General features: G+C 38.5%; 9 protein-coding genes, 1 long non-coding RNA gene and 1 pseudogene across 25 annotated transcripts; 5 read left to right on the top strand and 6 right to left on the bottom strand.

Moving 5' to 3' along the window:
• Window positions 1-3,340: 3,340 nt before the first annotated feature.
• On the bottom strand, window positions 3,341-9,086 carry LOC122886743 (protein-lysine 6-oxidase-like). Its single transcript, XM_044219297.1, has 7 exons — window positions 7,867-9,086; window positions 7,313-7,421; window positions 6,739-6,876; window positions 6,365-6,521; window positions 4,971-5,066; window positions 4,720-4,835; window positions 3,341-4,499 (listed from the first exon to the last, which is right to left on the bottom strand). Exons 1-7 carry the CDS (start codon window positions 8,762-8,764, stop codon window positions 4,493-4,495), a joined length of 1,521 nt encoding a protein of 506 aa, XP_044075232.1. The 5' UTR covers window positions 8,765-9,086; the 3' UTR covers window positions 3,341-4,492.
• Window positions 9,087-11,221: 2,135 nt separating this feature from the next.
• On the top strand, window positions 11,222-29,108 carry LOC122886747. Of its 3 annotated transcripts, XR_006380421.1 has the most exons (7): window positions 11,222-11,328; window positions 11,551-11,751; window positions 24,661-24,795; window positions 25,022-25,077; window positions 26,895-27,041; window positions 27,554-27,626; window positions 27,759-29,108. It is a non-coding gene; the product is annotated as an uncharacterized LOC122886747 (long non-coding RNA). The 3 variants fall into 3 exon arrangements; XR_006380422.1 differs by lacking the exon at window positions 11,551-11,751 and having other exon boundaries at window positions 11,286-11,328; XR_006380423.1 differs by lacking the exons at window positions 11,222-11,328; window positions 11,551-11,751 and adding an exon at window positions 17,797-17,832.
• Window positions 14,994-17,672, bottom strand: LOC122886746 (nicotinamide riboside kinase 2-like). Of its 2 annotated transcripts, XM_044219300.1 has the most exons (8): window positions 17,515-17,672; window positions 17,320-17,410; window positions 16,369-16,417; window positions 15,964-16,141; window positions 15,779-15,850; window positions 15,585-15,688; window positions 15,329-15,411; window positions 14,994-15,242 (listed from the first exon to the last, which is right to left on the bottom strand). In XM_044219300.1, the coding sequence occupies exons 1-7, from the start codon at window positions 17,538-17,540 to the stop codon at window positions 15,329-15,331; spliced, it is 603 nt and encodes a 200-aa protein (XP_044075235.1). In that variant the 5' UTR covers window positions 17,541-17,672; the 3' UTR covers window positions 14,994-15,242. The 2 variants fall into 2 exon arrangements, with proteins under 2 accessions (XP_044075235.1, XP_044075236.1); XM_044219301.1 differs by lacking the exon at window positions 16,369-16,417 and having other exon boundaries at window positions 17,515-17,564.
• On the bottom strand, window positions 19,637-32,561 carry LOC122886745 (caytaxin-like). Its single transcript, XM_044219299.1, has 13 exons — window positions 32,120-32,561; window positions 29,472-29,578; window positions 28,091-28,149; window positions 27,746-27,973; window positions 26,873-27,031; window positions 25,483-25,585; window positions 25,001-25,132; window positions 24,746-24,832; window positions 24,387-24,485; window positions 23,688-23,723; window positions 23,536-23,583; window positions 23,113-23,159; window positions 19,637-21,553 (listed from the first exon to the last, which is right to left on the bottom strand). The coding sequence occupies exons 2-12, from the start codon at window positions 29,546-29,548 to the stop codon at window positions 23,120-23,122; spliced, it is 1,068 nt and encodes a 355-aa protein (XP_044075234.1). The 5' UTR covers window positions 29,549-29,578; window positions 32,120-32,561; the 3' UTR covers window positions 19,637-21,553; window positions 23,113-23,119.
• Window positions 32,562-33,133: 572 nt separating this feature from the next.
• On the bottom strand, window positions 33,134-38,327 carry LOC122886744 (excitatory amino acid transporter 1-like). Its single transcript, XM_044219298.1, has 10 exons — window positions 38,104-38,327; window positions 37,747-37,884; window positions 36,949-37,156; window positions 36,801-36,843; window positions 36,634-36,706; window positions 36,296-36,470; window positions 35,961-36,194; window positions 35,673-35,867; window positions 35,225-35,359; window positions 33,134-34,832 (listed from the first exon to the last, which is right to left on the bottom strand). The coding sequence occupies exons 1-10, from the start codon at window positions 38,291-38,293 to the stop codon at window positions 34,724-34,726; spliced, it is 1,500 nt and encodes a 499-aa protein (XP_044075233.1). The 5' UTR covers window positions 38,294-38,327; the 3' UTR covers window positions 33,134-34,723.
• Window positions 38,328-42,441: 4,114 nt separating this feature from the next.
• Window positions 42,442-49,810, top strand: LOC122886629 (annotated as a pseudogene).
• A 472-nt stretch (window positions 49,811-50,282) lies between these two features.
• On the top strand, window positions 50,283-57,066 carry rx2 (retinal homeobox gene 2). Its single transcript, XM_044220432.1, has 4 exons — window positions 50,283-50,555; window positions 51,258-51,762; window positions 55,282-55,535; window positions 56,073-57,066. The coding sequence occupies exons 2-4, from the start codon at window positions 51,480-51,482 to the stop codon at window positions 56,508-56,510; spliced, it is 975 nt and encodes a 324-aa protein (XP_044076367.1). The 5' UTR covers window positions 50,283-50,555; window positions 51,258-51,479; the 3' UTR covers window positions 56,511-57,066.
• A 5,551-nt stretch (window positions 57,067-62,617) lies between these two features.
• Window positions 62,618-98,481, bottom strand: LOC122887589 (dynein axonemal heavy chain 8-like). Of its 7 annotated transcripts, none has more exons than XM_044220954.1 (93): window positions 98,462-98,481; window positions 97,268-97,360; window positions 97,039-97,173; window positions 96,315-96,399; window positions 95,603-95,754; window positions 94,749-94,935; window positions 94,399-94,562; window positions 93,868-94,044; window positions 93,258-93,371; window positions 92,469-92,576; window positions 92,258-92,359; window positions 91,997-92,143; window positions 91,714-91,911; window positions 91,510-91,586; window positions 91,292-91,391; window positions 91,040-91,159; window positions 90,826-90,946; window positions 90,519-90,706; window positions 90,358-90,438; window positions 89,867-89,983; window positions 89,403-89,522; window positions 88,475-88,613; window positions 88,226-88,326; window positions 88,029-88,135; window positions 87,861-87,933; window positions 87,599-87,722; window positions 87,026-87,198; window positions 86,809-86,935; window positions 85,702-85,937; window positions 84,828-84,932; window positions 84,613-84,726; window positions 84,457-84,519; window positions 83,621-83,721; window positions 83,341-83,478; window positions 82,807-83,047; window positions 82,491-82,690; window positions 82,066-82,219; window positions 81,805-81,968; window positions 81,241-81,343; window positions 80,687-80,791; window positions 80,170-80,331; window positions 79,260-79,484; window positions 78,986-79,158; window positions 78,710-78,888; window positions 78,068-78,255; window positions 77,880-77,966; window positions 77,681-77,788; window positions 77,465-77,599; window positions 77,202-77,363; window positions 76,844-77,090; window positions 76,462-76,703; window positions 76,214-76,354; window positions 75,896-76,127; window positions 75,640-75,782; window positions 75,399-75,533; window positions 75,195-75,317; window positions 74,901-75,114; window positions 74,715-74,824; window positions 74,463-74,626; window positions 74,187-74,379; window positions 73,948-74,070; window positions 73,729-73,859; window positions 72,743-72,896; window positions 72,484-72,648; window positions 72,048-72,274; window positions 71,799-71,917; window positions 71,594-71,697; window positions 71,123-71,299; window positions 70,870-71,037; window positions 70,420-70,635; window positions 70,090-70,227; window positions 69,865-69,992; window positions 69,530-69,701; window positions 69,278-69,433; window positions 68,714-68,869; window positions 68,448-68,630; window positions 67,969-68,074; window positions 67,607-67,859; window positions 66,994-67,184; window positions 66,798-66,919; window positions 66,601-66,716; window positions 66,310-66,512; window positions 66,123-66,196; window positions 65,863-66,015; window positions 65,592-65,747; window positions 65,013-65,129; window positions 64,827-64,928; window positions 64,569-64,729; window positions 64,291-64,447; window positions 64,055-64,207; window positions 63,600-63,789; window positions 63,193-63,314; window positions 62,618-62,976 (listed from the first exon to the last, which is right to left on the bottom strand). In XM_044220954.1, exons 2-93 carry the CDS (start codon window positions 97,310-97,312, stop codon window positions 62,689-62,691), a joined length of 13,650 nt encoding a protein of 4,549 aa, XP_044076889.1. In that variant the 5' UTR covers window positions 97,313-97,360; window positions 98,462-98,481; the 3' UTR covers window positions 62,618-62,688. The 7 variants fall into 7 exon arrangements, 6 of the variants coding, with proteins under 6 accessions (XP_044076889.1, XP_044076890.1, XP_044076888.1 ...); XM_044220955.1 differs by lacking the exon at window positions 98,462-98,481 and adding an exon at window positions 98,000-98,199 and having other exon boundaries at window positions 70,420-70,599; XM_044220953.1 differs by lacking the exon at window positions 98,462-98,481 and adding an exon at window positions 98,000-98,198.
• A 740-nt stretch (window positions 98,482-99,221) lies between these two features.
• On the top strand, window positions 99,222-103,138 carry calr3b (calreticulin 3b). Of its 2 annotated transcripts, XM_044220966.1 has the most exons (10): window positions 99,222-99,459; window positions 99,946-100,047; window positions 100,395-100,598; window positions 100,690-100,784; window positions 100,914-101,123; window positions 101,372-101,485; window positions 101,607-101,750; window positions 101,839-101,931; window positions 102,050-102,208; window positions 102,336-102,452. In XM_044220966.1, the coding sequence occupies exons 1-10, from the start codon at window positions 99,363-99,365 to the stop codon at window positions 102,450-102,452; spliced, it is 1,335 nt and encodes a 444-aa protein (XP_044076901.1). In that variant the 5' UTR covers window positions 99,222-99,362. The 2 variants fall into 2 exon arrangements, with proteins under 2 accessions (XP_044076901.1, XP_044076900.1); XM_044220965.1 differs by having other exon boundaries at window positions 102,050-103,138.
• A 743-nt stretch (window positions 103,139-103,881) lies between these two features.
• On the top strand, window positions 103,882-121,991 carry LOC122887591 (epidermal growth factor receptor substrate 15-like 1). Of its 5 annotated transcripts, none has more exons than XM_044220960.1 (24): window positions 103,882-104,136; window positions 104,675-104,716; window positions 104,853-104,942; window positions 105,049-105,096; window positions 105,202-105,297; window positions 105,528-105,587; window positions 105,684-105,809; window positions 105,934-105,993; window positions 106,147-106,413; window positions 108,390-108,547; window positions 109,091-109,256; window positions 109,501-109,563; window positions 111,072-111,157; window positions 112,015-112,087; window positions 112,457-112,618; window positions 113,206-113,403; window positions 113,990-114,154; window positions 114,622-114,730; window positions 115,079-115,218; window positions 115,551-115,611; window positions 116,964-117,049; window positions 117,292-117,355; window positions 118,836-118,972; window positions 120,211-121,991. In XM_044220960.1, exons 1-24 carry the CDS (start codon window positions 104,110-104,112, stop codon window positions 120,355-120,357), a joined length of 2,631 nt encoding a protein of 876 aa, XP_044076895.1. In that variant the 5' UTR covers window positions 103,882-104,109; the 3' UTR covers window positions 120,358-121,991. The 5 variants fall into 5 exon arrangements, with proteins under 5 accessions (XP_044076895.1, XP_044076896.1, XP_044076899.1 ...); XM_044220962.1 differs by lacking the exons at window positions 103,882-104,136; window positions 118,836-118,972 and adding exons at window positions 104,170-104,246; window positions 119,707-119,723; XM_044220961.1 differs by lacking the exon at window positions 109,501-109,563.
• Window positions 121,992-123,196: 1,205 nt separating this feature from the next.
• klf2b (Kruppel-like factor 2b) lies at window positions 123,197-125,754 on the bottom strand. Of its 2 annotated transcripts, none has more exons than XM_044220968.1 (3): window positions 125,408-125,754; window positions 124,172-125,078; window positions 123,197-124,032 (listed from the first exon to the last, which is right to left on the bottom strand). In XM_044220968.1, the coding sequence occupies exons 1-3, from the start codon at window positions 125,477-125,479 to the stop codon at window positions 123,857-123,859; spliced, it is 1,155 nt and encodes a 384-aa protein (XP_044076903.1). In that variant the 5' UTR covers window positions 125,480-125,754; the 3' UTR covers window positions 123,197-123,856. The 2 variants fall into 2 exon arrangements, with proteins under 2 accessions (XP_044076903.1, XP_044076902.1); XM_044220967.1 differs by having other exon boundaries at window positions 124,172-125,081; window positions 125,408-125,753.
• Window positions 125,755-127,537: the final 1,783 nt, after the last annotated feature.

Genomic DNA, 127,537 nt, shown 5'->3' with positions numbered 1-127,537 from the left:
AGCATTGAGAAATGTAATATTTAAAAAGCAACTTAGCACCAGTCAGCACGGTTTCCCTGTCCACTGGTTTAAAGGTCAGAAGTGTGATCTGTTGCACCTGTAACCACACCGAACAGTGATGTCACAGTGTCCTGGAGCACACCTGTCAATCACCGCAGCAAGGTGAGAAGTTAAACCACTAGAGATCAGCAAAAGCAAGATTTTCAGGGGCTGTTAAATTACTCTTTAATTAGCTCAGTGCATATCTTACAATTCATAAAAAACCCCCCCAAAAACTAATTGAACGGGAACGAAACAAAAATGTGTCTTCACATTATGTGTTTATGAAAAAAAAGAAAAGAATATCAGCTGATATGTTGTCATGAGATTTTTAAAACTTTTAAGAAAAAAATATTATATCTGCATTGACCTCAAAAATCCTGTATTGGTCAGTAATATTAATGTAATGTTAAATTGAGTTTAATACTTCTCTATTTCTTTATGTTTTGATGTAAAACACTTACAGTATGTACATTTTTCTTATTATACTTAACCTTTGAAATCACAGTTACAAAGTGCTTTACTGTACAACAGAAAGGACAGAAATAACTTTAGTAGAAATAATGAAATAACAAGAAGAAAAACAATAAAAACAGACAGCATCAAAATAAATACTGACAAGACTGAAAATCAAGAATCAGTCCCCAAAACATAAAACTATGGTTATTTGCATACTCTAGGTTGTGTGTTAATTTAATCAGTTTAAAATACTAGTCACTGCTGTGTATGATGAAGATAACTGTGTGTACATTATTGTCTATAAGCTTTAATAAATTGCCTAACACCATATATTATTTTACTTGTAGACAAACCCAAAACTAAAAGAACTCAGGTAACACAAGTACAATTCACTGTTTATGATCAATTAGGGATTTTCAGTTTTCTCTCTGTTGTCAACAAAACACCCATTTTTCAAAGACAATCACACAAGGAATTCATTTGTGAGACAACAAGAATTGAGAAGCTCACAATCAAAACAGTTTTTCCATTTCTATTATGACCGGAGGCATCTTTTAGGCGTTTTAAAGTGAACAAAACAGATTGGTTCAGAGAAAAATTAATACTAGTATTTGAAGTAAGAGATGAAGAGCTTACAGACAGACAGTACATTGGATCAACAATCAAAGAATAGCAAATCCTTTGAGCCGTCCCTCCAAATACCACCCAAGAAGTCACAATACCACCCAGCTTGAAAGAGGAACAGAATTCATCTTCAGTCCCACTCCAAGATGACTCCTCTGTGTTTTGTCTCAGCACACGTTGGAGTTTGTAGTTTTCATTACTTTCTAAATTTACAACACTGTCTGCTGGTTGGTTAAGTGACACCGGGTGATGAAGTAGCTCAGTATGTCTGCCCTACACGCCCTCGCTGGTCTACGGCTGACCTCAGCACTGTTCTTAATCTCAACGGGATGACAGAACTGCTGAGGAATTTCTCTGCTCTGTGCCTAAACCAACCTGTCAAGATGCTCTCTTCAAGCTGAGCACGTTCCTCTGTTACGTCCCTGCTGGCTCTCACGTGGCCCCGCTTTGTTGAAATATGACCTGTAAATACCAAACCCTGGCCTTAGTAACCTCTCAAAACACTGCCCACCTACGTGCAGATGCATCCGGAAAATGTTTCTCCTTGCCACATTATGTATGCTGCTGGCAGATGGCAAACTCCATCCCCTCCTCACCTTACCTACCTGTACGCTGGATTGTTGAGGCCAAATGAGAGGTGCCAGCCTGCCCCCTTTTTTTTTTGGCCTTTGCCAGTGCTGTTCTGTGCTTGTGTAAGGCTAACAAGAGACTCCGTCCAGATGCTGGTGTGAAGCTCCACAGCTGAGCAAACAGTCACTGTCTTCTCTACAGCATGACATGTTTAAAATGACATGCTTGTCCAAAAAGGAGGAGACCAGCTGAGTTCTGAGGAACCCAGTCAGCCAAACCCTCATCACCTGATCGGACAGCTTAAAGTTCAACATGCCTAGAACTTTTTTTTCGTTCTGGGGATGGCAATGTTGGTCTGAGTGAAAAAACAATGTCAAGAGAGTGCAAAGTAAGTAAAATTCAAAAGATTAACGCCAAATGGTGAAACATATAAATCCTGCAGCATCTTTGATTTTATACGGTTGGTATTGACTTTAATGGAAGAGATCTTTCTTGGTTAGTGTAAATCAATTCACTGGCTGTATATATTGCACTGAAAATTCCTAGACAGACAGGACCGGAGTCGACTCAATAGGAGTTGGGGGGGATTTTCCAGACACTTTCAATAACATAGACAATCTCTTCTGGCAGGGAAGCAACTTGGCGACTTCCAACGTAAACCATTTCAATTGCGCTTAATCTCCCCAGTTCGCTGCTTTCTTAAACTGAGACTGAGCTCTGTTTCGTTGTAAATACCCAACATCTGTGTATTTAACAGTGCATACATTGTCTGGAGCCCGCATGTTTTCCAGTACATCATTCAAAACCGCTTCATGATATATAAAGCTTGTTTGAGAGAGTGATTTGTTCAAAGTAAAAACATCTTCCTCATCTGAATCAGGTGAAGCACCACCCACTCCAGAGTGAATACAATCTACGCAAGTTTAGTGTTTCTCCGTTCTTTCTTTTGCTGTTTGAAACAGTCTGCAAAAACACATTTGTCACATCTTTGAATGACTTGCTGGAGATATTCTCTGGTGGGTTGTGTCAATCCTCCCACTCAGACAAAACATCCCAAAGCTATTAAAACGCCTGTCGTCTTAGATAATCCCCAATGGACGTGAATGAAGCCATGATGCGATGAATTCTGGGCCAGGAAGGAGTCTTTTACAGCAACTGAGAGACACTTCTTTTAACATGCACAGAGGAGGAGAGAGTGAGAAAAGGCCTTCATTCATCGGGCTCTGGCTGTGTTTTAGTAGATATGGCACAGCTGTATAAGATCCTGCGGGTTGTGTCTTCACAGAAGCCTGTCAGCAAACATGCCGCCAGCGTCTGCCTGCAGGCCTGTTTGTCTCTGAGGCCACAATCTGCACGCATCACTCAAAGTAAAGCTCCTCCATTAAACAAGGACAAGGACGAAATACTGATTCAGTCCAGCACAGCACTGACATACTTTGTATGAACACCTAGGATACTGAACTTAAATCTATTAAAATAATCTATTCTTTAATGCTCCTTGGCATTTTTTAAAATAAAAATGAACATGCAGCTACAATCCAGAAAAAAATCTTCAATAGATAAACTGGAACAATGTTGAGATTCTGGCATTTTAGAAGATTAAACTGATGCCTGAAAAGAAATAGGAGGAATTGTTAAAATAATTAACTCACTCCTCACTATCTTTATTGTATTAAATCCAACATACCAACAGATCATAATGAGGTTTTCAACAATGTTTTAGCAATATTAACAGTTTTACATTATAGTTTTCCACATTTTCCAGTCACTCAGTTATACACAAGCACACATTCATACAAACATACTCAAACATAATACTACACTTACTATTTATCATAAAATGAGATATTTGCAATTTGCTAATGTGACTATCAAGTGGTTAAAGGATAAGTCTGGTGATATTCTGTTTTTTTCTGGTTTTCAACAAATCCCATGAAAAGACCAAAACCAGCAATGAATTGATCAACAAGTGTTGTCTGTGTGTCCAAAGCCTGATATATTTTGTCCCTCTGTGCCATAGAGCTCCACTGATGTCCAAAAATTATTATGAGCCACATCATTTCACTGGTTTATACGTTCCTTCATTATCATGACCATGTAGTTTATTTTGAGTTACTATAACATACCATGAATATTGACTTGAACATCCAAGTCCACAGCTTAGAGTAGTCCCTAACAAATGCACTATTTGCTCCTGTTTGAGTAACACTTGCAAAAAACTACAGTGCCCAGCTGTTTTAGAAAATTATTTAGTCTTAAAATGTAACTATATATTTTGTGATCCGTTTTTAAAGACTTATGTTTTCATCAGGAACCAATGGGCTTAGGACTGAGAGCCACAGACCAGGTAGGGAAGTCTAAAAGTATTGAGAGGTGGACTTAACACACTGTTGGTTTTGGTCTTTTCATGAGATTTGTTGACAGTAACAAAAATACAGAATATCTTATCCTTTAAATAAAACTGTAAACACTAAAGATGTGCACAACATAAAGCAGATAAACAAGACAAAAACAACATGTGGCAACAAAACACACATTTCAAGCAATAAACCAGCATTCACGAAATAAATGTATATGAACACAGTACTTGTTAAGGCAAAAAAACTCTTTGTTATGAATCATGGCACATTTGTAGAAATACATAATCAAGTAAATCTGAGGATCTCACTAGTTTAATGTACAAAATTGGTGTAAACGTACAATTAAACATTACCAATTGCACTTTTTCGATGTTGCTGTACAGTACAGGGAAAGATGTTTGCTGCAAAATTCCTGCAGATAGCACTTGAAAAGGAAGAGTTCAACCCCTGAAAGGGAAGAAAAAGAAATATGAAATACAGGCATCCAAACTGTAAACCAACAAGCCTTGATACAGAATCTCTCAATTGTCATCAGACTGTTTTTGTTCTTTTTCTCAAATATTTTCAATCCTGTATGCAACCTATTCATTCTAAGTTTATCTAGATAAAGGATAGAAATGTTTAAAATGACAATACACCACGTGCAACAGAAACACTCGTACAGTACCTTGTTACTCGACAGTTGCGTGTCTGAACATAAATTCCTGTGTATGTGATATCACATCTCACTACGTTGTTGGTGAAGTCTGACTCCAAGACGTGGAAATTGGGATTGACAGTAACCTGAAAAATCATAAATAAAAACAGTCTGAGCAGCTCTGCAGGCAGGTTAGTTAAATAAATCTCCATGCTGAGAAATAAATCCATAAATAGCTGATGTTGCGCAGGTTGATGTAAAGTTAATGTGACACGTGTTACCTTCAAGATGTAGTTTCCTGGAGGTACATCAGTGATGTCGATCCACTGACAGTCAATGTTGGCAGCGTAGATGTCATGGCATCCTGGGCTCAGTCCCTGAAAGCACACCCAATCCCCCCCAGTGTGGTTTAAAGCTTTGACTCAGGCTCTTTAGACGACTTTGACTACTATTTTCCTACAGGCGCTGCAAATGAAGTAGATTTGAGTTTTAGTTAAACAAACAGTTCTTTGGAAGCAAAGCTGTTACAAGAAACCAGCACTAAGTAGTGCAAAGCCAGAATCACAGAACCCAGACAGATATAATAAATATTCCCATGTCCTCAGGATGTTTTTCTTTATTGGCAAACACCAGAGTTTTAGTTATAAAAACAGTTCACAGAAGTGGATCTGGAGGATTTGCAAAAAACTCCAAAACAAAAATAACTGTGCAACTTAGGGCCTTTTACCTACACTATGTTTTGTTTGATTAAATAAAATAAAATAACTATAAATCTATAAATATATATCTTCTATAGAAACTTTGAACTACACACCAAATAGGGGAGATGCTGATCTACTATACAGTATGGCATGCAAAGTGATCCAAAATGGTTGACTAAATCTAGTTATGCTAGTTAGTTGGCTTTCTGACCGTGATTTGATTACTGAAAAACAAAGTCCTTCCCTTTTATATTTTTCTTAAGATTTGAACCAGAATTCATAATTTGTCATTTAAAGGGGCGCTCCACCAAATTTACACGTCAAAGTCAGTTTAGTAGAGACAGGGAGAACGACACAACCTGTTAAAACAGTTGCATAATGTCTTCTGTGGCTCTGAGGGAGGCTTGACAAATTCAAAAAAAGTGACGTCCCTTGAATAATCTCGGCTCGTAGACTTCCAAATTTTAATAAAAGGTCTGCGTTAAAAACTAGAGGTGTGAAGTTTGAAAGACGTGGGCGATAACTAAGCAGGGAGGGTCTAATGAAAGATGCTATCTAGCAGCATAATAGAAAGGAAGTTGTAATAAGTTGTTAGGAAGGCTGCCTACTATCCGTGGAATTTGTACATTCTTCCTCTAATACATTTTATGAGCTGCTGAGTGACTGCAATATCCAGATTTCATGAGATGGCTATTAACGACTAATTCTGATGACGATCCTGGATCAAGGCTAGATACCCCACAGGTAAATACTAAACTTGGAAAGAGTTACTTCCAGTACTTTGTACCATATAACTTGAACATCTAATCCCACTGGATGATTTTAAATGTTTAACTTTGTACATATTTAGAGATGTCTGTGACTGTGATGTCCTCAGGTCTCTCTTGCAAAAGAAATCTTGATCTCAGTGAGATTACCTGATTAATTGAAGGTTATACAACGTTTACTCTACATACTGTATAAGTGTATATTACCTGTGTATGAGACGTACAGGCATAGCGCCGTCTGAATCCGGGGTCACAGCCCGTGTCCTCCAGGCAAAAACTGGCCTTGTGTCCCTCGGCCACTTTACGTCCAGTGACGACGTCCAGCAAGTCGTAGTTACTGAAGGCGTCCATGCTGTGGTAGTGTCTGAGGGTGTAGATTAGAATAGAATAGAAAAGAATATGAGCTTCTTACTTGTGGCGTGGTTCAAACAGGGTTCTGGAAACCCTTAAAGGCCATAGTTTTATGTTCTTCCGTGATTTTTGAGGGTGTGGTGTTTTTTTGTCATATCAGTGCTGAGCTTTGCCAGTCATAACATTTAAATGATGTGAGGCCATATAACTTGTAGGCTGAGTAAACTCACTGGTGACAGCTGTGCCAGTCCCACTGATATCTCGGCTTGACAGGAAGGAAGTCAGTGGTGCCTTGGTTCTTTACTTTCTGGGGGAACCGCAGGAGTACTCTGAAGTCAATGTCTCTCACGGCGGGTCCATAAGCCGACCTTGGATGGATCACAGGGGAAACGGGCATGAGCTGCGTTGGAAAGTGCTACTGGCTGAGCTCCCGGGGCTAGTTTTCTTAAAAGTAACGGAGTGCAAAGGGTTTGTTCCATTGTGCTTAATGCTTTTGGGAAAATCAACCCAGAACATTTATGTCTTGGCAGGACATCATGTTGGAGAATCATTGCTCCATGGTAAGATCAAACAGTTTTTGTAACTCTATCAACAGAACAGTTATCCTGCCACATTGAAAAGTTATACAGACATAATTGAAAATTATCCTAAAGCAACCAAAAGTTGTGCTAAAACAAGTAAAATTAACCTTCAGTGGGCAGTAAAAACAAAGGAAATAGCTGTGTGAGTGAGTGTAGGAGTGTGTGTGTCTGCTTCAGTGTCTGCGTGCTGAAGAAGTGATTCACTTTTGGCACCACAGATTACCTGGCTAGACAGTTCTCCTCAGCTGCACAGCGGAGCGCATACATCTGCATGCGCTGGATATAAGCACCTGCTTGGATGGCATATGGATCTGGCACAAGGTCTGGCAGTCCTGGGAGAGAAGATTAAAGGGAGAATCCAAATTCTTTTTGTAATTCTGATATCTTAGTGTTGCCAGTTTATTCCTGCAGAAAACAGTTCACTGAAATAGAGTGTCCAGGCTGAAAATGAGAGCAGCTGTTTGTGTTTGTTGGCATAATTCAAAGTGTTTTACATTCCTGAGCTGTCAGGATCCAAAGCCCAAATACATTTTTTTCTCCCTTCTTGTGATTCAGTTTTTCTCTCTCAGTGAGTGAGACATGAGGCTGCAAACTGGCTTTAGAATATTCACAAACCAGCTGATTTAAAACGTCATTTTTATGCAATGGATTATTATTTAGACTGAGTAGGTTTTATCCAAATTGATGCACCCACTGGACCATCACGTTGGTCTAAGATCATTTAAATCAAATTAAGAAGGCTAAGATCATTCCATATGATTAGGACACTTAACTTACCATTCTGGAAATATCTTGTTCCATATCCTGTGCCAGGCGGACGGCGCGTGCGAGCCACTGACCTCCCTCTTGTGGGATACGTGTTGTAGAAAACAGAATTCCTGTGGTTTTTAAACGGGTTTCGAGGGTCGTCGTTAACCATGTTCTCTCCATTACCGGTTGCCTCGTTTGAAACATCCTCACTAGGTGCAAGGAATGGAGCAGGAGCCTCAGATTCCCTTTCCACAGTTGTGGGATATGAGATGGAGTGATCCGTCTGCGCGGGTTGCCTGGAGACAGACATCGCCTCTGGCACCGCGCGTAACTGTTGGTATTGCGCACCGAGTCCTGGTTCTCCTCCTCTGGTGTGCAGTGCAGTAGCATCCACACTGACACCTCCTCTTCTGCGTGGAAAATCTGTGAAACTCCCCGGTGCAGAGGCGTTGATGGTGTTGGTGTGTTCGGGGTTAAAGCGTCGTGCGCCTGGAAAACCTGCAGCTCCTGCTCCGTACGGGCGCGCAGGCTGCTGTCTGGCCCCTGACGCACGACCATTAAAAGGCGCATACTGTCTAACATCGTGTCCTGGCGTAATAGATCCCGGCTCTACACCATGATCAGTCCTGAACTGTCTGGAGTCAGCCTGTCCGGGTCTTACAAGCGTCGCTCCTCTGTTCGCTCCCGGCATTTGGCTCCTGGTGCCATCCCTCCTGCTGCTCACATAAACCCTCGACTGGCTTCTGGACCGAAGTGGAGCCTGGTACTCTAATCCAGTGCTCATTAAACTGTAAACCTGCCCGTTGTTCTCCCACTGAATCCGGTGCCGCCAGGGGCCAGCTGTGCGCTGCTGCTGCTGCTGCCCAAAGATGAGGGGAAGTAATCCTTGGAAAAAGTATAAAAATAAAAGTGACCATTTTGCCATGGCAGTAAAACTACAAAAAATAAATCCCTTCCGTAAATCAATAATAAATCAGATTATGAGATGAATTCCGCGCACAGATGCTTCTTTGTGGGAAGTGGATGAAAAGCAGGAGTGCGCTCTCAGTTCCAGCACTTACACAGAACCACATATCAGGTCTCAGGAGGACTGACAAGTGGAGAGGAGAGGAGGGCTGGAGCCTTTTTTCCTGGTCATTTATCGAATTCAGCCCAGCAAAGTCAAACTTTCTAGCAAGAAAATTTAACCCATGCCTTGCCGTGGTTAAGTTCTGTTACACAGGACTTACACAAGGACGTTTGCTTAGTAAACTTTACGCGCCGGTGTGAACTGAAGTCATCTAAATGGTACCGTTCAATCTGGTTATTTTCAAGGACCAGTCCGCCCAGTAAAGGAAAAGTTATCTGTTGAAAAAAGTCAGTTTTTGATTTCACTTTCACAACAGTCATCCGCAGAAAATATAAACTACGCAAGAAAAATAGACTCTCTAGTGAGAATTGTTGTATTAAAATCTACATAATCAAAATATTTAGTTTGTTTCCATGTCATTCAAGTGCCACACAAGGTCAGTTTATCAACATTAATACACAGATATCAGAAGGTAGTTTTTAACCAAATCTAGTAACGTTGTGCAACAACAGAGAGGCTGCACTTGGCTTCATGGCCTCATGCGGCACTAAACCTCCACCACACGGCGGCAGGCGTGTGGCCATCCTGCACACACTGCTGCTCTTTTATCATCCAGTATCATCCTGAGAGAATCAGCAGGTCCAGGTCCATAAAGAAAAACGCTTTTATTGGTTCCTGATTTTTTTGTGTTTTGAACAAAGAGTCTAAACACTACCATATTATCAATTTAATTATTATTTTGGCTATTGAAGGTTAAGGCCTGTTTCAATATATATTTTTAAAGAAACTCAACAATATATGCAAACAAATATTTCCTTTGACAACACGAAAGCAGTTAAACTTGCAAATGTAGCCTATGTTGTATCCTTAAATACTTTACTATTATTTTATTTATTTATTTTTTAATTAACCTAATCTTATGCATTATTATTATTATATTTCTTCTTATTGTTATTTAATTATTTATTTAATAGTACATTTGTTCTAACTTCCAGTGGCTGACAGCTATAATCCTACTGTAGATGTGTCAAAATCTTTAAAACCCATTGAGTTTATTCTTCTTTGTATATACTGTATCTTTATATTGTTGCTATGTGCCAAAGGCACCTTCGACCGTTTTTATGTGACACAGTAAACGTACAACACACAATAAAACAAACCTGAATCATTATATGCCCTGATTACCAATCAAGCACAACATGCCATATACTGTTGTTAGATACATTTCTGATAAACATTACAACTTAGTTTAAAACTAAATCTGAATATTTTCATAGGTAGTTGGAAATGAGATGAGCTGTGCATAAAAGGCATTGGTGGAAGAAGTTTTCAGATCTTTTACTTAAGTAAAAGTACAAAAGTATGAGCATCAAATTATACTTAAAGTACCAAAAGTACTCATTATGCAAAATGGCACATTTCAGAAAAATACATATTATATTACTGGATTATAATTATTAATGCATGTGTATGCATCACTGATGCTGAAGCTGGTAAAGGTGGGACTAAGTTCAGCTAATTTATATACTGCCGGGTAGCTCAATCTATAACAATACATCATAATTTATTAGTTGATTTGTATTTTATATTAACAACCTGAATCTGCAAAGTAACTAGTAACTTAAGGTGTCACATAAATGTAGTAGAGTAAAAAGTACAATATTTGCCTCCAAAATGGTGTAATAGTGGAGTAGAAGTATAAAGTAGAATAAAATGGAAATACCCAAGTAAAGTACAAGTACCTTAAAATTGCACCTGAGTAAATGTACTTAGTTACATGCCACCCCTCGTTACTGAGGATGTCAGACAAGCTTAGCTCATTAAATACTGAGACTCATTTCAAGCAGTCATTTGCAGCAATTCCACATAAAGGAGATTAGCAAGACTAGCATCAAGTAGTCTGTTTTATTGTATGTGTTTACTTGTTTATTTAATTATTTGTACAGGCGAAAGTGGATGCATAAAAAGGGGAAGTGGGCCCACTGAGGCTGCAGGGTCCAGATTTTTTCCCACTGAGTCCAATAATTAAACTCACTGATGTGCAGCCTGTTCCCTATTTAACTCTTTTGCTCAATGTGGCTTTTACATATAACTAAAGACTGCTATTAACATCACTATGATCTTTTTTCAGGTAAGGAACTTAGGTTGTTTGATATGGGTCACAAATAGGATTGGATACACACACACTGATCTACAGAAGAGTCACGCAGCCCTCAGTATTTGTCACCTGCCAAATAGGGCATCAGGATGGTTCAGCCTGCATGCTTTTCTATTCTTAGTCAAAGAAACCTTCCTCTGGTCCAAAGTCCAGCCCCGCCCTGCTCTCTACTGCAGTCCAGATTTATAAGAGCCACAGATCCTCGGCACTGGTTTGGCACAAGACTTCCCAAGCAGGACATGTTACCCACAAAATTTAGCCAGTAAGTATTGACGTTGAATTGAGTCTTTCTTGTGTGTCTGACCTGAAAGTAAACAAATCACAACAAATGTTGCCACAAAAACTAATCTTTACTGTAAGTTAGGAGTGCTTGGAAATAAAAGAAACAGTTTCTGGTTGTTTTCGTGGTACACCTACAGCAGCAGCAGCAGCAGCTCTTTCTAATTTTTTTACGCTTTGAATATATCTTATCCCATGAATCTAGGTATCCAGGGCTGCTCACAGCTTTGCTTCTTGTGAGATTTAACGAAGATGATGGTCTTAAAATGGTTTTACCACAAGAAAACTTCCCCACAAGGAATATACCTGTTGTCTTCCCCTGAGGCCTCACACTGCCACTCTGAGGAGTTTACAACTAAATGATAGATCCAGAGGGTTTACCACAGATCATGGGGAGACAATACAGGTGAGATTCTGAAAAAATGTTTGAAAATGAAAATGATTACACTGTTGTGGGACACTCTCCCATTATGTGGACATTTAGTTCCTCCTGAAAGCAAAAATTGTGAGTTTTTAAATAAAACTGAGTTGATTTTACAGTCTAACCTGAGTTAAAATAGAAATGTCTAATAAATGATGAATTATATGTTATTTGACAACTGCAGGGCTGCACATCATCAAGTGTCTTGTGACACTTCTCTTGCTTATCGTTGCTTAACCTTTGCTAAAATCAGCGCGGCCAGCTCTCCTCATGTTTCAGCTTTGAGCAACATGCTGCTGTATTTATCTTCACGTTTTTGTCGATCTACACGTGACAAATTAGTGCTGAGAGCACTTAATATGTGAGTTATTAAAAACCGTCTTTTATGGACTTCTAACCAGTGGACCCAAACTTAAATGTTAATACCTTCTGATATTAAGGGGTTATCTTGGCCTTTAAGCTTCACTGTATGATGTAAGTGACTGCCGGTTAGTTTTGGTTTTACACTTTTTGGACAAATGTTTTTTAGCCCTAAAGTATGAAGACTAAAGATCGGCACAGCGACAAAAAGGAAACAAACATAAAGCATAACAAGAGTCATATAAAGTATTTTGTCTTTTTAACTGGATAGGCTAAACTTATATGTAGGTAAAGTATGTAGACACTTTTTACTATGGATTTTTTATGAATGAATTTTACTGTATTTACTGTACTGTATAAACTGTATTTCTATATTTATCACACACTAATTAAAGCCAATGTGATGTAAATTAGATTAATCTAAAAGGCTCATTTTCATCTGCAGTCCTGAAAAGCAGATGAAACAAACAGAATAAAATAAATGAATAAAAAGAAACCATAGATCAGTATATACTGGACTACTATTCGAAGTTTAAAAACTGGTGGTAGTTCTTAATATGTATTATGTGTGATGTATATTTTGTTATAAAGGGTTATAAATATCAGGAAATTTAAGTAACTTTGGTAGTTTGTTTACAAGATAATATACAACATAAGACAAAAGAACACCTTATGGAACCATTGCCACATTCACAAAGCCAGCTCTGGTAAAAATAAAAAACAACTAAACAAACAAATACAAATGGTGGATAGCAAAAAACAATATGACTTCTCTGAGGTGGCCATTGAGGAGAAATGTTGGGACTCTAGTAAGAGGCTGTCAGGTCTTGTTAGACTGTAAAAGTGTATCCCTAAGCAAAAACCTTATTCTTTGAAGGAGTAGGGTACTAATCATTTAAGCCACTGCTTGACTGTTGGGACCTCCTCCAAGTTTTCTGGCTGTTATGAAGCTGTAAGAGAGGACAGGGGAGGAGCTGTTGTTGTGTATTCGCTCCTCAGTTGGTGGTGTGAACCTCTACTGGCAGGATGAATTAGCACCACTTGTCATTTATTTCTCTGTTATGGGTTTTAAGTCACTGCAAACGGATCAGGATCAAGTGCCAATTACATAATCGCCCACTTGTGGCCTTAAAAACTGCATCAATAATAAACGCAGGACCAACCTGTTCTTTTATTACAAAAAGGTGCAAGACCTTACTTAGACTCTATTTAGCCTTTATAAGCAGTATATCAACATTTAATAAATGGTTTATAACACACTATATTGTAGATTTAAGCGGATATAAATTTATTAATGCATTTGTCAACAAGTTTAACTCCTCCTGTGGGCACTCGTAAGTGGAAGCTGCTAAACAGATAATGAATGACAATATAGTAAAACAGTGTAATAATATAAAACATGTCTTCGTAGGAGGAATTATTAACAAATACTGTCCATTAAGAAGCACCTAAAATGCCTTTTAACCTGCTTACAACCACATTATACCATTTATTAAATGTTTATATACTGCTTATAAAAGCTAAAGTCAAGTGATGCCCAAAAATTAATTCAGTTGTTCACATATGTTTAGTCACAGTGAGGCACCATAAATATTCCTGTCATTCATTCAGTGGCATAACCACAACTGTTCACATGCCTCCGCGGTCCTCATTCACTCATACAGGGGGTCTACAGCATGTGACAGCTGCTCACCTCCTGTGTCCCTGCCTCTCAACCCAAATATGGACACCCCAGCTGTACTTTAGGGGTTGCAATGGCGGCGGGTGACGTGGGAGCACATGCCATCTCACAAGGTTCTCACCTTACCCATGTGGTGGTGGCGTGTGGGGTCGGACCAGGCTGTGGAGTGTAGTGGGTGTGTAGGTCAGTAATTGGCTGTGCACTTGTGAAATATATTCCCCTGACACCCCAGGCACCTAAATATAAACTGACAGACCAGCCACCCTCTGCTCCAGGCAAACTGTTGGCATGTAAAGACTCCCAGAAATGCATCACACAACCCTAAGACCCTGATCCCCCCCTCACAGCTCTGCCAGGTCCTGGGACACAGCTGGCTGGTGTACAGTGTGAGGCGATCTATATGATCAGAAGAAGGAGAGATTCAGAAGAAGCCTAAAGACATAAATAATATATATAAAATGCAGACTATAAATCCTTGTGCCGGTCAGACACAAGTCATTTGTTTTATGGTTTAAAAGTTATGTGAGTAGGATAGGAAATACAACCTTCAAGGTTACCATATAATTCACTGGGTTTGTGACATTAAAATATCAATAAAAGTGAACATTTACTGCCTCCCCCCCTCATTTCTGTGCAGACAGTGTTGGCTGAGGGTAGAGCGATGTGGGTGACTTCTGAAAGGACGTTTTGGATCTTTTGTATACAATACAAAAAAGAAAGCTGACTGAGTGGTCATCAAGACAGAGGTTTTCCTCCTTTTCTATGCAAAGCTACAGGCAAGAATATAGAAAGATTATTTCATGCTACTGGATGTGTTGTTAGCACAGCAGGGAAGCGTAATAAGTCTTCAACCAAACATTTCATATGTATACGTCCTAATGTTTAAATGAAATGAAATCACCTTATTTGTCCTTCTTTCTGTTTCTGCCCTGTTAACTGCAGTAGTTCATCTATTGTCTTTTAGAGGAAAACTCTGTTATTCAGTTTGCGAGCTTCTTTTATTGAGGCTCTAAATATAATCTGGGTGATTTCATTCAAGAGCTGCAGGATGTTATCAGTCATCCTCATTGTGCATGAATGTTTGTGCTGTAAAACGTGAGGTTTATGATTCTGAACAGGACCTTTGTGGGAGCTGCATGGGTGTGTGTGAAATGAGTCAGAAAAAAAACAAACAGGAAACATGAACTAGATTCAGTCGTTTTATTTATATCCTTCCTCCCGGTAGGCGTTTTATACTTTCACATACAACAAGATCAGAGTTGAGCTCTGTCCCTGATGTTAAACACTGGGCAGCCCAGGGATGGCTTATCTTTTAGAAAAAAAGTTATGGATTAACTATTTACAAATCAGGCCAGAAGTACAGAACTGGTGTCACGCATTGACGCAAAATGATATTTACAAGTCTATACACAAATCCGTTGTTGTCCCCGTCTTGCTGTAGAGAAAGAGAAAAGAGAGAAGTCACTCACACTGAATGAAACAGTTTTCAATGATCTCTCAGTGAAAATGTTTTTTATTTACCTATAAGTTCAGCAGGGAGTTCTGAATGCTTTCATACACTTTGTTGTAGATAGCTTTCTTTGATGTCATCCCATCAAGGTACTCTGTCCAGAAAAAGATAACGCAGAAGTGAATGAGAGTCATTTACGTCAACAGTTAGCAGTTAAATCTTTATTTTTGAAGGAGAGAGCGGAATATTTTGCTTTTATTTTGATGTTAGGGATGTGGATAGGGAGACTGATTGTTGTTTCAGAGGTGAGGAACTGGCTTAACGTACCTATTCTGTCACAGTTCTCCATCTCTTTCCTGTGTTTCAAATACATGGGCCAGACGTGGCCATCGAACAGGTTGGGGGGGTCAGGGACTGTGTATGTCCTTGTACTGCAGAAACATAATCAATCAAGTCATATTATAGCCTGCAGTACCTCGTCTAAAGTGGGATCTGACAAAGTCACTCCAAGAACATCTTACCTTCTCCTCCTTTTGCATTCCTCATAAGGAATGGAAATGTAGAAACATTTGTCATAGATGTCAATAAGAGGCCTGCAGAGGGGAATCAAGGCTCAGATTAGTGAAAAGCTTTAGAGGTCAAGGGGCCTGTAGGTTAAATTTTAGAGCTTAAGTAGAAAACCGAGTAAGATGGCAAGATGACCCACTTGTAGTTGTAGATGAGGAACCCTTCCACGATGAGAATATGGATCCCCTTATCCTTTGAGTTGACTTCCTCAGCTTCAGGTGCGAGGCTGACGCCATGTGAGCGGGCAAACTTGACCGGATTCTCCTGCCAGCCCTTCACAGTGCTGACCATAGCCTCCATATCCAGGGCCGTGATCACTGATACAGAACAGGGAGAGAAGAGCGGGCTTTACCACACATGCAACAAACACTCATCACCAATCTGCTTTAACACACATTAGTCACGTTTAGTGAATGTCTGTAGCATTCACAGAATAGATGATAGAATATCACAAAGTTTAGGATTGATTTACCAAACTAAAGAAATGTGCAGGAAAGAAAAAGTACATTACTGCATGGTTTTCCTACGTGAAATCCATTCTTACCATCCCACTGTCTAAAGCCGTCCTCCCCGACTTCTATTTGATCGGGTTTCTGAAATAACAGTCACCAATAAAACATTGCTGCAACCTAGTAACCAGTTGGAGCTGATCACACCTGGACAGGACAAGTCAAGGACTCGTCTCCACCAAAAGTAGCGCATGGTGACATTTTTGTGTGCGGTCAAAATGTTTTTCCCAATTTTGCGCTTGCGAAGTATTGGTTGCAATACCTTAGGACACAGCTTTCTCTTAGTAACTTCTTTTAAAATATTTCAAAACTATGCTGGTAACGTTCGCTGTTGCCTCACTTTGATTAAAGGAAGTGTGTTTTTAAAGATGGAACTTCTAGCTCGTTTAGAAAACTGTTTCAGACTCCTTTTCTTTTAAGAAGAAATCTGCAGGATCTTGTGATTTCGAGTTTTTGCAGTGGTGTGGCCCTAGACGACACCCTCGATGTATTGCTATTGCAGAGAAACATATATGAGGAGGAGAAATGACTTCAAGTCACTCCTGTCTTAAAAACAATTGGTGATAGGTGGTGACTCAACCTTTTCTGAAGGCAGCACAAAAAGATAGGCAGAGATAAAATCTTCTGGCTTCTTTTAAGCCAAATAAGGTTAATTATCATGCGAAAAGGTGGTTGCAGAATTTGCAAAATGATTGAACAAAGTTTGACTTTAAGTGGCGACACTCAGTCCTTTCATTGGCTGTCCAGGAGACAATCAGCCAGATGTATTACTAGGCTAATGAGATGACAGGACATCTGCAGGTCAGACTGGTGGGATATATCTGAGCACAAAATGTCCTCAAAGGCAAATTTAACATAGCAAATGAAATATATCAAAAATAATACTTACATTAACTCAACATTTATAGTTACTGTAGCTTTAAACTAAACACAGAGTGATTTAAATGTCAAAAGCGCAAAAGAAAGATGAGTTTAATTTATTTTACCTTGAAAAAGTCATCCTGATGCACCACACAACAGTTGGGTAATGTCTTTAGTAGTCTATCTGTCAAAGTGGTCTTCCCACCGTTGGTCACTCTGAAATTAAGATACATTTCATGCCACACAGATAAGTTAACACTCTAGGATTCTGCTAAGTTTAATTGCTAGACAAATAGGTAAATACTTTAAATGAGACTTACCCGCCAATGCCAATGATGAACTTCATTTTCACTTCTGTGTATTGGTCGCCTCTGGAATTCAGTAAATAAAAAAGGGGAACCCAAAACAAACAGTCTAAAGGCTAAAAACCTTTCCTTCTCCACTGCCACAGATGTTCCCCCCTTTTACTACTTCATTGATAGACAGTCTCTTTGCTGGACATATAAAGGATTTAGCTGCAGCGTCACAGCTTCTCAGACCAATCGGCCCCCTTTTCCTGCAGCCAATATGCTGCCGCTTTACAGCCGTGCAGCAGCAATGGGAAGAGGAGGACTTACATTTTCCACCTGCTGTCAGGGGTCAGTGAACCAAATGCATGTCAAATCCCACACCCAGCAGAGCAGTTGGAAGATAATAGAGAAATGGTGATGGGGGTAAACTGTGAAACAGAAAATTAATTCTCTCTGTGGAAAGAGCCACAGTCTCAGACAGAGAGCTACTGTAGACTGGGGATGCTGATAGTTTAGTGCTTGTAAAAAATCTTTATTTATTCTTAATTTGAGATTAGTTTGATATAAAAAAAAAACTAGACTAAAAAGTAAGACATTTGATTTGAGTGCGGATGCCATTCATCACAAGGGAGTTTTTGTCTTGTCTTGTCTTTTTGTCACTGTATGGAATTTGTACAATCATTAAAACTTACTGTAATACATGCCAGAGTATAAAAGTCACATCCTGTTACTGAAACATCTGTATCACAGCTTAGAGGAAAAACCTCATTATTTGTGTTTTTAGAGGGAAAAGATTCCATGCTTAGACAGATCCGGGTGGGTGAAAGCCAGAGGCTCTATATTTAGTCGGCTGTTGTGTGTCTGCGTGCTGCGTCACGCATATTTCTGATGCAGCCAGCTGGAGTACATAGCTGTCAGCCATGTGACCACAGTGTCTCGAGTCACGGCTATGAGTCTGATAACACAGGTCTATTTCTTTGAACTTAAGCACCCACTGCTTATCAGTTCTTTTTGTTACACACCTCTGGATGTGTGCGGGCTAACCTTGTGCTCATTTTATTTGCGCAGTATTTGAACAAATTTGTTTGCAGCTGCTCTTATTCTGTAACTGTAAGTGTGAAAGAGGTGAACGTTGAGTCCCAGTTGTCAGAGCACATGATTTCATGCTCAGAGCTTCATGTTTCAGTGCCATGACAATCTCGAAGGAGAAGTGACGCATGTTGACACCATGTGATGATAATAATTCTTTTACCTCCTATATCAACGTGATTGACAGCTTTGATGTGTTGTAGTAGTCTGATGTTAGTGAACAGAAACTGTTGCATTCTGGTAAAGATTTTGGAATTACAAAACAGTCCCATACAGGCAGAGATATTCTATAGGGCACTAAACCATGTAGTCAACCATGTGAGCCATGTGGTGCACATACTTTTTCCTTTTTAGACTCAAATGACAGACAAACCTTTACTTGACCAGCAGTTTCCTGAATAATTGTAATACTTTTCTGTCACAGAATGTGACTGTAATATTCCCTCTCCAATTTATTAAAACTTTAAGATTATGCCCAGGGGCTAATCCACTGAGATAATGTCAAATCACCCACATTTCCAGGCTTCAAGGAATAGTTTGACATTTTGGGGATTACACTTGCAGAGACGATCAATACCACTCTCATGCCTGTGCGTTAACTATGGAGCCAGGAGGTGATTAGCTTAGCTTAGCATAAAGACTGGAAGCAGGGGGGAAACAGCTACCCTGGCTCACACCAAAGTTCAAAAGTATGCCAAAAGCTCACTAATTAACATCATCTATGTTGGTTGTTAAATCTGTACACAAAAAGAAATGTAAAAAATTTGTGGTTTTAGAGGGAGTTACTTAACTACTTCTGGACGACATGACCCTGGGAAGTCAACATCCGACTTTCCACAACATGTCTGTTTGAGTACAGATTAAACAATGTGCTCATCAGTAAGCTTTAGAGGTATTGGTACAGTAGATGTTTTGTTTTGGTTTTTTTTTTAACTTTGGAGGGAGCCAGGCTTAGCCCCATAGCCAGAAGAAACTTCTTGGACCGGCATCTGATCTCCCTGGGCTTAAAAAACAATAACTTAATAATAACAATAACACGAAATAATGGAAATATCGTTGATGATTACATTTAATTAAATATATTTAATTCACAAAATTTTTTGATGCAATGTGATTTTCTTAATTTAATCATGCAATGCATTTGTAATTTAGCCAATAAAACCACAGCATTACAGTTGGACTTAATTACACTTTTGTGCAAAAGACTTTCATAACACCCTTCCAACATTATAAATCACATCTTGACAGAACCATATGATGTTATGTCAGTGAAACAATATGAAAGCATAGTAACAACACAACATGTAATGTGTAACGTGAAAAACAAAAACAAACATACACATAATATACTTCACCCATTGGGGCGCAATGGGAACCTGGACAGGCCCGTAGCGGTTTCTCACTGCTTCCAGTCTTTATGCTAAGCTAAGCTAATAGCCTCCTGGCTCTAGCACTATACTTAATGCAAAGGCATGAGAGTGGACAGTATCTCATCTAACTCTCAGCAAGAAAGCAAATGTGCCTGCTTCCCAAAATGTCGAACTATTCCTTTAAATTTAAATAGTTAACCTTTTAATCAATATTTTCTTGTTTTTATCTGTTATAACCTCATGTTTAGCAGACCTCTTTTCCATAAACATTTTCATGCTGAAATATTAATTTTGTATTATTATAGGCCAAAAGACATAAGAAGTAGCGCCATTTCACTGAACTAAATTCTCTTTTTCATGTCTGAACCAAAGAATCATTAATTGTTTAAATGACTGAATTTGCATAATAGACTATGAAAGTAAATGCTAAAAATGTTGAGGGACATGCAGTAGAAAGTACAGTTTATTATGGGATATGAAATGCATTAATACCTTGTGATAATAGTTGCATTTAAAAATAAAGAGAGGTCAAATGAAGATTATTATGTCCAAATGACCCCTATGAAGAACAGGACTGTCAGGTGACACAAAGACCATCAACTGACTTGGTCAACACACTCATAAATCATAATTCTGCCCCTTAATAACTCATCAGGAACTGTCTGTCAAAAACATTCTGGACCAAACTGGAACACATTTAGAGGCAATAAAAAAGATGAAACATGATGATACAAGCTGTAATGTTCATGAGCAAGGCTGTCCGTGCAAGTAAATCTGTTCTGTATCAGAAGTCAAGGTTGGATACAAGAGGTGACAAATCATGGCATGACCAAAGCTTGTTTTAGTTCACGCCTTTATTTATTTTTTCTTACAAAGAGTAAATGGCACATTTTCATAAATAACACTTTTAGCAATTAATTTGACTCTCTCTTTAAATATATTTAATTTCATTTGTAACAATGTATTCTTTCCAACTTGTAAAAGTACCTTCTGAAACATGATGGCAAATTACTTAAAAACTGACAAAAACAAATGTAACAGAGACAGAAGGATATAAACAAGCATGCCACCTGCATATCAAACTCTGGAAAACTTGAAAACTGTAACACACGTTTGCATCAGTGCATCAATTGTCATTGCAATATCATTATTTTTCAGTAAACAGTCATGAAACCAAACAATACCCATGCCATTCATATCAAAAACCAAATATCTGTGCAAACACACCTTTCTCAAAAACATATGTACAAGTATGTACACGCTGAAACGGACGTTATTCCTGGCTCTGTCGGAAAATGCTTGAGTGTTCATCCAAGTCCTTAATTTTTCATTTATATAGTTGAAGTCATGCTGTAGATAAAGCTCAACTCGACATGCAAGGAGCAGATACTTTTTGATTTAGCTATATCTTGTAATGCTTTGGTGTAATATTAACTTTTAATTAGAAGAAAGCATGTTACTGAAGATAATGTTTCTGAGAAATGATTGTCTTGCAGCTAATGGATCCAGTCAGGAGATTTAATCCTGTGCAACAAACGTGTGATGGTGGTCTAGGCTGGCTCCCATTTTAATGAATGAATGTTCCACCATTGGTTCTTCAATTGAAAGCTCTGTAATGCAAATACAGACAGTTTAATTCTCTTTCTTTCTCCGTCACCTTTATCCTGAGAGTCTGAAAGATATCAATAGACATTTGTGCATCTCAACAAATACAACATTTCTAATAGAAACCTTAAATTTGTAAGTAGGCATGCGCTAAATCTAAACTAAATCCAACTTGACACGTATCAGGTTCACCTATTTATTTTCCCCCTGCTTCCTCGCTTGGCATTTGGTTAAGAGTTGGTGCCTGTGTCCATTCCTGGGATGTCGGCCAGTCCTACGGCTGATAGCTCCTTTGATATATGGAGGCTGATAGGAACGGTCAGCAGCACAGGACAGCACAGAAGGGGGGGAAGTTTCTAAAATAACCCACCTCGCCCCCAGCTTAACACACCCCAACCTGCTGCGGTGGGTATTTCTCCCGATATCAGGGCAGGCTGTATGACTCAGATCAATTTGCCAGACCTCGGCTGTACAACCCATTAAAAATAGAATTGATCGGATGTGTGCAGGCAGGCTTGAAGAGATGAGCAGCTGTGCTTTATGTAACACGAGGTATGGAGGGAATATGATGTTTGAGGATCAGCTAACACTAACAGCTAACACACACAGTCTCAATTTAAAGAACTGAAACATGACTTAGCAAAAGAGAAAATGAGGTGGACTTGTTGACTTGTTGTTTGACAGTAATCATACAGGACTATATTTTGTGCTTCAGACTTTGGTCCAGAGCTCTCAGAGAAGGACAAGTCTCAGAGCAAGGGGGGGAAATACATGGTTCTTTACTTTTATTACTTTTTATTTACGTGCATGGCAACATTTTGTGACAATTTTCATCTTTATCAGAGTCATGAAAGTGATTGTAATTAAAGAAACGGCGTGTGCTTAAGTTTCCTCCTAACTATCCATGAATGAGATGTACTTTGAGTTAGACTTGTATTCTAAAACTACAGATATGATTAATTTGTGACTATGATTATTTTCAATATCGCTTAATCTCCCTGTTACTTTCATGACTAATCAATTAAGTGTTTGATCTATAAAACATAAGAAAACTGTGAAAAATGCCCTTTATAATATCAGAGAACTCATCAAACGTCTTGTTTTGTCTAACCAGCAAAATATGTAACTCAATATAACATAAGGAAGAAAATCGACTAATTGTTGCAGATCTATTTGTGACTAAAAAAATGTGAGCATTTGTGACTAAAAAAATGTGAGCATCTTTGAGTTTTAAGTAACTGAGAGCTGAGTCATCAAGAGGAGGATGAGTTTTTTGCTTGTGGTCTCACTTGACTCAGTATGTTACTGCAATTTGGATCTCAGTGCCCCTGAACTGAGAGCTGACCCTTTGCACCTTTGGTCAGTGACCCAACACTCCAGACAGGCCATCGTCCAACATTTGGCTGATTTACTGCATTGTGTCTCTTTTGCGCACATAAGCATGTGTATGTGCGCAGAGGAGAACATTTCCCTGTGTGTCAGAGATTAGTTACAGTCGGCTGACATTACAAACCAGCCTGGATGAAGTTAATGGAAAGGCACTTAAGTCAATGAGAACCCTTACCTTAATGTCAGATGTCACGGCCAACCTCTGCTATCATTGACTTTGGCCTGGAAATGACAGATTAAAGTTAAGCCATAAGTAAATATAAATATTTTGCTTGGTCGTGTAGCCCATATTAGGCTTTTTGGCTAATTTAAAGAGACGTAACACACAGATTGATTTGCTATTCAGCCTTTTACATCGCATTTTCTTCATACTAATGGAGGGAGCTGCCTAATTTCAGCATCTTAACTGACCGAATGAAATAACTGAACAGTTAAAGTTGCACTGTGTGTAAGTGAAAGTGAAATGGTTTCAGACTTCTAGCAGCCACCAGTTTTAAATAAGAGAATAAAATGTCTGAACATTTTCCATGTTGTCGTGCTGTAGCAGAAAAGCATTTTATTTATCCAAAAATGGCAGTGGAGTGCAAAATTAGGTCACCTTTCTTTAGGCAGTGTTGAGTTGGTCTGCTGCTGCTTTTGCTCAAGTCTGTAAGTAAGACAGGCAAATATTAATAAAAACTACTTAGATGCAGGATAAAGAGAGTGCATTAAAACTTTTTTAAACATAAAATAACATGAAAATCTGCTCACCTTTCCCTTTGGGCTCTTAGTTTCTCGTCATCATACCTTTAAAACATGAGAACAGAAATCTTGGACTGATGTGTCATTACATCAACATACTTCTCACCAAAGACGCTGACAGTCCATTGCAGGAAGATGTTGCAAATCATATGCAGAAAATGATGATGATTTCTGCTGTTACAGTTTGGGCCTGTTTACTGTGTTTAAGTTTTCACTGCAGTGCTTCCCAAAGCCTCTGGTTATGAGACGCACACAGCTAAAACTATTGGATTCCAAAGTTCAGCCACCAAAAGTTTGCTTAAAAATCAATATGAATAACAATATGAGTTTTTACATTTTAGAAATCGTGGTCTACTGTATGCTGTATATGACTTGGCTGTCATGGTTTGTTTTAGTATTATGTTTCAGCTACTTGGTGTTTGCCACAAAAGACAGAAAGTCTACAGAGTGAATGCTGATTTAGTTTAGTTCACTTTTTTGAGACTGCCAACATATTGCTCACTATCTTGATCATTTACTGTTTCAGCTGTCCAAGCACATTAAAATAAACATAGACAACTGTACATTTCAGGCTCAAGTTTAGTTTGATCCCTGTACTGTGAGCATTCTTTCAAAGTCTTATTACTGTAAGCATGCAATACATAACATAAGCTGTGATAGACATGTGCAGTGTCTCAACAGTGACCCTTGGTGGCTCAGAGTACTTACTGCAACACACACTCCGGGATTTGCACATGCTCCATGGGGATGATCTGACTGAGTTCCTCCAGGGTGTGAACGTAACGGATCTTATCCATGAACTTCACGCTGCAGAAAAAAACAGCAACATGCAAATTTTTGTCACAAATTATTCTGTCTGAAAACTATTATCTGTATCGGAGTAACAGCTCTCCCTCTATAATTATGTAACGGCTATACTTTTTTGTTTCGTGCTGCATCATTATGTTATGACTCTGTAATTGATCTATTTTCTGTTTATTAGATTTGATTAAAGAAGAGGTTGTCAGCCAATATATAACCCAACGGGTAGACTGATGGGCTATAAACTACACTGAATGTATCCTCACCTGATGAAAGGTCTTGAGATGGCAAGGATGGTCCGGATGAACCATGTTGGGTGAGCGATAATGAGACACTTTAGATTCTTCCTCAGTCTGCAGGAGACATTCAAATTTAAAGTGTTTGTGATGTCCTTCTCATAATCCTTTTAATCATAATACATTCAAATTGTATCTGTATTTATCTTTATCATCAAAAACAATAGTTTTACATTCTTGACTATATTCTCATTCCCATCACATTTGCCAACTGTTCTGTCTTACTTCCTGTCAATCATCTGGTAGCATCTCTTCAGCCAGCTGATGCCGGGCATCTTCCTGCGAGGAGTTGCTCCGTTCAGGTAAACAATCATGTAATCTTCTGCCACCAGCAGCTCCAGGCTGCTCACAACGTACCTGAGGAGAGAAAAACCAACTCAGATCTGACTCAGACTGTATGCTCAGACTGACTGATGAAAACACTTGAAAGAATGTGTTTAGAAGTGGATCTGACCCAGATATGTAAAGTTCTTGAAGCCAAAATTAGTGTTGTTAAACTTATTCATCTTTCATTTCTAGCATTTAATGTTAAAAATCATTTCAAACATGATTTGACATGCATCTTCCATAGAAACATTTTCTTGTCATGTCCTATGATCAATTATACAGTGAAAAAAGAAAAAAGAAGAAGAATAATGTTATGAAACAGCTCATAATACAGCATGATACTGTAAGAGAGCCCCTTAAGAGACCAGAATGGATCTTACAGAAAGAGATTCTCCATGATGTATGTGTAGTCCTCACACCCGCTGTCAGGAAGGTGGCAGGCTGCAAACACGATGATGGCATTCAGACCCTCACCATAATAACCTGAAAGAGAAGAGAGACACCCATTCAGTATGATGGCGGCTGCATTGGCAGTGGTATGACACTGGCAATTTGTTTCATCGACTGCATTATCATGGAGGTCTGAAAACCTAAAAAAAACCCCAAAAATTAATTTATTTGCATGTTGTATTTATCAGTTACTTTATCGCTTTCAAATCTTTACTTTTTAATGTTTGCGTTCAATAATGAGTTTTGCCTTCATGTAATTTATATATAATTGCTTGTTGTGAGTGGGTAGTTGTGGATTGGGCCTGGTTAACGTCATGAAAGTAATATATTTTTTATGTGAAGGACATGAGTTTCCCTCGTGCATGAAATGTGCCGTATAAATAAGTTTGCTTTGCTTTTCATTTTGTCCTTTATGAGTTTTAATGTCTCGTTTTTTGTCTGATTGTCTGAATGCTGTTTTTGGATTTTCTACCATTACAAAATTATAACAATCCTGGTGAAAATACTAACCTATAATAACTGGTACAAAAGCAATTTAAAAGTTAAGATATTTAGCAAGTACAAAAAGAGTTTGCACACCAAAATCTATCCAAATGCTCTTTTAATTTAATTCTATATTAATGTAATTCATAGCTTTAGGATTAAGTTTTTTTTAACTTAACCTGTCACCAACAACGACTTTCATTGAATTCAGGTGTATCAAGTTAGGAGTCTTCAGAGTTTGCTACTGAAAATCTCATAGCACCACTTCCCAACATTAAATCCCTGAAGTGCACCAAGTAAAGAAGAGTATACACACATTAACAAACTATATACATAGGGTAGACTAAATAATAGAAACACCTGTCAGTATAGCACAATACACACAAACTACATCCAACATACTACTACATACTAAATTGACTGTACAGTTGAATCAACACCTCTCTAAAACAGTTTCAACAAAACGGAACATTGTAACCTTCATGAAGGGAGGACTTATTGCAGGACTGCTGCATTAGACTGCATTAGTTTTAGCTAGGTGTACCTAATAAACTGGCAACTGAGAGTACGTCCCTATACAACTCTCTTTTTGTTGGCCTTGATTATAGTTACATGCAGCCCAGCTCTTTTTGGTTGAGTGCAATGTTTTTTTCTTCCACCTATAGTATAATAATATTTGCATAAAAAATAAACTATCAACAACTTTGATCTAAAACTGTCCTATTAGTATTGGTCTTTCAAAACCCATCTTGGATGAACCCTAACGCACACACAAGCCCTCACACAGACACTCCAGTATTTAAACAAAAGTACACACACACACACTCTCTTACTAACCGCCATGTGTGACCACCCTCAGGTACGGCCTGATGACCTGCATGTCAATCCGCTGCTCCTGGTCACCGATGATCACTGTTCGCCACAGACGACCAGATGAGTCTCTCTCCTCTTCACTTTCACCTGGAAGACGCTTGGCAGTGGCCACAGGAGTGTCATCTAGACAAAGGTGACACAAAAAAGTTGATGATTGTTTAACATTCCCTCCCCACTTGCCTTAACATTTTTGAAACTGTCTGCTAGAAAATGTCAACATGATTCACAGCTTGTGACACTTTCTACAAATGCATTTCTGGTCTTAGCCAAGCAGAAAATAACTAATTCAACTTTGTGAATGCTTACAGGTTGTGGAATAAATAAAAGGAATACAATACAATACAATACTGACAATATTTCGCAATCCAATACACGATAGACCAACAACAAGAACTGCTTTTGTGAAGGTTTAGTGAAGGTTTACTATCATTTGTTGGCTGTGAGAGAGAAGTATTCACTTACTCTATGATGATGAGTTTTTAGACTATTATTAGTGGTAAACACAGAGGACAAAGCACTGATGGATATATTTCCTTAAGAATAAAAAACATTCACCTGCTCTTGAGAGAACAATTTGATAGAATTTGGGGGATTAAAAAAAACAGCCATGCCTTTCTAGCAATGATTAGGGCGTTTTTGCTGTAGTTGACAGTTGGCAGCAATACGTGACTGGACAGGCAAAGGGGCAGAGGCAGGACTCAAACCAAGGACACTGCAGGTAATATGATTTGCTTCTCAAATAAATTCCAACATGCATCCCCTTAACTTAAAAAAATCAGTACCTTTCTCAGTCTAAATGTTTCTAAATCTGTCATTATCATTTGACTTCTGTCTGACCTTCCCACTCCAGCTCGTTGCCATTGTTGATAAACTCCAGCGAGTCTGTCTCATCAGGAGTCTCGATGTCATCTACGTTGATGTCCAGGTCGTCGGGCGTTTCCAGGAAGTCGTCAGAGAGCACCGACCCCTCGCTCTGATCCAGGGAGAGGTTCATGTTGGGGGCGACCAGAGTGCGACGCTTACGCTGGGCCATGGACTCGCCCACATTCAGAGTAGTGGGAGGATCTGGACAGGTGGGACAGGAAAGTTTAAATACTGAATATATACTGAATATAGTAAAAAAAAATATATATTTATATAGTAAAAAAAAAAAATTTAATGCTGTGTATTTATTCCACTTACTGGTTCTGTTGTCAGTGAGGCCACATGATGAATCCACATCTCCATCCTCTGGTAGTGGCCTGTATATACGGCATAAATACAATGATAACGGAAACAGAATGAATCAAAAATGAAATGTCATTGACACACATAGTTTCTCTTTGGCCTGTTGTTTCCCTGCTACCAAGTTAATGATTGTTTTGGTCTTTTTTATAATTGCAAGTTATAAGCATTAACATATGAAATGAATTGCTATTATAAAAAACTGAAATAAACTACAAAGTATGAGCATTTGTTCATAGCATTCATGCTCTTAGCCTTTTGTTTTTGAAGTGTCATTATTGTGATTTAACTACAGTGTGTCCTTGGAAACAATATGTGTTGTTTGAGAGGCAACACCAGTAATTACCAACTCCCCTCTGACATTATAATAAGACAGCTGAACCCTCAGTGCTGGGGGACAAGAAGGCTAGATTATACTAGATCGCACCCATACGAACACACACACACACACACACACACACACACACACACACACACTGTACACAGACAGAAAAAGACAAAGACATTAACACAGACATGCATGCATAGACAAACACACCCTAAAACACCACAAGTATGGGCTAGCTGATGGAGCTGCTGGAATAATTGCTGTTATTAAGTTGTCAGCAGCTTTGTAGAGGTAGTTAAAGACAGCAGCAACAGATACTCAAGAGTGGATTAAATAGTGGGGAGGAGAAGAACGATTTGAAGTGTAAACACATTCATAAACGTTCCTCTATAGGACTTTAAACTGTCTGCAACTATATTCATTGTTCTACATACAGAAATAACAACTGTGCACACACATGGTTGAGATCAAAAACATTTAATTTGTCTTTTTTTCCTCTGCTATTTGTATTGTATAAGCTTTAGCCAACTGAGCTACCAGGATACCTTTGTTATATTATTATATCTTATAAATACCGAGATGACTTGCAGCAGATAAATAGTCAACATGGACAATACAATGTAATAAATATGTTGTGAATACACTGGATATCCTTGAATAATTTGTTCCCTCTGGTCATTTTTCACAAACACATTTCCTCTACTGTAGAAATGATTCTTGCCAGAGTGTGGGTGGTCAACTATTTTTCCATTGCTGGAAACTGTGATGTGCTTGACTTCTCTTCTTTTTTTCTCTATGCTAGCTATTATTTTGTTCACTGACATGATACAACATCATCACACAACACATAATGACTACAGCAAGGAAAGAACACACCTGCTGCCTTTCAGCATTCAACACACGTGACTAACTTCCCTTCATAGCTGGGCCTGTTTGTCAAAGCCTGTACACAAATCAGACAAACTGCACACACACACACACACACACACACACACACACACACAGGATTACCTGGGGAAGTCCTCATCCTGCCACTCGTCCTTAACCTCCATGCTGTCCATGCGTAAAGTGGCTTCTGCTGTACCCATCCTCTGCCAGGGAGGACGGGCTTCAGCTCACTGTGGTTGACAAACAGATAAAACAATGTCATTCAGTAGGAAATGTGTTAAAACATGCAGTACTTGTAGCTGTCTTAAAGGGGCACTCCACCCATTTTACACAATGTTGATGATTTCATCAGGATTATCTGAATTTTTGCTTGAGACTTCAAACTTATGACAGAAAGCCAGCGTTACAAACTGAAGGTGTGATGTTTGAAAGACGTGCGTGTTTACCAGGCAGGGAGGGTTTAATGAAAGACACTATCCAGTTGCATTATGGGAAATGTAGGATTCAATGTTTATGGCGCTTGAACCATACTAGGGATGTAAAATTTGGACATCACAGCCCCTTTTGCTTCAATTTGGACCATTCTTTTTTTAATCTGTCTCTCACAAGTCCAACAACCTTATGCAAGTGATATACTTAATTTCTGTACCCCTTAAGTACCCTTTAATTAGGTCAAGTAAAAACCAACTTATCCATGAAAAATAACTTTCAGGAGCCGGGACTGAGTGGTCTGGAGAGCAGCTAGAAAACATAACATGGGTGTAATGTAGAATCCAAAAAGCAATCTTGCCAAATCTTCAACTTTTATCCTTTTTTTTACTAACACTAGTGCTATTTTGCCATGAGTATTTATTGTATAATGTCATAATAAATAGAAAATTGGCAAAACTAAGTACCAATGGGTTTCCTTTCCCTACATCCCTGGGGAAGGAGACAAAAATAAAACACCACATTGCTCATACAGCCCCTCAGGGCGATACAAACAAATCATACGTGCAGAAGCAGATAGTGATCTGAACTTCCATGTTTTACATAACCAAATCAGAAATTATACAAGTCTCCATCCAACACTGCATGTCTTTTTCTTGGTATGTGACGTAAAGCTTCACAGTGTCTCGTGTTTGGGTCAGTTGTTGCAGACTGTCATCCAAGGATCAGTCATGCACAGAGTAACATCATGTGTGAGTCTCCTGTCAGAAATGTGCATATGGGAGAGGAGTGTCCTTCCTACATCAATGTCCCTGAGTTCATGCTGCAGCAGACATTACTACAGTCCATTTGTCCAGTGGCATGGCACTGATGTGCTATAGCAAGACACATCAGAGGATATACTGAAACCCCCCCCAGAAAATGTGGGCTATAAGGCACAGGCCCTCAGGCTACATGCTGCTGCTGCTGTGTGTGTGTTAGATTGGATTCTAAACGATGGGGGAGAATGGTTAAGTGTTTACACTGTATCATCCCATGAGAAAGTTGCAGTGTTTGATGTGGACTTGATGGGGAACTCCTTAAAAGCACTTTAATAAAGATTCTTTTGAGTAAATCCCACTTTGAGTCACCTTCCTCTGTTCTCACACTCTAAACTTAAAAAAAAAATCTGAAAGAATCATTTCCTGTGCTAAATTAAGAATGAAAGAGGGGCGTGACTAGCTGAGAATAAAGTGGAAAATCCGAGGCTCAGCTGCTCATTCAGTGAACGGCTGATTGATGGATACAAAGTAATGTTGCAGTAGCACGTGTTTGGTAGGGATTTGAGTCCAGATGGCAGAGCAGCCTTTCCCAAACACTATCTCGTGAGCTATTCACTATGTTGTGCCTATCAAACCAAACACCTCATAATCTGTCTCAGAGACTGAAAGCAAATATTTGAAAATGCTCCAGATACAGAAGCTATACTTGTGTTTTTTTGTACTACACATATTCTTGACGAGTCTCTTTCTTTGACATACAGTATACAAAATGTAAGTGAAGCAGCAGAGCTTCCACTTAAATAGAACATCATTGTATTCTTTCCTCCTCTGCATCATGAAATCATTTACATGGCTTGAAGCTTGGAGATAAGCATCAATAGAGCCACTGATGATAAAAGGCAAGGTGAGGTGAGACATGATCGAGTACAGTTCGAGTTTGAGTTCCTCAACTTGTCTGATTGCAATTTACAGACAAGAGGACAGTGAAAAAAGCCTTTTATGTCCTAAATATTTGGGAGTAACTATTTCTCTATAAATATATATGACTAAATGAGCAACAATCAAAGTTAAAAAACATCTCTAGGTATCATTTAATAAGAGTTTAACACTTGAAACCCTAACCCTCTAATCTGCTACATCAGGACTGAATGGCTGTGTTTTGATCAGATTTGAATGACAGTGATCAAACAACCCACCAACTGTCATCAGATTCTGATTCAAATGTTGCTAAATCCTGATCATTATACCAAAGTAAGTGACCACTTCTTTCCAAATGAACCCTGTCCACTTCAAACCAGTGAGAGCACACAGAAACATAAATATCTCCTGTGAGAAGCTGATTGAGAAATTACATTTTCAGGGCCTTAAAGAGTGTGTGAGGAGTGGAGCTATTCTGTCATGATTGCCATCCTTTCCTTATCTGACAAATGGAAACAGACACTGTCTCAGTAATTTGCATCACAGGAGCAGAATGAAACATATTAAATATCATGTCATTGATCGAGAATCTGCCCTGAAGAAAGGCACTTCATCCAGCCAAAACCAGAAAAATCATGGCTCATGTAAAGGCAGGGTACTCACATAGTGTAATTAGAAAGACACTTCCCCTTCGTCGTTTTGAAGGCTTCCCTGTTTTGCTTTCAGATGCTCCTCTTTCTTTTCTTCCTCCTCCTCCTTAAATCTGCCCAAGCAGAGCGAAGGGCATCACTGTTTACATCTGCTGGTGGGACACTCTTGTGCTCAGGACCTGGGCTGCTGGATGATTCTTGCTGTTTACTGATGCTGCCAGTAGAGGCTGAGAGAGAAATCGTGTCCTCCTGTACAGAGAGGGGCTGTTAGGATAGTCAGGGTCATCACACAGCAAACGCCATCCTGCTCTCATCTTTTCAGTCTCCTCTGCCAGCCAGATCCCGTGGAGCTTTTTGGACAAAAGATAATCCTCACCCTGCGCTTCTAACCCGTCTCATGATGATCACTCTCTCTCTTCCTCCCATTTACTTCTGCCTCTGTCTCTACTGAATCCCCCTCTATCCCCCTCCTCCCTCCACCAACACTAATGCCCCCACCCCAGGCTAATCCGGCTGTGATGATGTCACCCGTATGGGAGCTGTGTTATGGTGGTTATGTAATCACACCTGCCTACCTTCTCTTTGATTCTCTTCGGCTGCTTGGAGTCAAGATCAGCTGTTTTCCTTCTCCCCACTTTCAGTCCATTTTGCATCCATGATTTAACGTGTTTTCATCCTCCTGCGAGCTGGAAAAGATGGACATTTCTACTTCACCGCTGTTCCCTGGCAACAGCATCTTCCTCCTTCACACACACAATCTCTCTCTGTCTTGCTTTTTCTCACCATCTCTTTTAAGCTCTCTCACTCCTGACGAAACCCCTCCTCCACATGAATTCCCCTCCTTTTCTCTTGCTTGCTAGCTGTAATGCCCCCCCCCTCCTGCTCTGCCCACAGCTGCACTGAGCTCTGGGCGATGTCAGTGGCATCTCTCTGACACTGCACTCATCGCAGCCACAGTTTCCTATTCTTCTCCTGCCATTGTCTGTTTGGCAGAAAAATGCATTTCGGGTGTGTTTACAGTTTTCTATTAATAACGCTACTTTGCACAGCACTGAAATACTGCAAAACATGTCCAGACTTGTGACTAAACCACTTGTTTTCCCACAGATCTGATGCAGTTGGGACATGCTAAATTTAGAGAAGATAGCTTTAGGTGTTGAAGAACATCCCAACATTGTTTTACTTCACTAACTGTAATAAATAAATGAATAGTTGCCAAGGTTTTTCTATCTTATTATCATGACAGGCTTGTCTAGCTTTAAATTGTGGCTTATCTTGTTTTGAGTACTTGGCTATCTAAAGATCTCTGAGTCCTTTTCCAAAAGCCAGTGAGGTGAAATGATCTTTTAATGTTCTGTTTAATTTCCCTTAATAACTGTTCACTCCTGCAGCTTTTTGCAGAGAAAACACAAAACACAATCATGTTTCAGTTTCAGGCCCACATTTTATTGTGTTTACTTTCATAATGTGTAGTATAATAAAATATTAAACAGTTCTATATGTATTTATATGCATTGCCCATATGCAACTGGGTCACTGAGATATTTTTCTTGTCTTGCATGTTGACTTTCCTGCCACCAGATGGTGGTAGTGTGCTTCTTATGAAAGACACATCTGCAACATTACAAGGAAGGAAATAATGTGCTGATCTACTCATCATGTTTAAGATACATGGGTTGGATTGACCTCTTGATAACCGCATGTAAAGCCTGTGTTATATTTTACAGGTTTAGTATATTTAGCGCCCTAACTCCTACACTGTTTCCACAAAGTCCTGTAGACTAGTTGAGAATAAAATTTAAGAGCGTAGGATAGTAGTTGATGTTACTAATGGGGTTACAGGACCAATTTCTCTCTAAATCTTAAAAAACAAAAAACAAAAATACACTTACCCAGCCTAAGGCATGTGACAAATGTGACAAATCTTATTTGCCACAATCTACAAAGCATACTGTACTGTACCTCCAGAAAGTAAGCATATTTTATAGGAATTTTGTCACCAGGGAATAATGGCAGTAAAATGTTTTATCATGAAATGTACTGTAAGCATTATTGGAGCAAAATCAGACTGAAAACAAACCCAAGAAAACACCAGTTACAGTGTACAGGCACAAATTGGCTATTTTAATTAATAACATGTATACTCTATTTCCAAATACTGTCAGCCTGTACTAATTTTATCAGTTTTGTCCCCAAAAAAATGTTAACGTTTAACATTTCGTATCTAACATACTGTACATAGAACTCCACCATTTTATTCTTCAAGCTTAAACTGCAACGCTGCAGGAAGTGTGCTGTTAATTCCTCCTGCTGAGGGTTATGTCTCCAAAACGTATCACTCCTCCTGATACCAGCAGGAGTAGAGGCAGCTAATCCTCCTTCCTAACCTCTGTTCTACTAACAACTACAAGCCGCAGATTTTTTTCTCACTGTTTTTCTGAAGAGCTAAAATAATAACTGTCCATATTATGAGCTAAATGAGGATCGACTACAACTGTATACTGAAAAAACAACTGTAAAATTCACCTCATTAATTTAACAAAGACAAAATTTTGTTATCATTCAACAATAACACATCACATGAATCTTAGCCTTTGGAAATAGATGCTGTCAAGCCTCATGAAGCACAGAGCTGAAAGCTCTGTAGCTCATGTCTGGACAGATGCTGCACTACACCCACACCGATACAGTCACCCAGCACATTGGTGGCAGTCCTTAGACGATCCCTATCAACAAACAAGAAGATCTGAGGTTATAGTAGGAACTTGAGTGTGACTTGACCACAATTACAAACAAGTTTAGTGAAGTTACAGGATACTTTTAGGGTGAAAGTTAACCATGTTACAAGTGAAATCAATAATAATATTCACTGGATTAGTTGATAATGTTCTCATAGTTTTGGAATTCTTTCCATTCCATTCAATACCTTTGTATTTTTCTACTTGTAAAGACCCTCACTGATGTAATGTACTCGCTAACCTCTAACTCTAACCGTTAACTTCATGCCTATCCCCAACCTTTACCCTAACCTTAAACTCTAAAACCTCAAACAGCCCTTTGATGAAGTGAAGATCAAATGATCAAAATGTCCACACATATTGGTTGCATGTGCACTTACAGAATCCAGTCAACAATCATGAGCAGTGATATGTCTTCAGTTGGCAGTCCAGCAGATGCCAACACAATCACCATGGATACCATGCCAGCCTGTGGGATGCCTGCTGCACCAGTGCTTGCAGCTGTGACAATCAAACTGAACAGGAGAAACAGTGATGGTTATGTGATGTAATCCTTGTTAGTGTATAAGAAAACAGGCACAACCCATTAACAGTGGGCTCGACCACTGTTGTTTGTGGATCTGACAGTTTCCATCTTTGTTTAAGCATTGAAAAAAAACCCCACTCAACTCTATGGGAACTAGTCTTATGTAAGGGCTGTACTTTTCCATCTCTTCATCTGCAAAGTCTTTGGTACTCATGGAAATTAGTTAATGGATTAATTAAAAAAAATATTTTATCAGTCTGAGCTTCTCAAGACATGAATTTCTAAACGTGTTTTGAGGGTACCTGAGGACAATGATTTGACCCAGGTTAAACTCCATATTATTAACCTGGGCAATGAATAAAGCAGCTACAGCTTCATAGAGCGCTGCACCATCCATGTTCATTGTGGCCCCAATAGGGAGCATGAAGCGTGTCACTTGATTGTCCATGTTGTGATTTTCCTCCATACAGTGGAAGGTAACAGGTAGAGTTGCAGAGCTGTGAAAAAAACCCCATATAGTATGTGAAGAAAGGTGACATTCCACCAATGTTCATGTGTCTGCAATATTTAATATCAAGACTCTGGCTCACCTGGATGAAGTCCCAAAGGCGGTGGTAAGAACCTGGAGTAGACCACCCATAAACTTGAAGGGATTCTTACGTCTGACCAGGAAATAGATGAGGGGAAGGGTGAGGAAGCTGTGGATTAGCAGGCCAGTGATCACAGTGAGAGTATACATGGCAACTTCGTGACCTATCTCTCCAACATCTGTCATCTTCACAATCTGTCCTGCCAGCAGGAAGAGGATTCCCACTGGAGAATACCTGTGATACAGAGGTGAGACACAGCAGAGGAGAGGCAATGATAGAGGCTCAATGTAGAGGGAGTCAGTCAGTTCATCTTCATGATAGCCTCCTGTGCTTACCAGATGACTATGTTGACCAGATGCATAATGGCTTTATTCAAGCAGTCAAAGAAATCCCTCAGAGGTTTTCCCTCAGTATCCATACTGCCTAGAATGAGGCCAAAGGCAACAGAGAAGACCAATAGACCCAAAATATTGACTCCGTTTGAGATGCCTGGAATTGGTACTCTGTCATCTATGGGGGTCCCAGGAATGTTGTTAAGAGTAGGTGGTGTAGTGACAAAGTAACAACAATAATGAAGATCAGGCAGACGACATATTAATGCAACATAAGGGACACAGGGTTAGACAAACATTCAACTCGATTTACAGGAATAGAACAAAAAAAGGAATCTCACTGTTTTCACTGGTCATATTGATGACATCGAGACTCTTTCCTGTAGAAACACTCCTGGAATAAACTGTTTTATACTAGATAAAAAGCATAAGCAACTGTTCAATCATTGAAGTATGAAACAGTGTCAGTAAAATTATAAAAACAATTCATAGCCATTGCAGATCTTACCTTTCTGAAACAAGCTTCCACCAGATTTGAGGGAATCATGTTTCTATAAATCAAAAACAAACAGTTTTAACTGCCAACTGTATCATTTCATGTTGTCTGTAATTTATACTACTACTGTTCAGTTTCTCAGGAAGATTTTTATACACACCTGATTAGATCTAGAAAGGAATCCACAGTCTGCACAGCCTCTGCATTACCACTAGAGGACACTGAGGCAGTCCTGGATGATTTGCCTGGTTGGATAAGAACAGCAAGGGCAATGCCAGTAAATGCAGCAATAAGTGTGGTGACCATGTAATAGCTGAAGGCCCTTAGCCCAATTTTCCCATATGCCTTCCTGTCCACAGATGACATTCCTGAAATAAAAAGATGTGGCTGTAATAATAATTGATATTATGATTAATTAAACCGAACCTTGTCTATTATGTAAACTCAAGCTCATCAGATGTTTCAGGGTTTGTTATGTAAGAAGAATCAACAATTTTACTGCACACTAATTGAAAACTTCATGTTAAGTGTTGAAAGCATTTTAGTCATTATATCTTTTCTGGGTAAACTATAAGCAGAAGTCTATAGTGGCCCCATGAGGCTGTAATGTTTATTACAGACCAGGTGAATAATGGGGAAACAACATTGCCATTCTTACTGTAGATCCTCACCACAAATGGGACAAAACATGTAAAGTTTGGTTTGAGAGTGGTGCTGGATGAAAAGCCATGTTGATACCTAAATTAAATGAGTTTATCCTCTATATAGTGGCAATTTAGGAGATTTCAGACTCAGTTTGTGAGCCTCAGCTCTACACACAGACTTTTATTAAAGCTGAGTAATGCTTGCACCAGCCAGTAGTGTGGTCATTGATTATCTACTACTATGTGTAATGTGGGTCAAACCATTTCTTTATTGATTGACTGAAACTCATACCTGAAAAAAGTGTGGATCTAACCTGTAATCAGACTGGAAATGATTAACGGAAGCACCAACATCTGCAGGATCCTCATCATCATCTCTCCAGGAAAGGTTAAATATTGTATATTCCTGGCTGACATATTAATGTGTTGCAGAGCAAGGCCCAGGCCAATACCTCAGAGAAACATAAACAAAAAGCAGGAAGTCAGTGTGTCTATCAAAGGGTGAGTTCAAATGCAAAAGAGCCAATACACAGAGCAGTGGTGGAGAAGTAACATATTAATACAAAACAAGCAGCAGGTTGCAATTTGTCTTCGCAATGGTATGGTAGATTAAAAAACAATTTTCAGGCTTCATGGGAGAATAAAGTACAGTGTGTTTGAAAACCACTTACCTGATGCAACAGCAGCCATTGTGAGAGCAACAAAAGCATTTCTCTTGAGAAAAGCCATAACATTAGATCCATTCTGGGATGAAGACACAAGACCCGAGGGCTTATTACATTTGTCGTATGTTTTGATTTCTTGGGGTTCTGTAACCTCTACTGAGTCCAACTCAGAAAGGTAATTGGTGCTTGGCAGCATCTCTTTCCTATTTAGTCCCAACAAACAGTATAGACTGCAGAAAAAGACAGATCTCTTACATCTAGCATTAATAGGACAAGGACTATTAAGATATTAATCCAAATAGAGTTTACAAAGTTTGTCAAAAGACATAAAAGCTAGAATATACAACATGAAAGCAGGTTAATATTATGAAAATGAATCAATAGTTAAAATTAAGAGACTTTAAAAGTGACAATAACATTACGTAAAAACCTGTCTATGGAAGTAACAAGCAAGTATTATGAGAAGCGAAATAAAAAATGCTCACATTCTCCTCAGTCTAGTGGTAGTGAGGGAAAAACGATCAACTTTAAAATTATTCCTCTAACAGTCTTAATGCATGAAGTCCAGTCACCACAGTATAGACAGTACAGTATGGTTGATAGGTGGGAAAGTCCAGTTATTTTCTTTGACAAGTTTTTCAACACAATTGCTTTACTAGATTAATCATCACCTTTGTGTTTTTGCCTTTCCCTTAAGTCATGTGCAAATGGTTAGTGTTTACTTTGAAATAGACAGCAACTAGACAATGTGTAATACCTGGAAGTATAATACAGTAGTAAAATGCACTATAAGGTTCTATATAGTTTGTATTTTCTCAGAGAAAATGTTGCTGAGTAATTTATGTGTAATAAACATAATAATAATATTCTTTATGTTGCTCATGCTCAAATAAAACCAGGCTTGTTCAGGCTTCATCTTTTGCCCTTGGTTGCTCATTCTATGGAAGTCCACAACTGCCAGTTTTAAGACAAAATAACTCAAATTATTGCCATTTGTGTACGCATGATGTACTGTAAAATGAAGATGAATAGAATTAATATATAAAATTCATTTTCATGTTTGAAAATGGAAAATTAACAAGACGTCTAAGAGTCTGCAGCCATGCTAGCATTACTGAGAGGCTGTGCATGCTAATATGCTCACATTCCGATGTTAAGCAGGTATAATGTTTATACCATGTTCACCATCTTAGAACTTGCTTAGAACAGGACTCGGAGCAAACACAGACGACCTGACAACTGCGAAAGGGCAGACACATGGACTAAATATTTTATTGAGGGGAGATAACAAGACACAGGTGCAACTAATCCGGGCTGGGCAGATATCAAAACTGGAGGGAAAACCACACAAAGACAGGTAAAGTAAACCTACAAGACACATGAGGAGAGAAGAGTATTTCAAAATAAAACAGGAAATAACTATACACAAAACCAAAACCATAACAAAAACTCCAATGGCAAATAATTTTAAGTGTAGTCCAAAGTATAACCCTGCTGTAATTACAATTAGAAAATTAATTGCTCTATTTCTATCATTGCTACTGGACCACAATGCCACTCCATCTTGACATAGTAGTCTCTCTCATCCCATCCACATAGACACAAGGCTGTAACTGCCATGAAAAGGTGCCTCTAATAAATATTGGTTGGAGGGGTGTCAATACTTATGCAATCAAGTATTTTGTGTTTTATGTTTGTAGTTGTAGACTTTTTTCCAATTGAAATCAAAATGTTTATCCAAATAAAAAATCTGACTAAATCCACTTGGTTTCAATGTTGTAAAACAATAAAACAGAGAGCAAAGACACTTAACAGGTCAAAGGTCCAATGTTTACACTGATATGGCCTTAACAGAAAAAAGAACATTAGGCCACCAAAAAGTATAATATTTTCACCACATGTAGACTTGAATGGTGGTTTTAAAAGGGCTGTAGTTTTCTTATTGATGGAGATTAGCAACTATGGGCAGCTTGGATTTCCAATGGTGACAAGGTTTCAGGATGAAAAATAAAAATGTCCATATAAAGCTTTCAAACCACCCCTGCAGCACAACCCATGTCTTTGCGCTTTGCTCAATGTCTTGCATTCATTTGTGGATTTACAAAACTATGGCTAAATATTCTACTTCTGATGGATTTCCAGATCTTTGAGGAGGGGGGATAGCATGACACAGAAATAGTTTATTTTGACAAATTTTGGCAAAAAGCTTCAGGTCCGTATGTGTATTACAATGAGTCTAAAGTCACTAAACCAACCAGATATCCGATTTGGAATTGTCCATTTTACAATAACTTCGTAAAGTTGGACAATTTGGCTTCAGTCCACAACAGGAGAATATTTTAAACAGATCCTCTGTAATTAGGTGATCATGAGTCCTACGAGCTTAATATCCAGAGCCTCATTGGTTCTGTGTTAGGCACAGAGGTTTAGGTCAGAGAGGTGTTAAGTCCACAGCGTCCATAAAACACTGAGTCTTAGGAGGACAATATGTGGCAGTAGCAGTGGGCACAGGGGCAGGGAGATTTTAAGTATCTTATAGCTTCTTGAGTCCCCTTAAATCACAAATCCACTAGTGACTGAGGTCCCACCAGGACATGCCAATAATCCACAAAACATCCTTTAACTGGTGTGAACTGTGATTTATGTGTGACTGTAAAGGATTATACTGAGATGGGCATTATCAAAAGTCTATGACTTCCCAAGAGTTATCTAGTCCAATACATAGTGAAAGACCAAAAAGGCCATCAGCGTTCAGTAAAATAATGGGGGTAGTCTGGCTGCATTTAATATGAAAATGTTCAGTTTGAACAAAAAGTACACAATAATGAGTTTATTTTCTGTAAATTGTTCTTGTGATGCTTCCTTGACCAACTGGTCTTTCCGAATTTTTACAATTTCTTTTTTTATTGTCCTTTTGCTGAAATTTAGCCTTTATTTAAAACTGGAGATGTAAGAATGAAAACGTATGTAAATTGCTCAATGAACAGCATGCAAATTGTGGACTATATTTGCAGGTTAATACTTCCTCTTATGCTCTTATTGTTCTTCTATTCTTCCAGTTTTTTATAAAGTACCTTTGCGATTCACCAGCTTTACTGAAAATGTCCTCAATAGCAATTTGACTTTACTTGTTTGTAACATCCAAACCTTCCCTTTAAACCACTAACCATTCATTTTTTATTGACATTGACTCAAACAACTCTATGTAATGTGAAAAGGTCACTTGTAGTGTCAACATCAGAGAATTATCAACTCTGCAGCTCTATAAAGCTTTTTAGCCTTTTAGGTCATTGTTTTGGTTTGCCTGTCCACACATTTACTGTAAGACTGAGTCTCAGCTCTTCTCAGCCCCCCTGTAGACAGTCATTTCCAGCAAAAAATGTTGTAAATTGCCTGTTCAGTACAAAAAGGAGACAAATAAAGTTAGAAACTAGTTGGTAACCATATAGTCGAGCATCTACCAAGCTAAAGATATTTTTCTTAGGAGTCAGTGGAAACCAAAACAGATGTAAGCAAATATCAAACTTAGATTTCTTACATCAGAATCAGAATCAGCTTTAATGCCAAGTAGGTTTACACATACTAGGAATTTGCTTTGGTACTTGATGCCTGACAATAAACATAGTAGAAATATAAAGAATTACAAAGAAACATAAAGCAAGTACTGCAGGTCAAGAATTGTAACTATAAAATTGACAATAAGAGATTCGCTGTCAGTAGAGATGTCCCGAGTGGATCCTATGGATCAGTATTGGGGCTAATCCGGGCATATTTTAATGGATCGGTATCTGCAAAATCTGAGTTCAGACTCTGAGTTCAGACTCTGAGTGTGGCAAAATACACATTAGTTAAACCCTGACGTCAACAAAACTGTTATCTCTCCTTTCTCTTTCTCATTAGCAAAGCTAAAGTGCATAAAACATTTCACCTAGCAGCTTCTCATTTTTAGCCGGCACTGATCATTGCTTTCACCAATTAAAATGAGAAACATCTGTGGTAGCAGGTCATGAACTGTAAAAGTAACTTGTCATAAATTTGTAGTAACAAATGTTTCTTTAAAATTTTCATCTGTGTGCTATTATTGCATTATGGGATTTGTTTGAACTTCTTGCTTTTATTTGTATTTATTACCACATTACCCCCCAGCAGTGGCCTACATCGTGAGGGTCTGTTCTGCTGCATCTTGTTGACAAGGTAAAGACTCTCCATTGTCTGTAGGCTTCCAATTATGAGCTAAGCTCTTTAGCGGTTTTACTCCAGCCACAAGTTATTGATACAGTCTAATCATCTTGACACACAATAGCCAAGGTATGAAACCTTGGCTATTGTGTGTCAAGATGATTATTGAGAAGTTTGAATAGCAAGCAGCTCTTGTTAATAATTTGTTGTTGTTAATAAGATTGGATTTAGCGTTACCCTTCTCCTTTCTACTAGCCCTCGGCTTCCCTTTCCCTGTGGGACTGAATAACATCTATTTGAACTGAGCTATGGTGTTCCCCATGAATCAAATGTTTGGTAGTAAGTTGAAGAGTTTTTCTGGAGGAGGTGATGAAGACATCAGTAAAGCAAGATAAGAAGGAAAGGAAACCCCAGAGTCCAAAGGTATGTCCAGGGAGGAGTTGAAGAGTACCAGAAGCAGATGGTGGAAGAAAAGTGAGTAAGCATAGATGCTTATAATATATCATAGCAAGACTGACTACAGTGCTAAAAAACACAAGATACAAGATATCCTGCTTAAAAATGGTTAATCAATGTGTGCTTCATGTGGAGGAGAGAGTATGCACACATACCAAGGATCTTAAATATAATATTAAAATACTTAAATGTTTTAGTGTTTGTCCCTGGTAGCACTTTGCACAATAGTTAACACTGAGCTGTATTATTTTATAGAAAAAAGTGAGCATAATTAATGTGAGATTGTTTCGTACTGAATTGTTGAATAGAAAGTGGTTGTAAAAAGAAAATATGACCTACATATCCATTAAGCAGGGATTAGCAGGTGTGATTAGCATTACTTAAAGTAGGCTCCCACTTCATGTTTGTGCCAGAGCCACAGATGTAAACAACTTAACAAAAAGCCTCACACCTTAAGATAAAAAAAAAACAGTACAAACATACAGTATTGGTATGCAGCACCCTTTTTACTCTAAACGTCCACATTTGAATGTGGTCCAAGTACACCCAGTGGCACAGGGTGCTATTGCAGTGTGGACCATGTTGGTAGCACTTACAGCAGAAAGAAGCAGGTGGGTTTGCATTTTCCAGCTATGATTCATGGTTATTACACAGAAGCATCCATCTGTGCTTCTCAGTATTGACACTGGTCACTGATGTTGAATTTATTTCTTTTTTATTTTCATATAACCACAACATTTAGAGAAAAATATTTTCCAGCCCAAGTTCATTGTTACACAAAAACAGTCTCTTCAGTTAAGTGACTGAGAATTGTGACTGTATAACCTTAAAAAAACCATATGTTTTGGCTGATATTAACTGAGAGTGATTCACTGACACTTCCAAGAATTTGGAATCTGGTGTGATTATAAAGGTATTACACTGATATTACCCCATTAATATTGTGAAAACAAGATCCTAGTCTTACTATATTATTATTTTGTAATTGTAAAGATGTTGTATCAATACCACCCCATTATTCTAGTTCTATTATTTCTATTCTATTAAAAATTATTATTATTTATTCTAGTGTGTAGTTATCTCATCACATTTGATATCTGGCCAGTCACATACTGATTTCGGCGTGGACCCAAAACTGCCAATATCACATCCGTTCCAAATAGGAGGAAAAAAGATTGGTCTTTTTAAATTGCCACCTGCTAAGCTGGTGTAGGCCACTGAAATGAAAGAAAGATTAGTTTAGATAAGTTAGGTTAGACACTCATATTAATATAATGCAGTCAAATAGAAAACCACCACTAACTACAGCCTTAAAAAGCCCACAGAGTTGAATCAACACATATCTGACACTGTCAACGAAAGCTGAACATAATAAGTCTAGGGTAAGGTAGGTTTAATGACAGGGCTGATGTATTGGATTGTATTAGATTGTACAGATAAATAACTAATAAACTACAGTTTACATGACTGGTCGTTTCCTGACTCTGCATATTCAAATTCAGTGAACTGCCCCGAGTGATACCTGAGGTTATGCTGTAGTTCAGTTGACAAAATAAAAAGATTTGGTTTGATCTTCACTTGGTCTCGAGCTGATTTGAACTCGGTCTTGACTTGGATGTGACTGTGCACTGTGAGTTTGACTTGTTTTGGAATCAGCTTAGGCGATTTTGAGTAAAGTGTATTGTTTCCCAATTCATTTGTTACAGTGGATGGAAGTTTAGATAGAGTATGATTCCCATCCATCCAGACAGCCATCTATCACAGATATACAATATCTTTTGCAATCTTACATATTGCCACAAGATTACAAGATGAAAGCTATCCCCTTTAGAAAACCCCTCCAGATGGGGTTTGTTTGCCACAAATCACAATAAATTAAGTATCCTCAGTGTTTAATAGTCAATTTAGTGGACAGTACAACTGTGTGATTGATAAAATAACATTATATGAATTTCCGTAGTACACAAATACTTATGAATTCTATTAAACGCAAGTCTTACATAATCTATTATAATATGTTGTGTGTTATTGATATAATAGCTACTCAGACACCAGTACCATTTGTAACAAACACAATATATGAAGTTGATTTCAGTTTTTTTACAAGTGTGTGTGGGTGTGAATTAGGCAGTTTGAACTTGCTTACCTGTGTGGCTACGTGTGATGCATGTGTGACATCAATGGATTTGAGTGAGGCTTATAAGGTAGCTTTAGGTGGGGGTTTATTTCCTTGGGGCTCAAATTAGCCAGAGAAGCAGATTAGGCTCTGTGTGTAATAACTCGTCAGGGCTCGAATTCAAGAAGCCACCATTAAACACATCTCTTAGCCAGTGTGTTTTAAAACAATAATTATTTAATCACCTTACAATATCAAGTAATGCTGATGTGTCAGTTACCTTCAATTAAGTAAAAAGGCAAACTACAATGAAGTTAAGGTCTCATTGTCCAATTGAAAGTGTGGAAGACTGTATAAGACATGTCAGTTATTTCTTTAAATTCAAGTGGCATAGGGTGTTCAATAATTACATTTGAAGATTATTCAAGCTATATTCTTCATGTGAGCTAGAGTGTAGAGTAAAAAAAATATTAGTCTGCATCTTTAATATTTCATACGTTTCACAGGCTCTTTTTGATATCTTTTTTAGAACCAATTAAACAGACATCTTAAAACTAGGGCATGGCTCTTAAAACAACAGATTACTTGATTAAGCTATCAAGGATAAGCTACAAGTCATCATTTTGTTTTAACTACATAAGAGACAGTATCTAGGTCTGTGGCTGAGTCACAGTTTCAGTAAGTGAGTTCAGTGAGTTTCTGTGATTCCATTGGAATTTATACTGGTTCGCGTTTTTGATGAAGCACAAAACAGTATCTCAGTAAAGAGATGATCTTTGTGTATAGATGACACAGCAGTTAATGAGAATAAGATGGAGTGCAGCCCTGGCCAAAACATCAAGTAATCGTGGATCTGTGCCAAGCTGCAGCTCTTGGTGCAGCTAATCTTATTAAAAGAGGGTCAGGGCCAGAGTAGACCACCCTTAAATAGACACGAGTCAAATCTAATACCAATATGGAAACTGACCTATTGTACTGATGACATTAGTGCAGGTACACTTACAGCAGTGGGCTTATAACACAAACGATTTACGAGTTAAAATTTTCCAGGCCAGACAGGTAAATCTGGATTGAGGAGGTGAACACGTAACAGTTTCTTTTCTGCTTTAGTTAAGTTAGCTAAACCCTTCTGTTTGCTACTATGCAACCCCAAGGTATTTCTTGTTTATAGAGCCTGATGTGATATACGTATATATTTTTAAACAAATTTTTAGAATAGGCCAGGTATACAGCTTTCTTAGCCAAATCAAAACAGTTCAGTGTGAGTAGTTGTAGTCTTGACTCTGATCAGGCATTCCTGGTGTGATTTGTTTTCCCTTCCTAACAACATTACTGTAAAATGTGGTAATGCTGCTGATGACAAGACACTAATCTTCAAGGAAAGCTTTACTCAAAGCCACCTGCTTCTTTGTCTACCTTTAACCTTTTAATACACTGTCCTTATGCTAGGGCACATTGTTTGGGCTTAGGCTTCTTAGGCACAGGACACAGATGACACAGATATGCGACAAATTTATACAATAAATGGCTTGTGAAAATATAAACAACTATTTAGCTGAAGAGTAATATTATATTTTAATTTCTCTTGTATTAATACGGCAATCTTTTTAAATGTCATTGTTTACTAATGAATGGTATTTCATTCATTTATAATTTTGTGTGACTACGCTGCACAATTGGCTGTATAGTTTCTGCCAATGACTTATTTACGGTATACTGTGTGCAGGATTCTGCACGACAAGGACTTTCCCACAAAGAAGGCTGAGAGTGCCAATCTAAGAGTGGCACTGAGGGATAATACTGACTTCCTGATGTAAAGTGCCACTATCTATATACTCATTTGTTGATATTCCATTTATGTTTTCTGTGATATTTTTTACACCTGGGCCTATTTGTAATGTAGGTGCATACAACTCCTGACTGATCAGCCTACAAATGAGGCTACATATAAAGGTGTTGAAAATGTGTGCATGCTAGGGTTTCTTCTGACATTTTTCTTCATTTGTTTTCTAATTTTTTATAAATTATATATTTACTTCATTTATTTAATTTATTACAGTACAAAACATTTTGGTCTCACACGTGATTGTAAAATTGAATGTGCATTGCCTCTGTCTAAAACAACATTGACATAACTGTGGATGGTCTGACCACCAGTCTGAATGTAATAATATTTAATAATAATACTTCTGTCACAGAGTGCTCACGACACTGCAACAATTCAGATGGCCGGAGATGACACTGACCTGCCAGAAGACCTCGCAAAAATGGTGGACGAAGATGAGGAAGAGGAGGAGACCAATGATTCATTCCTCAATAAACTTAAAAACATGGACGTGGATACACTGAAAACCGAAGCCCAGGCCACAGTGACTGAAATAAAGCAGACTGCAGGGAAGTGTACTCTCATGTGACTACCATTCATTAAAATATATTGTACCTGCACCATAGCCACCCCTTCGAAAATGTGGTCACGTGAAATGCAACGGTAGACCATTCAAGTTCAATGTGTATTTAACAGCTAGTGATTTTTGTCCAGTAAGATCCATCTTTCCTCTTTCGCAGGTTTTATAGGTGTAAAGTGATTTGGCTATGCATGTCTTCTCTACTGTACAGATCTTACTTACTTAGTTACTTCCTTAAATTAATTTGCCATTTTTATGTTAGAACTAATTTACTTTGTTTACAGTGTGATAATTTGTGTGACTTTCTATTTAAATCTGTTAAAATATTAAATACCCAGTCTTTGAAGTGCTAAGAAGTGATCCTTTTTGTGGCATTCGCTATATTTAAAAGGTTAAAGAGGTTAGACTTAAAGTGAGGGAAACATTAACCACAGGTCCAAGGAAGGTCCTGGTCTGGATGAGTGGAGGAAGGGTTAACTCCTTTGACTGTTGCGACAGACCAAAAGATTAAAACATAAAGTAACTGAAGGCTACAAAAAATCTTTTTCCCTCACCTAACAACTTTGTCTGCATCAGTTAAAATATTAATACAGGGTTAAAAATAAGCAAATTCAGGAACTAACTGTACATCCATCAAGGATGCACTTCAACTACAGTACAGCCTGTTCTCCCTGGATGTGGCTAATATGTGCACCTTGATTTGGCAGGGATTCTGAGTTGCTTGTGCCTTATAGGACAGAATGTGAAAAAAAAGAGATCATTTTACTAACTGGCTCACACAAAATGATCATGAACCAGAACGTCTACGACTGTGCAAGGTGTGTCAGAGTCAGCTTTTCCTTCACATTTCAGCTCAAGCTGATCACATGACCAGTCTCTCAGCATTTTACCCTCCCTTTCCATCATCTCCCTGTCATCCCCCTGCTGCTCACCATCCCCCTTTCCCCCAGTAAGCTGACACAGCGCCTTTAAACATTAGCCGCTTTCTTCTTAATAGGATCTCAGGGGCTTAAATTGTCATCTGATAAAACTAAGGAGCTTGATAGCTATGCTGCACCCTCTTAACCAATTTGTACTCAATTAGGATAATGGGGAAACAAGCAAAGAGGAACAGCTTTAATATATTAATGTGATAAAATGATTATCAATTTCCCTTGCCTACGACTTGGGTGGCATTAGGAGTATCTTGCAAGTTAAATATGATCCATTAATGAAGTGGGCCAAATAGTAAAGGTCATCAGAAATATTTGAATTCACTCTAAAAATGTGTTAAACATTGTCAACAGTGGCATAGCATTTCCATGTACACATGTCCAAATACAGTGTAAGAACAGACCTTTTGACTTATCAAATAGGTGTAATTAATAACAATTGATTATAGGCTGAATTCGATGTAGATGCATTGTACATGCTGGCACACTAAAACACTTAAATGGAACTGAGCCATTATGTTGTTTATGACAGCTGTACCTTTCTTGCTATGACATGTCAACATGTTCGCCAGGTATGTTCCCTGCTATTTAAAGGGGTACTCCAGTGACTTAGTGTTGCACTTCCATAAAGTTGGGGGACTCACAACAGACCGATTTTAAAAAGAATAATCAAAACCGAGGCAGCAGAGGCTGATATATCCTGTCTTCTAGACCCTAGAATGGGTTAAGCTCCAACAACCCTGTATCCTACATTTCCCACAATGCAACTCAACAACAAATGTCTAGTTTGTAATGCAGGATTTTTATAACTTTGCTTATGAGGTTTGCAAACTCTTTATTTTGATAGTTCAGTGGTCTTTTGGTTTTCATTGACTAAAGTAACTGTATTAAAAGGGATTTTAGCAAGTATACTTGACAATCAACTTGGTTAGGTGAAATGGATTGTAAAGACACATAGATTGCTAGAAATGTGCGAGTCATCTGAAAATACCAGCTAATCTTTAACATTTAATTTTGGTCTATAAATTAAATGTGATACCTCAAACCTTTCTGACAGGGAACAGAATTTATTGAGTGCATACTGTTGTATATTTGTTATTAAATATACATGTCTTGTACATGTTGGATCTTTTGTTTGGTGTACAAAGAACTCCTAAATTTAGCTTCAGATAGATAGAGTGAGGTCAGAGGAAATCTCTAGTGAAGTATTTAGGCTCATTAAGGACGGGATTGATCTCTGCAGCACCTACTGTAGCTGCCGCAGCTTTGGTTGTGCCAGCTGGCAAAGGAGAAACTTGCAGGCTGCAGGATAAAACGCCCCCGGTGCCCCCAACCCAATTCCACTGTGAACTATCAGAGGCTGAGCAACAAAATTATTCATTGAACATGCTGTTTTTTGTTATATATTTATTTGACACAGGACAGGGTTCAACATTAGTATTGTCCACTAATTGCTCGTGTTTGAATTAATTAGGTTAAAGAGTGGATTGTCTCTCATTACTTTGCTTCTCTAGACCTGTACTTTAACTCATTGCTTTTTTGGCTTCTTGTAGGTCCACCTGGTATACACATGAAAAATGCAGCATCAGACATCTTATTATTGTTATTATTATACAACTTCTTAGTTGTGTACTATTTATAGTAATGCTGTATAATTACACAAAATGTCTTAAATAGGAAACTATTATAACATTACTTAATAATGTAATAAAATTTACATTCACTTCTTTGTTTTATTTCATTTCATTATTAAAGCCAGTTATTTCAAAAGCAATACTGCTCATAAAGAATTAAGTGCCTACTTGAATGAAACATTTTCTTGAATACATGTCTTTACAGTGTGTAGCCATCAAGTTTAAAGTCCATCTCTGTGTCTTTTCTCCTTTACATTGTCTATAATGAAGGGATTAGCGAAAACTCTCAGTACGAGCCATTATCTTTCAGACAATAGCTTTTTTGAAAGAAAGTTTTGTCGAGGCTTCATTAGCAATGGCCTCCCTCTGTGGTCTAAATGCAGGACACATTTGGAGCAATTACTTGACCAGAAAACAACTGTCAGTCATTCTTAAAGGGGAAGGATTCCAATTAATAAATCTCTTAAACCCTTTGGTTTCACTACCATTCCCCCGCAAGCTTTGGTGCCTTGTGTGGTTAAGGAGCGTTTTGTCAGGAGAGAAAGACATTACATGTGCTTGTTGCACGAAGTCCAGCAGTAGGTCTTTTGCTTGCTCACTTGTGTGCAGGGGATTTCAAGGACTTAACTGGGAGTAACATGCGCCTACAGTAGATATTGTTAGTGTCATTTGTCTACTTATGGACCACAGAGGCACCATGCGTGTAGCGTAGCCTGTGGTAGGAACCTGAAGGAAGGTAAGATTACTTTATGTACTTCCTTACTGTGCATTCTGTCAATTATGGCATTGACTGATGTTTGGGTTTCCATAATGCTCATTTGTGTTCAAGTAAAAGATAGAAATAGTGCAGCTTGCTTTTAGGTGCCTCTCAAGACGTTCTCAGATGTCTTTGGGCAGATTTTGAACCAAATTAACTGCATACCTATATAAGAACTTTAAAAATGCTGAGGTTTAAAATGTGTCAGTAAAAACTAATGGGGGTCAGTCATGAGAGCGAATTAGATTGCTTTTTCTAGACCCTATAAACTAAACATATTCACTGATCCAAAAAGTTTCAGTGTGCAGAACAAAGAATCTTTACTGATACTTTTAAATTCTTCCTACTTTTATTTTTTTCTTTCTTTATCTTTTTGCCAAAAAAATTAGCACATGACTGTCTCTGATCATGATTATCCATCGTAATGGAAATTATACTAACATAGCACAACTTGGTGAAGTTTCTTGTGGTAGAAAAAGGTATACATTCACATTCACTATTTAAAGTAATTTATCTTAATAATCAAAACAAGGGAACCTGCTTGCTAATACAGAGATCATATTGACACATCTAATTTCCACTACAATTCTTATACGTAAAAAGAATATTAACAGGCTTATTAAATGCACAGCTTTACTGTACTTGTCATGTGTTTTTTTCTTTTCTCTCATTCATTTGCAGACAAAGATGTGAGTTTGTTCTGCTTTCGTGTAAACAATACATTCAGCTTCACTGAAGCGATCCTTGAAGGATATGGCCCTCACGCTTCACATGCAGTAAATCTGCTCCATTGCACGTGAAGCAGAACAACAGATCTGTACAACAACTACTCTACTTTGTCTCACTTGGTAGCATTTTGCTTTTTTCTGACAAAGACGAGATAAAGTGTCTCCAAAGGCTCGGATGCATTTGTCAATGGATACCCTGGGAATAGTGGACGATAGTTGCCTGGACAACTATGACATGGCAAAAGGTGCTGGGTCAAGCGGTGGAGGCAGGGTCCACAGTATCGATGTCATACTGGGATTCACTAAAGACCAAGACCCTTTACAACATTCGCTAGGAGATGATGACAGCCAGAAAACAAACGTAGAAAACCCACAGCACCCCGAAAAGCAGGTCCCGTTGGACCCCTATGGGCACCTTCCAGAACTGGGTGATAGCTCCCAACATTCTTCCTACCATGGTGAGTCTTTTCAGAAAAGAAACTGTGCAACAAGTGGAATTAGAGCTGTGCCATGTTTGTCAGAATCTCGTATGTCCTGTTTAAAATGCGATACTCCCACAGCTTTCCCAATGTATTAGAGCAGTGCCCTTTTAGCAACCACTTTCATGATGAGTTATTTGGTTGTCTGACATTAATGTGAAGTATGTAAATATAACTTGTACTTAGGTCCCCAATTTGCAAAATGAGCAATAATGGCAGCAGGAAAAGGAGGAGCACAGTACTACATTTAAGTGCATTTATATTTGTGTGCTTCCCTCTAAAGATAAAACACACCTCAGTAATTTCTCGGAAAAGTCATTTTATGCAACTGGACTCTCACATTTGCAGTACAACAGAGATACAAAGGACAGCCAAAGTTAGATGGTTAATAACAAACAGCTCTTAGTGCTGTTAGCTTTGAGAATCCAGATTCTTCCCTTAAATGTCCCCTTACATTGCTTTAAAGATAGAGAAAACCTACTTGCAATATCTGACAATATCACATATAGACTCTGTCTGCTTGTTCTAAAATTTTATTTAATCTATATGGTGCTTAAACTGAGTAAAACAATTAAAATAAAGATGCAATTTTATTATACCTGCACTTTTACTGTGTATCAAACAGAAATATATTAAATGTCTTGTACATCAGTCTACACAGACTTCCCTATAACAGGTCTTTCTGTTTTTCTTACAGTACAGCTACAGTACAAATACAAATAACAGTTACATTTCATTCAGGTGTTTTAGTGCCAGGCCCCTGTATTGTGCAGGCTATAGCTTAATGGCACATCTGAATGGAAGACAGCTAAGATTAATGTAATCTTCAAAATTTTCTGAGAAACGTTCATTCAGCCTAACATATTTGTTACCTTTGGGATGCTGAGCAAATTTAAAATAATGATCTGTGGATTAGAGCAATGCTTGTCCACACAGCTGGCTTTTGTAAGTATGGACCCACTGGTGGGTCTGGTTGGAATTAAGAGTTTAAGAGGCCAGTGAAATTAGCCTGTTGCCAGGCATTACTACCTACTACAAGTCAACTAAACTTGAGTGTAATAAGGGCTGTTGTTTGATACATACTTCAGTTTTCATTCACTTTGTTTTACAACTACTTGTGCGCTAAATATCCTATTAAATCCTGTGATAGACATGACCCGTTACATGTTAGGAAACCTACTCACCTGCTGTATGCTTAAGTTATCTAAAATGCAGTATTGCTATATTCTTTGAAATAATTTATGGACGTGATGAAGCTGTTTTGGAATTCAATTTATTTTTAAATTACTTGTCACTAATCTTGAAAAAAAAGCTAAAAACAGAACAGTTAGAGTGATGTAGAATTATTGACACCTGCATATCCATAAACAATTGCAACTCATACTGTCTCTCAGTGGTCATGCCAGAATATGGCCTGCTGTTACAACACAAAAGTTTTGAAATGTGTCCTGTGGACACCTGAAAACTACAGATTTTAAATAACCAAGAAAGGCAACAATTCTTAGTATATGTAGGATATAGTTAAGCATGACTGTCTGAATATAGTCTGCTATGCAACTGTTGTTTATGCTTAATAGCAAAAGATATGAATGGTATATTAACATAGCTACAACCTACGTGAACAGTACAGTACAGTAGCCACAACAGACAAAAGCTAATGGCAGGTCTGACCAATGGAGGAGCACGAACAGATGGACAGTGGAGAAGATTACTGTATGGGACAGGAGTGATTTGTGTTTCTTTGGACGTTTTGATACTTTTTTTCTGTCAGGTTTCATTGTAAACAATCCCAGCTGGCCACAGCCTCTATTCTCCGTGGAGACACATATTAAAGACTTACTGCCACCGTTTAAGTGTTTCATACACCAAAGCAGAATTTTGACTTTAATATGAGCCTTGGGGGAAAATTAGAATTTTTTTTAAACTTGAGATCTACCAGGAAGATTTGTACTTCAGTTTAGATATTAAGCTAACTTTTTTTTTTAAATCACCACACTTGTGGTGATTCTGTAGGCATGACTGATTTGGGAGACTACACACCTCTATAAGGGTGCTTAATGCCTGTAACTTGTACAGATATAATTATATTCCATAGCCACAGAGTGATGACTCCTAAGCCGAAAGAGTTTCATTCCATTTCCATTCAGGAAAAAAACATTGAATGGCCGCAACTTGATGGGCATAAAAATCCATTATCCCACTAATTCCCTACTCGTGGTGTACCATTTAAAACAATCATGCTTTAAAGATTTCACAAACTACCTTGGACACAATGAAAGCTTTTGCTGCTTGGCATCATTATTTCAAACCAGTGATCTGTTGACCATATTGCCTTAAACAATTTGGTATGATTAACAAGCTTTGGTGCATCACATCACACAATCTAGACTGTGACTGTTTAGCCAACTAAAGTCCCTTGTTATAAGAGGAGGTGCGGACTCGCAGATTTAACTGGTAGCATCTGTTACTATGGGATTACTGCAAGGGAAGAATTCAGTGAAAGACGTGATGTCATTTGGACTTGCCAAAGCCCTGGTGTTTACAAGCCCTCAACTGTATAAAGGGCATCAGTCATTAAACTGTTTCATCATGAGGAGAAGAGTTAAGATTTCACTTTTTGATCAGACTGTTTGTTAAAATGTTACATTTGTCTTAAAACTAGACAAAAGAAAACATATAGTAGATCAGGTATAATGCATTCATTATTTATTTGACATAAAAGAAATAAATGAAAGGGTGGTTTAACTACAACTAGCATTCAGAATACTGAGGTCATTTTCTAGGTTTTATTGTTGTGATGGTTTCCAGAATCAATATAATAATCAACCTAATTTATGGAAATGCTGTGGAATGTGAACCATGTTCATGCAATTAAGTTCCGACAGTCAGATATTGCTAATTGAAACAGGGTGACACTGTGGGAAGTAACTTTTGAAAAGTCACACACACACAAACATACTTTGACTTGGTTTGTCAATAAAAAACACACAAGGTTCTACTTTGTGAATCGCTGCACTGAGAAATGCTTTATCTATCACTTTGAGGTGTCAAAACATTTGATTTATTTAGGATGAATAAATACCGCCCAAGTTGTCTTTGGAAAACCAAAAGAAGCTTTGAGGTGTTAACTCCCAAAGATTCACTGATATGTAATGTTATTACTCTTGACTTCGAAGTTGTAGTGGTGCACAAAACTGATTGTCCCTAAAATGACTCCTTGGTTGAGAGGTTTGCTTTTGTGGTTTTACATGTACAGTAGTCCTACCTCTCCAAGATCCTGAATTGCTATTTTAGCTCCACCTTGCTCTATCCTTACGTCCTTGGCTTTACTCAGCCAAATACGATTTGTCAAGATGGTAGCGTTGCCATAGACTGCTTGCTGGCTTGATACCAATTGCACAGCAGTTGGTTGTTTAAAATGATACATTAACTCTGATAGGTGTTAGTGGACATACATTTTCTTACATCTTACTATACGTATCCTGTCCTTAATTTTAGAATCTGACCTTTTCTCCGGTGACAAGTGTGATGACGAAATAAGCAACCTGCAGAATGAAGTGGATGTTGCTGAGTCTCCAGAGACCGTTAAAGAGGAAGAGCACACTAAAAAGAAACACAGAAGAAACCGTACCACCTTCACCACCTATCAGCTTCATGAGCTGGAGCGAGCCTTCGAGAAGTCCCACTACCCAGACGTCTACAGCCGTGAGGAGTTGGCAATGAAGGTTAACTTGCCTGAGGTGCGAGTTCAGGTAAGGACTACAGTATGTGATTTCCTAATGGTGTACTATTTGTTACACAGTCCATGCTGAACAGACAACTGCAACTTAAATTTATGGCTAAACATGTAAAATTTTTGGCATAGGCCTCATTAGGCCTAAAATGCTGAATAATTAATACTTCAGTATACCACAATTTAATATCATTTCATCATTCATTTTTCCCATTCTTCCTTTTGCACCCAGCAGCAAAAACAGTTGGTCCATTTTTGGGACAAAAAAAGTTTAACCTAGAACACCTCTCATAAAACCACTGTTCCAACCTCCAAATTTACTACAGATACAAGCTCTGAATAGCAACAGATATAGACACACATTTATTTCAGGGATGTATTAAGGCTGAAAGTTTATTTAAATGGAAATTATGGCGGACACCAAAATACATATGAAAGTTTCCGACTTCTGCACCACTCAGTGGTAGTACCAGATGTTATTTTCTGCATGATTTTTGCTGTTGTGTCTCAGTGCCTCACAGCACCATCTCATCTTATATCATTTCTCTTTGTCCAGGTGTGGTTCCAGAACCGGAGGGCCAAGTGGAGACGTCAAGAAAAGATGGACACTAGTACCATGAAGCTCCATGATTCCCCCATGCTATCCTTCAATCGTCCCCCGATGCCCCCCAGCATTGGGCCAATGAACAACCCAATGCCCCTAGATCCCTGGCTGACCTCGCCCATCTCCAGTGCCACGCCAATGCATACCATCTCAGGGTTCATGGGTTCACCGCAGGGCCTGCAGCCTGCCTATCCAAGCCACAGCTTCCTCAACACCCCACCTGGCATGGTCCAAGGTATGCAGCCAATGGGCCCTCCTCCCTACCAGTGCCCACCCAGCTTCAACGATAAATACCCGATGGAGGATGACAGAAGTTCCAGCATCGCAGCACTCAGGATGAAGGCCAAAGAGCACATTCAGTCAATGGATAAAACCTGGCAGCACATGTGATCTGATGAGGCACTGTGGACAGATTTTTGAGCTGCTCCTGTGAATGTTTACAAACTGCTTTTCCACTGTGTGTTTCATGTACCAATGAAGTGGGTACGTGACACCAAAGGAGTCAGATATTTTTTCACTGACACTATTAAGCAACTCTGAAAATGAACTTCTTGCGATTTTTTGAATTTTGAATGAACCATTTTGTAGCTCCAAGTCTCTGGGGGTCATTTATTTTGGTTTAGCTCAAAAGGTTTGGGAATAGACTCTTGTTTAAGAGAACATTTTCAACATGAATGTTTACACAATTTTGTGTCAACATTAATTTAGTATATTTCTGATAAAATTCAGACAGTACTGACAAAGTAGTAGCAACGTTTTTCTATTTGGACTTATTACTTGATGAGAAATTTCAACAAATTTATACAGGTTTGCTGTCTAACTATATAACTATATACAGCACACTGTGTTTCGCACGGATGATTATTACTGTCATACATCAAGCTCACGCTGTGTGTGATCAGAGACGTTTCACTTCGTCTTTGGTGTGATTTGACAGATTACAAAGAGGAGGAAGAGAGAGAAAATAGCGAGGGGCGCAGAGAAGACACAGGCCAGAGAAAGCGACAGAAAGTGTCCACGAAAACTCTGTACAGTGTGAACTAGCCTACCACAACAGCAGGACGTCTATGCTTCAGCATCTCAGCAGAAAGCAACCAGTTTACACATGCAGTCCACAGAGCGGACCCGACACAAGGTGTATAAAGGCTAGTAAAGAATGTAGGTTCATTATGGCTATATGTAATGGCTAGTTACTTCAATCAACGTGGTGGCTAGTTATGATGTCCCTACGTTAGCTAGGTTTTGTTCAAGAAAATGAGCACAGAAAATAAAATGCTGCGGTCAGTTTGTGAAAGCCTGAGCTTCATTCATGTTATTTATTATTATGATAGTCACAGTTCCTGTCCACTCGTTTTTGCCTCCTACAAATGCCACAAAGAAGACAGTAAAGGCTAACATTATGCCTGAGCTGTAGTTAGGTTGAAACTTAAGTATATATACCTTTTTCATAAAGCAAAAGGTGTTTGTTTTTGCATTTCAGAACATGTTTTCTTTTAGTTATATATTATTGTATGCAATTTAAGCAATAACAATTTAGATTTTTCTTAAAATGAAACCAATTAGTTGTTCAATTTAAGAGACCTGTCTTATTTTCTCTTTTGCACATTTACTATTGCTCTTTAATAAAGAAAAAATATTTCGTATCCGATTACTCGATTAAATAATTGATGGAATAATAGGTAAAATACTCGATTACTAAAATAGCTGCAGCCCTAATGAACACTGTGCTTTGCTTTGAGGGCATTTGCTGGTATCTAGATCTTCAGAACTAGACAGTTTTAGAATAAATTTGGTTTATTTAGAGGTTTTTCTTCCTTTTTTTCTTGTAGGCCTAAATGCTATCCAGAAATTTCTTTCATCTTTTCAGTTGCTTTGAAAGTGGGCATAAATATGTATTTTAAAACCACTTAAGTTTGATTAGGTTTATAGGCAATATGTGTTTTTTTTAATTTAAATCATTAAACTGGCCTTTTGGAGAGCATTGAGCCCTGATGGGGGAGGTGATCGGAAGTCACAGAGCATAATCTGACTCGTTGGCTAATTTAAACAGACAAGCATACCTCTTAACACCTAATTACTGCTTTTAAAGCGATTACCCCGGATTCTCAGCCATAGACAGAATGCCCTCAGATGCCCCTGAAAAACCCTTTTCAAGACCTGATTAACTTCACCTCCCCTAAAACTTCTCCATTTATACTATTTCAGATACAGCACAGCATATCAATGTTGTTTTTTTAGAATGCATTCTTAATCTTCATCCTTATTGGTAAAGGATGCACCTCACTGCATTGTTGACAAAACATTTACTTAAGTTAATGGGTGCTGGCAGCCTCTCTTACCTAATGGAAGTAGCAGTCTGATGTAACTGCTGGACCACAACTAGAAGGAAATGACGTTGCACTGACATTTGTCAGCGACACAAGGTCATGGTGATATTGCTTGCGTGTTTAATGCTGTAAGTGTGTATTTGGTGTGTGTACATTACAATGATGCAGAAGGGTGCTGGGGAAGCAAAGTGCATTTTCCTAATTATCATTTTCTTTCTGGCTCTTGAAAGAAAACATCTATTTAATGGAATCAAGGGAACAGGAACTTGCAAAGTATTTTACCCATGCTTTCCACTATCTCTCAAATAATGTGTCATTAAGTTAGTATTATCAATGCCTACCTAAAGATGATACTGAGTACTGTGGCAATGCTTTGAGGGAAATTTATCTGGCAATGGAAGTCCCCCGTGGACACCATAATGAAGTGTAAGGAAGAGTTGTCATTTACATCATTTCAAAACATTATCTGTATATCATGTCCTTTTGAAATGTCAGCATCCACACTGTCAGTTTTATAGGTTTTAGTGTTTATTTTGTTATAATCTCTGTTCACAACAGTGGACTAAAAAGCCAAAGACATAAAAAGAGCATTTCTTATTACTAGAACACACGTTTAAATGTGTCAGGATGTCTATTATTTTTTAATATTTTTTTCATCAGTTTTCAATATCATTATATACTAATTTCTAGTCCTTTCAAGTTTGTGCAAAACACAGAATAAAGTTACAGTAGCACCACTGTAGAAGCACTTTGATTGTGAATCTTGTTTTCCGTTCTACACATGCATTAGTGAGCCACCAACATGACTTTGTGCCGTTAATGAGTGCTGGTGTACAATAGGCCATGTAAGCTGTGACAGAGCGAGCTGGCCTGATGGAGGCCTGTTGTGTTCGTCCAGGTCTGTGGAGCTTTGCCAGGCCGTTAGACAGATGAAGCTCCACTCCATCAGGCCCAACCAGGGGTGTCAGGAGGCCCCGCCTGCTAGGCTGCAGAGGCCACAAGGGCTCAAGCTTTAATTGCCCTCCAGTAGCCTGTGTGGCTTTGCTGCTCCAATTTACTTTTGGATGGTGGTTTGTATTGAGATCTATTTTGCATCTGAGTACTTTGCAACAATGTATTACTAGGCACAGACAACCTAAACTCAATACCAACAGTTTTTTGTGACGCAGTCAACTTCTTTTTTATGTTGACATCAATCATATGCTTCTGTCAGATGCTTCACAGCTTCTATCTATTGTCAAATAGATTTGGAACAATGGTGTGCAAATATTCTCTAAGGGGAAGAGGTGACAGTAAAAAACTCTGGATATTATATTTGATTTGATAACACTGTACCAGAACACCAGAGGGGCAGGTATAAGGACAATAAGAAAAACTGTTGGGAAAATAGTACCTTAAGAAGAAAGTGAAATGTTTTTGCATGTATTGTTATTAAGTCTTATTGAGGCAGACGTCTCAGTTTACAGTTTCAGTGCTGAAGAAGTAAGACTGAAAGTATCAAAGCCAACTGCATTCCTAGGCAGCATTGCATCAGCAATAGACTGATGATGAGTTGGGATAAAACCTGTGATCTTTTAGAATACACCATTTAAAATAAGACAAAATTAAATATTGCCCTAGCTTTTACCATGCTTAATGGACTGCTACTGCTAAAACCCTGAAGGATGTTCATGTATCTTAGGAACATAATAATAAGAAAAATGATATCAAACCAAATAATATGTAGGTATCTTAGCACCTATGCACTATGAAAATAATTGCCCAGGATAGGACATAATGCAACTAATAAAAAAAGTTATTTCTCTCACTGCTCTGCTATTTATTGCTACCCTTTAGTTTTGCAGGGAGCACTTGCTAAATACTTACTAAATACCTCAGTAGTTTGGCATTATAAATCAGTGGAAAGGCTGTAGATGAAAAGTGTTAGACTATGCAATATTTAGCGATAACCCTCTCTTACCACACCTTTGTCAGAAAGACTTAATTTAGCCTCACCCAGAATTTGCTAGAGAGGCACTCAGAACTAGTAATTAATAATTACACACATTATTATGTTATTTTGCTTGGCCAAGCATGACCTTTGCTGGGGCCCAGGCTCTAGTTAACAGGCTGACTAGCGGGACGTGGTCCACGGTAGAAATAATTAGGGAAAGGAGCGAAATTAATTGGGTTTGATTAAGAACACTTTTCAAAGGGACACAATTTTCCCCTCTTGACATAATTGGGGATCACTCAAAGAGTGGGGGGATTTGATGGCTGGCGCCAGTTACTCGTCTTCGCCCCAGTGTTCACTTTGAACATGTCACTCAAACAGCACTCCCTCCCTTGCCTTACACACCTTTATAACATGCACTGGCACACACGCTAATGGCTTAATTTAGCATTCATAGCATTCACTAACATTCTCATAATTTAACCTTAACTGACTAATAAATTCCTAATTAATCTTAACACTGACCTTTAGAAGCCACATGAGCGAGTGGTGGATGTAACTAAAGAGAAACCAGACTGGCAACACAAGGTTTGTCTTCTTCAATATAGACAATTAGCTGGCTTGAGTGTCTTCCTCTTTGCCATTTTATATTTGCAAAAAGGGGTTTTCAAAAATAATATTAAAAAAATATTATGGTCATACTCAAAATGTTTTCCATCTCTCACCCACAGAAAAAAATGTTTCCAAATTAAAGGAGAACACTACCTGTGCTCAGCTTGAATTCAGCTGATTACAATGGATTCCAATAGTAACACGTATCAAAATGACCATCTGTATGTTCATTATGTTCTAAACAGTATGTTTGTACTACATTGTTGCCTATATAGGCTGAGTACACTGCTTGTTTTAGCCTAGTTCTCAGCCACAACATGCAAGTGATGCATTAGTTTATGCAAATTAGTCTAACTGTCTGTGACTAATAAGAACTTGATTATACCTATACTGTGCTGTAGTTAGTGCCGAATCAGAATTTGGTGCCACACAGTTACCAGATAACTACTCACTAGTACTCTTCTCTTGGCCTCTGTCCAACAGCTTTTCAGTGCTGCTGTGAGTGTGGGCCCGAGTGGTCTGGTGGATGGCTTTGTGGGATGGCAACAGAAACATGTTGGTGGTCAACTTGACAGCTCTGTCCTCAGTAGATGTAATCTGTCCATACTGTTTGAAGCCATCCAGCTGCGTCATGTCCTATGAATACAGAACAGGCATGGAGTATCAACTGGTGGCTGTGGGGTGATGTATGGATAGTTTGTCTGATTACAGTGGTCCAGGGTCCCTCCCCATGTGAATGTAGTAACTGCTGTCCTATGAGCGTGAGCATTAATCCCTCTGCCCATTTCCCTCTTTGATTATTGTTAGTGGTTTTGACTGTTATTCTTGGTTTTAGACTGCTAAAGAATTTTACACATTAGGTATTTTTAATGTGTTTTCGTGGACCATTTTTGAATCACAATGGTGAGTTGTGTTTATGGAAAGCTATGAAGATTTGGACTTTGAAAGTGTTTATTGAATATTCTATATCATATAAATTGCACTGTGGGAACTTATTATAAGTGCTTGGAATTCCTCTGAATGTGATTTATAAGGGAGGATGTCAACATGTTGACCTAGGTTTACATGCATGTGTGAATGACCTGAGTGCAAAATGCATGCAAGTGGATTTATGATCAATATGACATTCTCAAACACTAGTATTATTTATCTGTAGTGCTGCTTACATGATTGGTGAAAACCCACTCACTCAAAATACTAATACAACTCAACTTCCTGCAGAAAAACATTGTCAAGCCTTTTATGTCAGATGGAAAAGAACTAGAATTGATCAGGTTTTAATATTAACGGAATTTACTGTTAATATCAAAGACATATTTTTACCAACAGTATTTAGACTTTTGTGAGTGAAGCATTTCAGCAGTGTGGTAGTGATCAGTTATTCAATAAACATGTAATGTAACTGCAACATTTGAGAGGTCACTCACACTACCTGGCCAATATACTGATCACTGGCACGTTAAATGCATAAAAGGGCAAAGGAAAACCTCATCACTATATACCACTGGAATGATTTGTCAACTAGTAGACCATCCATTCTAGATGGTATAGCGTGCATTTTTGTTTAATACACTGCAATATAACTACTATCTTAAGTATACCTCTTGACAGGCATTAGGATGGAGGCCATTAAAAAGGGATTTTTATTATATGCTTATTATATAAGCATATACACATTAATTAAGACATTCAGCTTTTATGTGATGTCACAGAGCAGGGCAACCCCACGCAAGATCCAGTGGTCTGGTGACTGGATGGTAGGCAACACCACTGCTGTGATGTAATTCAGGTCTGTGCGCCTTGGTTTCTTGTAGATGGGGCAGAGATAAAGCTTAGGATCCACGGGGGCAGTGGAGTTGACAGCAAACATGTGGATGACAGGCAAGGGTGTGAACAGCACTTTGGGTGAGGACTCGATGAGATAGGTGTTCTTCCTGTCCCAGCCGGCACCATCCAGGTACAGACCATAAACATAAACTCCCTCCTGTTGAGGAAAGACAGTCAGTGACAGAATAATGCATGTTCCCTAAAAAATAAACATCAATTGTTCACTTGTCTCACAATCAAAATGAGCAGACAATACTGTTGTACAATGTCCGACCAAGTTTATCATGAAAGTAAGTGTAAGCTGAATTTTTAGATTGATGTATTATTATTATTAGTTGCTGTATTGCTAACATTTCCATGCTTTTTGACTCACTGTGGGTGAGGCTGTGATCTCCTCCTTTGCCTGCTTCAGTACTTTGTTGTGCAGGGTGACTGTGTCCAGAGCCCAGCCTTTGTTTGCCCTTGTTACTTCTTGTCTCATAGCTGTTAGAAACCCTGCGAACATTTCCCAGGAAAGAAATTATTAGTGTAAGTCTGGGGTATCAGCTGGGGTTGAATTGTAAATATCAATTCAACCCCCAGCTGATAGTGACATTTCTTACTTCGTACAAACTCACCATGTCTCAATCAATCGGATTAATCTGTTGGGATTCATTTATTTTCCTTTAAGCTCAAAACTACAGTGACTTAAGCATTAATACAACCAGTCTAGTGTTTATTTTATTTATTGGTGTAAGACAAGTTTAATAATGCCATACTCTACAAAAACCTGTTACTCACCCTGTGGGTTGAAGAAGCCCGTCATCCAAAAGGTTTTGGGTCTCCCCTCAAATACCCAGCTGTGGAACTGTTTGTTTCTCTCCACAAGTTCTGTGAACCAAAAGCCCAATGTGGATGACTCCCAGGAGATTTTCCTCCACAGGTTTGGCACACGGGCATCAAAAATATTGTCCAGTGCATCACGGAGGTTCTAGGTGTCAAGTACAGATCAGTAGTTTCACAGCTTCACTATTTTGCAAGATAGTAAAGTCATATTTTCAAGAATAAAAAAGATTTTTGCACTTGACATTCAAAATAAAACGTTTCAGTATTGCAATATGATTGCAATACTGATGATCATTGTGGTTAGTTTTTTAGAATTGCATTATAAACATGTACTGAGTTAGTATGTTAAGAAAAAAACAGTAAAGCGCTAATGGTTTAGAATGAGTAATGGGATGAATCAGTAAACTGACCTCGCTCATTATGATAGTACCATCAATGGCCAGCTTCAGGTCAGTCAGACTAATGCGCACTACACTGATGATCCTTTGCATTCGATCCACCTCCTGACGTAGGAAGATGTTCATTGGGTTCAGAGCTCCCATCTTCAACAGCCTGGCTTTGACCTTGACCCATAAAGGTTGCAGAGTTTAGATTTTAGTTGGTGTAAGAATTGGTGACCAAAACTCTAATGATCAAATAAACTGACCTCATGTGGCACATAATTAGGGGGCAGTTTCCCCAACATGTCCTTCGCCATGTTGTAAACAATGGCCTCTCGAGTCATCCCTGATCCCCCTCCGCTTTCCTTAGGCTGGATATTTGTGATTGTGTCCAGCACTTCAGCAGATGTGTTCGTCTGATACCTAGTCAACATTGAACACAAAGCATGAATTGTATATTAGTAATAACATTACACATTATAATATCACACATTATAAGCACAGTATCTATATCATTAATAGTTTTAAGATAATGTTTCCTTACGTGATATCAGCATTAGGATGCAGCCCCAAAGCTTGGGGTGAATCCACAGTGGGCAAGCTCTGAATGCATTCCATGTACTCCTCTACTGTCTTGCACACTGGAATTTTGTAGCCCGTGTAGAAGCAAAATAACGGGTCAAACATCTTTTTACTGAACCACACCTGCAATGAAAAACACCCATTCTCATGTACAAAACTAAATAAAATTATTGATCAAGGAGATGTAACATGTGAATGAACACAGAAGTTGGATTATTACACGTGCAAAACACTTGAGTAGGCGTTTGTCATAGTCATCTGTAACCCTTCCTCCGTACTGCACCTCAGCTAACATGTATCGCACAGTTACCCATGACACATCCTGTGGGGAAGAAGTACAAAATTACATGTGAGGGAAGATGATAAGTAAATCTTTTAAATTAGACTGCTGTTGCTGAATCCTCACCTTCCTGGGGCCGCAATCATCCAAGTGTTTCTCAACAAATTCAACACTTGCAGTAAAATCAGCAGAGTTGAACTCATATGGTATGTTCCAACCCAATGGTCCAAATTTGCGTCGTTCCTAAAAAAAGAACCAATAAAACACATGATTACATTTAAAATCAAGTCAATGAGCATGAATTAATACTAAAGAAAAACACTATGTGATTATGAAGAACATAGTCCCTAACTGTCTTGGAAATAAAAAACTCAAGAACACAAGTAAGTTTTCTATTATGTTGTTCAATCAAGGACTTACTGTTACTGCACACTTAGGCCATTTAAATACATCGATGACTCAATCATAATAGGCTAGCCTTACCTTACAAATAACACCCTGAATTGGCTTTAAAGCCATTCATTTCTCTTTCCAAATGATAACATAAAAAACTAAGAATTATAAAATGAAGTAGGGCTATGTCAGCATTCCTTTTATATTTTGCTCTGCTTCTAGTATGAGCTGTGCCAAGAGCAATGTATTGCTTCATTGGCTCCTCTAAATAAAGCTCCTCTACTTCATCTGTGACCTTGGAATGAACAGTACCTGAACAGCAGTGTGGAGAAAGGCCACACTATACAGCAAAGGCTTCCACATGGGTAGGTTGCTGACTTCCAACTGGTTCTGTGAAATTCCTGCAAATGTTCGTTTCAAGCCAGCACGCACTCCCTGGGGTGGATCGTTGGTAAACTTGATAGAGGACTAAAGGTAAACAGGTGAGAAAAAGTTGCTCTAAGCTTGTACATGTCAGGAAATAAAGTAATATATGAAGTAATAAATCCATAACACCTTACATAAAAGATTTGTAAAGTGTCACCTGTAGGAGTGTGATGGAGAATTGATCATGTGGTTCTGTGGTGATCCACACCCTGAAAGTATCATGCATGGTCTCTGCAGTTGAGATAGTTTCTAGCAGCTCATCCATAAACTCTAGGCCCAGGTGGCAATTTTGCAGAAGGACCCAGCCTCCCTATACATATCCAGATACAGAAGCCATAGATCAGATGAAATGGCCAACCATCACTTTAAAAGTATTCATTCTTACAATGTACCACTTAATTAACTTAGAATGCACACCTGTGTCATCGATGTCTTAACAAGCTTCCTTGCATGCACCTCTTGCCCTTGCCCCATGGATATAGCTCTGCATTCTACAAGACACAACAATGTAGTGAGATAATGACATGCAGCTCATGTATGATTCTTCAGGGTTAAGATGTGAAGCTTATAAAAGTTTTAAGTTCAATAGGGCAGTAAAGCTCACCAAGTTGAAGTTTCTTAGCAAGTGTTTCAATTTCGTCGGTGGGATCTGAGCCCATAGAAAGGAAACAAATCAGAGGGGTGCGAGGGTCACTCTCCTCCCATGTGCTGTGAAGGTTCAAGATGACCGGCTCAGCAAACCTCATGCCCATGGATTCTCCTACATACTTTGTGGCCTGAGACAAGGTACGGTCAGGGCACCAAGACCTGTGAAACAAATAGCTTGTAAGGATATTGTATTAAATATATTGTGTATTTGAACACATAAGCAACATGGCTGGCAGCAGGATCCAACCTTATTAGCAAAAGTTTATGGAAGACATCGAGGGAGTTGTATCCATCTGGGATGACACCCTCCTCTGGGGCATCAAGATTGAGCCATGCTTTCCAGGCTTTCCCATTTTGAGACACCTACAAAATATGTCAATAGTAACAACTTGTAAGGACTTTAATGGAGAATTCAGATGTATGATCCATGGAACCTTAGCTCACCTGGGTTATGATGTTAGTGAACTGTGGCAATTTGCTGAGTTCCACCAAATTTAGCCATACCATATCCAGGATCCAACTGAATGGCTTTGAGGGGCAGGTCTTCAGGTCAAGAGCTGCACCACCTATTTGTATATTCAAAGTTATTTTGTTATAAGATGAGTGCATCAGATTTCACTGGCAGTGATGACTATCTTACCTTTAATAAGAATCTGAAATTTGTTGTGCTCTATTTTGTTATTCTGTAAGTCAATCTTGAGGGCCAGCAAGAGTGTGAAGATGAATTTATGGTTTTCATACAGGCCTCTCACTGTGTATATGAACACCTCATAGGTCAGATATTCAATGATGTTTGCAATTCGCTTCTGAGTTTTAGAGGACTTCTCAGACCTGCAAAAGCATATTCATGATAGTAACAACAGTAAACAGAGGAGAGACAGAGAGAGTACGCAACAAGATGTCTTGATATGATAAAATGACAAAGATGAAGAATACTACAACACAAATGGTATTTCTGCCACCAAAGGAATTATTTTCTACATCAATACACCTTGGAGCGCATTACAGCACCTATAGCCTGGCCATTTACCACCAACTGTCATCTTTTTTTGTTTAGTTTTAGTTCTTTTTAGACAAATTTGTTGGTTGTTTAAGTAAGCTTCATGAGTTTAAATAAGTTAATAATAAAGTTAACTTGTAACATAATGTAAAATATGAGGTCCAAAAGCTGTTACAGCCTCAAGCCGTATCCTCAAAACAAACACCAAGATTGGTCAGACATACTTCTTAAACCAGTTTTGGTGAAACCATACCTTGCCAGTGACAGGTCAAAGATTTTGAGGAACTGACCCAGGGAGGTCTGGTACATGACATTGACCATGCTCATCTCTGTGATGAGGAAGTACAAGATGCTGCCTTGGGAAGCAACAGGACGATATTCTGCTTGAGCTATATTGATCTTCAACTCTGCATCTGCTGCAACACTGAGCTTTGCACTAACTTCAGCAGCAGTTTGCTTAGTTGTACTCAGAATGCCGATCATGGAGTCATCATCAACCAATGAACCTTTAAATCACACAAACAGAAACACTTTTTTATTTTTAGAAATATATAAATACACTACAGGTATGGCTTCGAAGAAACTGGCATTAACCTACACCAGGAACTGTTGTACCTTTTGTGCTGCTGAGTTTGTACAGCAAGTTGTCTTCCAACTCCTGCATTTTTCTCTTATTGGCAGTAACATCCTCAATTAGCTTCAATCTTTCTGCCTCTAGTTCCTGTTAAAAAAATTGAAACTTTATTACTTATTAGTGCAACTAAAATGTATGTGCAACCCAAGCACGATCAATATTACATGCTCAATATTGTAATAACAAGGTAATATTGTGTAAGAGAAAACATTGATTCAGCTAGCCTAACACATAGGACCCGTTTGGAGGCTGCCATGTGATGTCTTTAAAACTGTTGCTGGGTCATGGGCTTAAGGTATTATAGCTGTTTTCACCATTTCATAGGCTAAAGAGTTTCCCCTCAGGGATCAATAAAGTATTTCGGATTCTAATTTCATGTTATATTATTTACCGCTAATGGAAAAATCCATGTGAGAAAAACCTGTTTTGTAAAACATGGAAAAAACGCCAAAACACTTACATGTTTCTCTCTGAGGATGACGCGACCAAGTAGCTGGTTCTCCAGGCCCTTCATGTTTACAGTGAAATCAATGATGGATGTCTTGGCACTGACTTCTGGGGTGTATGCTGGATTAGGCAGTTTGGTGGTAATATAGAGCTGGAAGCCATCCATCACGTTTACCTCTTTGTCTCCCACTTTAACCTACACAAGACAAATTCAAGATTTTATGAGAGGAGAGAGGACAGTTGTATTGTTGATTTCAATGCAGTATTACAGCTGATTACCTTGAAACTAGTCCCAGATTTAATGAAGTTTTTCTCAAGGACATTGTCAAGGGCAGGGTCCAGCTCCTCACATACATCTTCAATAAGCAGTGGGCGTCCCAAGGAAAGACAGTCTTCCAAATGAGAGCGAAAGAACTTGTGGTTGAGTGATGTCACCTGAAAGAGACATCACAGATTACTTCCATATCATGTGTTACCCAAACAACTGATTTGAATGAAAATGGCACAACTCCACTAGGGCTGACTGAATGCTTCGAGGCTTTGACCGTTGCTTATTTATTTAAATTATTATTGTATATGCATTACCCCAAAAATCCCAAATAGACTATGAAATAAGAAATAGTAATCCAACATTATTAACGTTAAACAGCATCTTAGAGCGCAAGAGGATGACAGCAATGCAGTGTTTCCCCTAGGTTGACTGTTTTGGGGGGGACAACTTATTGTTAAGCTATGAGTAGAGGAAAAGTCCACTAGCCGCTACGCTAATTTATGCAGTGTAAAATGCCACAGGCTTAAGCTAATAATGGTGACTAGCGAACTAAACTGCATTTCACTACGTACTTGGAATGCATTAGTCTTTTCTTTTTCCTTAATCCAAGCTTTTCCCTGAGTCTGGGGATCGATGAGGAGGGGATATCTTGTTGCTTTTGTGACAATGATGCCATTTTGCACAGACAAGTCATCTCCTGGGAGTCCTTGAAGGTTCCACTCACTTATCTGAAACAGAAACAGGAGTGTGAATGTGTTTAATTATAGGAATATCTTCTTGTGCAGCTAGTAGTAAGGTCAAAAGGTTGCTTTGTTTGTTCTTACAGTGGGAGGGTCCACTAGGGCAGAAATGAGGTTGAGGTTTTCTGTAAAAGGGATTTTATGGCTCCTGAGCTCTACCTCCCAGATGTCCTTCAACAACATGACACGGAAACTCTGGTTGAATGGCCCACAGTAAGACAAGAAGCCAGTGAGCTGGAGCACGTCACCCACAAGTCTGCCAAGAAGAATAAAAGCAAATTACCTCATTTAAACGCTTCCATGATCAATAAAATGCAAATCTCTCCTTAAAGAGCCCATCCCAATTGTATTAATAAATGTCCCCTAAATTTTATGTGTCCCTTGGGAAAATTATTTTTCAATATTAAATTCAGTTTCACCTGTTGATCTGTGATTTAAATTCTTTGCTTTGCTCTATCCAGCGAACTTTCTCTCCACTAAGTCCATCAATAAGTGCAGATGCAGCCTGCATTTTATTCCTACACATCTCAGCATCATCCAACAAGTCCTGAAAACAATTTATTTATATTTTAAGTGATCCACAATTTCAATTTCTAGCTTAAAGTAAATGAAATGTTAAATTGTTTTATAAGGTTGAATCACACTTGTTTCTCTTTCATAGCAGCATCACATTTGGCCTTGACTTTGTCAAACTCTGCTTGCTTGTCGGCCAGCTGAGCCTCAGCCTTGCTTAGCTCATTATTGGCCGCTCTTAGCCGGATTTCCTGAATGGCCAGGTTAGCCTGGACACAGACAAAGGACAGTGAAGTTCAATGCAGTCCTTTTTATATATAACGCAGTATCTAAAAATGACTACTATTCACCTAAAATGAATGTGTACACCCTAAAACAGGCTTAAAGCAGAACGTTTTGAACCCAATATTAGTACAAGTACAATAGTCAACTATGCCAGATCTACATTGCATTAACTTTACCTTGAGCGGCAGCACTTCTTTGTTGATGCCAAAGAATGTGGCCATAGCCCGTGTCCATGCTAGCAGACCAGCTACATTACCACACACTTTCTTGGCATTTTCCATCGTGTAATCCTCCATGTCAAAGTACGGCTTCAGCAGTTCTACTGCTTCCTCATTAATTTTGTCTTTTTTGAACTGCTGGAGGGAGGTTAGAAAACCAGTGGAACCAATAAGCTAAAAAGTAGACAAGGAAAATTTGAAAAAAGGGAGCCATAAGTAACTTCACAATGTTGATTATTTTGGGTGTGTTATTAGTATTAGTATTATTAACACTATAGAACACACATACTGGAACTTAAATACAGACAACAGTCATATCTCTTTATATGGGTTCACAGAAAGTGCTGGTTTTGAGTAACTGGAGCAGAATCCCAACAACTGAAATTTAATAAAAATTATTTTTGTTACCTTCAGTGCTTCTGCCCATGATGGCTTAAGACAATGCCGTTCTGGATCAATAGAGACAGTGTCCAACTTCTTTTGGAATAAAATCAGGCAGCAATCCGTAATCCTCATGATCAGATGTGGTGGCTTGGCCAATTTTCTCACGGTGGCAATGTCAGCAGGCTTGATGGTCTGTAAAATTTTTAAGTTTATCATGTAGTACACTATATATGGTGTAAATACACAAATATGTTCAATAAAGTCACACAAATCTCACATTTAGTGCAGCTTTAGCCTCTTCTAAAGCTGGTCTGGCAGCCTCCAGTTTTTCCTCTGCAACAGCTTTCTCTTTCTCAATTCCATCCACAATTTTCTGGGCTCTATCCTTCACAACCTGGACCTCATTCTTTACAATGGTAGCAGCTTCAGCACTGACTGTCACCTCTGCCACCACCTGTGAATGCAACAAGAAATGTTCTACATAATAAACTGTATCACATAAATGTCTATAAGCTGTTGACATTTCATCCAGTTTTCACTAAACATGGGGCAGATATTCTGGTTGAGTTTTTTCCTCATGACAAATTTGTGTCATGAGGAAACCTTTCATGCTTGTTTTTATTTCACTTTGTAAATTTAAAGTTTTGAGAAAAGTTACACATAACTATCCATCCTCCATCCATCAATTATCTATACACACTTATCTTGCGCAGGGTCGCAGAAGGCTGGTGCCTGTATTTTTATTTACCTTGTCAGCTTTGACAGATGCTATAGCCAGCTCTTTTTCCTTGACTTCAAGATCTTTGGATAGTTGAGCCACAGACTTACTAGCCTCCATCAGTTTGGCCAACCCTGGAAATCAGTAACACCTTTTAAAATCCTTTTCTTTGAGTAGACCTTGCAAAGTTGTCCATACATGTCATCTTCATTGCCTTGCTGCTAAACTTCCTTACCAACATTCATGCGCTTTGCAAGTGTGTTGATATAGTTGTACTTTTCAGTGTACAGTGTTTTGTAACCATTTATAAAAGAGAGGTAGGATTTAGGGGTAACATGAGTTCTTCTTCGGAACCTGAAAGACGAAACAGCATACAGCTTTAAGTTCATGTAAAATATGTCTCTGGACTAAAAACTTGAGAATATCTGGATATAAATAATTACAATGCAACAGTGTGAACCTATATATGACTTGGATGTTATACCTTTCGAAGTATGTTTCACAAGTTTCGGACACTTTGTCATGATATGTACCCATGGTGGTCACCACAGAAGCCTTCACATCAGCAGAGCAAACCATTGGAAACTCTGACAAGAAATAGTTGGACACAGCCACCAGAGCCTCATTGGGCCAAGGGGTGAACCAGTCCATGGTGCAGCCAGAAATTAATCCTGGAAACTTCAGGGATCTTGAGCGAAACTTCTGCCCCACCTGTCAAGGAGAGTAGATACAACGTAATTCAAATGAGAATATTCACTTATGCAGGGGTGCATGTGTAATGTAAAAGTTTAAAATTGTCATGCATGAAACAGAACAAATACAGGACATGAAAGAAGTCAAATACAGCAGGTAAGAATGTAGACAAATAAATAAAGATGCAGAGAAATATAACGTAATCAATATACAAAGTTTTAACCTACCGGTGAGAAACAAAGAACTACGTGCAGATTCTTTCTGGACCGGGCTATAAAGTAGTCATAAAGATTGTCAAAAGTTGGTGGAACACGAGGAAACTCCTTTTTCATCACAGAGATCAGGTTTTGGGTGATCTCTTGTATCTCATCTTTAGCAAAAAGGTTGGAGACCTGCATGCAGATAATTGACAGTGAAGTAATCAGGACCAGTAAAAGCTTTTGTCTGGCCACTTTGTTTCTGTTATTGTTGAAGTGACGTCCTCACCTCTCCAGAAGAAAGAACATTGTTGAGGTACTCAAGGAAGGCTTCATCTTTTATTTCATTATCCGTAAAGATGAAGGTGATGCCTTTCCCCTTAGCCCCAGCTGTTTTATACAACAGTTTCAGGTCATCCATGAAATTACTTATGTTGTATGTTCTGATGAGAAAACAAACATAGCAGTGTAAGAAACAAACCCTCAGTATATCCTGTATATGCTCTTGTAAGTGTGAATGCAGTAAAACAATGGCCGAGACAAGTGCATGTCATGGGGTACTTATTCCATTGCTTTTTATCAAACAGGCCTGGTGCTTCTTTAAAAAACGTTCTGTTTCTAATCAAAATGGCCTTGCCATGGTTTAGTCCAAAAGAACACATACTATAATAATCATGCACTGTATGTGTTATAGGTTTGCGACTATTGGGTAATATAGTTCTTTTGTTCATTGCTACCAAGTAGAAATTAACAGGCCCATGTTTTTCATGAACTATAAGACAAACTGTAACTCTAATTCTTCCAACAACATCTTATCAAAGTAATCAAAATTACAAAGGTGACAAAGTGATCCAGCATTATGTTATTATAACAAAGTTACCTCAAAATAACATTTTACAATATATAAATTTACTTGTAAACATTGGAGTCAATTAGGTAATATGATAATAGCATGTTTTGTAATGTATTTAAAAAGGTGAGAGCAATTTTTAAAAAGTGTCCACTTTTTGTAGAGGAACAATATCAGTTAGCAGAATCAGAATATTTTATCTTACAAATTAATTTTAAAACAGTTAATTAGAATTTAAATATAATATTTAAGAAACTCACGTGTAGCCTTTCTACAAACATTTTACAACAAAATACAAAACTACATAGAGACCTTTTCAAGTTTTCACTTTATTTACCACCTTATCTTATAAGTGCGTGGCCACTTTCTTCTGAGTTGCCTCACTAATGCTGGCAACAGTTTTATTTTTTTTCTTCTGTTTTTACCTTGTCAATGTGATCTGGAAGATGCTGTATCCAGCTATATATGAGGCCAGGCGAGTCAAGCTCTGTTTCCCTGATCCTCCCACTCCCACAAGAAGGGCATTACCATTGTCAGTTCGAATGATTCGTGAGATCTATAGGAATGCAAATCTCAAATAAATCAGAATCATCTATAGTTTACTCTACAGGATATATATCTGTTAGATTGGCTTTTATTCTGACCTTGACAAGATGAGTCATGGCATCCGTGAAGAAAACCAGATCAAGGCTGGAGCCTCTTGCGACCTCATTGTGCTGGGACTGATACATTATCAGCTTTTCTGATAAGAACTCAAAATTTGGCACCTTGAAGGACGTTAGTTTGCTCAGATGATGGTGACAGTTTTATACATCATACATAAATATATACAGTATATATACAGTACAAATACCATACAATGGTCTAAATACAAAGTACATACCAGTTCATAAATTTTGGGGGCATCAAAACAAGCATCATCTTCTTCTTCTCCAGTGGGCTCAGGAGCATCTCGCAGGAAGTCCACGAAGTATGGCTGAGGATGAAGTTCTGAAACAAGGCTGGGGTCAACATGCTCTTGAATCACACGACATACAGCCTTCTCAAACCACTCTCTGTCCTCAGAGCAAATAAACCTATAGCAAAACAGTGTTTCAGTTTGTCTTTTTGCCATTTTTGCTTTACTTAAAAGGGGAGTTACTGTATGTAAGCACTGTACCTGTCAGCAATCACCCTTGTACATTCACTCTTGAAAAGAGCCAACAGAGTGGGGATATCATTACACTCCTCTGCCTTAATGTTTAACATTCCTTGCCAGATCCTGGACAAGTCTCTCAAATTGAAGATGTAGTGGAACTTGGATGGTGTAGGAAGCATTTTTGCCTTCAATGTGAAATGATCAAATCAGGTCACGTTTTCATTTACAAATCCATCCCTATAACCAATTTCCTTTCATCTTCCATGCGATTACCTTTGTCCACTGCCATACAATCCTCCCAGCAGACACAAGACACTTCACCATATTTGAAATCTCAGGCTTGAATTTCCTGCATGTATGGAAATATCCAAAGCCGATTACACCTGCAGAAAAAGACAATTTGAGTGTTTCATACAACCTACAGTAAGTTGAAAAATGTATCATTTCAGAGACCGCTACCAAAGATCTTATCAATGGAGGTGTTGGATGGCAGAGTGCAGTTGAAGACTGTAAACTGTCTCTTCAGTCTTTGTGGGATGTCGTTTCTCCCACCACCCGGATGAATCATGGCAGCCAATATCTGTACGTCCACAATAGTGGTGAAGTCTCCTGGTTTGTCCAGATTGTACATGCCGCTCATTTCCATCATCTGGCGTACTATCTCATTGGTAATCTGGTTGGACAGTCACATACAGTAGTTACATGAAAGAACATGAAATAGTAAATATATTAAAATCCCTTCAATATAAACACCTGATCTCCCCATTCATTGACAATCGGCATGTTGATATCATCAATGAAGACTGTCATCCTGCGTCCCCCTGGGGGTCCATAGGTGCTGCCAATTCTTTTCTCAATGTAGCTTTCCAATGTTCGCTGTAATGGGGAAAAAAATGCTTCAAAAAACTATTCAGAAATGTACAAAGCCAAGCATACAGAACATGATAAATATTCTACCTGAAACATCATGGGTTCTGTCGCAGATGAGAAGTTCAGGGACTTGGACATGTCTGTCTCTGGGCTGTATTTTTTTGTGTAGCTTTTTATCATCACTGTCTTAGCTGTCCCTTGTTCACCAATGAGCAGTACGGCCTATACAAACATAATATTCACTTTCACAGACATACCTTAAAGCAAAAAAAGTAATTACCTTTAATAATGAAAAATACTTCTGTTATTTTAAAAGAAACAAGATCACCTTGCGTTGTTTGGCAATAGTCTCCAGCAGGAAAGAGGTTCTTGTATTATCCACATTTGGCACAAGGATGGAGGCGTAGTTTGGTACATGGTCAGTTGGATAGACATACTCCCCCACATGGTTATTCCAATGACACCATTCACCTGAAACAGAAGTCATATAGTTGTCTGCCCACGATAAAACAGTCCTTCAAACACTCACTCAAAAACCAGATAAACAGCAAAGAGATGGTATTTAATGTGTAATATGACTGTACCGTTTGGGTTGACCATGTACTCAAATATAGTCTCTCCTGTCTGTGTTTGAGGCACATCAATTTTGCTGTCATGACCTCTGATGTAAGCTTCCAGTTTGTCCCTATCCTCTAACTCCAAAATGGCTCCCAGGCTCCACATCAGGCAGAAGACAAAGAGGCGTTCAAGGTGTTTGCTATCGGCCAAGCCCCCTGTCTCCTTGGTTGGGATGAGGCCCTCCAGCAGATTCACAGACTGAGGGTGGATCATAATCAAATAAATCAGTGTTTCATGAAAGTTTAGAGCCATCATTTGTCTTCAGCAGTTTTCTGGATACATACCTGCATTATGTAGTTGCACTCCAAGAGCTCCATTTTTGGTTTAAGGTTCTGCTTCACATATAAGTAAGCATCCTCAAATATCTTGCCATATAAACTCATAATGCTTTCTGCCTCTTTTGCATTGCGCTTGTGAGCCCATCCCTACAACATAAAGCCCATGTTCCACCTAAGCACCTCATTGTAAAAACAAGCATAGTTTCTTTTCTGCAAACACTCTCTCCTTTGATGATTTAACAAAACAACTGTACCTGGAGTATGGGTTGCCAGCTGAGAGCTGAGGAGCTCATGAAAACCATACCCACCCGGGACACAGTAGCAGGGGAGGCATTATCCATGTTGTGCACCTCAAACACCAGCTTGCATGATGGCGACATGGTGATGCGGTCACCATTAGCCAGGGTCAGTGTTTTGTTATCATCCAGCACAGAGTTGAGGTTCTCAATCCATATGGCGTCCACAGGGCCATCTAGCACAATCCATATGAACTCCCCTGAAGTGTACACATGTCACAATTCAATCCTTAAATTCTCAAACTCTATCTTCCACATTTTCAGATACTCTCTCAAGGCAATTTGTGACATAAATTGAGCAATATTAGTTTTACTGTGCAGTAAACTTTGTGTTACAAACCTTTCTTGGCTTTAAGTGTCCTCCTCCACAGAGTGGAAAAGATCCCATCAGTCCAATCATTGGTGGCTGCATCAAGACGACCGAACATCTGTGGTGCAGTGATTGCTTTAGGGTTCATGCGCATCTCTCTGTGTGGTTTTCCGCATTCAGACATAGCTCGCATGAGAATGTTGATGACCATGGTCTTCCCAGATCCACTTGGGCCCAAAGTCATCAGGCCATGGCGTACTTGTGAAGACTCATAAAGCTGATAGTGACAGTAACAGTATCATATCAGTGACGTATGTTCCAAACAGTACTTCATAAGACACAAAACACAACAGAAGTTTAACATGCAGATGAAGAGGTTTTGAGGTACCTGAACCAGCTTGAGGTTCCATGGTGGGTGGTTGACAATACCAGCAAGCTCAACTTGATGGGCAACAGCAGCTTGAAGTTCAACATATGTGCTCCCATCCAGCTGGATACCAGGGAATAGGTCATTAATCAGACTAAGGAAGAGGGGCTCATCCTCATCCACCTGAAACATACAAAAAGATTCATATACACAGTATCTGCAACATGGTACAATACCTCCATAAAGTATTATCCCTGATGGTCAACACTGAATTCCTGTCATACCAGTTTAGAAAGATTCATGTCACGCAGCACTCTCATGACAGTACTGGACTCTGAATCATCGGGTCGTGCTCGCTTACTGGCCCCCAGTGTTCTTAACACAGACAGGATGTTCCTCAGGCCAAAGTCATAGTGGACCTGACAAATAGCAGAGGTTGGGTGTCAGTAGGTCAACAATCATTCAAAATAGTAATAAAGCACTGGCCTCAATATTCTCACCTGCTTTGTAAGTTGTTCTTCACACAGTTTATAAAGGACAAAGAATTTCTGGGCTAAGATGACATTCTCATTGAATCCACAACTGGCTAGTTTGACTCTCATGATGATCTGCCAAAGACAACAGTGGAGAAGTGACTGTCTGTTAAGACTAGAGCAAAAGGAAAAATATTGCTTTCCATTAAAAGTAACCGTGACCCACCTGCCGGTCTGGTACCATCATAGACACTGTCCTGAATTGCACTTTTAAGTTTTCAGGAAGTTCCTGACGACCTGCATATCCAGGATTCTAGACATGGAATGACGGCACATTGTTTATTGTATATATAATGTTTTCTACCTAGTTTTAAGGTGTTTCATATAAGATTCCTGTGCATTTGTGTATCCTACCATAGTGATAAAAAGGCCAAACTCTGGATTCAGATCCACACAGTCTCCATCAGTAAAGATGAAAGTGCTTTTGAGTTTCTTGCGTGCCATCAGAACAATGTAGATCTGCTGAGCAGCAACAGAAAGCACTGGCAGGTCGATTCTGTTGAACTCATCAAAGCAGCCCCAGGACCCTGACTGCGCAAGGCCTGAAAAAAGAATACATCATGAGATAATTGAAATTGTACACCACACTGCTGAATGGTTTGTTTCCAAGCGGCAGCCTCCGGGGCTGAAAAGTGAAGCCAATGCGGAAGTGCAATAAACCTACATTCTTTCTAATGACCAGCAACCAAAACCTTTTTCACTAGCCAAAATTAGTATCCCAATTAATATCACAGTTAACGTGAATTTCGGATACGCCTTGCTAATCTAGCTAATGCTAGCGTTAGCTGATAACTTTGCATTTGCTATGCTCCCCAGCACCACCCCCTTGTCCAATTATGGTTACTTCCGGTCACTGGTTGCAAAAAAACAAGATAGCGACGACCAAAAGCCAATCTCGAGGTTTCAAAACCGTAGTCCACAAACTAATGGGTGACGTCACGGTGACTACGTCCACTTCTTTTATACAGTCTATGATTGTTTCATTGCCTAGGATACCTTTGTATATCCTGCCAAGCCCTCTGAAGTCCATCTGATCCGAGCAGTTGAACACCACCACATACTTGCCAAGGCAGCGACCCATGTCTTTAGTGGTTTCAGTCTTGCCAGTGCCAGCTGGCCCTGCAGGAGCTCCGCCCATACTCATGTCCAGAGCCTGGGACAGGGTGATATAACACCTGTGGATAAAAAGCAGTTCTCTTAATCAACTTAGAAATTCAACACTATATGAAAAGTTAATTTAATTATTAGGTAACAAAATCTCTCTTCTCTTGCCTGTCAGTCAGAGGGGTGATGACCAGACGGTCGGTACAGCCTAGGAACTCATTCTGATAAATGAAGTCGACATTAGTAATAGACACAATGACCTTATCCAGGTCCTCCCTGAAGTAAAATCTGCTCTGCTTCAGCCATTCAAAGTCACTGACAGATTTTATACGCTTTTTTACCTGAGGACAAAGTAGGAAATCAGTCTGAATGTGTACATAAATGACAATAACAGTCATATAAAAGGATCCATGACAGGAGTAAGATTTTTCAAAGAACTTACTAAGTCAATAAATATATCACTCTGGTGCACATGGATTGTGACGAGCGTCTCATATTTGACTCTGTCAAATTTGCTCAGGTCATATGTGGTTTGTTTAATGAGTGCGCTGAGTATATTTAAGAATTTCTTTTTGGTAAAAGACATGATCTCTCTGTCATCTTCAGCATTTTGCAGTGCCTCTTCTGAATATTTTGTCCAAAGCATCTGGATTCCAAGCAACCCTACCTGAAGAAGTAAGAGCAAAACAATGCCTGAAAAGATGCATCTTATGAAGTGAATTATCGAAATGTAACCTGAAATTATGAGCTAAGATACATTTGTTGCGCTGCCATCCTGTACTAAAAAACAACTAATGAACTACTAATGTCAGTCTCTCTTCATACCTCACAACACTACAAGGGTTTTCATTTTTGTTATTTTACAAACTTTTGTCACAAAGTACATCCAAGAATATTAAAAGGACCATGACTATTATTATTTGTTAAGCTGCCTCAGTCACTGATGAAGGCAGGAAGAGAACAGTGAATTAGAAAATTAAAGTCATGATCAACTTTGTAGATGTTTCATGAGGCATGATGCCATACTTCTGGACACCCAGGCTAAGCTGTCAAGTGAACACTATGTAGTAATTTGATCAAGATATGGATAAGCCTTTCCCTAAAATGTGTTATGAGGATTTTCTAGGAACACCTTAAAGAACAGTGTTTAAAACCTCTGTTGTGAAAGCATCTACAAGAATCTGTGGTCAGAAGGTGGACAATTGTTGTTATGGTTCTGACCATCCTCCTGACCGTCCTGTACAAGCCTAGTGTTGACCTGATATCTAATACAAAGGTATTAGGGCGCTACTAGCATGACAGCTATCAACTTACTAAACTTTTCACTGACAGCCAAACTACTGTTATCTGACCTGTGCTTGGAACTTGTTGAGGAATGAGAGAAGATCAAAGTCTTCATCGTTGATCTCTAGATCTGAAGATTTGATAACAGAGTGTAATGAAGCCTGCTGTTTTAACAACAGCTCCCCGAGCCAGAGCTCCACTGGTCCCTGGGCCATGACAGGACTGTCCAGCTGAAACCACAAACACATATTTACTATTTTATACTATACTAGTGATCAGTACAGAAAAGCTCAAAGTGCATTTACTTGACTCCAATTTTAAGGTTGTTTAGTTTTGTTCATATTTTTCTCCACTACACTCATCTGCAGTAAGTTATCTTATCAATTAAGATTTCACAAAAAAAAACACATGACACACACATGCATTGTTATAGATTCAACTACCCAAATCAGCTCCATTTAGACCAGCTGCAACAAAGTGATTTACATTAAACGTAACACATGCAGTTAAACATCATATTTCTATTCTGCAAATGCAGAATTACATTACAGTTACAATCTGCAAATGCAATTAAGCATTACATACCTGTAGTTTCTCTCCCTCTTGTGAAATAACAGCTAAAATCTTGTCATATTCTGTTGCATGAAACTCCACTTCATTAACATTGTCAAACACTCCAAGTAGATGTGACTGAAAAAATAATTGCACCTAAAATTAGTTTTGCTACATTTTTTACCAAACAAGTTCAAGAAATCAATATCAATATGACAGATTACTACTTGAACATTTTGCATAGATTATCAGCGTACATTTTGTCACTTTGAAAAGACAACCATAGGATTCATGTGCCAGATGTTTTTCATCTAAAAAGTGCAGAACTTCACAAGAAATTAGCATTTCCTCTCTCACAATGTTAAGAAATCCTTTAACATTTTGCTGATTAGTATCTGTACCTGGGTTACATCCTAATCCTCTCATCCTTGGCCTTATTTTCTGCCAAATTTTACTGAAATATGTTGGCAAGTTTTAGAGATATCCAAGACATAAATGGGACCAAAAACATCGGCAGAAATACTATGATTCCTTTTTACAACAGGTTTTTTTAAAAGGTTTTTTATAGTGACAATCAATGTTCTAACCTGAATTGTGTGAGAATCACTGGCTTGTCCAAGGATTTCCAAGAGGGCCGGATCAGACACAAAGAAGAACCGTGGGAACAGGAGCCTCTTTTTCTCAAGGTACCTGTTAAGTTAGATCACATCATCTCCAGTATACTCATTGTCTCCATCAATTGTAGCAGGAAAGCCAGGGTCTATGTCAATTTGGACAATGATTTCTTTTTGGTCGAAAGCATTTGCAAGGCATGAGAAGCAACCAAAATTAAATGAAGAAAAAATAAATCAATAAAAATTAAGTCTGATGATGACGCCTGAATGAAAAACCAACGGTTACTTTGCAGTGAGGCTGTTTCAAAATAACCACACTTCTATGCTGCTTGAATCTCTTATACATCAGTGTTTTGCTTTTCAAAATACTGACAGCAGCAATCTGTGGGGAGGTCACTGAAATTAAAATACAGTTATACAATGCACTAACAAGGTAGAACAACCTAGAAGATTTTTTGGGGATTTTTTTGTTTTTAGCTCCACTGATGTTTCTAACAAAAAGTAATAAACTACAAAAGGTTGTTGACAAAGCTTTACCCTGCGAGAGATTTTTGACAGAACTCCAGCTGTTTCTGAAGATCTGGTAGGAGCTCTCCCAGAGTTGGATCACCCGCACAGCACTCCACCACATTTGGGACTTTTTGGGCTCGCTGCATGATCGTAATCCAAGTCTTGTCAATGTTCTGAAAACGCTTTGCTTCCTACATTAGGAAAAATTAAGTAATTATGTATTTTACTAAGGAAGAGCTCAACATTGTAATTTTCAAAATATAAAGATAAAGTATTTTAGCACTGTACCTGTGGCAGGTCTTTGGCGATGTCACCCCCAACAAACACAGCTTCCAAATAGATCCATAGGTTTTGTACAATAATCCACTGTTCAATGACATCAGATGATGTTGAAAGCTTGGAGACCCAATCCTGGATCTCTTCTTTGTAGAAGGCACTGTACCTGTAAAAGGTGGACAAGGACACAAGTTCCTTTAAATAGCACAAGACATTGTGTGGGCACTATGTCTGAAAGGATACCTTGAATAAATAGTCAAAATTATCTGCATCAGTACTTTATTTTCCTCTTTGAATCATCAGTTATAGTCACATTGTCTAGTAGCAGACTTTTTTTTATGTCCTCAATCCATTTTTTCTTACCTGGTGTTCAATATTGATTTTTGTAAATGTCATAATTTGCTAATAATTATAAGTCAGTGTTTGCTCTGTTATACCTGTTGCTCATCAGTGACCCCAGTACCATCAGACTATCCTCCAGGATGGTGAGAATCTCTGCTATCTCTGCCCCTTTCAGCATCAGTTCTCCTCTATCCTTAAATGTATTCAAGCTTAGGATCTGGCCAGACCACACTTCTTTCACTTGTGACAGCTTAGCCTCAATATCCTTCTCCTTCACAGCCGATATGCAAATGTCCTAAAGTACAAATGCAAAAAGCCGACCTTAGGAGGGTGAACAAAATAATAAGATAATATACTGTGACTAGAAATTAGGGAAGGTTGTAACCCACAGTATCCAAACTGCCAGCAAACCTCAATATCGTCCTTGTACTTCAACAGAGGTGCTTCCATGATGTTCTGCAGTCTAAAGGTACTGGACTCCACCTCAAATTGGTGCCCAGTCAGGTCTGTGATCCGGTCCCAGTGTCTCCTCATCATAGATTTGTTCGCCATCATCTCAAGCAGAGGGCATGACTCACTGAAATCATCAATCGTCTTCTTCAGGTCTAGGAAGGCTTGCCAGTCCTTCAGTCCTTTGGGTAGCTTTCGGCACCTAGAAATAGGTTTAATCATTGATGTCTACGTATGAAAAAATATACAAAGAGTTGTAGTTTTCATTTTCACTACCTACATTTGGATACTTTCAAAGCAATAATAGAGACAATATTGTATTAATGATGGTGTACCCCGCCTTTAATTTTGGGCATGATGCTTGTACTGACGTTTTCATATTGGCACATGCCTACCTAAAAGCCAAGTTGTTCACAATCATATGAAAAATCCCAGTGCATAGCAAATTGGTTGTAACAGTAAGGTGGGGACAATTAACAGAAATATCTGGATTACCTGTTCTGAAATTCCAAAAGTTCTGCATTGATCTTCTCAATATCCACCGCTGTCCACAGAATGCCATAGTACCCGCTAATCTTGCTCATCACTGCATCATATAGGCCATAGAGTTTCTGTAGCAGGTCAAGCTCTTTTCTGAGGTAATCATAGAAAATCATCATCTATTAGTCTGAATCCTTTATAAAATACCATCAGGGATTAAAACCATACCTAAGTACTGATAGAACTATCATTGCTCTGGTAATGTAGGGTAAGCTTTTGTAGAGTAGTAACACACTTTTTGTTTTGTAGACAGTCATACTCTGTGACTGGCAAGCCAAGAAGCTGCTCCCCAGAGGTATATGTGTTGAAATGTCTCCACAGTTCTTCAAATTTAGCCTGAGTAAAATTAAAAAAAGGTCTGTATTAAATACACAAGATAATCTAATCTCAAAAAATTGTATTTTTGTATTTTATTTAGTAGGAAAACAACCAATTAAAACAGATATTGAAATACAAATAAACATTTCAAGACCAAAAAACAAATCATCAAAAATGTGTGTGGATATGGATAAATGTTTGTGTTTATAGAAAAAATGTACATGCAATTAAATCCCATGCTCACTTATCACCTCTGATACTTTTGCATTAAGCTCCTTGGACTGGTGTCTTATGAACTGATACACTGAATAAGTACAACTGCATCACAAAACCAAAGTTATATATACTTTATTTTTTACAGCGGGTTGCCCTACGAGGTGGGGTAAGTAGCTGGTCGACAGTAAGGGAGGAAATTATACATCAGAATTTGGTACAGACATTATTTAAAATAGCCCCAACTGGGTATCAGTTTTCTCCATCTCACTTAGACATTGATCTTTTTTTTTTTTTTTTTTTTTTACACATCTAAGTGACCTAAAAGAGTGGTCTAAAACACTGATGTGAAGTGTGTATTAAAAGGGAGGATCTAGAGAAATGTTTACAATTTCAATAAATCTTAACCTCAAACTGAAATCTTTAGTCTTTAGTGTGCCACATAGGCCAGTATAGGGCCTTTCTATTTGTTTACATGCTTTTCATGCATCTAACATTGACTGGTATATAGGATAGTATTAAGTTAATTAACAGTGTTACCTGGCAGATCTGGAGCCTGCGGCTGGCTTCTTGGGGAGCTATTCCATCGACCATGGGGCCTTCCTAAAAACACGATTATACAAGAACAGATTAGTAGATGAATTAAATTGATTGACTGAAAACTGATAAGACTTAAAAGATTTACAGATTACTTACCGAATCATATTTTTCCATAAAAGTGCCAACATCATTTTGGAAAATGGCAACACACTCCAGAAGGTTTTGTTTGAACTTGGGCTGCATACGAACAAGCTCATCTTGCACGGATCTCTGGGAAAATCAGTAATCAAAAATGAAGATCACAACTGAGTTACAGAACACATTATAAAATCCCAAAGCAAAAAAAACATAAATGTAATGATAATACTAACAGCTTTAGACTGAAGCTTTGTGAAGAAATGCCTCAGATTGTACACCCCCTCTGCTTCTCTTCTGGTCACTTCTGATTCATAGTTAGTCAAAATTTCATAGGCTTCCTGTAAAACATGATTAAAAAGACGGTTATTTGACAGCTACATAAATCAAACTGCACAGCTAACTTATGAAAGAACGTTCTTCAGAGACACACAAGATTTCACCAGGTCTGGAAAAGTAACAAAAATTTAAATTCTGTCTGCTGATCCATTACGGTCTGCTACTTGGTCAGAATGTATTTATTTATTTCAGTAAGACCACTGGGTTAGCACAACAGGGGTCAATGCAGAAATGCAAAAAGAAAAAGGGTCCTCCGGCTGACCCTGGCTCAAATTTAGTCACAATGCATACTTCATCTGGCAACGCACTGCAGTGGTCAATCAAATACTGATTGCAAGCGGCTGCCCTTGGAGGTGTGGTAGGTAACTTGTCAACACAGCAAAGGGGGAAATTATAAATCAGAAGTAGTTTTTGGTACAATCAAATACAGTACATGCACATTCCTGGATACTGTTTACATTTTTTCAAGACAGGATAAAATGATTGCTGCCATGAAAGCTTTCCAGAATCGTAAAATCAATTCTCATTGTAACATAAACCACTGTGTTTTGTTTTGGTATCTAATAAGTCTTAAAAATGAATGGATATTTTACTAAAAATGTACTTACTGGATCATTTTCCATCCTCTAACTAGTACCTGTAGCCATACGCCCTCAGCAATGCAGCCATTTGTGTTTTTTATTTTTGGTCTGTACATGATCATATAACCATTGCTGTTATAGACTACACTTAAACTACATCCTTGAAAACTAATTACTGTTCTATTCATACCTCAATGGAAATCAATGTCATATCAGTTTGTATTTCAGCATCCCGAAGCTTAGAAAGGGCCCCCATAGCACGGCGCACATCTTCCAGATTAGCCACAGGTTGAGATAGTTGTATAAGGTATTTGTTAGTATGTATGCTGATGTCGATCATTTTCTTCTTGTACTCCTCTTTCAGGTATTTGCACAACAGTTTCTTCCAGGCTTTGGTCTTAACTGTCAAGGACTTCTTTAATGGCTCTGTATAAAAACAATACAATTTACAGTGCAGAATTTGCATTCATCCCCTCTAACACACATAGTTCTCAAACCAGGCCCAACCTACAAGTGATGAGATAACCAGTAAGAAAACATTCTGTTCTATTTATAACTCAAATAGTCATTAGACATTTCCTATAAAATCAAATGTTTCCTATGACAAAGAGGATGTTGCCAACCACTTTGGTCCAGACAGAAATATCTTTACAAAAATTGGATTGATTGCCATGAAATTTTCCCAGAGGATGCATTCTGATGACTTTCGTGATCCCCTGAATTTCATCCCATAGTGCCACCACAAGATTAACATTTGTGGTTTTGAGTGCAATGTCTAATTATTGGATGGATTGCTGTGACATTTTGTACAGACAATGTTTCTCACAGCATGAATTGTAATCAGTTTGGAGATCCCCTTCCTTATCACCTAGCACCATCATCAGGTCAAAATTTCAATTTGTCAATTACTTTGGTTTGTGATAAAATACCTGCAAAACTGACAGTCCAATACTTTGTCTTTTGTGCTAATTAGCAAATGTTAGTATACTAACACAACAAACCGAGCTGGTGAACATTAGCCTGTTAACTTTGTCACTGTGAGCAAGTTGGCATTTAGCTCAAAGAATTGGTGTGCGTAAGTATAGCCTCACATAGCTGCTGTAATAGTGGGAAAACTAAAGCTTTAGCTCCTTCCTCTGGCTGTGTGCTGTAACTGCTCCATTCTCTAGTGGAATGTGACCCAGCAGCACACAATATAAAATGTTGTGTAGAGGCCAGAAGAAAAGTCAGAGTGCAGGTAAAAAATTGTAACTTAGAATTTATCAGGTCTAGAACACATTATGGCATTATACCTTACCTGTTGACACTTCAGTAAAACCCATAACAATGATGGGTTTGATATCATCAATTTCTTCTTCAACTGAGTCATAGTGCTGAATTTCAGATTTGATCTGGATCAAGGATGGATTGCTGTCCATGAATTCCTTTTAAAAGTTAAAATAATCATTATGTTAGTATTATAGGAAAATTTGATTTTCAAAACAAGAACATGTTATGTTTGCAGGAAAGCAAACCTTGACTTTGAGGTTCATGTCCTCATCCCAGATCACTCTGAAAGGATTGAACTCCTTTAGGATATCAGCCGCTTCTTCTCTCTGGGAGCTGACCGCTGATTTCAGAATGAGCACAACTTTTTTGATGTCCTTGTGTTCAACAACTCTGTAATGGAAATTCTCCTTTTCTCCACCTATGGGATCATCACAAACAGGCACAAACACAAAATAACCAAAAATTGTTCTTGACAATTTCAATTAAAGATTTATAAAACTAATCATATTCACACATCAGATCAAAGTGCTATAAACAACTTCGATTGATACGGGCCATGTCAGAAGACTGGACCAAACTGGACTGATTAAATAATAAATTTAGACTATTCTGTTTTTGAATTTCTTAAAATAAGGAGATCTACAAATTAACAACTTAATTAGCTTAAACTAACTTCATATACTATGGTGTCAATTTAAGATGAATTGTTCTTTACTTAAGATTGACATATTTTCATTATATTTTAGGACATACTGTGTGTCATTCCTGTCTTGTCTTTCAGGTTTTTTCCATCCATGTGCATGCTAACAATGATTTACCTTTGTTCTTAGTGCCCCTGTGACTGTACTCCCGCGACCATGTGATACCTTTGCTAACTTCCAACACCAAGTCGATTAGATCATTTATGACATGTTGGATCTCATCTACATTGGGAATCATTACCTGATGACAACAAATATCAGACAGAGAAACAAAATTTTCCGTTAAACAAATTTGGCAAGAAATTCTAGATTATGCTTCTCCCCTACAAGACAACTAGCGCAAACTGAAATCAATCGCCAATGAGTAGTAGAAACTCACCACATTTGGTATAACCAGCTGGACTTCAGATTTTATTAGTGAGACCATCTTAGACTTAGACATTGATGTCAATCTGTAAGAGATCATACAATTTCTCTTTAGATAATGGCCTTTTTTTACATACTGAAAAACAAAGACTTACTTACAGGTCTAGGAAGGCTTACTTACATAGTGCCACAAATTCTCCTTTTCAGGGTTTCCAGGGATAACTTTGTTGTTTTGACCAGTGCATCTAATACCCTTGCACTGAAGTATTCGTAAAGCTTCTTAAACTCCTGAAATTACGATTTTTATTTGAAGCATTAACACATTTGTAAGTATAATGTATATAAGAACAACGCTTTGGTGTTGGTAAGCAAACATGCCTTTTCAAATTTGATCGCTCTATCTGGACCTTCTAAATTCATTCCCTCATCCTCATTAGGGGTCTTCTGGCTCTCTCCTGAAAATGTCACACTCCTCCGTCCTAAAATGTTCAAAGGGTGGTATAAAGAAGATAGACACACATATATATATAATATACAGTATTTCAAATTTGGGTGATATATGTTATTTAAATACTTGTATATTATTTCCACTTGTGTGCAACACTTAAAACTGAGACTTAAGAGCACCTGAAACAGGTTCCTCGACAGTCTTCTTGGTGCCTTTTGATTCATAAATGGCACTGAACACATTACCCAGCTCCTTCACTGCTTCATTAACACAACTACATTTGTAGTCCAATGTCTTTGCCCACTCCATACACTGATTCTAAAAAAAGATATATATAATGAATGGATTGGTGAACCAGACATAATTCATAATTCATAAAAAAACAAATACAAAAATCAAACCAAAAAAACTAAACATTCATCTTTAACAAAGTAATAATTGTTTAACCTGCAATGACTGAGTGTTTTGGCCACTTGGAGGCAGCATAAACAAGTTGTGAACACAACATTGACATCACCTTTTAAGTTGATATGGCAAACTTGTTTGCAAACAGTTGCCTATATACACATCCAGCAGTTACGGAGCAACATTGCAATTAAGGATGAAATGGTTACCGGTTTCACGATAAACCATGGTAAAATTCCAGACAGTTAGCATTGACGTTTAAAATTTTAATTATCATTAAAACCGTGTTTGATTAACGCAATTTAAAAAACTCACGGTTACTACTACTGTCCAGCATCAACCAAAATTAGCCAGAGGAACATTCTCCGAGACGACGGCACGCAGGCGCAGCATGCAACGTGGGTTTGTTTTGAGTCGGTGAAAACAGGCAGTGTCAGTGCTCCGGAGATTTTTCAGTGTTACATACTCTGCTACATGTTGTTTTGCTGCTGTGTGCGTTGTGTGTTTGCAGACTCTATTCGCCGATTCCACACGATAACACGTTACGTAGTTTAGTCATTTGATACATTGTTAGTATAAAAATATTGATTATAGCAGTTCTTAGGATCATTCATTTAATGGAAGAACATTCACAATTCCATATTAGGATAAAAATAAGATGGTGATAAAAAAAAAAAGTGAAATGCAATTAAGAGTCAATACCTCATTGTGGTCAATCAGGTCCTGCGCTGAAGATGCGTGATCTTCTGGAAGCTCAATCAGCACAGTCTCTGAGATGTCTTTAAGGACATCATCAATGTGTATAGTATAGATATCCTGCACCTGAAAAAAGGAAATATAGTATCTAGAAACATGGCCCTTGAGCAATAGTATTTTTATGAATCCCTGAAGGGTAAAAGTGCAGCAAAAGGTTGCTGACTGGTGATTGCACTGTTAATAGACATTTTTACATTGCAGATCCACAACCATTAATCATAAGTCATTAATAATCCCTATAAACAACATGGAATTAAACATACTGATTCATTTTTTATCTTTCTCAGAAGTTAATTATTTTTGGTACTACTTTCAACAGTAAATTATTATACTTGATATTAAAGCAATAGCCATAGCTGAAAAGGAAAGACAACTAATATTTTGCTCAGTGCTTTTATTAAGTAACATACCTTCTTTACAAGATGTTTGAGCTCAAACAACGCAGTGTCAACATTTTGAAAGAACTTGTCTAGGAGGAAGGATGACCAGGTGAGCAGCACTGACCCACGGCGAAGCACAGATTCCACCTTGTAATTTACCAAAAACATAATAGCTAAAAATAAGCAACTCTGGAAGCACTGATAAATTAAGAAATACTAACTTTTTATGACACAAAATCCATAAAAATAAAAAATGTGACAAAGCTGGTTCCACATCTATTTACATTGCCTGTATAAAGCTTCATATTTGCCGGCTTATACCTTTTCCCACATAAGTGTTTTTTCTTGTTAAGCAACTAAGCAAGAAACACTTAAAGTGTTTGTTCATACTGACTTGTGACACATATCATGAGTTGAACCTTTTATTTTTACATTTTTGAGAACATGAAATTAGTTATTCTTCAACATTTTGATATTTCTTGATTACATTTTCAACTTTAAAATTGTATTTAACTGCTTACATTTTTTATTTTTGAAGCCATCAAGCTGACGAAGTCTGCAGGTATGTTCTCACAAGTGAAATCATAATCATCCAAAATGGTCTATAAAAAACAAATAAGCATACATGTCATTTTATATTAAGGTAACTCATCCATCTGTGAAAAAAGATGTTATGATTTACCTGTAGTCGGAGGTGATAGCCGTTTATTTTGCTTTCCAACTTCACCAGACGCAAAGCCTGCTTTGGAACCTCCAGACCCATCTTCAACAAACACTTAGCCTCCCGAATGACCTCAGTTACTTTAGGATCGAAGTTGATAACTAATTTTCCAGTCTTTGGGTGACGAACCAGCAGTGTAATATTCAAGACTATTATGAAGGAGAACAGGGAGAAAGTATTTGAAATTAATATTAACAGAATCCTATGACGCAACCTAACAAGGGCCATCTGGGGCATCAATATATTAAGTCAGAGCCAGAGAACCAACCATAATCTAGTTTTGACACTTCACCCATCCACGCTGTGTGGTAAACAGACTCAAACTCTACTAATGCAGCTGCAGTTTGATTGTACATTTTGACCACATCTTGTCCCTCAGGGATGTTCTTCTGTTAATGACAACAGATGCATTCAACGTTAAAATATTTCAGTACGATAATGAAGTATGCTTTGTTGTTTTGGTGAAAGAAATTTAGTCTTACTTTTATGTATGATATGGGTTCCTCTATTTTTTTGTAGAGGTGCCTGACCCAACCAATCCTTCCAGCCACAGGAGGCATGTTTCTAGCTAATGGAGGGTTGTCTCTCTGTTCGTCATAGAGCTGCAAAGAAAATTTACAGTTAAGTAAATCTCTTGATTTAATCAAAACCGTCATAGTCCATATTTGACAGTAAAATTTACTCTAAATTTATACTTTTTTCTCAGTATGTGCTCTAGCATGAAAATGGCATACCTTTTTCACAAACTTTAATTCTGAAGCATAATGCTGAAGAATAAGACCCAAGAGGTTGGAAATTTTTGTCTCAAGACAGGGAATGTTCAGCCTCTGAAAACTACAAACAGAAGTATGTAAGAGACCCGTGTTAGAATTTTTTGATTGCCAAATTATCCACAGTTTAAATAATTACAGTACAATCTTTATATTATGCTACTATACTATATTATACTGACCGCTGTATTAAGCACAGAGCTTGCTGAGATGAGATGATGTTTGAGAAGCATGAACTCATAAATGCCTGAAGCTGGTTCTGTAGATAAGGATAGCCAAAATTTTAATCTGACAATCTACATGGGAAACAACATTTAATATATAAGAGAGAGGGAGAGAATAAGTTACCTATATCACAGATTGTAAACAGAGGAAATTACACACACCTCAATGTGGCTGATTTGAACCTTAAACTTTGCAAAATCAGTTTCGAATTCAGCTGTCCTTGGAGCCAACATATCATACTGCTTCCTTCTCAGAGTCATGGATATAGTGTGGAATTGTCTGGCCAGAATTTCAATGCCCTCAATATTTGATTTTCCAAGCGATTCAAACGTTTTGAACACTGTAATTATTTGTGTGATCTGCAAAAGATAATGCTTATTGTTACTTTGTAAACCCTTATGGAAAGAGTGGGATTCAAATTTAAAAAGTTAGCGTGAACTGCACCTTTTCAAGTTGCTTGCAGAAGCCCTCAAACTTGCAAAAAATCTGCATCTCTGAAACATCAAAGGACCTCTTTCCTGGTCTTTCCATTGTTTGTGTCTTTGTTTTCTGGAAGCAAGACTGATACTCCTGATACAAGCAGATACAGTCCTGCCAAAGATAAAAGACGAAAGAAAACAGTAGCATACTGATCAACATGTATTATATTCAAGCCTCAGCAATTATACCACATATGTTATCTGTATAGGTAGGTGTCATCATCACCTGCATTTTCCTGATGATGTCTTCGGCATCTTGGTCCCATATTAGACATGTGCCATCGTCAGTAATATATGATCTGCATGCTGTAACCATCTGATTTGTGACCTGCAACATTTTTCAGGAATGCAATTACAAAGTTTCACAAAGTAAATTGCATCCTTAGATTTTGTAAACACATCTTATATTTATGTGAGACTGAAAACAATACACTTACTTTGATGAACAGTGCAGATATCTTTTCACTTGTATTGTAGTACAGTGAAACACTGTAAATCATTTGAATGGCATTGATAACGTTCTGCACGCTTTTCACCATGGTGACCTGAAATCACACATCCATGTATATCTCTATTATTTACGATACTCGATACTGTGTGGAAATTATTGGCATCTCTTAACCTTCTAATAAACAAATACTTCCAAAAACTGAACAAACGCACCTTAATACATGATGCACTGAAAGTTCCATCATGCAAAATTTGTGATATTACCAATAAATTGATTTACTTTTAGTAATGTGTAGGGATCACTAGCATTGCCTATCTTACTAATGGGATACCTGTGTTGTTTCTAATTGGATAATAAACAGGCAATTATTTGGTAACATATTAGTTTCAAGAACTTGATGGAGCGGTTGCTGTCATTTTTAGTTTAAGACATGTTTAATCCTGTCTGGAACAAATCATGGGGTCTCTTTAACCCTGTTGCTGTTTCCTTATAAGCTGCATTTAAAGCACAGCTGTCTTTAGCCTAAATATAGTTGCTATGTTTCATTATAAGCTGATATCCACTAGAGGTCACTGTATCTGACGTGTAACCAACACCTGCTACACACTTATTTTAATCTGCTATTTTTGCACATATTATACCTGAATTATGATCCTACATCTTATTGTATGTATAAAATTACGTAACAAAGAGACTTTCATTCAATACTAACAAGTACAGCCTTTACTTAGACATGACTAGGTATTCATCACATCAAATACCTGACTATACATACCGGGTCACTGTTGTAAAGAGGTTGACAGACTTTCTCCAGTGTGTTAAGGAATTTTACATTGTCTTTTGCCTCATTGGCACGATCTGTTATCCTGGCATCCAGCTCCCGCCACATCTACATAGGTACATGGTTGAAAAGGTTCAATTTTAATTCTTCAAAACTAATATGATTTTTTTTAGTCCTTTAACCCATACAATACCCTTCACAAATTACTGTACCAGAGCCTAAAGTGATGTTTTCAATACTCAAAAACACACACACAAAAAGCCAACGGTAACACATTTGGAAATCCAAATGGAACAAATGTGTCTGACATACATCTTAACTTGATAAAATGGAAATAAATTGAAAAAATGTATCAATGATCAGTAATGACATGGATTAATTTCTGCTGTGATAATTACTATATCTCATACAACAATAACATTTACTATCATATAATTTGCACAGACATTTGTCTTATTTTATTTTACACAGAATAAATTAGTCATATTGCATCTATACACGCATCAAACCTTAATCACATCCACCAAAAACCTGGTAAAAATGCTCTATAATAACTTTATACTATGTATTAACTTTGTTCAAGTGAATACTCAAGCATCTGTACCTTCATAATCTTTGAATGGCTGATGTGGAGCACCATTACCACTGCCTTACACTCTGGGCCCTTGATGTGACTGATGATGGAGTTGAACCGTAAAGACATTTTTTTCCAATGTTCTAACTCACTCAGTGGCCCTGCAGAATCAACTCCTTTCCTCAACTGGTCACTTTCTATCAGGACCTGATGATTATGGATACAGAGAAAGTTTACAGTTTCCATTTATAGGGCAGGAATTCAAATAATTTACAATAAGACTCATTTAGGAAGTGATACGCTTTAATATTTCAAAAAATATAATTCATTTACCAATGTTGTATGTTCAATGTTATCTGCACTTTCCATTTATATTTTAGACCAACTGCCTAGACCCTAAACATGCTCTGAGATTGTATCTGAACGACATCTTAATGACACTGTATTGTTTGAGTCTTAGTTGTCCTATCTTTGATATTGGGAGAGACCCTTTTCTGTTCTCAGCAAGCAGTCTGCTTGTTAGCGTTGTTATAGCAAATATAAAATCTAAATTTTACAAACCTGCTCAATTTGCTTATACCATTGCATCAGAATTTCTTCCAGTCGATGCACCATGTCAAAGTTGGCAGCCACAACTTTCATATCTTCAAGGGAGGCCAATTTAGAGAAGTCAATATCTGTGGCTGTATTCAGATGAACAATACTCTCATTGCTCATCTGGATGTCTGGGGTACAAACCAGAAAGACAAAGCATAAGATTTTCAACTTAAAGGCCACCATTTGCTTACAATAATATCATTCAAGTTTGAAAATGGTGAAGACGTGTTACTGTGATAATTTTGATAAACCATCAAAACATGAAAAAGACTAAAAATTATGTAACTGACAACTTTAAGAAAAAAATGACTAACCATCTAAGGTGCTAAGACAACGTTTTATGGTGTACTTGAAGTTCTTTTTAAATTTTGCTCCATGTCTAGACTTATCTAAGACACCCCAGTTTTGTGCTGAATCAAGAGCTGGTAGTAGAAAGTTGTAGGCATTCCTTGTTCCTTTCAGAAGGCCATCTCTGGCATCAACCATTGAAAAGAAGATCTCCTACAAAACAAGATCATCCAAAAAAGTAAAAACTAGCTTATTACACAGATGCCAGTTTTACCCAATTGAATAAAGGGAATGCTGATTAGTTTTATCTGACTGGTTAAAGGTGTAAAATAAACTGTTTTGTTAAATGTTATTAAAAACTGTTGACTCCTCAGTCATGATAGCAACGTAGAGCAATCTTATCAAATTTGAGACTATTTTGCCAATAGGAGCACTCCAGCAAAATGATGCATTTACTGTAATTGGCCATAACTCAGTTGTCATGGGTCTGGCTGACTTGAAAATCTTCACAATTCATCCTTTTATATAGGCATAATATTCCCAAGATTTGAAAACTTTGTATGATCTCTATCAATCAATGATCTATCCATCTCTGTATTTGTATGCAGATCTTTTATCTACAATTAAAAACTTCAGTACTTTTTGTATTGTAAACATACATTTAGAGTTATTTAGCCTTGGTGGTTGTATGCTCTCCCTGATAGCTTTCAGGCAAACAACAACTTCCTTTAGCACAAAAATTCTGACATGCGCAATCAACACTGAATTTTATTTGGCCATTAAAATACAAGTCAACAGCAAAAAAGCGCCTATCACACAAAACAATAAACAAATTACAATTACAGAAACACACCACTTTACACATACAAGAGTGTCTTACCTCATGTATGTTTTCTGAATTCACAGGAATGTCCACTCTAATCCGTGTGAAGGAGCAGCAAACACCAGTAAGGCATGTCTGAGACATATTGGCTAAAAACAGCCTCAGTATTTTTCCCCCTTTGTTAGTCCCAGGAAATGAGCGTCCACACTCTGAAATTAAATCCAAATGATTTTTGATGAGATGAAAAACTGGAATGGACCTGTAAGATTATTCATTGCTGATATTGATTCTGTGTACTAAAGTTTGAACATTCACCAGTATGGGGACACATACGTAGACTTGATAAAGACTTATCCCAAAATTATACAAATGACCCAAAAATGAATTGAACCTAAACTCAATCACATACAGTACTAGAAAGACCCATAGGTCATCTCTTATGAATGCAACTGTCTGTCTTGTGAATAACTTGTTGCTATCATTTTGGTTTCAGTTAAAAATGACAGAACTTTACAGTTTTTCCAGTTTATTACAGATATCAAGTCAATAAAAACAACTGAATAATTTTTCATATTTCTGATATTTTCATTTTTCTTAATATTTCTGGCATTTCGGTTCTAGAAAATGACATACTGTAATCCTGGGCTATATTAAACTAATTTTAGCCAGCATCTAATACTAGAATAAGGACAGTCTAATGACAAATTAAATGAGGCATGCTGTCCTAATGTGACAGTCAAAATTGGAGTCTTTCTAGATATATGCGTACCTATTCCTGGGACTTCAGACTCTTGATACACAAAGGAAATGGTTTTACAACCTCCTTTGGCGAAGAAATCATCAAAAGCAGCCAGCTATTTAGCAAGAAAACAAGCAGAACAGAAATAATAAACTTTTTTTTTAACACTAATGACATGGTAACATAGTTATGAAAGAAATCCAACCAAAAACACAATGTTCCTGTCAACTTAGAAAGAAACATTTATGAAAATGAAAACTTCTCCCCAAAATCAAAAATAAAGAGCGCCACAACATTACTGTAGTATAGTATGTCATGAATCGACACTGAAACAGAGTGTACATTTTTATCCACATCAAAGTAACAATGTGTAAAAAACTTGGACTTATTCATAAAATATTATTTATTACTAATTCATAAAATTGGACTTATTAATTTTCCAGTGGTACTGTAGTGATAAAAAGATACAGTGGCAGACAGATACACGCACAAATATAATGTGCTGATGTGTATGGCAATTTGAAACATTTTTGGAAGCATAATAAACCTTTGCCATCTTGCATATTATGCTCTGACAGAGAGAAACCAAAACATGTGAATCAATGTCGAGTCTTGGCTCTCTCATTTCTTTTGTTCAGAGACCTGATTGTGGCCGCATGGGAGACCAAACTGTCGAAAACCACTGGGATGATTAATTACCTCTCTTATAGGACATTATGCGCATTGACTGTCAAAACCTATAGGAAAAACTCACAGATGAAGAATCTAAAATAAATTCCTCTACTGCTGTTGGCTCCAAGGACAGCCTGTCAGCCAGGATGTCAATCATGTACATGTGCGCAGGGGTGAGGAGCTTCTGTCGCTCTTCTCTTGCCTGCTTGTATTTGGCCTGAGGAAGACAAGGGTTGTAAAAAGTAGTAATTAAATTGATTTGTTTACTTGTATTCAGTAAGCATCCATGTAAAGTTGTTAAAGCCATTTACCTGACATTCATGCTTGTTTGCCTTTGGATCATGTGCATCCATCATAAAGAGCTCATTTGCTGTTGAAAAACTCAGTTCTTCTGCTTATCCTCTCTAGATTAAATAAAAAAAAAAAACATAATTTGCCAACCACTAGTGCTTGAGCCTCATATGCTTTTTTACTTTAGTAGATCTAGCTAACTTTAATACACACAGTGACTTCTATGATGAAGCCCCAAAAAGGTGGTAATATCAGTAAGGTGATAAATTATTTTTTTTCTCTCAGTAAATTAGAGCAGTTTTTCATCAAGCTGACATTCATAATGACGGAAGTTAAATTTAGCGAGTTACCTTCGGTTACCTTATATTAACGTTATATATTTGTGGGGCGGGGTATGATGCACCCCACCCCGAAAATAACATAGCTAACGTTACACAATACTAGCACACTTGGGTAACTAGCTAGCTAAGGTTAATTGGCTGATTAACGTTCAACTGAGCAACGTTACCGTTGTAAAGTATTGTAAACTTAGAATTTAATAAAAGTAAAAGCTAGTTAACGTTACTTTACTGTAACAGCTGTTAAATTAGTTTCGGTAACTAACTTAGCGTCAACGTTAAGTTAGTTGTTAAGATAACGTTAATGCTAGCGTTGTCAATGTGATAACTGAACTAACCGTTACCGTTAATATCTTATTTTTTGTTGATTTAACATTAACTTTACCATAACGTTAACATATTTTTTGTCCTTACCAAAACTCAGTCACCCGATAAAATTATAGACGCCTGTTGGCCACATTTTCTGTTTGTGCTGTTTCTGTTTTCCAAGTTGAAAAGACTAATGGGTGTTTGACCGATGACAGTGAAGTTTTCATCCAAATCCAGCCGTTATGAGCCCGTTAACTGTTACCGTGTCAAACGTTAGCCATTGAGATGGAGATTACACGCGCTGTAGCAGTTAGCGCCAGAGATGACGTGGTGAAAGACAGTTTCGATCTCAACGTTCTAGCTAGTTCTAGCTAACTTTCATAATTACTTATGGTCTTTCCCTCTATTTTGGGGGACTTTTCAAAGATTTAATTGTGCTTGTGTGGAAGGAAAATACTCTACTGTTGAAACATTCTACTGCTGGATCAGCTAAGCAATCAAGTGTAGCAATATATTATGTTGTGTACAGGGTAAAGACATCTGCCGGCCTGTGCTACTCCTGCGTACCTGTTATCCATTGTGCAGAGCGCACTCTGCCGTTCCTTACCTGGGCTGTCTGACTAAATGGTTCACATTTCTGACTGCAAGAAATATGCTCTGTAATTAAAACCACACAATGGAATAATGAAATAGCTAAATGACTACAGCTGAAAGAATCGAGAGAATTAATGTGCGTAGGATGCCATCTAAAGGAAATCACAGCTATCTGCAGATAGAGGTGGGCCTATAACAGGAGGAACAATGGCGGAGTAAAGGGATAAGGAAATATAAGGAAGGTGCACATTGGAGCCCATTCATTTGCTCCCGGGAACCGACTCGGTTTTAACATGTACTCTGTTTGAAGTTACATTAAAACCTATATCATACTGAACTCACAGTTTGTTTATATTGATTAAAATAATTCTTGGTGGGGGACCTAACTCCATCTGGCCCAGAGGGAGGTTTTCCCTACGACACTTGTCCATGTAATTTCTTTCAGTTGTAGCCTTATTCATTTTGTTGACTCTGTAGACTTGTAACGTAACTACTTGATTTTAATGGGCGTAAGCTTCCTGCTAAGCTTGTTTGCAACCCAAACTACTCCAAACACATCATCAGGTTAACTATGACTAGTACTGTCGAGTCCTCTAGTGACCCTTTTATTCTCTACATTTGGTATTTGGCACCCTCCACAGGACTGTAACGACAAAGTCGAAAATATCACTGACCCTGGATCAGGCTCTAGAGAGGACATATGTTTCGTGGTCTACTGTTATTGGTCCAGACACACCATCTTGTTGTCCAATGGCAGGCAGACATCTGTTCGCTGGAGCGACTCTAAAATATTATCTTCTCTTCTCTTCCGTCTCCATAAGGTATTCAGCACTTCTCAGCAAGTACATCGACAGCAGTGGAAAGTAGAGCTTAGATGGGGAAAATGCAAGTCTTGGGTGTAGTTGCGGTAATGTTAGCAGTGTACTGCGTACATGCAAAGGTTTATTTTCGGGAGGAGTTTCTGGATGGTGGTAAGTGTGGCATATACATTTATAACACTATTTGTGCAGGAGATTAAATGATGCATGTTAGCTTGACAGTTAGCCATCATTTTGTCACAATTTAGCATCGTGAGTTTCTCCTGAAAGCCTGTTCTCTTAACGAAACAAATTTTCAATCGTTGATTCAGTGAAAAATAACTCCCTTCTCAGTTTCCTAACTTGTTAGCTGGCTAACTTTAGCGAGGCCCCAAAGCTAGCAAACGTAACACCCTAACGTTAACCAAGTTGCTGGTTGTGGCCTAAGTTGCAGTATAAATGTGTGTGTGTGTGTGTGTGTGTGTAAGTGTGTAAGTAAGTGTAACGTTAGCTAACCAAACGAATTTGGACGATTTGACAGTTTCAAAGAGTAACGTTAACGCCAATGAATGGGCAGTTGGGTAATATGCTTTTCGGGAAGTAGCTTGGTTATATTGAAAGAGGTGCCCCAAGTGTTAAACCTGGTCTCTTACTGTTCAGATGAATGGAGAAGTCGCTGGATGAACTCCAAACACAAATCTGACTATGGAGAGTGGAAACTAACGGCTGGCAACTTCTTTGGAGATGCTGATAAAGACAAAGGTAAGCTCTTCCACTTAAGTTATTTTAAAACAAGAATCACGTGCTTTTGATTAAGAATAACAACTCACCAGTGTTGATCATACTATATTCATTATGGATAAAAGGCCCTGTCATTAAAAATGTGTTCTTGATGTAGATATTGAATTAATATTTTAATGGTGGATATGATCAATGGATCTTTTGAGAACAATAAATAAAACAGCTATTCTATCTTAGACTGGATTTAACAATTGTTTAAGTTTAAGTGCCTCTGTGTCTCTATTTTGTACAGTTCCCACACTCTTAACCAAAGAGAACCTATTTTGTGTTTGTCTTGATAAAGATTTCTTTTGCACTTTCTTTTTCAGGTCTGCAAACAAGCCAGGATGCTCGTTTCTATGCTGTCTCTGCCCGTTTTGATCCATTCAGCAACGAGGGCAAACCTTTGGTCATTCAGTTTACAGTCAAGCATGAGCAAAAGATTGACTGTGGTGGTGGCTATGTGAAGGTCTTCCCCGCTGAATTGGATCAGGCTGAAATGCATGGAGAATCCTCATACTACATCATGTTTGGTAAGGGATGTTCATAGTAATGAACAATTATCATTGAATGGTTACAATAACAGGATTTGGAACATCTAGAAATTGTATTTATTTCACCCAGGCCCTGATATCTGTGGCTACAGCACCAAGAAAGTCCATGTCATCTTCAATTACAAGGGCAAGAATCACCTCATCAAGAAAGAGATTAAGTGCAAGGTAATTCTGGCATTTTAAATGTGTGGGTGTGGGTGTGGGTGGGGGGTGGGGGGCATTATTTGTCTTGTAATATACAAACATGCACTGCCTCTGCACTAGTGGCCTGATCCAGACACACGTTTCTTCTAGGACGATGAGCTGACCCACATGTACACGCTGATCCTGAATCCAGATCAGACCTATGAGGTGAAGATTGATAATGAGAAGGTAGAATCTGGCAGTCTGGAGGATGACTGGGACTTCCTGCCTCCTAAGAAAATTAAGGACCCCGAAGCCAAGAAGCCAGAGGACTGGGATGATCGTGCCAAGATTGACGATGCTGATGACACCAAGCCAGAGGTAAATAAGCTTACTAATATAATAAAGTAATGACGTTAAGCCACCTTATCCGCTGTAAAATTTACTTTTTGTTCTGCTTTGCACTGACTGAAAGTGCTGTTCATGGGAAATGCTGACAAGAAGAGGATTTTTTTTCATTTATTTCTCTCCCAGATTTCCACAGCAGTCCTGGGCTTTAAAGGGCTAAATTTACATTCACAGTTCTGTTAGTTCAACTTCCATTTTTTGATTTATATTTTCTTCTTTAGGACTGGGACAAACCTGAAAACATTCCAGACCCTGACGCTAAAAAGCCTGAAGACTGGGATGAGGAAATGGACGGAGAGTGGGAGCCACCCATGATCCCCAACCCAGAGTACAAGGTAGGCTAAAGTTAAATAGTCATGGCTAGAGTTGCTTTGTGTGATCACCTCTGCCTGAGAAATGCTTAACATTCACTCTGCTAATGCCTTTGCAGCCTGATAAATACCTTCTGTTTTGCAGGGAGAATGGAAACCAAAACAGATCGACAACCCCAACTACAAAGGATCCTGGGTGCATCCTGAGATTGACAATCCTGAATACAGTCCTGATTCGAACATTTACAAGTTTGACAACATTGGTGTTTTAGGTCTTGATCTTTGGCAGGTGAGTGAGAAAGAGGCAATCCTTTAATATTGTTATTGCTGTAGTGATGCTTCAACTACAGTGTAACATTTGTTACTGTTTATCTCAGGTGAAATCTGGTACCATCTTTGACAACTTCCTGATCACAGACGATGTGAAGGAAGCAGAAGACATTGCAAACGAAACATGGGGTGTGACAAAGGTATGCTGGTGCTGGTATTCTTTTAAGCCATGTTTTGTTCAACACATGGAGCCATTGCCAATGAGATACTGAGTAGATTAAGAGGCGTGGTTTGTGATTATCAACATTTTCCCCACAGGAACCAGAGAGGAAAATGAAACAGGAGCAAGATGACCTGAAACGAAAAGAAGAGGAGGAGAAGAACAAAGAACAAGACACTGAAGCTGCTGCTGATGATGATGATGATGACGATGAAGACATTGACGAGGAGGAAGAAACAAAGGATGAAGTAGAGGAGGCACTTTCAGAAATGGATGACGAGGAAGGGAAGCTTAAAGATGAGCTTTGAGGAGGTGTGGCCAGAGATTTTGTCTGTCCCTCCTTTAGAAACTCTGTATTTCCCAGGGGTATTGTGGCTGCTGTGCATCCTTTCCCTGAGATTTGGACGCAACCCAATTTGGGGTAGTGTAGGGTGGCAAGTGGATGTTAATGGACTTAGTTTCTCTTTCATTTTGGTAATGATATTACCCTATTGCCCCTGAACTGCTGGATTGATTCTAAGATTTTCCACCTACAAAGTCCATTCCTCATTTTGTAATAACAGAGAATAGGAGGCACTGACATCTACTGTGTTCTTGATTATTTTTTTCTTTTTTTTTTTTTTTTATCTACACATCTACTTAGTTTGCAGATTCCCTTGCACAGGTTGCACAGTTTACTAGAAGCTGTAGTAAATATGACAAATTAAAATAGCAGAGACTAAGGATTATCCAGTCAGATTTTACCTTCATTGTCCACAAAATTTGGTGAAACATAAAATGGACATAACTGAAAATATAATGCATAAATCTTTTAAGACATACTGCACAAAAAATCACAAAATACAGACAGAAATCAAGAGTAATGTAATGTAACTTATGCTGGTTATGTCTGTGGCACTGACTTATTTTCCTTTCCACACTCTTTAAGGTATAATTGAATGAATTGTTTAGACATAAATTAATCTTCATCTAAGTACACAATGACATTGTTTTTCTACATTGAAATGGCATGAATTCAACATGTCTTCATAGTAATGTGATGGGACCTGCATTATATCTTCACTGTCTGGAGAAACAGATGGTGAGCCCCCGGTGTGACTTGTGACATCACTAAGGGTCACAACAGTTATTTTTATTGGACAGAATGTTATTGATACCAAAGTTTTTATTAAAAGATTATAACCTTATTACCTGGTCATATTTTTGTACTGCATATGCACATTTTGGAAGTATGTAGTTAAAATGTAAATCTCTTCATACCCACATTTTTGTCACAAGTGATAAATTTGATATAGTAGCAGTTTTGTTTTTGCAGAGGGAATGCATAAAAGCTTAATAAAGCGCTTTATCATGTTCAATGGCATAGTCAAGCTAAGAAGGGTGAAACAAAAACAATTAAGAAGTGGTACCATTTCTGTAATTATTGTTTGTTGCTGTTTCTTGGGGCCAGATTAATCCACTAGGGGGCCCTGGGGCAAAATTTTTCATGTGGGCCCTTGTTGACCCACCAGTTCCTCCCACTTTTTGGACTGTGTATGTGTTGTGTGTAAACACAGCAGAGCACAAATGGCAGCATATTATATTTTGACCAGAGTCCCAGAAACCAACCAGTTCTGTTGGAAAACTAAACCTTATTTAGGAATATGCACCATATAGGCAAAATATCAACAGAAAAATAAAATGATCAAAATTTGATTTTGACACATGGACTCTCGTCAAGACAGCCTTATTCTACAGGGATGCATATTCCTACACAACATTACAATATATCAAGTTACCACACACAGTGAACCCGAGGGCCTTAGAAATGGTGAGAATGTATGGTATGAAGCTGGTATGGGAGTAACTGGGCACTACAGTAAAACCTTTAAATCAGGTTACAACCTGTCTGGTCATGTGTTTTTTTTTTCCATTAGGGCTGCGACCATGACTTATCCAGTCAGAGCTAAGAACTGGAACAATACATTTTCCCCACGTTTAATCCCTCTCAGCATCAGCCATTGCATGGTTCACTGTTTCAGTGGGCCTGTGCCCCTGGTGTGGTGACCGAGACGGTACACCAACCGGAACCCCGGTCCCCTCCTGTCTGTCGCCGCTCTTGGCCGCTCGTGCTCTCTCGGTTAAGGGGCGAGTGCGCACTCCCGAGACACCAGGAAATATGGCGGCGCTCATGACTCTCAGTCAGGTAACAACTCTCAATACCTAAAGAAAAGTCTAAAATTTTAATACTGGTTATTATCAAGTGACCGTGACAGTCGTTGTATGGTCTCACCACATTACTACTTTATAAGCTTGGTGAATATTGGCTAGTGGAACCGTATTAGCAAGCTTTGGTTGTCAACTAAGTAACATGGTTAGCTAGCGTTATGTTAAGTAAGGATAGCAAAGTTAATGTAACGTTACGTTTTAATGGAAATCGGAAGCTACTATTGCAAGGAAAGTAATAACGTTAGCAGCGCAAATTGTGCTAATAACAATAAAAACATGGCTTACCAGTAGCTAAAGATGAACAGAAAAAAAACCCTTTTAGTTAGCTAACGTTAGCAATCAAGCTGTGTTTATCTACTTTTAACGTTATTTACCTCGTACGGACTAACTGAATGACGTACAGTCTGCTAACGTTATAGCTATTTCTAGCTTTCTAACAACTTAATTTGGTGTATGTGCTAGCTGACACACTCTTATTTGTAACTTAGCTGGTTGTATTTATCTCTTGTCTCCAGTTATCAAGTGGAATCCCTGCCTATGAGAGCTATTATAGACAGGTAAGGTCGGGCTTACTGCTGTAATTTTCATTCCAGCTCTAGCGTTCATTCAGCTGAATATTATCTGTCACATAAAATCACCGAATAAACACAGTTATGGTTGCTGTATCCACTGTTTGTTACTGATTCTTTGTAGCTTGATCCGGGAAACACAGGCAAAATATCAGCTGGAGATGCAGCTCAGTTCCTTAAGAAGTCTGGGCTGTCAGACAGTACATTGGGGAAGGTTGGTTACAAACTCATGTAGCTTACATGAACACACACAAATACACAGGTATATTCAATCAATAGCACCTGAACTGTTTTGTCTTTTCTTGTCATTTATTTTTTAGATTTGGGATTTGGCAGATTCAGAAAGAAAAGGCTATTTGGATAAGCGGGTAACATTTCTCTTCTCTTGAATTTCTCAGTAGATTTCCTGTAAGTGGTAATGCTGATGTGTTCATAAAACACTGGATGTTCCTTGCTTTCTTCCTCTTTTGTAGGGTTTCTTCATAGCTTTGAGACTGGTGGCCTCAGCACAGGGTGGAAATGATATCAGCCTCAATAACCTCAACCAAAACTTATCTGCACCCAAATTTGTAAGTAGTGACTCCTGACATATGCAATATCCAATGATGTGATAGGGAACACTCTGATCGCAGAAAAACTACTTCTGTAGCTCATATGAAAAATTAATGTACATTGAATGTCTCAGAATGTGATATTGTAAGGTAAAAATTGCATCCGTCTTTTTCCCATCTTCATACAGTTGTTACTGTGTTCGTCTGCCATGCTTGTTTGTATCTTATACGCACTTCATTTTTTACAGAAAGACACTAACAGCCCAAGTGTTTTGACAACAGGACCTGACTCACAGTGGGCAATTAGGGTGAGTTGATACCATTTGTCAAGAACATTCTTGAGGATATAAGTAAATCAAGCTTGTCACGTCACCTAAACTTGAGTTTTTTTTTTTCTTCCCCAGCCTGATGAAAAAGGGAAGTTTGAGGGCATTTTTGAGAGTCTGTCCCCTGTAAATGGCCTCCTCCCTGGTGATAAAGTCAGGCCAATTTTGATAAACTCCAAGTTACCTCTGGATGTGTTAGGAAAGGTGATATTACATGTTAGAGTGATGTAACACATCACTGTTGCAAAGTCTTCCCTGACATTGCAAAGTTAACAGTTCAAAGCAACTAAATATTGTTCATTTTGCCATTTACTTAATGTTTCTGTAGATTTGGGACCTAAGTGATGTAGACAAAGATGGACACTTGGACAAAGAAGAATTCACAGTGGTAAGCTAGTGCCTTTTGTTTACTTAAAGTTTTAATGTCACTCCAGAGTAATTCTGGGAAGCCAATACTTGATCTTTAAAATCAAGAGGAAAAAAAAGAAGAAAAACATTTTAGATTAATTTCAGATTAATTATCTAATTTCCTATTTTCTAGGCCATGCATCTTGTGTATCGCACCATGGAGAAGGAGCCTGTCCCAACTACCTTACCCACTTCCCTCATCCCCCCTTCTAAAAGGAAGAAGTCTGCAGGTGCTCTGCCAGGTGCTGTGGCTGTGCTGCCTGCTCTGTCCGGGCTTACGGCTGGCCCGGCTGCTCTCAAAGAGTCCCTGCGAAGCACTCCTCCTCTGGGCAGTGGTCTTCTCCTCAGCACTAGTACTGTCAACCTCTCTCCAAAACACTCCTTTAAATCCAGCTCACCGGTATGTCGCCTCACCTGTGTTTCTCTTGAGGTGTTGATGCAGGCTTGGTGACTGCATTGATACGTCTATAAGAGATGTGCTCTTGACTAGGGTTGGGTGATATGATTAGAATTAATATAACAATATTATTAGGAATACATTTCCTATATTGCTATACATCCCAATATAGAAACTGTATGAAATACTGCACATAAAATAATTTAACTAATGTTCAGTGCAATGATATACATAACTATGATCTATGTTTTACATCAAACAACTAAAACAAAAACCTTCCATTAGCTTTTAATTACAATTCGCAATTCGCTCATTACAATTCTGTTGTCATTTAGACAACAGAATTTTGTGAAATCATAACAAGATATTTTATGAGTGAGTGTGTGCGTGTGTGTATTTTTATATATATATATATATATATATATATATATATATTCAGTGGTGTGAAAAAGTGTTTGCCCCCTTCCTGATTTCTTATTTTTATGCATGTTTGTCACACTTAAATGTTTCAGATCATCAAACAAATTTAAATATTAATCAAAGATAACACAAGTAAACACAAAATGCTGTTTTTAAATTTAAATATTAATCAAAGATAACACAAGTAAACACAAAATGCTGTTTTTAAATGAAGGTTGTTATTATTAAGGGAAAACAAAATCCAAACCTACTTGGCCCTGTGTGAAAAAGTGATTGCCCCCTAAACCTAATAACTGGTTGGGCCACCCTTAGCAGCAACGACTGCAATCAAGCGTTTGCGATAACTTGCAATGAGTCTTTTACAGCAAAAAAATAAGAAATCAGGAAGGGGGCAAACACTTTTGCACACCACTGTGTGTGTGTATATATATATATATATGATAAAAAAATTCTACTGAAAGTTAATAAGCGCCCAGCCATACTTTCTCCATTAAAAAATATGCTTTATTCTTGTAAAATAGTTGTGTCACTTCTTTAACTAGCTTTTTCTTTACAAGGTGTCCCTCAAGACACCACAAGATGTTATGCCTGCTACCTCCGGTAGTTTCACAAGTCTGCCTTACTGAATTTGTTTCAGTTTTTTTGTTTCAGATATATTGCTCTAGGTGCAGTATCATGTTGTCCAGGGTAATCTTGTGAGGTATTAGGATGTCACTTTCTGAATGTGGCTAATTATTGTCAAATACTTTAAGGTGAAAAACACTCAATCCTCTAGGAAAAAAGACTATATTTAGTTTTCCTTGCGCCTCCCTAAGTGTCACAAGGGCAGAGCCTGGCATTTGAAAGAAACCAGCATTTCACGTATTGATTATGTTCTGTTGCTAATGGGTGGACTTGTTTTGCCACATTGTTTTGAGCATTGTGCACAGCCCAGTGTGTTTCTCTCCACCTTTTTATAGCTTTATAGCTGCAGGGATTTTTCACCTGTGACTTTTGGAGAAACCGGTTTCCTTGAAAAGGAGGAGAAGCAAGACTCACACATGATCACCTGATGTGGCTGTCATGGCACTTTTTGTGATTTCCTTTTTTTCCTGTTATGCCACTTCTCTACTTTTTCTCCTTCTTTAATTGCCATTTCTCCAGATTTATATTTTCAGTGTAACTTACCCGATGCAAAAAGTCTGTCCATACCAGATTTCTCAGAACACAATTTTCTTGCATATATACTATCAATTGCATTAGCTCATTTAATTTTTTTTGTTTGTTTGAATGTGTGTGATAGGTCAGTGACAAATCATCGTGCTGTTTGTGGTAACCAGTTAAGGAAACCACAACATTTATATCCAGGGTAGAACTCTTAGCTAGTTTGGCAAGACTTGTTGGTACAGTAAATAGTATTTTTTCCTCATTGGTCACCAAGTGCAGTTCATTTTTACTTTTAACCAGTATTATCCATGACTACCACCTTTTATTTAAACCCAAACTGTTGCTCTTAAGGTTTTAGCAGATGTTGTCTCCCTCATCTGAAATGACATAAATGTTGTCTTTGTTAATTCCAGCCAGCGGTGAACTGGGTGGTACCGGTGGCTGACAGGGAAAGATATGATGATATCTTCAAGAAAACAGACACCGACAACGACGGCCTCGTTAATGGAACTGAGGTCATAGAGATCTTCATGCTGTCCAGTCTCTCCCAGACTATGCTGGCACAGATATGGTGAGATCACAGCTCAGTTCAGATTGTATTTATTTACAGATGTTTTCCCCATTACTTTCACAACACACTTTTCACATATTAAGAATAGTACAGTGGCTAAGAGAGGTCAGTGCACTGCAATTTAAGAAAACACAAGCAAATTAGGAAACACATTCACCAATTTCACAATGCATATACGGCATATGCTGGGTTTTTTTCATTTTCAAGAAAAAATGATCCCCTATATAACCAGTCTTACTAGAGCTTTTCATCATACCTGGGTTCCTGAATAGGGCTGAATCACCCACACCTATGCATATCTAGTCTCACCAGGTTTAACTCTATATCTCCATCTTGTGGACAGTTTACATCATTACATTTTCTCCAGAAGAAGATGAAACTTAAGATGCAAAAATGATTTAAGTGTGCCATATGGTGTTCCAAATGGTGACCTTTCAGAGGACATTGTTATCAGTGGACATGGACGTGGAGTGAAGTGGTATTATTTCTCGGAAAGAATGCAGTATCTTACATTTTGAGTGAAGTCTCTCCTCCTCTCTGCAGGGGACTCGCTGACACTAAACAGACGGGCAAGCTGACCAGGGAGCAGTTCTCTCTGGCAATGTATCTGATCCAGCAGAAGGCCACTAAAGGCATAGACCCTCCCTCCACTCTAACCCCAGACATGATTCCCCCATCAGAAAGGACTGCAGCTTCAGCGGTGGGCACTGTGAGTCCTGATTTTAGCCCACTGCAACCACTGCATATATTTTCAATAGCCCTATTTATTGAAATTCTTCTTATCCTCCAAATCCAAATTTGTCACTTGCATCTTTACCTTAAGAGTCTATGTTTTCCTGCTATTATATGCATTTTAAATGGTGAGTTCTCTTTTCTTGCTTTTCAGCTTTCCCTTGCAAAACTGTTTTTTTAGACTTCTGCTTTTTTGAGCTTTCTTCTATCCTGTCTAACAGAGCTATGCAGGGCTTATGTCAGCTGTGAGACCTGAACTTTCTCCACTGGTTAATATGTGCAGAGTGAGTAGTAGAGCTTTGTGTCACAAGGTGGCGCTTTTGTTCTGTCTCATTCTGAAGCATTAGGTGTAAATAGGACCATATTCCTTGTATTATGGATTAGTTTCCCAATTTATTTCCCAACATAGGAGAACACAGATTTCTTAGATCTTGTTTAACATATTGTCATGCCTTGGATTTTCTCCACATTTGTCTGTTCTAAACCTGTGTAAAACTGTGCTAAAGGCAAACACTGCCACCTGCTGCATTTTCATCATCAATGGTCTGTCACAGCAACCAATTTCAACTAATGTCAAGCTGTAGTATAGTTACTTAATAATGCATTTAACTCTAGTTAAACAAGTGTCACTTACTTTGTCACTAAGTTGTTTACAAATATAGAATATCCAGATGTAAAGATGTTACGCTTTGGCTACCAATGATTGAGGAGGCCTTTGATTATCTTTTAAATATATCTTATCTTTAAAGAACGATCATAAGATGTTTAATTTTTAAGCCAAAGAAAGGCAGGTTTCAGTTTTTCCAATGGAGATATGTCATTTTTCAATCAAATTCTTAAATTCTTCACTTTCTTGTGTAAGACCATCAAAACAGACAAAGACTTAAATTATTAAAAAGGTTGCTTGCTTTTTTCACTGTTATGGTCAATGGACACATAAACAAACATTTGGGATAAACTGCCTAAAGTGTGTAGGTTCAAATTTGATTACAAAGGCAAGGACACCTAATAAGTAACTCTAGTTAAGCCTTCCATATCAAAGAAAGCCTGGTCTTTTGTTTATTATGAACTGTTTGATGTTGTGAATAGAGTAAAATCAATTAAGCAAGAACATTCAAAGAACAGTACAAATACATACTCTTTTGTAACTCTTACACAAGTACTATCATTAAAAACAAATAGCTCTATTACACAGTTCCCTTTTTGAGGTTAAACATGAAACTTAAAGCTTTTTCCCCTCTTATTTTTTTTTTTTAAGTGTAGCACATGTTGGACCAATGCTTTAAGCGCTCATAAAAGGAGAGGATTCTGGGACACTGTGATTTTATATTGAGACTCCTCGATTTGCCAAAGGCTTGATTGATATGTTGATCACTGATATAAAAACGATATTTCACTGTAGTGTTAAACTCTTTGGTGTTCTCTTGTCTGTGTGCATTTTTCCTCATTCATGTATTGTCTGGAACTCTTGCTCCCTCCCTAGCTGTGCAAGATGTATTTCCTTCCTGTATATTTTGTTTTTTTTTAGACGTATCAGCAGGGAGGTCCTCTCTCCCCCTGCGTACCATTCATGCCCCTTCTGCTCTCTTTCTTGCTCCTTTTTATCCCCTTTTGAACTTGTCCCCTCTTTATGAATCCATTTCATCCATTTCCCTGTCCTACCTGCTGTTGTCATTCTTTTCGTCACTCTGTTCTCACCTTCTGTCACCCTCACTTCGTCTATTGTACTTTCTTACCCGACTCTCCTTTTCTCTCCTCTCTCTCACTTGTCCGTCTCTGATTCTCGCCTCAGGACAGCACCAGCTCCACGGGGTCGGCCGAGCTGGCAGGCATCAAAGAGCTGGAAGACCTCAGCCAGGAAATAGCTCAGCTGCAGAGGTGAGCCCCTGCACTCTGAGTAGCAGGAGGACAGATTAGTTTCTCTTCCTCTGAGAAAAAGAAGGGGAGGTTGCAATGAAGTAATGTTGTAATGTAATGTTAATGTAATCAAAGCTCTTATAAACTATTAGATATATTTTTGTCAAATAATGTTAGCCTTTATTTAACCAGGTGCTTTTTTTTATTCCAAGAAAGACTTATCGAAGAAAGCAGTGTCACCATGGATCCTTGCTTTGGGCTCAGAGCATATTTTTAAGTCTGAGCCAGCATTAACGCGTGGACTCAAATTATTTGTATATAACGAGAGGCAATACTCACATTATTGCAGTTGTCATGCAGGTAATCTAACATTCTTTGAAAGGTTAAATTAGAGAAAATGTAACACAATTTCCAGACCTGGAGTACTATGCCTACACTGATATACTAAATATTCTGATTTATTTTAGTGCTTCAAGACTGCATATTGTCACAAAGGTCATGGAAGGAATACTGATCAAATGGTTGCAACAGATACCCATCTTTTGCTGTTTCCTTAATGTTTATTTTTCTGGAGATCCCTCCACATCATGCCAAAAGCAGCATCAAGACAACTTTGAACCATTTCTTTTCCCATGCATGCTGAAGTTTACCACATCAGGACAATTTATAAAGTGTCAAGTAAAGTGACCATCAAGTGGAATATATCTTTCATACAATTTACTAATGTTTTTGCCACTCATCGCATTATGTGGGAAAACCCCATCATTCTGTTTTTCAAGCATGTTAAAAAAAAACCACACAAAATAACAGGCTTTGTTTGGAAGTAATAATACCATTTGTTACTTACCTTGCTCTTCTCCCATTTTGTTCACCTATAGTGAGAAATTCATTCTGGAGCAAGAGATAAGGGAAAAGGAGGAAGCCATCAGAAAACAAAATAGTGAAGTTCAGGTAAGGCTGCACCAATATAATTTTCAAGTCGTCCAAAGTGTTGTATGTTTTGAGATCCATTCAAGAAGATTTGTAACTTAATTACTATGATGTATATATTAGATACAATACATGTGGAGGGGTAACAATAATTATATGCCGTTTACTCATTAGTCCCTTGCTGATTCCCACCCAAATTACATAATTTGGAGATAAACCGGTTTGAGAGTTAATAGCTGAATAAAGATGATACTCAGTAGGTGCATCATGCAAACACCTGTGTGTGTGTGTGTGTGTGTGTGTGTGTGTGTGTGTGTGTGTGTGTGTGTGTGTGTGTGTGTGTGTGTGTGTGTGTGTGTGTGTGTGTGTGTGTGTTTGGCGGACCCTCAGGACATGCAGAATGGCTTGGACAGGGAGAGCAACAGCCTGCAGGACCTGGAGTCGCAGAAGCAGGATGCCCAAGAACGTCTGGAGGAGATGGACCAACAGCGCTCCAAGCTGGAGGGAATGCTCAATGATGTCAAGCAGAAGTGTCAGGAAGAGTCCCAGATGGTTAGATACGTGACTTATTAAAACAACATGGACATATTAAAACAAGAAATGCTGTTGTATTTTGTATTGTGCTTCTGGTGACATGGCAATAGACATGCACATTATCTTTTGGTGCAATCTTTTTATGCTAAGTGTATAATGCTTTGATATTTTTGGCATGCGATACCAGATGTCAAGTAATGAGGTCAGTTGAGGTCAAGGTTTGTTTAAAGGAAAATGCTCCACTTTATTACTTTTATCTAAGTCATTGAGTGTTTTAAAATACTGTAGCTGTTTGTGTTTTGCTTACTTGGATTTTTGGGGAAATGATATACATGTTAGGAGGTAATGCATTGCATTGCTGATTCTTTTGAGGCCAATAAGTAAAAAGTATTTTTAAAGTAAGTATAATAAGGACCACCATCTAACTGTAATGCCAACCTTTGTATTTTTCTTGCATCCTCCTGAGAACAAACTTTAAAATACCACTGCTGTCCTAATAAAAAACCCAAGTCTGATATATAGTAGTAAGATACAGCTATTAAACTGTTACACAATTGATGAGTGTACAAATATAATAAAACCTTTTTCCTGCTTTCACCCTCCAGATCTCGTCCCTGCAGAGCCAGATCCGCTCTCAGGAGACCGACCTTCGGAGCCAGGAGGATGAACTGAGCCGCACCAAGGTGGACCTGAGCAGGCTGCAGGAGGAGGAGGCCCAGCTGGAGCAGAGCCTCCTCTCTGGTCGTATCCAGCTGGACAGCATCGTTAAGTCGCTCAAAACCACTCAGGAAGAGATCAACCGGGTCAGTGTAGACAGAGTACAGGACTACAGGTTACTTATGGATGTTCTGCCACTTTTGACCAATAAGCTGATCTCAGTTTTGTGTGGCATAAAGGTTGGGGTTAAGTTGTGAAGTTGCAAGGATTTTTGAGTTGATACAAATTAAGCTCTGGATATCCAAACATAATAGCGACTTCCCTGTGGAGGTAGGTTTGTATATTTATGTACTGTCTGTGGAATTTGTATTGTTTTGCTGGCGATGTTTTTTTATAACACAGCAATCTGATCTCACTTAAAATTTGGAAATATTAGTTTTACTTTTACTTCCATGACCATTGTGCTAACGTATTTTGCATGCTTGGAATCACACTGAAGTGAAACTGTTGTATCATGTAGTGTGTTAATTCTACTTTACTGCTATTGCTTTTAAATTACTTTTTTATTTGAAAATGTGGCTTAAATTCATAGTGGCTTACCCATTTCTGCCAGGTGGGAAATTCTCCAGTGTTGAACAGCTCTGAAACGTGTTAAAAAGAGACAATAAAGGAAATCCAAGCAATATATTTGATGGAATCAGATATGGATTAAATAGTTCTTTGTGTTTTTAGGCTCGCAGTAAGCTGTCACTGATCCAGGACAGCCAAAAGGAGATGACCAAGACCATTGAGCAGTACAACAGCTCTTTGAGCGACATCAACGGAGGAAACTTCAGCAACCTGCCGGACTTAAGTGAAGGGTTTGCTGAGAAGGAAAATGGAGGTTTCAGAAGTACGGTGAGTAGATCATGAATATATCCTTTTTTTTTTCTCCACAAGAATTTAGCTTAGAACCCAGAAACTTTAATTGCCTTCCCCCCTAATGATCTTTGTTTCAATTTTTATTCCTACCCCTTAAATTAAAACACTTTTCCTAATTCCTAATTTGCCTGTTTCATGGCTATTCAGATGGATGAGGAATACAAATGCAAATATGAAACCTTTTTTGTTACCCACTTTTGTAGTCCCAAAGGTTTTTAGTTTCTGCATTATATTTCTGGTGGAAACGGCCCTTATGCCATACATTACCACATTTTTTGGGGGGGGAGGGTTCAGTTTATTTAGAAAATGAACCAGCTGTTTTTCAAACTGGCTCACTGTGTTTTGCTGTACTATAGTTACAGACATCTGTTTTTTGTGCATAGTCAAGACTTAACTATTTATACATGTATTGATTTGGTTTTTTTTCTGCATTTGTTTATCAGGATGACTCTTTCAAGTCAAAGATAGCCATGTTCAACAGCAGCAGTATTAAGGAGCCTCCAGCAGACCCCTTCCAGACAGAGGACCCCTTCAAGTCCGACCCCTTCAAAGGTCTGAATACCTTCTTATATCTTTTTCTCATTTACTTCTGTATTTCTGTAAGGATTGGGGTTATTTCCTGCCCTGCCAGCTGTTGCTTGCTGGTAATCACCTGCACTCATTTTGTGCCCCTGTGAATAAGTATTTCCACTAAATACCTGAAATGTACCTACATTAAAGATGCCAAATTGTGGTGTTTTAATGAAATGGAAATGTTTGTTGTATGTTCCAATCTGTTGGAATTCATGCTGTGGAAAAAATCAAAGAAATCTCTTATTTCTTTTTAGAAGCTGAATATGATTGAAGTCCACACCCATCCACGACATTCGGTCTCCTCTCACTGTCTTGTCCTTTTCCTAGATCCATTTGGAGGAGATCCTTTCAAAGAAAGCGATCCCTTCAAAGGCACCTCATCTGAAGATTTTTTTAAGAGAACAGACAAGTCAGACCTGTTTGGATCCTCAGACCCCTTCAGTAGAAAACCCACGCCACCAGCAAAGGTATCGAACCTTTTCTTTTTACCACTTAATTGATGTTTGTCAGAAGTGCTGATCATGGTTCTTTTGTTTGCAACATGAAGGGAAAACCAATGCTCTTTTGTCAAAAGTTCAAAATGATATTTCATTTTCTATGTTTAATGACCTGCTATAGTTGTCAGTGCTGATAGAAACAAGCTCTGACGTGTCTTCACTATTGTAGATAACTGGAAAAGCAAACCAGTACTACAAAGAGATTTTCTACTGGTTATACTGACATGGTCAATGTGTGTGTGTGTGTATCTTTTGAATAGCTTGCTTACTGTACTTGTGCTTTGCTTCTTTGTTTTTCTCAGCCAAGCGCCTTCAGCAGTGGTGACCCTTTCACATCAAACAGCCCAAAACCAAAGGATTCAGGTACGCTGCTGATCACAAGCATTATAGGATGTCCGTACATAGAAAGAGATTTTACTCTGGGGCTAGTTCTTTCTGGACTTCTTGCCTTTATATTTTTGCAAATAGTTTCTCAGATTAGCCTTTATTGTTTTTCCAATTTTCTATATTATAGTACATACTTTGCACACAAAATTAGAACAAGTTGACAAAGATTCAATATTTTTATGTTCTTTTCAGTTTTTTGAAGATGTAGGTTGTATATTTTCTTCTGTCTTATTGCAATTACTGTAGTCAGGAAGGTAAGATGTGATGGTACTGCAGTAGAACGTACTGTACGTTGACTTCTTGCCATGTCACTTTGTCAAATAAAAGCGCAAATGCATCATCCCTGTACTGAATACGTGCAAATTTTCCATGTGACTCTCTCTATTAACTGACATCTGAACGTGAAAGAATGTTCTAGTTGTGAAATACGTCTCAAAGAGTCATTCTTTGCCATTCTGGGTGACGTGTTAGAATTAGATTTTATTTTTGGGGGCATCAGGGGCAAACAATTTTTACTCCCTGTGGCTTCAATTTTTCCTGTGGTTTAGGGCTATTTTTAGTCGAGTACCTACGCATTTAACTACTGGCCAACTAAAAATACTCCCCCTACCCTGGAAAAACAGGAGGCTTGCAGGAGCCAAACATAACAGAAACTGTGACTGCTGGTCCTGCTCAACTAGAATACACTGCCACTCCTTTAACCAGTTCTCTGCTGCCTCTGTCCTGTCTTTATATCTGCTGCTATTGAACTGCTCTGCCTCATTCGGTACGGAAGTTGTTTTAAGTTAGTGGCTACCTCTGGTCAATGCTCTGCCATGCTACACACCTTCAGAAGAACACAGAGGCAACTGTAGGCCTGAGCTGAGTTACTGTGCGTAAAAGAAAACACTGCATACTTCACATGAATGGGGTCTCTTGTGGTTGCACACTCACAACAAACATTCTATTACAATGTTTTGTTTTTTCACTGTAACCATCTGCAGTTAGCTGTTTTTTTTCATTAAGTGCCATACCACTGAGCTTCAAAACAACCCAGGCACAGTTCTGGTTAACAGTACACCAACTGACGCCTTTAATTAGCTGATCAGATGCATACATCAGGTTAAACAAAACCTCTGCTTTCCAGGTTTTTGCGAAATTTCATGGAAAATTAAACGGTCATGCCACTTTCCCCTCTCTGAAAATAGCATGCAGGCCCTTTCAGAATAAGCAAGATGCAAAGATGATTTTGAATGTGTGGTTTGGGGTTGAACTTCATTATAGTTTCTGGCTCTTTCCATAAACTTATTCAAATGTTCCAAATGCATTTCAATGTCCTCTTGTCACAGATGTGTTTGGGACAACAGACCCCTTTGGAAACAACTCTTTTGGAAGCAAGGGGGGTGGATTTGCCGACTTTAGTCAGATGTCCAAGGTAAGCTCTGGAGACTGTTGGAGTTATGAATCAGTTGCACCATAAAGCATCATTTTCCACTTAAGCCGTAGAAAGCTGTGTTGTTAATTTTACTCTCATCATGAGTGATTTCTTATTTTCCTGCCAATTTATCACATTTATGAAAACTGTTTCTCTGGTATGAGGCCAGAGGCTTTAGATATTGGCTGACATTTCTGTTGGAGTTGAAGGATTTCTTTGTCTTTTCCCTTGTGTGTGAACAGAAGTCAGACAACCCTGTGCTCCCATCAAAGAAAAATGTGCCTAACCGACCTGCACCTCCCTATGGTAAGCCCAGTCTGTGTGTGTGTGTGTGTGTGTGTGTGTGTGTGTGTGTGTGTGTGTGTGTGTGTGTGTGTGTGTGTGTGTGTGTGTGCTTGAACATGACTGTGCTTGCAGCTTAACTTGACATTAATGGTTCAGTGATTTTCATGATTAGCATGTAATGTTGCTTTAAACCAGCTGAAATTAATACTGTTTATCATGCCAAAGTTGTCAGTACTACATTATAAGATGTTTCATTTGCTCTTTGCCATTTTTAATGGTTGCAACTTGTCACAGAAATGTAATGGCAGTAACATCGAGGTAATGATTGTAACTGAATGTTGTCTTACTAAAAAGGCATTTTTGTGCTCTTATGGTATGCGGAAAAAAACGACTTCCCTGTTGAGCTGTGAAGGTGCAGAGAAAGTATTTTTTTCTTTTGAAGTTGTAAACAGGAAAGCTGTTGGTGGAGTACTGTGGGTTTACAGAGTGACGTGCCCTTGTTAGTGGTATTAAGACATTCATGTATTTTTGTCTCCAACAGTTGAAATAGCCAGTGCAGTGTTAAGTTAAACTTGTGAATAGTGTGACAAGACTGAGAGCTATTTTTTTTCCTATGCCTTTTTAGATGCATTTAGGCTCATGTTCATCTTATTTTTCTGTGTATGTTCACACCGTCACCCAATACTCACAGGCCATGCCCAGAACGTGCCCTTCCGCTGTGACCTTGCACATATTCTTTTAGCAGAAGCCACAGCGTGGGAAAGTTGGTGTTCCCCTTTGCTTTACCACACGGAGAGGGGTAGAGATGAGTGGCCACAGTTAACCAGCAAGCTAGCTCCAGAGATGTGCCTCATACAAGATGGGGAAGTGAGAAGCCCACTCTCACTAAAGTCATGGGCTGTTCTGAATGTCTCCATCACAGGGACAGTTGCACAACAAATTTTAGTCCAGTTAGAAGGTGTAATTTAGCTTTTTGCCTACAGTTGTGTTGCAGCAACTTTTCAGGCATTTGTTAATGCAAGTATAATGCATTGTTTGTTGTTTTAATAGAGCAATATTTAGACCCACAATATTTAAAGTTGGAATTGCCTTGACATGAGTCAGATGAATAATTATGGCCACATTATTATACCGTCAATATATGAAATGTGTTCAAAGCTTACTGTAGACAAGGGTGGGTCCGTCTTTTACAAGGATGTGTTCCAAAAAAGCCACACTTTGCTTGTTAAGCTTCAATGCATCAGTGAGCCTTACTCAAAAAATGTGGTTAACACCTTTTTTGAACCAATATCGCTTTCCCCTGGGTGACTACTCTGCATGCCATCAGCTTAATGCTGTTGGCTTCCGGTGATGATTTAGCAACACAATATTACACATCAGCCTTTTTAAAGTGTGTGCATTTTTCCCATGGGGCAACCAGTTGTTAGCAAATGATGTGAAGGCCCTAAAGTGTGTTATCTTACAGGGATTTGGTATTTATTTAAATGTCTTCCTTCTCCAGTAGGTATGCTCAGTTTGACTTCACCATTGCCGTTCCAGAACATTTGCTCCACAGCAGACAGTAAAGACTCTTTTGTTACGACACACTTGAGTAAAGCATCCAAAGACTGTCCTGTGGGTTCTGCAGATTTGGGGTCTGTAAGTGTAGTCTACTTACAGTTTTATGTTGGGTCAAGTCATCTGTCTGCATGAACTGATGATTTCACACTTCAGATTGTAGAGCTGAAGGCTCGGAGGTGTCAGCTGTCTGCAACTGGGCCTCGTTCTCTTAGCTTTCCCTCACAGTGACTTTAGCAAGCGATCTTACTGGCTGTTGACTAACAACTGACAAAACATCTGAGAGCTTTTTAAGGGTTTGGTGTGGAAGGAAATTCAATGTTTACATGACTGACTTGGACAGTCCCCGTACTTGTGTCTGTCTGGTCAATTGTTGCCTCCGACCGCCAGGTAAAGGGGCTTTTGCATGCTTGCTGTTGTCTCTGGCTTCAGCCTTTGACAGGAAGTCTTGATTTATACACTTTAGTGAGTTAGTGAACTTGCCTGGTCAGGTAGCAGTCAAGGAGCATTTTTCAAGTCTTGAAGTACAAGCTTAAAGCTTATTTGCTGTCAAAGCATGATATGCCTAGAAGCAGAGCACAAGAGAGTAAATCTGCCTCTTTGTCCTCCGTCTTCCGCTTCTTTGCCATCATGTATAGCCCAGCGGCTGAGCGTGCTCTCAAGTGGAGAGATGATGCATGGCAGCTTTTTGTGTCTGGTTTCATATGACATGACATACATTTATTTTATCCCTCATGCCAGCATGACAGTTGTGAAAGGGATTTGTGTTTTTTTTTATATCGAGCTCTGTATTGTAATTTTTGTTTTTCTGCCAGGATCTGAATATTTCAAGGTAAGACTGTACAAGGGTGTGGTGGTCAATCCTTTGCATGTGAAAAACCTGTCCGCACTGCATAAGCTTGAGTATGGTGATTCATGAGCACAATTATTTTCAATAAATATCCAATTGATCCAAGCACTGAATGTTTATGGGAAATATGTGACCAGCAATTTATGGCACTAGCATATCGGTGTATTGTGTAGTAATCTTTTTTTTTAAGCTTTTAGTGTTACTTTCTTGTTGTTTTTTTCATGACGTACAAGTGAAATCTAAACATCTATATTTTATGCATTTGTCTTTCTCAATTCACTGCCATATAACAAATCCTTTCAGTTATGTTTGACGTAGTTTTTGACGTTCTGCCTTAGATTTGATTTAAAATTTGCATCCACCGTTAGTTTTACATCTTGCTTTCGCCTAGTAAGCTCTCTTAGTTTTGACACTTCAACCTGCATCTCTGCGTTTTTGTCCAGATCTAATGTTTGTTTGTCTGCTTTAGTTTGGAAGTGAGATCCAGCAACTGGAGTGGGCCAAGCGTGAGAGCGAGCGTGAGGAGCAGGAGAGGCTGAGGAGGCTGCGGCTCCAGGAGCAGCGGGACCTGGAGCTGGCCATCGCTCTCAGCAGGGCCGACATGCCCAGCTCCTGACCAGGCATGCCCCCACCACAGCTTCATCCTTCTGCCTTACAGTCCTCTCCTTCCGCAAGCTCATGACAACAGCACCAACACTAGCCCGACATGACTAGCTGCCCCTGTTACCAGTTTGTGTAAGAGACCAGTGTTTCTCCAGCCATGACTGGACTCATGTTAAATGACTCCACATTTAGCAACCAGTTAAGGTTCATCGCTCCCAAACTACATGGCAACTATAATCAGGGACAATACAGAGCCACTAGATTTAAGCCTGGCTTCATCCTGCAAGAACATAGCGATTTAATGAAACCCAAACCAGCAGGGTACTTGACGACAACCTACATCTAGCTCCATATCTTGTTATGGCTAATCACCCTGACTTATCCAAAAGCCTTTCTGTTGCAAGAAAAAAATAACCTTTTAAGAATATTTTACTGTTTTATTTATATGCAAAAGCAATGAGTCTGTGGTGTATGAAGTACTTGTACAATGTGCTGTATAAACTGTTTTTATATAACCTTTAATTACTCAGAAAAAATTCACATTGAAAGTCAAACCATATACGCTAACTGCTCTGTTGGCCTATGATTGAGTTTGTCCAATTTCAAATTTTTTTTTTTTTTTTTTAAAGAAACTCCTTCATGTACTGTAAATATTGTTGGATGATGGTTTTATATACAAGCCTTGGAAGAGTGGAGTCAATCTTTAAAAAACAAACCTGTCTTAAAGGACTGGAGCTTAGTGATCAGATCACCAATGGCATGATTTATATTTTTATTTCAAATGTTACAAGTGTTTCTTGCCATTTATGCCCGCATATCAACTATTTATGGCCTTAAAGTACATGGACTGAAGAAATGTTTGAATATAATCAAACCATCAACAGGGATATACATGTCAAAGTAAAAATACGATGTTTTGGGAATCCCTGCTCAGCATTTTAGTCCTAATATAGCTTTGGTTAAATATGATTTGGCCCCGTTTCATCGGTCACCTCTTGTGTATATACAATAATTCAGATGCTAGCGATAATCATTGAAGTCTTCCTTTCTTATGAACAAAGTTCAGTCCACCCCGAGCACTATTGCACCATCTCTCCTATGTCAACAGCTTGTGTTTATCATTGGGTGCGTTGTTGTAACGGCCAAACAACTTGCACTCCCATACAACTAAAAGCCTCTATAAATTGGAAATAGTGTAAACCTACATTGTTTATACTGGTGCTGTTACACTTAGCCTTGTCCTTTTTACTTCTTCACACTACCACTGATGCACAGTTACATCTACGTCCAACTTTTTGCCTTTCTCTCAACCCTCATATCAACCATTGGATCTTTTTTTTTTCTGTGGATTTCTGTTCATTAATGTCTTATGATCCAGTTTGAGGAAATTAGTTTAAATGCCTTAAAATATTGCATCCTCGTAATTATATAACACTAATCAGGTTTATTCGGCACATAATGTATGCACTGTATATTCCAGAGTTTACTGGACATGTACAGAGTGACAGCGCCTTATTTATCAACATATCAACATTGCAAAATGTAATATTGCACTGTATGTATGTGAATATAAACGAATCTCAGAGTTTTGAGTTTCTTAAAACTGTAATAACTTTTAATTGAATAAAAGTGATTTTTAACATTTCAGGGACAAGGTAAGTCTTGTTGTATAAATCAAATAACGTACCAACGACTGCAGAAAGAAGTGACCCAGCTACATGTCACAGCAGGTCATAAATAGTTTGCTTGTAAAATAAATGTATCTGCGATTAATATAAAATGTACATACTGTAGATGGCCTCGAGGAACAGTAGCTCAGCATTGCGCAGACATGGTGTGTTATTAAGGGGGACCGTTATCAACTCCATTCTTAGATCTTAATTTGATGCTTGTAAAAAAAACTATCTCATCAAAAAAATGTACAGATAATTTTATGATGGATTGTTTACATCTTGTAGTTCTGCATTGATATTGGAACAAAAAAAGTGAAATGAGAGTGATACATTTGCATCTACCACTGCAGATATTTTTAGCTCGTGTACTTCCTCTTTTTAAAAAAATATTTAGATAAATTCTAATAAAGTGTTGAACAACGCGTCTAAGTCAAATTCGGTACGTACATTTTATTGTTATGGGTGGATTTAAGATATAACGAACTGTGTGACAGCACTTGATGAAAAGCATCATTTATCAAGTTATTTTTAAAGTTTTAAAACTGTCAACATTTTGAGAGAAGAGTATTGTGTCACTCACCAACGACGCATTTGAAGAGAAATGTTTAATATTTATCTACTTTTTAAAATGCCATCTGGCTTTGATACATCAACTCAATGCAGCCTTTGATGCGGGAGAAACAAATGCTCACTGACACCATGCAGACATAAAATGCACGGACTCAGATACTTTGAAACTGCAGTGACTCTGTGTAATTGTAGTATTAAGGCCCTTTGATGTCCTACTATAATTTCTACCCATCAGAAAGGGAGTCTAAGGGCTCCCTGATGATGGTTTGCTGTGCCCCTCTGTCCAGACGGCTCCCAGCTCACTCTGTAATTATGGAAATGGAGTGTTTGTATTTATAGGCTAAGCCCACAAGCGGCTGCCCTTCTCTGTCTTGCAGCTGCAAAACATCACAGTGGAAATCAAGTGCCCATGTTTTAAATTAAAGAGAGTATACAATGGCAACATGTATAACCTATTCAGTATAACTCTGATGGTCTGCAGGTCTGCTGCATATCCTTAGACTGGTTGTAAGCACGGTATGAAACCTGTTGATGAGTGGGTGGAAGTGGTGTGAACAAGATGTATCTGGCTAAGCATGCATGAAAAGTAAAGAGTTCACCAGTCAAAAGTGCAATTTCATTGTTTTTAATATTTACAATAAATACATTACAGTATAAAATCCATGTACATATTTATATAAATTTAAGTGAAAAATAATGCACAAGACATCAAGCCCTGATAGTGAACAGAGGGATTGGATCCAAGAGTTTCACACAAGGAGAAAACATCAACTCCAAATAGGGAGAAGCCATCAAATAAAACAGTTCAGGCCATTCAGACATTGAGGCAGTTTAAATAAAACATTGTCTTTGCACATGTTAAGCAACTGTATGTGCATCTTACTCCTGTCAACAAGAACATGTACTATTTTGTGGCCATGGTGTTCTGTCACGAAGAGTTTTACAGTAGCACAGTCAAAGAAAGGCACTTTTGTGTCAAACACAGCATTCCAGTTCTGTCAAAGAAGAGTAGTATATACAGGGCCAGCCCCTTCTTGGTCTGCCTGCTCTAAAGCAAACAAAGCTTTTCTAAAGCTTGTATAGAACCAAAGTAGTACCAGCTACGTTATTAGAAAATAACACAAACTTTTAAATTCAATATTATGTAAAAAAAAAAAAAAAAAAAAAAAGACCTTGGTCATGTGGAGAACAATTTAAATAAAAAAAATACATCAGTTTAATCACAATAAAAATACCCCCCATGAACCCCAAGTCCTTATGTGGGCTCCTTCACATGTGTCTCTTCATGTGAAGTGCCAGGTGGTCAGACCTGGAGAAGGCGCGTTCACACAGGTGGCACTGGAAGGGCCGGTGTCCTGTGTGTTTGCGGAAATGACGGGTCAACTCGTCGGAGCGGGCGAATTTCCATCCACAGCCTTCCCAGCTGCAGTGGTACGGCTTCTCACCTGCGAGGACAGAGAAATGGGAGATTATTAGCATGTGCTGAAAGGCGAAACATGTTTGTTTTTTTTTAAACTATGCACGCCGGTGTGTAATTGCGCACACACACGTTATTTATCATGAAGGGTAAGGGCTCAAACTTACCGGTGTGAGTTCGGAGATGTGCCTTCAGGTGTGAGCTCTTGGTGTAGGTTTTTCCGCAGCCAGCGAAGGTGCAGGTGTGCGTGGCTGTGCGCTTCCGCGGCCATGTGCGCCGACCTCTCTTGGGTTTGGACTCCAGCAGCTCCAGGGGAGATGAGGGCGGTGTGAGCATCACCCTCTGCGCGCCTGGCTGCAGGCTGAGACCTTCATCGTACATGCCAAAGGCAGTATGTGGAGCGTGGTAAGACATCTGCATCTGGGGCGCCTGAGGGTGGTGCGGGAAACCCGCCGGTGTGTGATACTTCTGTGAGAAGTTCATGGGCTGGCACAGCTGTGCCTGGCAGTCCGAAGCTCCCTGGTCATCGGGGCTGAGAGGCGGGGTCATATTGCTGGCTGCCCGCGGGGAGATGGCCACCCGCGGCTGCTCGAAGGACATCATGCACGAAACGTTCCCTTCTTGCTTGATTTTGCTGCAGCTTTGAGGCACCATGCCCAAAACGGGACCATAACCGTCCATGGGAGGCTCCACTTTGATGTCCTGGCGGGGAAAAGGCACTGTGTTGACATAAAATCCCCCCTGAATACCAGGGTTGCGTGTAATGCCATAATTGTTGGGTCCTTCTGAGCGGAGCAGCTCTGTCATGAGGCTGGCGCCGTACGGGGGCGGCGGGGAGCGGTGGTCATCTCCTGGGTAGGATGGCACCGAATTTCCCGTCGTGTACATGCTGGGGTCAACTGTGCCCACAAATTCCGCCGCGCTGTCTGAGCCAGTTGTGTTGGCGAGAATAAAATCCAGATCCAAGTAATTACTCAGATCCTCGTCGTCCTTTCTGCTGTGATTGTCCAGGTTGTGTACCATTTCAAGCATGGAGCAGCTGGTGGAGACTAGTTTGTCCATCTCCCCTTTCCACTTCTGAAAGAATACGAAGATATGATTAGATATAAGTATAATGTTGCTGTAATATAAAATACTGTATGAGAGATTGCAGGTGATATCCAACTGAACAAGTAATTCAGCCTAATACTGAGTTTTATTTTCTTAAAATAAGGAAATAAGTTATTTTTTCTTGTTTTTCTAGAGCAAATAAATTAGTTCAAGCAACTTTACAATATATTAATATTGCAATGTTCCTAATCAAAACTGGTGAAACAAAGTGACAAATATAATCCAACTCACAAATATCCACAGATTTTAAAACATAAAACTCTTGTATTATTGATTTTTTTTTTTAAACTTACGTTTTCCCAGGTTCGCTCTCTTTGGTTTGAGAATGTCGAAAATGACGGTAGCATCACTCCGGATAAGGCCATCGTTTGGTGAAATAATAACTATCTCTTGTCAAAGTCGCGTTGTGTTAAGCGGCAGCCGCACCAGAGTCTGTGCGCTTATTTCACTGTCGCCTCTCCACAACTGCTCTCCAAAGACATGAACAAGTTTAAAAGTGGTAGGAGGTCCTCCAAACCTTATAATGCTCTAACCCGAGTACGCCTAGCCAATTGTGAGAGCTCAGGAAACAACGTAAAGTTTGGTAAATTTAGCTCTTTATAAAGCGGCTCCTGCAGGCAGCGGGGCTCAGTGCGCTGTATGACAGGCAGCGCAGCGCAGAGGAGCCTATAAAGTGCAGGACCTCCCCCATGGGCTGACGCTAACGCTCAACAGACCAACCCACCTGAGCTAGGGTTGGAAAAAAGTTGCTGGCAAATTGCAAACACACGGACAATATAGCAACCATAGATACTTACGTAATATACTGAAAAGAACAAGCCTAATGACATAAACTGCTGGAGGCCAAGCCGCACCAACATCATAATATAAAGGCTGTCAGTACTTCAGTTAATAATCACAACACAAAGAAGATATGGCTTTTTTGATGAACAGTAATAAAAATATAATTAGATTCAGAGTACTGGGTTAAAACTCTGGAAGGAAAGACAGGGAACTAAGAAATGCTCTTTAATAAAAGGCAGGCTATGCTGAGATTATGGCACAGAAATCTAATAGCACTTGACACAAAAATGTCCCAAAATTTACATGGAGTTGTTTCTGTAAATTCTTCCATGTGATTGCATCATTTAATCTCAGGCTTCAAAATACATTTGTGTGTTGGTTTTCTCTCCTTTATAAGGACAAAAGCTCTAAAAGCAATTCTGTACTCCCTTCAAACTGTCAAATTGGTGTCTATAAAAGTCTCTATAAACGTTTTGTGTATTTAAAAAAACATGTGAGTTTAAAATAATGCAATATACTGTATATACAGATAAAGATATTTTCTGCTGTATGTGTTGCTGCCTACCTGTATTTCGCGTCTCTCGCTCTCGGCTCATTATCATTAATGGAAGATGGTTTTGTTCGCTCACAGCAGGTTTGTCCAAACAGGCGCCAGGGTCGCCTGAAACGGTTTTCATGGCTTTTTAACGCTCTAACAACTCGTGATGTAAACATAATTTAAGTTAAAGTCCCATTCAGGTGTAAATGACGGACGAGGGGGCTGCGGTGTCGATTGGAGTCAAATTTGCATCACAAGTCTTGTCTGCTTGTTGCTGTTTCTGCTGAGGGGTCTTATTTCTGACGTAAAGACAGTCAGATTGTTTTCTCAGCAGGAATCCTCTGACTCCAGAGGTCATTAGGCCAACTGTAACTCTGCACTTTGTATCAGTTTTAAATCCTTAATAAATGCAAAAATATATTGTTTCTTGATGCAAAGTCACTCACCTGAACTTGAATTTTGATCTAGATTTTAAGATCATCCTTGCATCCTTCTGCACATCACTTCCATAAGCAATAGAATACATAATGTATGCATCTTCTTCTTTTCTTTTCGGCTGTTCCCTTTCAGGGGTCGCCACAGCGAATCATGTGCCTCCATCTAACCCTGTCCTCTGCATCCTCTTCACTCACACCAATAAAAATCCCAAATAAATAAAGAATATCTAAAATGATAAATAAAGGCACCACAATCAAAGAGGTCTACACTTGTTCTGCATTTATTTCAGTTTTATTAAATCCCACAATCATCAGCAGTGGTGTATTCAGGTCCTTTACTTATGTAAAATTAGCAATACAACCTGTAAAAAGTAATGCATTCAAAGTTTCTCTTGAGTTAAAGTATTATCCACAAAATGTATTAAGTATCAAAAGTAAAAGTACTCGTGTAGGCAGAATGGCCCTGTCAGCATTACATTTTTATACTTTCTAATATTGGATTATTATTACTGATGCATTCACCTGTAAGCAGCCATTTAGGTTATCCTTTCGTGGAGCTAATTTTTACTATGTTATATATTGTTGGGATTGTTTAATCTACTTTAACGTTTTATCTTGATCTGCCCAGAAAGAAGTATCTGTCTAAGATGTTCAGTAATTTTCTC

This window comes from Siniperca chuatsi, linkage group LG13, assembly GCF_020085105.1.
Source record: "Siniperca chuatsi isolate FFG_IHB_CAS linkage group LG13, ASM2008510v1, whole genome shotgun sequence".
Taxonomy (NCBI): Eukaryota; Metazoa; Chordata; class Actinopteri; order Centrarchiformes; family Sinipercidae; genus Siniperca; species Siniperca chuatsi.
This window is presented reverse-complemented; position numbering and strand designations above follow the sequence as displayed.

Excerpts from the sequence above, each read along its gene's own strand:
- calr3b (XM_044220966.1), top strand. The coding sequence starts at position 99,363 with ATGGGGAAAATGCAAGTCTTGGGTGTAGTTGCGGTAATGTTAGCAGTG. Across the intron at positions 100,048-100,394 it reads AGATGCTGATAAAGACAAAG|GTCTGCAAACAAGCCAGGAT; the intron begins GTAAGCTCTTCC and ends TTTCTTTTTCAG. Across the intron at positions 101,932-102,049 it reads AAACATGGGGTGTGACAAAG|GAACCAGAGAGGAAAATGAA; the intron begins GTATGCTGGTGC and ends TTTTCCCCACAG.
- LOC122886743 (XM_044219297.1), bottom strand. The coding sequence starts at position 8,764 with ATGGCAAAATGGTCACTTTTATTTTTATACTTTTTCCAAGGATTACTT. Across the intron at positions 6,877-7,312 it reads GAGGAGAACTGTCTAGCCAG|GTCGGCTTATGGACCCGCCG; the intron begins GTAATCTGTGGT and ends GATCCATCCAAG. Across the intron at positions 4,836-4,970 it reads CAGGAAACTACATCTTGAAG|GTTACTGTCAATCCCAATTT; the intron begins GTAACACGTGTC and ends ATGATTTTTCAG.
- LOC122887589 (XM_044220954.1), bottom strand. The coding sequence starts at position 97,312 with ATGATGGATGCACATGATCCAAAGGCAAACAAGCATGAATGTCAG. Across the intron at positions 87,934-88,028 it reads AGGAGAATTTGTGGCACTAT|ATTGACATCAATGTCTAAGT; the intron begins GTAAGTAAGCCT and ends GATCTCTTACAG. Across the intron at positions 71,300-71,593 it reads CATCTGTCAAAGCTGACAAG|GTGGTGGCAGAGGTGACAGT; the intron begins GTAAATAAAAAT and ends TTGCATTCACAG.
- LOC122886744 (XM_044219298.1), bottom strand. The coding sequence starts at position 38,293 with ATGCTGCCAAGCACCAATTACCTTTCTGAGTTGGACTCAGTAGAGGTT. Across the intron at positions 36,195-36,295 it reads CTGGTCAACATAGTCATCTG|GTATTCTCCAGTGGGAATCC; the intron begins GTAAGCACAGGA and ends TCTGTATCACAG. Across the intron at positions 35,868-35,960 it reads GCCTTTGGGACTTCATCCAG|CTCTGCAACTCTACCTGTTA; the intron begins GTGAGCCAGAGT and ends TTTTTTTCACAG.
- rx2 (XM_044220432.1), top strand. The coding sequence starts at position 51,480 with ATGCATTTGTCAATGGATACCCTGGGAATAGTGGACGATAGTTGCCTG. Across the intron at positions 51,763-55,281 it reads CCAACATTCTTCCTACCATG|AATCTGACCTTTTCTCCGGT; the intron begins GTGAGTCTTTTC and ends CCTTAATTTTAG. Across the intron at positions 55,536-56,072 it reads TGCCTGAGGTGCGAGTTCAG|GTGTGGTTCCAGAACCGGAG; the intron begins GTAAGGACTACA and ends CTCTTTGTCCAG.
- LOC122886745 (XM_044219299.1), bottom strand. The coding sequence starts at position 29,548 with ATGGGTACAGCAGAAGCCACTTTACGCATGGACAGCATGGAGGTTAAG. Across the intron at positions 28,150-29,471 it reads CAGGATGAGGACTTCCCCAG|GCCACTACCAGAGGATGGAG; the intron begins GTAATCCTGTGT and ends CCGTATATACAG. Across the intron at positions 25,586-26,872 it reads GAGGGTGGTCACACATGGCG|GTTATTATGGTGAGGGTCTG; the intron begins GTTAGTAAGAGA and ends CTTCTCTTTCAG.
- klf2b (XM_044220967.1), bottom strand. The coding sequence starts at position 125,479 with ATGGCCTTATCCGGAGTGATGCTACCGTCATTTTCGACATTCTCAAAC. Across the intron at positions 125,082-125,407 it reads GAGAGCGAACCTGGGAAAAC|AAGTGGAAAGGGGAGATGGA; the intron begins GTAAGTTTAAAA and ends GTATTCTTTCAG. Across the intron at positions 124,033-124,171 it reads ACATCTCCGAACTCACACCG|GTGAGAAGCCGTACCACTGC; the intron begins GTAAGTTTGAGC and ends CTGTCCTCGCAG.
- LOC122886746 (XM_044219300.1), bottom strand. The coding sequence starts at position 17,540 with ATGAAGTTCATCATTGGCATTGGCGG. Across the intron at positions 15,851-15,963 it reads TTCCTCATCTACAACTACAA|GCCTCTTATTGACATCTATG; the intron begins GTGGGTCATCTT and ends TCCCCTCTGCAG. Across the intron at positions 15,689-15,778 it reads GAATGCAAAAGGAGGAGAAG|TACAAGGACATACACAGTCC; the intron begins GTAAGATGTTCT and ends ATGTTTCTGCAG.
- LOC122887591 (XM_044220960.1), top strand. The coding sequence starts at position 104,110 with ATGGCGGCGCTCATGACTCTCAGTCAG. Across the intron at positions 112,088-112,456 it reads AACAAAATAGTGAAGTTCAG|GACATGCAGAATGGCTTGGA; the intron begins GTAAGGCTGCAC and ends GCGGACCCTCAG. Across the intron at positions 117,356-118,835 it reads CCGACCTGCACCTCCCTATG|TAGGTATGCTCAGTTTGACT; the intron begins GTAAGCCCAGTC and ends TTCCTTCTCCAG.